At 48.2% G+C, this 132,183-nt stretch overlaps 5 protein-coding genes across 12 annotated transcripts; 2 read left to right on the forward strand and 3 right to left on the reverse strand.

Moving 5' to 3' along the window:
- Nucleotides 1-8,742: 8,742 nt before the first annotated feature.
- On the reverse strand, nt 8,743-20,149 carry LOC143806229 (calpain-1 catalytic subunit-like). The gene is made up of 13 exons (XM_077286389.1): nt 19,963-20,149; nt 19,681-19,750; nt 18,194-18,318; nt 17,258-17,391; nt 16,934-17,105; nt 16,772-16,855; nt 16,446-16,531; nt 16,188-16,262; nt 13,346-13,482; nt 10,688-10,854; nt 10,405-10,419; nt 9,013-9,215; nt 8,743-8,875 (listed from the first exon to the last, which is right to left on the reverse strand). Exons 1-13 carry the CDS (start codon nt 20,083-20,085, stop codon nt 8,869-8,871), a joined length of 1,398 nt encoding a protein of 465 aa, XP_077142504.1. The 5' UTR covers nt 20,086-20,149; the 3' UTR covers nt 8,743-8,868.
- A 2,666-nt stretch (nt 20,150-22,815) lies between these two features.
- RTN2 (reticulon 2) lies at nt 22,816-50,054 on the reverse strand. 6 transcript variants are annotated; one of them, XM_077286409.1, is made up of 10 exons: nt 49,830-50,054; nt 44,530-44,580; nt 43,933-44,238; nt 42,279-42,356; nt 36,952-37,150; nt 36,532-36,670; nt 35,576-35,645; nt 35,351-35,397; nt 34,425-34,483; nt 22,816-23,058 (listed from the first exon to the last, which is right to left on the reverse strand). In XM_077286409.1, the coding sequence occupies exons 1-10, from the start codon at nt 49,876-49,878 to the stop codon at nt 23,016-23,018; spliced, it is 1,041 nt and encodes a 346-aa protein (XP_077142524.1). In that variant the 5' UTR covers nt 49,879-50,054; the 3' UTR covers nt 22,816-23,015. The 6 variants fall into 6 exon arrangements, with proteins under 6 accessions (XP_077142524.1, XP_077142523.1, XP_077142525.1 ...); XM_077286408.1 differs by having other exon boundaries at nt 44,515-44,580; nt 49,830-50,052; XM_077286410.1 differs by lacking the exon at nt 49,830-50,054 and adding an exon at nt 46,943-47,198 and having other exon boundaries at nt 44,515-44,580.
- Nucleotides 50,055-50,556: 502 nt separating this feature from the next.
- On the forward strand, nt 50,557-56,322 carry LOC143806235 (uncharacterized). 2 transcript variants are annotated; one of them, XM_077286406.1, is made up of 8 exons: nt 50,559-51,457; nt 51,637-51,753; nt 51,999-52,066; nt 53,757-53,834; nt 54,266-54,315; nt 54,385-54,526; nt 54,587-54,673; nt 55,953-56,322. In XM_077286406.1, the coding sequence occupies exons 1-8, from the start codon at nt 51,247-51,249 to the stop codon at nt 56,268-56,270; spliced, it is 1,071 nt and encodes a 356-aa protein (XP_077142521.1). In that variant the 5' UTR covers nt 50,559-51,246; the 3' UTR covers nt 56,271-56,322. The 2 variants fall into 2 exon arrangements, with proteins under 2 accessions (XP_077142522.1, XP_077142521.1); XM_077286407.1 differs by lacking the exon at nt 53,757-53,834 and having other exon boundaries at nt 50,557-51,457.
- A 524-nt stretch (nt 56,323-56,846) lies between these two features.
- Nucleotides 56,847-81,472, forward strand: VASP (vasodilator stimulated phosphoprotein). Of its 2 annotated transcripts, none has more exons than XM_077286404.1 (12): nt 56,847-57,135; nt 59,768-59,936; nt 69,143-69,311; nt 69,396-69,453; nt 69,572-69,609; nt 69,822-70,087; nt 70,329-70,465; nt 70,632-70,717; nt 78,066-78,111; nt 78,189-78,267; nt 78,544-78,601; nt 80,337-81,472. In XM_077286404.1, exons 1-12 carry the CDS (start codon nt 57,131-57,133, stop codon nt 80,372-80,374), a joined length of 1,149 nt encoding a protein of 382 aa, XP_077142519.1. In that variant the 5' UTR covers nt 56,847-57,130; the 3' UTR covers nt 80,375-81,472. The 2 variants fall into 2 exon arrangements, with proteins under 2 accessions (XP_077142519.1, XP_077142518.1); XM_077286403.1 differs by having other exon boundaries at nt 56,848-57,135; nt 70,326-70,465.
- On the reverse strand, nt 81,206-93,816 carry OPA3 (outer mitochondrial membrane lipid metabolism regulator OPA3). The gene is made up of 2 exons (XM_077286417.1): nt 93,632-93,816; nt 81,206-81,978 (listed from the first exon to the last, which is right to left on the reverse strand). Exons 1-2 carry the CDS (start codon nt 93,771-93,773, stop codon nt 81,668-81,670), a joined length of 453 nt encoding a protein of 150 aa, XP_077142532.1. The 5' UTR covers nt 93,774-93,816; the 3' UTR covers nt 81,206-81,667.
- Nucleotides 93,817-132,183: the final 38,367 nt, after the last annotated feature.

The raw sequence follows: 132,183 nt of genomic DNA on the forward strand, positions 1-132,183 counted from the left end.
AATTTGTGAAGCACCTGGGGGTTTAAAGTGCTCACTATGCCTCTAGATGAGTTCCTTGGGGGGTCTAGTTTCCAAAATGGGGTCACTTGTGGAGGAGCTCCAATGTTTAGGCACACAGGGGCTTTCCAAACGCGACATGGTGTCCGCTAACGATGGAGATAATTTTTCATTCAAAAAGTCAAATGGCGCTCCTTCCCTTCCGAGCCTTACCATGTGCCCAAACAGTGGTTTACCCCCACATGTGAGGTATTGGTGTACTCAGGAGAAATTGCCCAACAAAATTTAGGATCCATTTTATCCTGTTGCCCATGTGAAAATGAAAAAATTGAGGCAAAAATAATTTTTTTGTGAAAAAAAAGTACTTTTTCATTTTTACGGATCAATTTGTGAAGCACCTGGGGGTTTAAAGTGCTCACTATGCTTCTAGATAAGTTCCTTGGGGGGTCTAGTTTCCAAAATGGGGTCACTTGTGGGGGAGCTCCAATGTTTAGGCACACGGGGGCTCTCCAAACGCGACATGGTGTCCGCTAAAGATTGGAGCCAATTTTTCATTCAAAAAGTCAAATGGCGCTCCTTCCCTTCCGAGCCCTGCCGTGCGCCCAAACAGTGGTTTACCCCCACATATGAGGTATCAGCGTACTCAGGACAAATTGGACAACAACGTCCGTGGTCCAGTTTCTCCTTTTACCCTTGGGAAAATAAAAAAAATTGTTGCTAAAAGATCATTTTTGTGACTAAAAAGTTAAATGTTCATTTTTTACTTCCATGTTGCTTCTGCTGCTGTGAAACACCTGAAGGGTTAATAAACTTCTTGAATGTGGTTTTGAGCACCTTGAGGGGTGCAGTTTTTAGAATGGTGTCACTTTTGGGTTTTTTCAGCCATATAGAACCCTCAAAATGACTTCAAATGTGAGGTGGTCCCTAAAAAAAATGGTTTTGTAAATTTTGTTGTAAAAATGAGAAATCACTGGTCAAATTTTAACTCTTATAACTTCCTAGCAAAAAAAAAAATTGTTTCCAAAATTGTGCTGATGTAAAGTAGACATGTGGGAAACGTTATTTATTAACTATTTTGTGTCACATAACTCTCTGGTTTAACAGAATACAAATTCAAAATGTGAAAATTGCGAAATTTTCGCCAAATTTCTTTTTTTTTCACAATTAAACTCAGAAATTATCGACCTAAATTTACCACTAACATGAAGCCCAATATGTCACGAAAAAACAATCTCAGAATCGCTAGTATCCGTTGAAGCGTTCCTGAGTTATTACCTCATAAAGGGACACTGGTCAGAATTGCAAAAAACGGCAAGGTCATTAAGGCCAAAATAGGCTGGGTCATGAAGGGGTTAAAATTAACAGTTGCTGTCTGGTTACAGCCTATGTACATTTGTTCTGTTAATGCTCCTACATAGGCTGGTGACAATGTGTTTGTGTGTACTTATCGGCTTAGTGATGAGGGTGTCGGGCTGACACCTTTTCAATACTAAGCCTAGAGCTAGGTGTCAGTGACAGCTGCTGACACCAAGCCCTAATACTGCATTACCATGAAAAAGCATTACTGCCCTGACTGGTGTATGGGCCCGGTGGGCAGCGGGGGCCCGCATTTGGCTTCGTCTCATCTGCTCACCGGGCCCCTACCGGCGCTGCGGCAGTTAAACGCTATTGATGTGCGGGCGCGCGCCCGCACGTCAATAGTTAACAGCCGCCAGCCAATCGGAGGCTGGCAGCTGAAGTCCGCATCAGCGCGCACGTCACCGGCGTCTGATGTCATTGTCAGTCGCCGGTGAGTGCGTGCTGCTGGAGAGAGCTTCGCCGAACGAGCGCGGACAGGTGAAGAGAACTTTTTTTTTAAAATTGCGAACTGCAGTCCGGGGGGCCCGGGCCAGTATGCTGGACACTGGGGGCAGAGATGCTGGACACACTGGGGGCAGAGATGCTGGACACACTGGGGGCAATATGCTGGACACACTGGGGGCAGAGATGCTGGACACACTGGGGGCAGGATGCTGGACACTGGGGGCAGGATGCTGGACACTGGGGGCAGAGATGCTGGACACTGGGGGCAGAGATGCTGGACACACTGGGGGCAGGACTGGAGAGAGATGGGGCAGGATTGGAGACATGGGCAGAATGGAGATACGGGGCATGATTGGAGACACGGGGCAGAATGAAAGACATGGTGCAGGATTGGAGACAGATCATGCAGGATCATAGGGCAGGATGGATACGATGGAGACTGATGGGGCAGGATGGGGAGATCATATGGGGCAGAATGGATACTCATGAGGGCAGGATGGGAGAACATATGGCTGGAGCCAGGAATGAGCTACGCGGGGCCAGGATGGGGGATATTATTATTACCATAGTGGCTAATTAAGGGATATTATTACTGCAGTGATGTATTTATTTTATTTTTTGAGGACACTGTTTTAAATGGGAGGGCAGTCCTGTTACTGTGTAGAGTGACACTATGTTGCCTCTTTTTCTTCTTGTGGTGTTATGTAGAAGTTAGGAAACGTTAAGTAATGTGTTCTGCAAGCGGAGCTCGAGATAACTGTTATTTCCTGCAGAGACGAGTCCTGGCTGGAAGAAGTGACGGCGGTCTGTGCTGGATGAAAGATGAAGGACTCCACCTAGAGACGTCACTGGTGAGTCAGTGTTACCTATACACTGACACTATACACTGTATACTATATACAGAGGTCCTGTGTATAATGTCACCGGTGATCACTGTATTACCTCTACACAGACATTGCATACTAAGTACAGATCTCCTGTGAATACTGGCACTTATGGTGATAGTATTGTGTTTTTTTTTTCTTCCTAACTGAAGGGTAAATTGACTAGATCAATGGATGTTTGACAGGTTATAGTTTCACACAGCAACTATTTTTCTGGAATAATCTGGTTCAGGTATATGATGACCCTGTCGCATGACCCCATCACATGACCCCGTCACATGACCGGGGGGCCCACAGTGTCTGAACAGCCCGGGCCCTGGCTACCCTTAATCCACCCCTGATGATATCTATGGGACTAGTGTTACTATTTATTATATTATGGCCGGACCCTACAATACAAGCAGTTGTGACCATTTACCATTCGCATCCCCGCTATTTCCTCATAGATTGTAGCTTGTGAGCAGCCGGACCCTCACTGCTCCTGGCAGTGGCGTAACTTGAAACTCATGGGCCCCGGGGCGAAAGCTCCAAAGGGGTCCCCAAATATTTTAAATCTTTAATAGCAAAAGTCTTTTTCTATAGGTCAAAGGGACTTTTAGGGCCCCCTAGGCTTCAGGGCCCAGGTGCAATTGCAACTCCTGCACCTGTTGTAGTTACACCCCTGGCTCCTAGTATTGGAGTTGTGTGTTACTCTGTAATGTGTTTATCATCTGTACAAGTCCCCTCTAAAATGTAAAGTGCTGCGGAATATGTTGGCGCTATAGAAATACAATTATTATTAGGGCCCCTTTCCACTTGCGAGGAAAACGGACGAGTGCAATCCGATAAAAAATCGGATTGCACTCAGACCAATGTTATTCAATAGGTGTCTTTTCATTTGCGATTTTTTTTCTCAGCCGAAATCGGACTGAGAAAAATCTGGATCGGCTGAGAAAAAAATCGCAGCATGCTGCGTATTGCTGCGATTCTCGGACGAGACTCGCCAATGCAAGTCAATGGGTGCGAGAAAAAAATCGCACAGCACTCGCACCATGCGAGTTCTGTCTGATTTTTACGCACCGGTGTCCTTTGAAAAGCCGGTAATTCAGCGCGGTGTACAGTAAAATCACACTGACAGGTTAGAATAGAGTAGATATATACATAGAATATACATAGAATAGGTATATATACATATATACATGTCAGTGAGACACCTATATATGTATATTTATATTTAATGCAGCGCTAGATAGCATTAAAGACGCTAATTCAATTGCCGGCTTTTGCCCTCTCCTTCCCAAACCCGACAGGATATGAGACATGGTTTACATACAGTAAACCATCTCATATCCCTTCTTTTATAACATATTCCTCTTCACTAATGTAAGAAGTGTCTGTGTGTCAAATTTGGGGGCTCTAGCTATGAAATTAAAGGGTTAAATCGCGGAAAAAATTGGCGTGGGCTCCCGCGCAATTTTCTCCGCCAGAGTGGTAAAGCCAGTGACTGAGGGCAGATATTAATAGCCTAGAGAGGGTCCATGGTTATTGCCCCCCCCGGCTACAAACATCTGCCCCCAGCCACCCCAGAAAAGGCACATCTGGAAGATGCGCCTATTCTGGCACTTGGCCACTCTCTTCCCACTCCCATGTAGTGGTGGGATATGGGGTAATGAAGGGTTAATGCCACCTTGCTATTATATAATCCGAAAATGACCTCCGTTTTGTCATAGGACATCACGTTTTCTGACAATTTATGTAACTACAGTATGTTAAATAAGACAATACCTCAAAATAAATGAAAATAGACTCATAAAATTATTTTTTTATTACAAATGTTTAATGAAAATCATTTTTTAACAGCAATGAGCTCACTAACACACACTAAAATCGATTCTTCTTCCCTGTGAGGCTCTTGGTACATTTACGCTTGTGAGTAGCATCTGGAATGTCTCTCTGAAGCACCCAACAGTAGTCTGCCATCATTGTAATGCTCCATCTTCCCTGGTATCTACCGTATTTTCCGGCGTACAAGACGACTTTTTAACCCCTGAAAATCTTCTTAAAAGTCGGGGGTCGTCTTGTACGCCGGGAATCGCCTTGTACGCCGGGTGTATATGGTGGGTGGGGGGGGGAGTGATCCTGATGACGACGAGGGGGCGTCTCACAGGAAAGTGAGTATCCCCCATTACCTTATCATAGCGCTGCAGCGTGGGGTCTCTGTGCTGGGAGCGGCGGCTGCTGTGCTGTGCTGTGCTGTGCTGTGGCGGCTCCTCTTCTGCAGTGTGGGGCCTCTGGTGCTGTGGGGCGGTGGCAGCGGTGGCGTATCTTCATGCAGTCGGGGCTCCTCCGGCATCTCAAAGCCTAGAAGCCCCGCCGGCAACTCCATCGGTGTAATGCGCTGGCCTCCGGGAAAATGGCCGCTGCTTAGATTCAGATCTCGTGTCCCGAGATTTCGGGACGAGATCTGAATCTGAGCATGCACAGCCCCCAGCGGCCGGGCCACCGCATCGCACCTATTGAGCTGCCTCCGGGAAAATGGCCGCTGCTCAGATTCAGATCTCGTCTCCCGAGATCTCGGGACGAGATCTGAATCTGAGCAGCGGCCATTTTCCCGGAGGCCACCTGACCGCATTGTACCGATGGAGTTGCCGGCGGGGCTTCCAGGCTGAGATGCCGGAGGAGCCCCGACTGCATGAAGATACGCCACCGCCACTGCCCCACAGCACCAGAGGCCCCACACTGCAGAAGAGGAGCCGCCACAGCACAGCAGCCGCCGCTCCCAGCACAGAGACCCCACGCTGCAGCGCTATGATAAGGTAATGGGGGATACTCACTTTCCTGTGAGACGCCCCCTCGTCCTCATCAGGATCACTCCCCCCCCCCCCAAAAGGCACATATTCACCGGCCCTATAAGACGACATACGGTGTATAAGAAGACCCCCAACTTTTAAGAAGATTTTATTTTTTAACTGGTAAAGTTGGGGGGTCGTCTTATACGCCCAGTCGTCTTATACGCCGGAAAATACGGTAATTTCCATCTATTTAATGTCCTGGTGGAATCGTTCACCTTGCTCTTCACTCACAGCTCCCAAATTTTCAGGAAAGTTGTCAAGGTGGGAATGGAGGAAATGCACTTTCAAACTCATCAGGCAACCTAAAGCTTGAAATGCTTTCAGCATTCGTCCGATGATTTTTTTGTTATTGCCTAAAAATGTCTCTACGACCTCTTTAAATGCAAACCACCCTTCTTTTTTGAGGATACGTCATGGTATTGATAAACTCTTGATCAGCTATAAGCCTTCTAATGTCTGGTCCGACCAACACACCTTCCTTCAATTTTGCCTCCGAGAGGCCTGGAAACTTGGTGACCAAGTATTTGAAGCATTCTCCATCTTTTGGAAGTGATTTTACGAATTGCTTCATCAATCCCAATTTTATGTGGATAGGTGGTAGAAAAACTTTATGGGGAGGAACCAAAGTTTCTCGGAGGACATTTTTTTTTCACTAACTGTGAGCACCCTCGGCTACCAATTCTTCTTGGTCCAGTGATTTTGTCTGTCTCGACTGTCCCATAGACACAGAAAACAAGGGTATTTGGTATATCCAGCTTGTTGCCCGAGCAGCATGCACAAGACTTTCAAATCCCCGCACACTTGCCAACCGTGGTCTTCATATTTAAGTTTACGAAGAACCAATTCCAAGTTCTCGTAGGTTTCCTTGAGGTGTACAGAATGACACACAGGGATGGAAGCATAAAAACTGCCGTTGTGGAGTAAAACTGCTTTGATACTTCTTTTTGAAGAATCTATAAAAAGATGCCATTGCGCTGAATCATATTAGATTTTGAATTGACCCATCAAACCTTTGACATCGATGCAATAAACCAACTTATCTTCCTGGGCAAAGTAAGGAACGAACTCGTTTTCACGATGTCTGGACCATGAAAAAGACACTCCTGGCAACAATAAATTCTTGCTTTTGAGCCTTGATCCGAGTAACTCAGCGGCATCTTTGGGAAGATTCAAGTCTCTTACCAAATCATTCATCTCCTCCTGGGAAAACAATTTTGGTCTTGTATCATCTTCAAAGTCAGAACTTGATTCATCATCTGGTTCAGGTATGACTCCACCTTCATCGGAGCTAGTTATCTCTTCCAAGGTAGAAGGGGCCTTGGGTACTGGTATATCTGTGCCATGGGGGATGGGACGAATTGCTGAGTGAATATTGGGGTATGAAATGGAATGCTTCCATTTTGAATTACACCCTTTCACATCGCATGAATAAAAGTAACAATCGTCACTATGGTTCTTTTGCTCTCGCCATACCAAAGGAATACCATAACGGAAAGCTTTTTTCTTACCCTTGAACCAATTTTGGAGGTCCTTAACACACCGTTTGCACACTTTATGAGGCGCCCAAGCTTTATCTTGATCTCCAAGCTTTAGTCCGAAATAAGCGAAGTATACTTTTTTCACAAAGTTTGTAATATTCAGCTGTTGCTTCAACACTGTATATTCACCACAAATGTAACAGAAAATGTCAGCTGAATTAATACACTTCCGCTGAGCCATAATGCTAATTTTGGGAAACACGGTTGAATATGACGAGCTAACACGAACTGAGATGAAAAAGTGTGAACAGCCGAGAACCAAGATAAAACAATTGAATTAAGCCCGAGCATGTCAGAGCCCGCTCATTCAGCTTGCAACATGTTGATGCTGGTTTCATTAGCTCACTGTGAAAGTTCTTTTCTTTGAAAGTTTTATTTTTTTGGCATTGTATATCTTCAATGCATTGATGTGAATTAATAGTAATTTTGACTTTCAAAACCCTAAGATAAAAAAAAATACCAAAAATTGAGAAAAATATACTAAATTTGAAGAGAATTTTGCATTTTATGGCAAATCCTGACGTCCAGGATTTTTTTCAATATTTTTTTTTTTCGTTTTCAGCACACCAAAATACATGGAAATTAAATGAAAATAATCAAACAGCTTTTTAGTTGCAGACCTTATTATATACTAGTGACTGCACCAGCAGAATAGTGAGTGCAGCTCTTGAGTATAATACAGGATGTAACTCAGGATCAGTAATGTAATGTATGTACCCAGTGACTGCACCAGCAGAATAGTGAGTGCAGCTCTGGAGTATAATACAGGATGTAACTCAGGACCAGTAATGTACGTACACAGTGACTGCACCAGCGGAATAGTGAGTGCAGCTCTAGTGTATAATACAGGATGTAATTTAGGATCAGTAATGTAATGTATGTACACGGTGACTGCACCAGCAGAATAGTGGGTTCACCTCTGGAGTATAATACAGGATGTAACTCAGCATCAGTAATGTAATGTATGTACCCAGTGACTGCACCAGCAGAATAGTGAGTGCAGCTCTGGAGTATAATACAGGATGTAACTCAGGATCAGTAATGTAATGTATGTACACAGTGACTGTACCAGCAAAATAGTAAGTGCATCTCTGGGGTATAATACAGGATGTAACTCAGGATCAGTAATGTATGTACCCAGTGACTGCACCAGCAGAATAGTGAGTGCAGCTCTGGGGTATAATACAGGATGTAACTCAGGATCAGTAATGTATGTACACAGTGACTGCACCAGCAGAATAGTGAGTGCAGCTCTGGAGTATAATACAGGATGTAACTCAGGACCAGTAATGTAATGTATGTACACAGTGACTGCACCAGCAGACTAGTGATTGCAGCTCTGGGGTATAATACGGGATGTATCTCAGGATCAGTAATGTAATGTATGTACCCAGTGACTGCACCAGCAGAATGGTGAGTGCAGCTCTGGGGTATAATACAGGATGTAACTCAGGATCAGTAATGTATGTACACAGTGACTGCACCAGCAGAATAGTGAGTGCAGCTCTGGAGTATAATACAGGATGGAACTCAGGATTAGTAATGGCTGGTTTGTATCGTGACCTGGTCGGGGAGTTTCAATACACCAGTCCAGTAGTGGTTTTCCTGGGATTTCTCAGCCATACATGGGGGATGTACGTTGTTGCTGCTCAGCGGCGTCAGACATACATGTCAATAACACAGAATGTTCTGGAAAAGTTTTTATTATTTTCCGCGCTGTCGCTCGGCCTCGGGGGTCTCTCCTGTTGTGCCGCTCCCACCTTGTATTCTGTTTGTTTGTGATTTGAATACAGATTTGTAGAAGAAGCCGTCGCTCTAAGTCCTGGAATGAGAACGTAGAACACTGATCTGATATAAGGAAGAAGAGGACGTTTGCTATAAATGGTTCCCAGCAGCAGCACTCGCTGCCTCCATCACCCTGCAGCTGACCTTTGTGCGTTTGCCGTTGGGGTCTCTCACCTGTTCCCTGGCTCTTTCTCTCGGTGCACCCTGATATAGAATTTCCCCTCCTGGTTGGCGTCATATGTGGACGGTACAATCACGTATTCTCCTGGGGTCAGAGATGCCCTCATTGTCACCCCGCGGCTGTTCTGTGCTGTGCCAGTGTCCGCCACCGGGCGGCTCCTCGTGAAGAATCCGCGATCAAGATGTGGACGGAGCACCTGGGACATGGATCGGGCTGTCAGATTATTCTGGGCAGTTTCACTCCTCACACCCTACATTGCCCCATCACCCCGGCAATAGTCCGCCATCATAGCAGATATACTATGGAGACGAGAGCGATGGACCTGCGGCAGGAGGGTTCAGGTCCTTCAGTGACTCGATCGTCTGGTCCTTTCCTCCGAACCCAATCCTTCTGGATCTACTCTGACAAATTTTGACTGTACATGTGTCACTTTTGTGTTGTGTAAAGCGTGCACCACCTCGTTGCTGTGTATTGTGAATGCCGCCTCTCCTCCGTGCAGTGTGAATGCTGCCTCTCGGCCGTGCAGTGTGAATGCCGCCTCTCCTCCGTGCAGTGTGAATGCCGCCTCCTCGCCGTGCAGTGTGAATGCCGCCTCTCCGCCGTGCAGTGTGAGGACTGCCTCTCCGCCGTGCAGTGTGAGGACTGCCTCTCCGCCGTGCAGTGTGAGGACTGCCTCTCCGCCGTGCAGTGTGAGGACTGCCTCTCCACCGTGCAGTGTGAGGACTGCCTCTCCGCCGTGCAGTGTGAATGCTGCCTCTCCGCTGTGCAGTGTGAATGCCGCCTCCCCACCGTACAGTGTGAATCCCGCCTCTCCGCCGTGCAGTGTGAATGCAGCCTCTCCGCCGTGCAGTGTGAATGCCGCCTCCCCGCCGTGCAATGTGAATCCCGCCTCTCTGCCGTGCAGTGTGAATCCCGCCTCTCCGCCGTGCATTGTGAATGCCGCCTCTCCTCCGTGCAGTGTGAATGCCGCCTCTCTGCCGTGCAGTGTGAATCCCGCCTCTCCGCCGTGCAGTGTGAATGCTGCCTCTCCTCCGTCCAGTGTGAATGCCGCCTCTCTGCCGTGCAGTGTGAATGCTGCCTCTCCTCCATGCAGTGTGAATGCCACCTCTCTGCTGTGCAGTGTGAATGCCACCTCTCCGTCGTGCAGTGTGAATGCCGCCTCTCCGCCGTGCAGTGTGAATGCCGCCTCTCTGCCGTGCAGTGTGAATGCCACCTCTCTGCCGTGCAGTGTGAATGCCGCCCCTCCGCTGTGCAGTGTGTACACCGCTTTGAAGGCTTGATGGGTTGTGGACTAAAGAGACCCAGGTATGATCTATGTCCACGTTTGTATGATGCGCCGGCCTGGTGGTTGTGAGGTGACCGGTGACCCCGCTGCAGATGCTCACCAGCTCTTCAGGAACCTAAGAATGAAAAAAACAAACTATTAGCTGCCAACAAGAAGAAGAGCAGCTGACAATAAGTGCAGCTCCAGGATGTCACAGAGGCTGCAGTCTAGTCCGATGTCAGTGATTCAGGTGCTGGAGGAGGTCTTGAGCCCTAGAACATGGGGCCCCAGGCCACACACATCCTGCTCTTGAACCCCACATTTGGGGGGATATTTTGGATGGCTCATGGATGGCCTGTTATCACAGATTATCCTATACATTGGTATTAGTGGTTGGTACTCGCCCTGTACAGGTGACACGTCAGGTGGAGTTTCGCGGCTCTTCTGTCCGTCTGCAGCAGCTCCGCTAACACCGTCCAGCGCTCCTCGTTCCCCGCCTCACTGACTGACTCCTCCGGGTCTGAGGTGATGCCCAAGCGGATCCGGAATTGTGGGTTGGTGAAGAAAGATTCTAAATAATTGGAATTCGGGTTGTTAGTGGCTGTGGTGGGTGACGCTGGAGGGTCTCTGCACAGCATAGCCCTGATTACTGCCCCAGTCATAGCAGATGTTTACATAAATTAGCAGTACTGTGAACACAAGAAACTGAAATTCATGCAGCCCACACCCCTCCTTGGCCTCAGGATGTCTGTAAATGTCCAGGTACCTCTACAGCCGCAAAAATCCATAAATGAGACAGAAGACGGGGGGATGCAGCTTCAGCTTCTCTCCAAGAGAATTGTGTTGTCAGCAGGGAGGAGGGGGATGCAGCTGCAGCTTCTCTATGAGACTCGCGATGTCAGAGAGGAGGAGAGGTATGTAACTGCAGCTTCTCTCCGAAAGAATTGTGTTGTCATTGGGGAGGAGGGGGATGCAGCTATAGCTTCTCTCTGTGACACCTGTGTTGTCAGCGGGGAGGAGGGGGATGCAGCTATAGCTTCACTCTGTGACACCTGTATTGTCAGCGGGGAGGAGGGGGATGCAGCTTCTTTCTGTGAGACTGGTGTTGTCAGAGGATAGGAGGAGGATGCAGCTGCAGCTTCTTTCTGTGTAACCCGTGTTGTCAGCGGGGAGGAGAGGTATGTAACTGCAGTTCCTTTCTATGAGATTCGTGTTGTCAGGAGGCGGGGGATGCAGCTGCAACTTCTCTACGAGATCCGTGCAGTCAGAGGGGAGGAGGGGGATGCAGCTACAGCTTCTCTCTGAGACTTGTATTATCAGAGGAGAGGAGGGGGATGCAGCTGCAGCTTCTCTCTATTAGACTTGTGTTGTCAGAGTAGAGGAGAGGGATTCAGCTGCAGCTTTTCTCTATGAGATCTGTGCTGTCAGCAGGGAGGAGGGGGATGCAGCTACAGATTCTCTCTGTAAGATCAGTGCTGTCAGTGGGGAGGAGGGGGATGCAGCTACAGATTCTCTCTGTAAGATCAGTGCTGTCAGTGGGGAGGAGGGGGATGCAGCTACAGATTCTCTCTGTAAGATCAGTGCTGTCAGTGGGGAGGAGGGGGATGCAGCTGCAGATTCTCTCTGTAAGATCCGTGCTGTCAGTGGGGAGGAAGGGGATGCAGCTACTGATTCTCTCTGTAAGATCAGTGCTGTCAGTGGGGAGGAGGGGGATGCAGCGGCGGATTCTCTCTGTAAGATCAGTGCTGTCAGTGGGGAGGAGGGGGATGCAGCTGCAAATTCTCTCTGTAAGATCTGTGCTGTCAGTGGGGAGGAGGGGGATGCAGCTGCAGATTCTCTCTGTAAGATCTGTGCTGTCAGTGGGGAGGAGGGGGATGCAGCTACAGATTCTCTCTAAGAACTGTGCTGTCAATGGGGAGGAGGGGGATGCAGATGCAGCTTCTGTCTGTAAGGGTATGTGTCCACGTTCAGGATGGCCGGCGGTATCGCCGGAGCGGCGAAGCCCCGCCCCCTTCTGGGACGCGATGATGCCGGATGTGTTAACTGTACACATCCGGGATCATCGCCCCCCTCCCATAGGGCCCTGTGTTATGCCTTGCGGGGACGCTGCGTCCCCGCAAGGTGTACGGACATGCTGCGATCTGAAAAGACGCGCAGCATGTCCGGAGTCGCAGGCCCGCCGCGTGCAAGTTTCCACGCATAGTGGACACGGGATTTCAAAAAATCCCCTCCACTATGCTGGAACATCTGGACGCTGCGTGTTTGACGCTGCAGCGTCAAACACGCAGCGTTTACTGACCGTGGACACACGGCCTAAGGGTATGTGTCCACGTTCAGGTTTGCTTCAGGCTTTGGTCAGGATTTTATGCAGGTAAAATCCTGACCAAAAATGCACCTGAGGTCACTGGCAGGTCACCTGCGGTGTTCCTGCGTGTTTTGCTCATTGTAGCAACATGCTGCGTTTTTCAGAACGCAGAATGTTGCTACAATGAGCAAAACACGCAGGAACACCGCAGGTGACCTGCCAGTGACCTCAGGTGCATTTTTGGTCAGGATTTTACCTGCATAAAATCCTGACCAAAGCCTGAAGCAAACCTGAACGTGGACACATACCCTTAGACTCATGTTGTCAGCAGAAGGAGGCAGCTTATTGGCTGACAGCACAGGCCTGATACCACACCAGGCAGAGTTTGCTCACTCAGCCGACCACGAGCATTTACCAAAAATTATGCAGTAAAAGAAACGAGATTTAAGCTAAAGGTAACAACTGACATTCCACAATCCACATCTATAGCAGGAGGGGAAACCCTTGCTGTTCATCGTCTTCAGCTGCCGGATGGGTAATGACCGATCTTAGTAACCATAGGAGCAAATTTATCACAACTGTCTAAAAAAAAGATCTGCCTTCATTACTCACAGCATCCAATCACAGGGCAGCTTACATTTTATCAACGCAGTTTAAAAAGTAAAGCTGCGCTGTGATTGGTTGCTGCAAGCAGGTTTTATTTGACCTTTTTGATGACTGAGGACCATTGTGTCGGTGTGCACAGTGTTGTACTCACTCAGTCTCCGTCCTCCTCCTGCATTGATCCCACGCTCCCAGCGGCCCGACACTTCAGTGATCTTGTACTGAGATGAGACCTGGTGTTCACAAATGACGATCCATGAAAACAGGCTGCAGAAATCCTCACAGAGCATCCTGCAAAGAGAGACAGCGGGGTCATCCAGAGCGCAGAGAGACTGCGGGGTCAGGCAGAGTGCAGAGAGACAGCGGGGTCAGCCAGAGCACAGAGAGCGGGGTCAGGCAGAGCATGGAGAACGTCGGCGGGGTCATCCAGAGCGCAGAGAGACAGCGGGGTCAGCCAGAGCACCGATAGATGGCAGGGTCATCCAGAGCGCAGAGAGACAGCGGGGTCAACCAGAGTGCAGAGAGATGGCAGGGTCATCCAGAGTGCAGAGAGACAGTGGGGTCAGGCAGAGCATAGAGAACGTCGGCAGGGTCATCCAGAGCACAGAGACAGAGGGGACAGCCAGAGCGCAGAGACAGCGGGGTCAGGCAGAGTGCAGAGAGACAGCGGGGTCAGCGAGAGCACAGAGAGATGGCAGGGTCATCCAGAGCGCAGAGAGACAGCGGGGTCAGGCAGAGTGCAGAGAGACAGCGGGGTCAGCCAGAGCACAGAGAGATGGCATGGTCATCCAGAGCGCAGAGAGACAGCGGGGTCAGGCAGAGCATGGAGAAGGTCGGCGGGGTCATCTAGAGCGCAGAGAGACAGCGGGGTCAGGCAGTGTACAGAGAGACAGCGGGGTCAGCCAGTGTACAGAGAGACAGCGGGGTCAGCCAGTATTCAGATAGACAGAGGGGTCAGCCTGAGCACTGAGAAGGTCGGCGGGGTCAGCCAGAGCACAGAGAGAAAGGAGGGTAAGGCTACGTTCACATTTGCGGTCCTCGCCGCAGCGTCGGGCGCCGCAGCGGCGCCGCATGCGTCATGCGCCCCTATATTTAACATGGGGGCGCATGGGCATGCGGCGCACTTGCGTTTTGCGCCGCATGCGTCGCTGCGGCGCCCGCGTCGGTGCGCAGAGGACGCAGCAAGTTGCATTTTTGCTGCGTCCAAATTCAATGAAAAAAACGACGCATGCGGCGCAAAACGCAGCGTTGTGCATGCGTTTTGCTGCGTTTTTATTTGCGTTGTGCGTTGCGGCGCCGACGCTGCGGCGCACAACGCAAATGTGAACGTAGCCTAAGCCATAGCACAGGGAGAGACAGCGGGGTCAGCCAGTGTACAGAGAGGTGGCAGGGTCAGCCTGAGCGCAGAGAAAGGTGTCGGGTCAGCCAAAGCACAGAGAGAGGCGACAGGGTCATCCAGAGCACAGAAAGAGGCGGTGGGGTCAACCAGATTACAGGAAGAGACAGCGGGGTCAGCCAGTGTTCAGAGAGGCGGTGGGGTCAGCCAAAGCACAGAACGAGGCAACAGGGTCAGCCTGAGGGCAGAGAAAGGCAGGGTCAGCCTGAGGGCAGAGAGAAGCGGCGGTGCCAGCAAGAGGGCAGAGAGAGGTGACAGGGTCAACCAGAACACAGAAAGAGACAGCGGGGTCAGACAGCACAGAACAAGGCAACAGGGTCAGCCTGAGGGCAGAGAGAGGCGACGGGGTCAGCCTGAGGGCAGAGAGACAACGGGGTCAGCCTGAGGGCAGAGGGAGGCGACGGGGTCAGCCTGAGGGCAGAGAGAGGCGACGGGGTCAGCCTGAGGGCAGAGAGAGGCGACGGAGTCAGCCTGAGGGCAGAGAGAGGCGACGGGGTCAGCCTGAGGGCAGAGGGAGGCGACGGGGTCAGCCTGAGGGCAGAGGGAGGCGACGGGGTCAGCCTGAGGGCAGAGAGAGGCGACAGGGATAGGCTGATAGCAGAGAGCGGTGACAGGGTCAACCTGAGGGCAGAGAGAGGCAGCGGGGTCAGCCCAGAAGAGGCGGCGGGGTCAGCCTAAGGGCAGAGAGAGGCGATGGGTTCAGCCTGAGGGCAGAGAGAGGCGACGAGGTTAGCCTGAGGGCACAGAGAGGCGACAGGGTCAGCCTGAGGGCAGAGAGAGGCGATGGGATCAGCATGAGGGCAGAGAGGCGGCGGGGTCAGCCTGAGAGCAGAGAGAGGCGACGGGGTTAGCCTGAGGGCACAGAGAGGCGACAGGGTCAGCCTGAGGGCAGAGAGAGGCGGCGGGGTCAGCCTGAGAGCAGAGAGAGGCAACGGGGTCAGTCTGAGGGCAGAAAGAGGCAGCAGGGTCAGCCCAGAATGAGAGGCGGCAGGGTCAGTCACAGATCAGAATGGCCACAGGAGAGAAGACATCATGGACAGAGAAGACCATAGGCTCTGGGGTCTGTGCAGACGTTCATGATTTATGGCAGACATAGTGGGTACGTGGACGTTCCTTATTGTGTGGTCTCCATGGAGCCATTAGTGTCTCTGTGACCAAATTCTCTGGTTTTGATATTGGATTCACATAATGGGAATGTTATATGGCCGCAGCTGTGGGAGGGTAGTGGGCTTTGAAAGATGGTGGCTACAGGGTCTTACAGAGGTGCAGGACGGACCCCCTCAAGCGGTGGCCAGCTGCACAAAGGAGGGGCTTTGGAGACCCTTTGCTGGACCTAATTTTTAGCCCAATCCAACCTGGTTGGATCACCTGTAGAGTCGAGATTTCAATGTGACGGACTCCGCTGTTACGTCGTCACCTGTAATTCGATGAATCAATGTCTGTGAGTCACCGTGTATCAGTGAAACTTATCTATCTGGAGTGCAGACAGTTCAGGGCAACCACCATGTAGTCACCTTCTGAGCTCAGGCCTTCGGCATACCCCATATTATGGCATATGGACGTGCCCGGAGCCCCCTTCATACGAGATAAATGTCTTTACCAGAACTCGCCATCTTCTTTCTGGAGGTTCAGCGCTTTCCGCTCTATGTCTGACACTGAACTCCACTCCTGGGATCTGCAAGGGAATCACGAGGCCCAATGACTCGATCAAAGCAAAGTAAGACCTCCCCCCACCATAAGCACCACGGGAATGGAGGCGCTCCAGCCTTCTCCAGGTCCAACCCATGAGGAGGATTGGACACCTGTAACGATCATCTGCCCCGATCCTCCGCTGTAACATGAGCTTGCTCACACTCACTTGTCGCTCCAGGGACCGTTATACTCGGTAAAGCCCCAGGGATTCCTCAGCCTGATGAGTGTGACCTCCCCGGAGCTGAGCTTCACCTGGATGGAGAATTGGTGAAAAGTGGTGAGGATGATGGGAGTCAGATCCTGCGTCATTATCCAGGGTTATTGTATGACATACGTGGGGCCAGAAATATACCCAATCACCTGCTCAGTCTGCAGGAAAACCCCATATTCCAGATGTCAGATGGTGGATCCCCCCTAATCATCGTCTTCTTTCTGGGTGAGGGGTGTGGGCAGCAGGTGACCCCTGGTGTATTGTGTCATGGTTGCACTTACCTCCTTGGCTCCTAGAACTGAGTATGCGTGTCCCAACACCAAGCCGTCCTCATCCACACGTCCAACGTCAGCAGGATCTGAAACCTTCCAGGGGACAGGGACTTAGTGTAGAATCTGAGCTCAGTGCAATACTCGGGATGGACAGTGGAGGACGCTACTCACCTGGATATAGCAGGCCATGAGAGCCTTTCTGCTCTCCGCCTCTGTGACCATCTCCCAGACCTCCTCCGATGGGTATCTGCTCAGACTCACATTCTCTGCTATTCCTCCAGTGAAATCTTCCAGTGTCTCTGCGATGGTTCCACCCTGCAGCGCAGAGTAGCCTCCGCACACCCTGAGAGGACACACATGGAGGGGATGAGAGGTCTGGATGTATCGCAACCCACACAGTTCAGATACATGTGAGGGACGTGATACAGAGAGAACCTGGCACACTACAAGTCTCAGTGGCTTTAGAGTGGAGCTCTGGGTGAGCCATGGACATACTTGGCGTAGGCTTTCTCCAGCAGCGCACTCCATAGTTCCGCTTGAGAGTCGCTCTTCGTGTACACAAGTCGACCTTTTTTGGTTGGGAGTTTGTCGTCAATCACCACATCAAACCATTCACCAAACTGCCACAACTGCAGAGACGAGGGGGAGATCATCAGTATGTCTACCAGATGGACCCACACCCCCTGCTCCGACCACATCCCAGTGTGCGCCCCCTGCTCCGACCACATCCCAGAGTGCACCGCCTGCTCCAACCACATCCCAGTGTGCTCCCCCTGCTCTGACCAAATTCCAGTGTGCACTGCCTGCTCCGACCACATCCCAGTGTGCACTGCCTGCTCCGACCACATCCCAGTGTGCGCCCCCTGCTCCAACCACATCCCAGTGTGGGCCCCCTGCTCCGACCACATCCCAGTGTGCTCTCCCTGCTCCGACCACATCCCAGTGTGTGCCCCCTGCTCCGACCACATCCCAGTGTGCGCCCCCTGCTCCGACCACATCCCAGTGTGCGCCCCCTGCTCCAACCACATCCCGGTGTGCACCGCCTGCTCCGACCACATCCCAGTGTATGCTCCCTGCTCCGACCACATCCCAGTGTGCGCCCCCTGCTCTGACCACATTCCAGTGTGCGCCCCCTGCTCTGACCACATTCCAGTGTGCACTGCCTGCTCCGACCACATCCCAGTGTGCACTGCCTGCTCCGACCACATCCCAGTGTGCGCCCCCTGCTCCAACCACATCCGGTGTGCACTGCTTGCTACAACCACATCTCAGTGTGCACCACATGCTCCAACCTCATCCCAGTGTGAGCCCCCTGCTCTGACCACATCCGAGTTTACACCCCCTACTCTGTCCACATCCCGACACTCCCTTCATCATCTACATCAGGACCTCATTTTTGTTTTTGTCAGTTGATGGGACACCTCTCCCCACCTTAAAATGGAATATTCCACAGTAACCATCACTGGGGCTGAAGCTCTGATCGGTAGGGACCACTCGGGAGAACAGAGAGGGGTGGAGTGTGAGAGATGAGATAGTGGAGAGGAGCCAGCAGTCACCTAGGGGAAAACAGAGACGTAAGACCAGGCAATACATGTGTCCTCCAGCGAGTCCCTGCTCTGAACATCCACTGGACACTCCAATTATCACTAAGATTTCATTTCATGCCCACATCCAGGGTCAGACTGGGAATGGGCCCGCAAGAGGATATTATACTGAGGGGGCCCTGGCAACTGCACAGGGCAAGTAACTGGTCACTAAACAAACAAAAAAAAAATGATAGAGGCCGGCGGCTTAGATAGAGGTAGAGGCTGGCAGTGATAGAGGCCAGTGGTGATAGAGGTAAAGGATGGTGGTGATAGAGGTAGAGGCCAGCGGTGATACAGGTAAAGGCCGGCACTGATAGAGGTAGAGGTCGGCGGTGATAGAGGTAGAGGTCGGCGGTGATAGAGGCCAGCGGTGATAGAGGTAGAGGCAGTGGTAATAGAGGCCAATGGTGAAAGAGCCCAGCGGTTGTAGAGGCCAGCGGTGGTAAAGGTAGAGGCCGGCAGTAATAGAGGCCAGCGGTGATAGAGGTAGACGCCAGCGGTGATAGAGGCTGGTGGTGATGGAGGTAGAGGCTGACAGTGATAGAGGCCAGTGGTGATAGAGGTAGAGGCCGGCGGTGATAGAGGCCAATGGTGATGGAGGTAGAGGCCGGCGGTGATATAGGCCAATGGTGATAGAGGCCAGTGGTGATAGAGGCCTGCAGTAATAAAGGTAGAGGCCAGCAGTGATAGAGGCCAGCGGTGATAGAGGTAGAGGCCTGCGGTGATAGAGGCTGGTGGTGATAGAGGTAGAGGCTGGCGGTGATAGAGACCAGTGGTGATAGAGGTAGAGGCCGGCGATGATAGAGGCCAATGGTGATGGAGGTAGAGGCCAATGGTGATAGAGGCCAGTGGTGATAGAGGTAGAGGCCAGCGGTGATAGAGGCCTGCAGTAATAAAGGTAGAGGCCAGCGGTGATAGAGGTAGAGGCTGGCGGTGATAGAGGCTGGTGGTGATAGAGGTAGAGGCTGGCGGTGATAGAGACCAGTAGTGATAGAGGTAGAGGCTGGTGGTGATAGAGGTAGAGGCCGGCGATGATAGAGGCCAATGGTGATGGAGGTAGAGGCCAATGGTGATAGAGGCCAGTGGTGATAGAGGCTGGCAGTTGTCGGTTTTATTACTCACACTGTCACCTTGTTACTGCTGACATATGAGTCTTGCAGCCAGGGACCATTATGATGTCGGGGTCAGCAGAGGACCACCCCCTTGTCCAATATTGGAGGGCTTGGACACTTCTCCAGCACAGTGACACCTGTGAATGGACGGTCCCCACCTCTCCGCTCTGCCTTATGGCTCGGTATGGTGACGCTGCAGCTCGGGCTGCCCTCCGCTTACCTAGATCCCCCTGGCAGACGTCCGTGCTGCTGAATCCACTCTCTATGAATTTGGGGTTGGAGAAAAGATCCTGCAGAATAAAAAGGAACAGAACAAACTGTGCAGCATCTCGAGGTCCTGCTCCACATCCAGGAGCTCCAGGTTCCCACACCGCCCCGGATTTATCTGCTGATAACAGCTCACTATTGGGGTCACAGCAGTGAGACCCTGGGATCAGATTATTTCTGGGGGGTCCATTTCACAAACAGGGTTTGCAAAAAGAGGAAAATCCTCCAAACTTACCGGGGGTCTCTTCCACTCAACATTGGGATCAGGAACGTTTCGGGGAAAAGCAGGGTCCTCAAATAGTTGTCCCTTCTCCAAGCAGAGAGTGCGAAGAGTCCGGTAATCCTGCGCGGCCCACATGGTGGCAGAGATAGATGGGATTATGGCGGACGCCTTCCAGGAATCTGCTTGTTCTGCCGTTGGACGGGCCGTCAGCTCTTATACCTGCGGATTGCTATCTACGCCCTTTCTCTATGTATTCAGAGATAAAGTGTCACGGATATTCCCTCCTCGCGGTGTAGAAGGATTATGTTGTGGTTATTGGAGCCAGGGCAGAGGTGTGACGGGCAGCGCTGTTCCCACACCTCAGGGGGTGCTGTGATTGGTGGGCGCTGACGCTGCTCATATAGGGGGGTATGTGACACTGGTCACAGCGGGGGGCCGGCGCTGTAGGGCCAAGTGCAAACACAGCTTTTCTAGTGGGAACCGCTGCAGGGAACGCTCCTAGTTTGGGAAATATTGGAGACATTTTTATTTTCTGCCTCTTTGAAGCCTTTTGATTGGACGGTGACTATTTTGGAGAGATTTCAGGCTCCAGAGAATTTTTTTTTCGTTTTTCAAAACCTCTTCAGAAGAAAAAAAAACAACTCATCATATCAACAGCAAAGTGTATAATCCGCATAATTGTGCAGGATTTTGTATTGGGTCCAAAAGAATAATCCTCGAGTGACTGTAACCTGCCTGACTGTGGAAGTGATCGCGATGTTTGCAGACTGGAGTCACTGGGAGTGGAGAACGTTCCCTGAAGGGCAGCGCGTGGCCGTCCGGTCAGGAACGTGCTGCCCCTCATGGATGGAGCAGATGGGACACAATCTCCAAGCTCTGGCAATTCAGGTTTTCATTCGCTGTGTTAATTTTGAACAATTTTGTAAGAAATTTTTAAGAGTTTTAGAAGTTTTTTTTTCTTTTTCCTAAGTGGTTTTATTTTTTTCAGCCTTCTGATTGGACAGCACTTAGTTTGGAGCGGATTTCACCAGTAGCCGCTTCTCATAACCGACCTGCACTTTCTTTTTTCCACCAGCCATTTATCAAAACAAAGTGAAGAAAAAAAAAAAAACTCAAAAGACCGAGAGCATTTGACCAGCAAGAAATGGTCAACAGAAAGGATTGGTTACAAGCATGTTTTTTTTTCAGAGATATTTCAGGCAGTTTTTGGAGTAGAAACGCTAAAAAAAACCCTTTGTGCGCAGATGTCCCAATAGTTCACCTGTCATGGGGTCCTTAGTAGAAGGGGAAAGTTGCTGGTGGTCAGCGAGCGCTCATTCCAGGTGCTATCTGCAGTTGGCTTCACATGTTATAGAAATTGTTTATTGGTTTTATTCAGTGGCGTCACTAGAGTCTGATGGGCCCCGGTGCAAGATTAGACCAGGCCCCCCATCCTGGTATACTACGTATGTACAGGTGCTTCTCACAAAACTCATCATCAAAATGTTATTTCAGTTCTTCTATACAAAAAGTGAATCTCAGATATTATATAGAGTCATTACACACAGAGTGATCGATTTCACATGAAATAAATTAACTTTTTTGATGAGATTCTAATTGTGAGAAGCCCCTGTATATGTCCCTAATCCTGGTCCATGGCCCCTGTTGTGCCGCTGTTCTTTAATGCATGGAAAAAAAATAAACAATTCTACTCACCTTCCCTCCGCACCGTCCTCTTCTGAAACCGTCAGCTGACTTCAGCGTTCAAGCGACGGGAACGTGTGACATCACTGCCACACGCCTTCAGACACGCCAACGTCACCTGATGGCCTCTGATTGGCTGGCAGAGTGTATTGCCACACACGGCCCCGACGGGTCTATGCACCGCAATACACTTCAGGGGAAGTTTGTGCTGGCCCCAGCGGGCCGCCACCTGCACTGGCCCAAGCGGGCAGCCACCTGCACTGGCCCCAGCGGGCCGCCACCTGCACTGGCCCCAGCAGGCCTCCACCTCTGCACTGGCCCGGTTGTCACCTCTGCGACTGTGGTCGTTTCACCTCTGGTTTTATTACTTTCCTCTGAGCTGTAATGCATATGGCTATGATCAGGGTCCTCTTCTCATTTTGTGCCTGCGCTTATTTATTCCGCTATTCCTAAGGATTATTCCCACCTTCATATATGAATATTGTTGGCTAGTACTCAAATACAAGCAACCCTGCAATTTACTGCTTATTAAAATTTTCAGCCATTCTTGAGATATTAACGCTTTTTTGTTCACAGCTCATTGCCTTGGAGACCGACCACCGCTGCTAGACAGCAGAACATGCGCAGCGCTTATAGGAGCTTTTCTATTCAGATAGTTTTGTAGCCGTCCGGGATCCTGGAGAGCACGTTTGCCCTCTAATCCCACGCAGCTTTAGTAGAGTGCTTACAAGCTAGACTGCAGCAGTGGTCATCACCTAGGCAACCAGCTGTAAACAAAAGAAAAACAAGTTAATATCTCAAGAACTGCTGAAAATTTTAATAAGCAGAAAATTGTGAAAGTGCTTGTTTTTACATGTACTATCCAACAATATCTCCCATCTATGAAAATTGGAATAATCCTTTACAATGTGAGTGGTAGATATCCTATGTGTCACTCTTCTCATGACGTGGCTGGACCCTTCTCTCCCCAACACCATCTGTTGGGTGACAGTCGTGAGGTCCCTGCGCACATTCACTATCTGCCGATATCAGAGGTCAGCAGACTGTAGTCTAATGTGTATAGGGCCTTAAGGCGCCTTCATTTCTGACTACACAAAATTACGCCCCCGGATAGAGAAAATGAGACCCTGGTTTCTCAGGTTAGGGAATAGTCGGAGATCATTCACTGTTTATGACACAAAATTCAAATAAAAAAACTCAAAAATATTTAATTATCCCAAAAAACAGAATTATCAAATTATTGTCATGTGACTCTTTCTTTGTGTAACAACGATGGGCGTTTTCTGTGGGTTCCACTGGAAGTCGCTATCGATCAGGAGAACCATTGCGCCTGGTGTTGTGGCTGTAACTGGAGGGGTGGGGGGTGCAGCGGCCTTCAGTCCTCACTCCTTTTTGGTTCCTTGTTTTCTCAGCTGAGCTCGAAATCTGGAGTAAAAGAATAAAGGGTTAAAAATTATTCTAAATTGCTCCCTCTGCTGGTCACTGAGAGTACTACCAGGGCCACCATCTACTACATTATCTGTACTCAGAGAGATATCACTGTGGTGTTACATAGGACTGCAGGTGACATCTACTACATTATCTGTACTCAGAGTTATCACTCTGAAGTGTGTGGAGCTATGAATTAATCCAGAATGATGCACACAGACTGCACCCTGCCATCTGCCACCATCACACTCTCTAATCTAATCTGCATTTATCTATTCTCCCTACAGGTACGTCATCCAGCTTTCCACACTGACTTTCCCTACGTCTGTTCCTTGCATCCACTCTGTATGTTTTTCAACTAACCCCGGCTATACCCCCAATGTTATTTATGACCTCCTTGTTTAATTTGCCTTGATCATTCCGCATCTGGCTCACTCTTAGGGTATGTGCACACGTAAAATGGTCCACTGCGCATTTTTCCGCAGCGGATTTGATAAATCTGCAGGGCAAAAACGCTGCGTTTTTGCTACAGATTTATAGCGGATTTACCGCGGTTTTTCTGCGGATTTCACAACTGCGGTTTTCTATAGGAGCAGCTATAAATCGCTGCGGAATCCGCAGAAAGAAGTGATATGCTGCGGAATGTAAACCGCTGTGTTTCCGCGTGTTTTTTTCCGCAGCATGGGCACTGCGGATTGCGTTTCCCATAGGTTTACATTGTACTGTAAACGCATGGGAAACCACAGCTGCGGAAACGCTGCGGATCCGCAGCAAAATCCGCAGCGTGTGAACATAGCCTAAATCTCCGAGTACTAAAAAATACTCGGAGGACCGAGCGTGCTTGGGAAATCTCGAGTAACGAGTATATTTCCTCATCACTAGTGTTGAGCATTCCGATACCGCAAGTATCGGGTATCGGCCGATACTTGCGGTATCGGAATTTCGATACCGAGTTCCGATATTTTTGTGATATCGGAAATCGGAAGTTCCCAGTGTATGGTTCCCAGCGTCTGGAGGAGAGGAGACTCTCCTTCAGGCCCTGGGATCCATATTCATGTAAAAAATAAAGAATTAAAATAAAAAATATGGATATACTCACCCCTCCGGAGGCCCCTGGACCTTACCGATGTAACCGGCAGCCTCCGTTCCTAAGAATGAGGAGTTTAGGACCTGCGATGATCACATGAGCGGTCACGCGACCAATCACAAGCCACCAAGTCATCGAAGGTCCTAAACTCCTCATTCTTAGGAACGGAGGCTGCCGGTTACATCGGTAAGGTCCAGGGGCCGCCGGACGGGTGAGTATATCCATATTTTTTATTTTAATTCTTTATTTTTTACATGAATATGGATCCCAGGGCCTGAAGGAGAGTTTCCTCTCCTTCAGACCCTGGGAACCATCCAGGATAGCTTCCGATACTTGTGTCCCATTGACTTGTATTGGTATCGGGTATCGGTATCGGCGATATCCGATATTTTTCGGGTATCGGACGATACTATCCGATACCGATACTTTCAAGTATCGGAAGGTATCGCTCAACACTACTCATCACTACTGGTCATCTCTCCCTCCAAACTCCCCTTCTCCTCAGAACTGTACTCTACATACAATCCTCTGTCTCCAAACACAGACAGCCCCCTCATGTCCTCTCCTGCTCCCACCTGCTAACACTTTCTCTGCGCCTTCCTACTACTGGTGATATCTCTCCAAATCCTGGTCCTCCTCACCACATCCCCACAGTTAGTTCTACGTCCCATCCACGCTCTATCACAAATTTCTGTAACCTCTCTAACCTTATACCCATTCACCCAGACCCCGCTTCCCCAGTCCCACTAACAGGAGCTCTATGGATCGCTCACCCTGTCTGCAACAAACTTTCCTACATTCATGATCTTTTCATTATTAACAAACTTTCCTTCCTCGGCATCACTGAAACCTGGCTCACCCCTTCTGACACAGCCTCTCCTGCTGCAGTTTCGTATGGTGATTCCACCTTTCCCACACCCCCCTCCCAAAAAGCAAGCATGGTGGAGGAGTTGATTTTCTCCTTTCAGAAAACTGCTCCTTCGCCCAAATTCCACTGCTACCTTCTGTTACCCTCCCTCTCTTTGAGGTGCATTGCTCATCTACTCCCCTTTAACCCCCAATCGGCTGAAATTTACCGCCCCCAGGGCCAGCCACGACCTTCTTCATTTCCCCACTATCAACATGGGCAACTTCCCCACTGACACTTCCCTCTCAGCAGCCACTAAACTTCTATCTCTCACTTCCTCCTTTGGTCTCACTCAATGGTCTTCTGCAGCCACTCACAAAGATGGCCACACACTGGACCTCATCTTCACCCGCCTCTGCTCCCTATCTAACCTCTCTAACTCACCGCTCCCTCTTTCTGACCACAACCTACTCACATTCTCAAACACCTCAATCTACACTCACTCTCTGAATCCCTTCTCCCTCTTACAGACATAAATTCCTAACACAATGTGGATGCCGCTGTCGCTTTATATAAAACACAATAGCTGCAGCTCTCGAATCGGTCTGACCCCTCACACATACCAAAGCTCGCAAAATCAACAGACAACCCTGGCACACCAGCCTGACCAAATAACTAAGACCAGGGTTGATGAGCAGAGATGGAAAAGATCCCACTCCAATGAGCACTTCATCGCATTTAAAAAGTCCCTCACTACTTTCAAGGCCACACTTGCCACAGCTAAACAAACCTACTTCTCATCTCTCATATCCTCCCTGTCTCACAACCATAAAGAGCTATTCAACACTTTCAATTCTCTCCTCCATTCCCCAGGACCTCCTCCCTCCCCACTCATCTCAGCTGAAGACTTTGCCTCATTTTTTCAGCAGAAGATTGATAACATCAGAGAAAGGTTTGTTTTACAACCCCCAGAGTCCTTCCTCCTAACTGCTCAGCTCATCTCCTCCAAAACCAACTTCTCCAACATTATAGATCGACTCTCCACTCTACTCTCAAGATCGCATCTCACCACCTGTGCACTTGACCCGATTCCATCCCACTTCATCCTAAACCTCGCCACAGTCTTCACTCCAACCCTAACCCATCTCTTCAACCTATCACTAACAACTGGTGTTTCCCCCTTGTGCTTCAAAAATGCCTCAATCACACCTATCCTCAAAAAGCCCTCTCTTGACCCATCCTCTGTATCTAGCTATAGCCCCATATCACTTTTCCCCTATGCCTCAAAACTACTGGAACAACACGTCTATGTTGAACTGTCCTCCCACCTCTCTTCTTGGTCCTTCTGCGACCGCTTACAATCTGGCTTCTGAATGCATCACTCCACTGAAACTGCCCTAACTAAGATCACCCATGACCTACAGTACTAACCGCCACAGCCAAGCTACACTACTCTATCATCCTCCTCCTGGACCTGTCCTCTGCCTTTGACACAGTGGACCATTCCCTGTTATTAGAGACCCTCTCATCTCTTGGCATCACAGACTTGGCCCTATATTGGATCTCGTTATACCTAACAGACCGGACATTCAGCATCTCCCACTCACACACCACCTCCTCACATCGTCCCCTATCTGTCGGAGTCCCACAAGGTTCAGTTCTAGGGCCCCTGCTCTTCTCCATTTACACCTTCGGCCTGGGACAGCTCATAGAATCTCACGGCTTTCAGTATCATCTCTATTCTGACGACACACAGATCTACATCTCTGGACCAGATATCACCACCCTACTAATCAGAATCCATCAATGTCTGTCCGCTATTTCATCCTTCTTCTTCGTTAGATTTCTAAAACTTAATATGGACAAAACAGAATTCATCATCTTTCTCCCATCTCACTTGACCCCCCCAACAGACCTATACATTAAAGTATATGGCTGCCCACTCTCCCCAGTCCCACAAGCTCGCTGTAATCCTTGACTCTGATCTCTCCTTCAAACCACATATCCAAGCCCTTTCCACTTCCTGCTGACTTCAACTCAAAAATATTTCACGGATACGTACATTCCTCAACCAACAATCTCCAAAAACCCTAGTCCATGCCCTCATCATCTCCCGCCATGACTACTGCAACCTCCTGCTCTGTGGCCTCCCCTCTAACACTATCACACCCGTCCAGTCTATTCTAAACTCTGCTGCCCGACTAATCCACCTGTCCCCCGCTATTCCCCGGCCTCTCCCCTCTGTCAATCCCTGCACTGGCTCCCCATTACCCAGAGACTCCAGTACAAAAGCCTAACCATGACATACAAAGCCATCCACAACCTGTCTCCTCCATACATCTGTGACCTCGTCTCTGGTACTTACCAACACGCAACCTCCGATCCTCACGAGATCTCCTTCTCTACTCCCCTCTTATCTCCTCTTCCCACAATCGCATACAAGATTTCTCTCGCACATCCCCCCCTATTCTGGAACTCTCTAAAACAACATATCAGACTCTCGCCTACCATCGAAACCTTCAAAAAGAACCTGAAGACCCACCTCTTCCAACAAGCCTACAACCTGCAGTAACCACTGATAGACTAAACCACTGCTCGACCAGCTCTATCCTCACCTACTGTATCCTCACCCATCCCTTGTAGAATGTGAGCCCTCGCGGGCAGGGCCCTCTCTCCTCCTGTACCAGTCGTGACTTGTATTGTTTAAGATTATTTTACTTGCTTTTTATTATGTACACCCCTCCTCACATGTAAAGCGCCATGGAATAAATGGCACTATAATAATAATAACTGTTATGTGTGGTGTTACATAGGACTGCAGGTGACATCTACTATGTTATCTGTTCTCAAAGTTATCACTGTTATATGCGGTGTTACATGGGACTGCAGGTGACTACTACATTATGTGTAGTCAGAGAGCTATCACTGTTATCTATGGTGTTACATAGGACTGCGAGTAGCACTTTGTTCCTTGCAGTGATACAGTCAGCATTTTCCTCACTCGCTCCATAGATCAGTCATGATAAATCTGCTGCAGTCAGACCCGAGTGCAGTGATGGAAGGGGCTGGCGTCTTTATTCTTACATTCCAGGTACAGTGGCATGTAAACACCCCTTCCAACACCCCTGGTCAAAATTACTGTTATTGTGAATATTTAAGCAAGTTGAAGATGAAGTGATCACTAAAAGGCCTGAAGTTACAGAAAACACATTTACTTTATTTTTTTTTAGGCAAAAAATATATATTTATTTTCATCTTTTACATTTTCAAAATTACAAAAAGGAAAATGGCCCAATGCAAAAGTGTGTGCACCCTGCATGGTTAGTACCTAGTAGCACTCCCTTTTGCAAGTATCACAGCTTGTAAACGCTTTTTGAGGCCAGACAAGACTCAATTCTTATTTGAGGGATTTTCCTCCATTCTTCCTAGGAGAATTCCTCCAGTTCTGTGAGATTCCTGGGTCGTCTTGCTTCCTCTGCTATTTTGAGGTCTAGTCACAGATTTTCAATGATCTTCAGATAAGGGGACTGTGAGGGCCATTGTAAAACCTTCAGCTTGCACCTTTTGAGGTCGTCCATTGTGGATTTTGACGTGGGTTTAGGATCATTATCCATTTGTAGAAGCCATCCTCTTCATGTTTTCATCTTCATTTTTTTTACAGATGGTGTTATGTTTGCATCAAGAATTTGTTGAAATTTCTTTTAATCCATTCTTCCCTCTACCCGTGAAATGTTCCCTGTGCCATTGGCTGCAACACAACCCCAAGGCATGATTGATCCACCCCCAGGCTTAATGGTTGGCGAAATGTTCTTTTCCTGAAATTCTGTGCCCTTTTTTTGTCCATCTTTGATCATTGTGGCCACAGAGTTCTATTTTACCTCATCGGTCCACAAGACTTGTTTGCAAAATGCATCAGGCTTGTATAGATCTTTTTCATACTTCTGACCCTGAATTTTACAGTGAGGATGCAGGAGAGGTTTTCTTTTGATTACTTCCATGAAGGCCATATTTGGCCAGGTGTCTCTGAACAGTAGAACAATGTAATGTACCACAACTCTAGAGTCTGATGAATCTTTCTGAAGGTCTTTTGCAGTCAAGCGGAGGTTCAGATTTCCCGCTGTAGCAATCCTGCAAGCCGCTCTCACTGAAATTTTGCTTGCTCTTCCAGACCTTATCTTGACCTCCGCTTTTCCTGGTAACTGCCATTTCTTAGTTACATTTTGAACTGAGGAAAGGGCAACTTGAAAACGCTTTTCTATCTTCTTACAGTTATATGAAAAAGTTTGGGCACCCCTATTAATCTTAAGCTTAATGTTTTATAAAAATTGTTTTTTTTTTGCAACAGCTATTTCAGTTTCATATATCTAATAACTGTTGGACACAGTAATGTTTCTGCCTTGAAATGAAGTTTATTGTACTAACAGAAAATGTGCAATCTGCATTCAATCAAACTTTGACAGGTGCATAAGTATGGGCACCCTTATCATTTTCTTGTTTTAAATACTCCTACCTACTTTTTACTGACTTACTAAAGCACTTTTTTTTGGTTTTGTAACCTCATTGAGCTTTGAACTTCATAGCCAGGTGTATGCAATCATAAGAAAAGCTACTTAAAGTGGCCACTTGCAAGTTGTTCTCCTGTTTGAATCTCCTCTGAAGAGTGGCATCAGGGGCTCCTCAAAACAACTGTCAAATGATCTGAAAACAAAGATTATTCAACATAGTTGTTCAGGGGAAGGATACAAAAAGCTGTCTAAGAGATTTAACCTGTTAATTTCCACTGTGAGGAACATAGTAAGGAAATGGAAAAACACAGGTACAGTTCTTGTTAAGGCCAGAAGTGGCAGGCCAAGAAAAACGTCAGAAAGGCAGAGAAGAAGAATGGTGAGATCAGTCAAGGACAATCCTCAGACCACCTCCAGAGAGCTGCAGCATCAACTTGCTGCAGATGGTGTCACTGTGCATCGGTCAACTACACAACGCACTTTGCACAAGGAGAAGCTGTATGGGAGAGTGATGCGAAAGAAGCCGTTTCTGCAAACACGCCACAAACAGAGTCGGCTGAGGTATGCAAAAGCCCATTTGGAGAAGCCAATTTATTTTTGGAAGAAGGTCCTGTGGACTGATGAAACCAAGATTGAGTTGTTTGGTCATACAAAAAGGCGTTATGCATGGCGGCAAAAAAACACAGCATTCCAAGAAAAACACTTGCTACCCACAGTAAAATTTGGTGGAGGTTCCATCATGCTTTGGGGCTGTGTGGCCAATGCCGGCACCGGGAATCTTGTTAAAGTTGAGGGACGCATGGATTCCTCTCAGTATCAGCAGATTCTTGACAATAATGTTCATGAATCAGTGACAAAGTTGAAGTTACGCAGGGGATGGATCTTTCAGCAAGACAATGATCCAAAACACCGCTCCAAATCTACTCAGGCATTCATGCAGAGGAACAATTACACTGTTTTGGAATGGCCATCCAGTCCCCAGACCTGAATATCATTGAACATCTGTGGGATCATTTGAAGAGGGCTGTCCATGCTCGGCGACCATCAAACTTAACTGAACTGGAATTGTTTTGTAAAGAGGAATGGTCAAAAATACCTTCATCCAGGATCTCATTAAAAGCTACAGGAAGCGACTAGAGGCTGTTATTTTTGCAAAAGGAGGATCTACTAAATATTAATGTCACTTTTCTGGTGAGGTGCCCATACTTATGCACCTGTCAAATTTTGATTGAATTGCACATTTTCTGTTAGTACAATAAACCTCATTTCAAGGCGGAAACATTACTGCGTCCAACAGTTATTAGATATATGAAACTGAAATAGCTGTTGCAAAAAAAAAACAACAATTTTTATAAAACATTAAGCTTAAGATTAATAGGGGTGCCCAAACTTTTTCATATAACTGTATATCCTTCTCCTGCTTTGTGGGCCTCCACCATTTTCAGAGTGCTAGGCAGCTGCTTAGAAGATCCCATGGCTGCTGCTTTTTAGCACAAGGCTAGAGGAGGCTGGGTTTTTATAAAGCTGGGAAATTTACATCACCTGACCTTTCCTAACGATGATAGTGAACAAGCCATAACCCTAACAGGATAATTAAGGTCTGAAACCTGGGTCAAAATTAACAGAGGACACAAATCTCCAAGGGTGCTCAAACTTCTGCATCATCCCATCTTGCTTTTTGGAACTTTTAAAATTATATATATATATATATATATATATATATATATATATATATATATATATATATATATATATATATATATATATATATATATATATATACACATACACACATACAGTGGGGCAAAAAAGTATTTAGTCAGTCAGCAATAGTGCAAGTTCCACCACTTAAAAAGATGAGAGGCGTCTGTAATTTACATCATAGGTAGACCTCAACTATGGGAGACAAACTGAGAAACAAAAATCCAGAAAATCACATTGTCTGTTTTTTTTAATCATTTTATTTGCATATTATGGTGGAAAATAAGTATTTGCTCAGAAACAAACAATCAAGATTTCTGGCTCTCACAGACCTGTAACTTCTTCTTTAAGAGTCTCCTCTTTCCTCCCCTCATTACCTGTAGTAATGGCACCTGTTTAAACTTGTTATCAGTATAAAAAGACACCTGTGCACACCCTCAAACAGTCTGACTCCAAACTCCACTATGGTGAAGACCAAAGAGCTGTCAAAGGACACCAGAAACAAAATTGTAGCCCTGCACCAGGCTGGGAAGACTGAATCTGCAATAGCCAACCAGCTTGGAGTGAAGAAATCAACAGTGGGAGCAATAATTAGAAAATGGAAGACATTCAAGACCACTGATAATCTCCCTCGATCTGGGGCTCCACGCAAAATCCCACCCCGTGGGGTCAGAATGATCACAAGAACGGTGAGCAAAAATCCCAGAACCACGCGGGGGGACCTAGTGAATGAACTGCAGAGAGCTGGGACCAATGTAACAAGGCCTACCATAAGTAACACACTACGCCACCATGGACTCAGATCCTGCAGTGCCAGACGTGTCCCACTGCTTAAGCCAGTACATGTCCGGGCCCGTCTGAAGTTTGCTAGAGAGCATTTGGATGATCCAGAGGAGTTTTGGGAGAATGTCCTATGGTCTGATGAAACCAAACTGGAACTGTTTGGTAGAAACACAACTTGTCGTGTTTGGAGGAAAAAGAATACTGAGTTGCATCCATCAAACACCATACCTACTGTAAAGCATGGTGGTGGAAACATCATGCTTTGGGGCTGTTTCTCTGCAAAGGGGCCAGGACGACTGATTCGGGTACATGAAAGAATGAATGGGGCCATGTATCGTGAGATTGTGAGTGCAAACCTCCTTCCATCAGCAAAGGCATTGAAGATGAAACGTGGCTGGGTCTTTCAACATGACAATGATCCAAAGCACACCGCCAGGGCAACGAAGGAGTGGCTTCGTAAGAAGCATTTCAAGGTCCTGGAGTGGCCTAGCCAGTCTCCAGATCTCAACCCTATAGAAAACCTTTGGAGGGAGTTGAAAGTCCGTGTTGCCAAGCGAAAAGCCAAAAACATCACTGCTCTAGAGGAGATCTGCATGGAGGAATGGGCCAACATACCAACAACAGTGTGTGGCAACCTTGTGAAGACTTACAGAAAACGTTTGACCTCTGTCATTGCCAACAAAGGATGTATTACAAAGTATTGAGATGAAATTTTGTTTCTGACCAAATACTTATTTTCCACCATAATATGCAAATAAAATGATAAAAAAACAGACAATGTGATTTTCTGGATTTTTGTTTCTCAGTTTGTCTCCCATAGTTGAGGTCTACCTATGATGTAAATTACAGACGCCTCATCTTTTTAAGTGGTGGAACTTGCACTATTGCTGACTGACTAAATACTTTTTTGCCCCACTGTATGTATATATAATATATATATATATATATATATATATATATATATATATATATATATATATATATATATATATATATATATATATATATATATATATATATATATATATATATATATATTAGTATAAAAAAATAAATATAAGTTTTCTAACGCATCGGGTATTCTAGAATATGCATGTCCACGTAGTATATTGCACAGCCCACGTAGTATATTGGCCAGTCAGGTAGTATATTGCCCAGCTACGTAGTATATTGCCCAGCCACGTTAGTCACAGGTTAAAAAAGAAACATATACTCACCTTCCGAGGGCCCATTGTAGTACTGTCGCCTGTGTGCGGTGCACTCGGCAGCTTCTGGTCCCAGGGTTGGTATGAGCGCAGGACCTGTGAAGACGTCGTGGTCACATGACCGTGACGTCATCGCAGGTCCTTCTCGCGCAGGACTTGTGATGACGTTGCGGTCACATGACCGTGACGTCATGGCGGGTCCTTCTCGCATACCATCCTTGCCACCGGAACCTGCCGCTTGGATGGAGCGGTCACCAGAGCGTCGTGAGGAGCGGGAAAGGCGGCGGAAGGTGAGTATATAATGATTTATTTTTTAAATTATTTTTAACATTAGATGTTTTTACTATTGAGGCTGCATAGGCAGCGTCAATAGTAAAAACTTGGTCACACAGGGTTAATAGCGGCGGTAACGGAGTGAGTTACCCGCGGCATAACGCGGTCCGTTACCGCTGGCATTAACCCTGTGTGAGCGGTGACTGCGGGGAGTATGGAGCGGGCGCCGGGCACTGACTGCAGGGGAGTAGGGAGGGACTAATCGGACTGTGCCCGTCGCTGACTGGTCACGGCAGCCATGACAGGCAGCTGGCGAGACCAATCAGCGACTTGGATTCCATGACAGACAGAGGCCGCGACCAATGAATATCCGGGATAGACAGACAGACGGAAGTACCCCTTAGACAATTATATAGTAGATATTACTTTTTTTTCCTATAATACTAAGAAAATGTGTGATCTGTAACTTTAGGCCTTTTAGAGATCATTTTGATCATCTTGAACTTGCTGAACTGGTGACAATAACAGTAATTTTAGACCAGGGGTGCACAAACTTTTACGTGACACGATTTATAAAAGTCAGTGTGAGAACGCCGAGGTCCGCTGTTGCCCTGGGACGCTCCACATACACACGTTACCGTGATCAGGGGCCCCGATTAGTGAACAATACGCCGCTCTGAGCACAGAATAAAGTAAATAATCCGCAAAGCTGGAACACTTACCAAATAAGTCAGAAAATATTAGTTCAGGTCGCATAGGACCAACCTCGTCCCCCTCAGTGTCACTATCAGACCCCAATATGTAGTCACTGCTGAATGCAAATAAATCCTCCGGCCACTCAGCGACCACCATTACTGCACCACGGGCCGCAGCGGACGCACCCTACATGACATTCAGCTGCACTCATCCATCATCATCCGGGACCATCGCCGTCATTATGGCTGCAGATTTCAGGATCTTACTTTGCTCTAAATGCTGCAACTCGACTGGTGACCATGGAGACGTAGCGATCGACCAGAGCCTGCGGGGAGAGCGGAGATCTCAGCGTCTGCCTCCTCACTATACAGCTCTACTATGGGTGTCTATCACAGATCTATAGGTTTCCCATTGGTGTCCTGTTCCCAATAATTGCACATAATCCCTGTGCCCACGACAGCTGATGCGTCCCACTATGTCTATATGTCCCATGTGTCACACTATATCTCTATGTACCCGTGTCTATACGTCCCGCTATATCTGTGTACCCGTGTCTATACGTCCCGCTATATCTGTGTACCCATGTCTATATGTCCCCTATATCTCTATGTACCTGTCTCTATATGTCCCGCTATATCTCTGTACCCGTGTCTATACGTCCCGCTATATCTCTATGTATCTGTGTCTATATGTCCCACTATATCTCTATATACCTGTGTCTATACGTTCCGCTATATCTCTATGTACCCGTGTCTATATGTCCCACTATACCTCTATGTACCCGTGTCTATACGTCCCGCTATATCTCTGTGTACCCGTGTCTATACGTCTATGTACCGGTGTCTATGTCCCACTATATCTCTATGTACCTGTGTCTATACGTCCAACTATATCACTATGTACCCGTGTCTTAATGTCCCACTATATTTCTATATACCCGTGTCTATACGTCCCACTATACCTCTCTGTACCCGTGTCTATACGTCCCGCTATATCTCTGTGTACCCGTGTCTATACGTCCCACTATACAATTATGTACCTGTGTCTATATGTCCCACTATATCTCTATATACCCGTGTCTATACGTCCCACTATACGTCTATGTACCCGTGTCTATACGTCCCAATATATCACTATGTACCTGTGTCTATACGTCCCATGATATCTACAGGTATTTGATGTCTGTACTCACCTGGTTGTGCTTGTACATGACTGGAAATGTGAAGACCCCAATCACCACTGGAACAGAGAAAAGAAAATGAATACGACGACAAAGAACGTGGGGACCTTGCACACAAATATACCTGTACTGTATACAACAGGAGGTGTACACCCTGTACGCAGCCCCCTCTCTTCATACCCCAGTACCTCACTGTGCACAGGAGGGGACACCGCAGGTGAGCGGTCGGGGTCTTACCAAGGAGCAGCAGGGTCAGTCCATTAACCACAGCGCCAACATATGTGAGGAGGTAGAGGAGGAGCAAGAACTACGGGAAGAAATGGGGGAAAGTCAGGGAGCCCTCCACAGGCATGGGTGTGAGGTGTAATGCATACATCGCCCGGGTGACACAAGTATGACAGGGAAACCTATCAGGCCTTATTTACGCGCCCATGTCCATTTTTCCATCCTATTTTCAGATGTCAAAACGTTCTTTTCATGGACCGGTCTCCTCTGTGCGTTGCCACATTAACTCATGGGTGAGTGCGCTGTGCACATGGAGAGCACGAACACCGTCATGAGAACGAGGCCTTAGAAGGAATCCATCACCACTGACCACTGCACGATGTAGGGGCAGAGACCTTGATTCCAGCAATGTATAATTTAATGGGCTGTTTTCTGCGGTTTTCTCTGCTGCAGATCTAGCAGTTCTCTGAATGCCGAGCCCTGTATAACCACGCCCACACCACTGATTGGCAGCTTGCTGTGTGCACTGTGCATAGGCAGAAAACAACCAATCACTAGTGGGGCGGGGTTATGCAGAGCTCATGAATATGGAGGAGCACATGGCAGCTGGTTTGCTGGTCATCTAGTGATAAATTACTGTTGATAAAATGTCTGCAAGCAGCCCGATAAGTGACACATAACTGGAATCAGGATATCTGTCTCTACATCATACTACTCTCAGATTAGATGGCATAAACCTGGTGACGATTCCCCTTAAAGTGGTTGTCCAGGCATATACGATTATCAATATGATAGGTCAACAATATTTGGTCAGTTAGGGTCGGACACCCGGCACCTCCACAGATCATCTGTGACCGGGATGTAAACAGTGAACGGAGCTGAACTATACGGCTCAGGCGATGAGAAGCCATCAATATCAGGTGTCTGGGCGAGTACATGAGAAAAGCGAGAGTCACAGGAGCCTTTACCTTCAGGGACTCCTTTGTGTCCTGCACTAAGAAGAGTCTGCGGAGGGTGGAGAGCGCAGCGGAAGCGAGAACGACAAGACGGGCAGCGACCACCTCCACCTGCTGGGGCGGCAGAATGGGCTCCATGTCCAGGTACTTCCTGAGGAGAGGAAAGCGGATATCAGACTGTAAGGGCCTGTTCTCACGCTGCAGTTTTTCTGTATTTTATTGTCCAGGACAAAACGCAGCATTTTACAGGACCAGTGAAGTAAAGGAGATTTCTCAAGTCTCCTGCGCACGCTGATACATGAGTAGCACACGATATACCCCCCCCACTAAGCTGAGAACCCCGACACTGCTACATACAGTAACACACTGACACCGCAGGGCTCACGCTGAGCTGCCCCCACAGCGGTCCGCTGGTTATATCCCCGCACTCACTGGAAGGGATTCATTCCGTCCCCCTTCTTCAGGAGTTTGCAGTAGAGCCGTATTATGAATGTTGCGCTGAGGACGAGGAGACAGGAGTAGGAGATGATGCTGATCACACTGAACTGGATGAGGCACAGCAGGCACACGGTGAGACCGGTGAGACAGCCGGCAGAGAGAGTGATGTCTCGCCAGTATAAGAGGTCTGCCACTGAAAGAGAGAGGCAAGAAAGAGTCAGCACAGGCACAGAGAGCGAGGTAGAGGTCAGCACAGGTGCAGAGAGTGACGTAGAGATTAGCACAGGCACAGAGTTAGGTAAGCGTCAGCACAGGCACAGAGAGCGAGGCAGAGATCAGCACAGGTGCAGAGAGTGACGTAGAGATTAGCACAGGCACAGAGAGTGAGGTAAGCGTCAGCACAGGCACAGAGAGCGAGGTAGAGGTCAGCACAGGTGCAGAGAGCGAGGTAAGTGTCAGCACAGGCACAGAGAGCGAGGTAGAGGTCAGCACAGGTGCAGAGATTAGCACAGGCACAGAGAGTGAGGCAAGCGTCAGAACAGGCACAGAGAGCAAGGTAAGCATCAGCACGGACGCAGAGTGAGGTAAGCGTCAGCACGGGCGCAGAGAGCGAGGTAAAGATTAGCACAGGCACAGAGAGCGAGGTAAGTGTCAGCACAGGCACAGAGAGCGAGGTAAGCGTCAGCACGGGCGCAGAGTGAGGTAAGCGTCAGCATGGGTGCAGAGTGAGGTAAGCGTGAGCACAGGCGCAGAGAGCGAGGTAAAGATTAGCACAGGCACAGAGTGAGGTAAAGATTAGCACAGGTACAGAGAGTGAGGTAAGCGTCAGCACAGGCACAGAGTGAGGTAAAGATTAGCACATGCACAGGGTACGAAAACAGTGTCATCGGAGGTGCACAAAGAGAGGTAAGCGTCAGCAGAGGCAAAGAGAGTGAGGTAAGCATCAGCGTAGGCACAGAGTGCGAAAACAGTGATATTGGAGGTGCACAGAGAGACATAAGCATTAGCACCGGCACAGAGAGAGAGCAAAAACAAAGTGTCAGAGTGAGGTGTCAGCAGAGGCAAAGAGAGAGAGGTAAGCATCAGCAAAGGCCCAGAGAGCGAGGTAAATATTGGCACAGGGAGAGAGGTAAGCATCAGCATGGGTGCAGACAGCATGTGAGGAAAGCGTCAGCACGGGCACAGAGCATGCAGAGAAAGCATCAGCACAAGTGCAGAGAGTGAGGTAAGCGTCAGCACAGAAACAGAGAACAAGGTCAACATCAGCAACGAGCGGGATAAGCGTCAGCACAGGCGCAAAGAGCAAGGTAAGTGTGAGCACAGGACCAGAGAGTGAGGTAAGCATCAGCACAGGCACAGAGAGAGAGGTAAGCATCAGAACGGGCGCAGAGAGCGAGGCAAATGTCAGCACGGGCGCAGAGAGAGAGGTAAGCGTCAGCACGGGGCAGAGAGAGAGGTAAGCGTCAGCACGGGGGCAGAGAGCGAGGTAAGCGTCAGCACGGGGGCAGAGAGCGAGGTAAGCGTCAGCACGGGGGCAGAGAGCGAGGTAAGCGTCAGCACGGGGGCAGAGAGCGAGGTAAGCGTCAGCACGGGGGCAGAGAGCGAGGTAAGCGTCAGCACGGGGGCAGAGAGCGAGGTAAGCGTCAGCACGGGGGCAGAGAGCGAGGTAAGCGTCAGCACGGGGGCAGAGAGCGAGGTAAGCGTCAGCACGGGGGCAGAGAGCGAGGTAAGCGTCAGCACGGGGGCAGAGAGCGAGGTAAGCGTCAGCACGGGGGCAGAGAGCGAGGTAAGCGTCAGCACAGGGGCAGAGAGCGAGGTAAGTGTCAGCACAGGGGCAGAGAGCGAGGTAAGCGTCAGCACAGGGGCAGAGAGCGAGGTAAGCGTCAGCACTGGGGCAGAGAGCGAGGTAAGCGTCAGAACGAGCGCAGAGAGCGAGGTAAGCGTCAGAACGGGCGCAGAGAGCGAGGTAAGCGTCAGAACGGGCGCAGAGAGCGAGGTAAGCGTCAGAACGGGCGCAGAGAGCGAGGTAAGCGTCAGAACGGGCGCAGAGAGCGAGGTAAGCGTCAGAACGGGCGCAGAGAGCGAGGTAAGCGTCAGAACGGGCGCAGAGAGTGAGGTAAGCGTAAGTGCAGCGCCCCAGGGTCCTGGTCGTTGCAGAAATATCATTCTCCTCTAGGGGGGAGTGATGTTACGTTTGGAGGCAATAAAGGAAATCTCTTTACCAGGTACCACAAACATACAACACATTTCATACTCCAGTCCACCAGGGGGAGCTATGCTCCTATTTATTAGTGCACTCTTCACACTTAGATAAAACTGGTGGCCTGGAGAGGAAGTTAGGCAGTTGCTGGCTGAGCTTCGGCTCAGGTAGTTGGTCTCTGACAGGGGTGGGAGCCTGTTAGAGGCCTAGACAGAAGGTCACGGAGCTGCGCCTGCCCCACGTGCGGCAGTTCCTAAGAAAGGACACGAACAGAGAACTGTATTGTAGAGAGGGTGAGAAAGAAGTCATAGCAAAGGAGTGGATACCAGAAGAAGTTCTGCCCTGCACAGGCTGCCTCCTTCTAAGGCGCAGGATCCCGGTAGCCGGAACACCGAGGGAGCAACAGTCCTTTATGCCTTGCTCCAGAGACCGGCAGGACAGCTAATTGCAAGTTACTGATCCACCCTATACCCAGGAGGCAAGGTGGAACCCACGAGAGGCCGGGGCATGATAAAGTCCCTGTAAAAAGCCTCAAGCCACCGGTCATACGGGTTTCTCCTATCCATCTGGGGGACAGAGAGAGAGATAACATCGATAACATTTACAACATCTGTGAGGACCTTATGAAAGGCTCAGCAATAAGGTACTACAACACCCAGGCGCTAGAGGAAGGCTACTGATTTCCACCTGGATAAGGGGACTCTGGATTTGCCTCCAAACCGGCCGGACTCTGCCTGCCCTGTGATCTGGTGCTCTGGACTGTGGATGCTGAAGCCTTCAGTAAAAGGTAAAGAGACTGCAACCTTGTGTCCTCGTTCTTCACTGCGCCTCACACCATCCACCATCTACACACTGGGAAGCCCTGGGGGCATACTTCACCTGTGGGAAGGTATACTATCTAGCTGCCATAACATCACCCCAGCAGACCCCCTTAAAGCAGCGTCGGTCACCCTGACCGAATACCACAGGTGGCGTCACGAAGATATCACTTTAAAGACCTTTCCCTTTAACTCGGACGTTCCCACGGGCCACGGACCAGGTCAGCCACCGTGACATCCCCCTGCGAACCGAAGGACCCGGTACCAAGTACCCCTAGCCCTAGATGGGGCGATCCATAAGCATGGGCACAGAGTAGCGAGGTAAGCATCAGAACGGGCGCAGAGAGCGAGGTAAGCGTCAGCACGGGCGCAGAAAGCGAAGTAAGCGTCAGCACGGAGGCAGAGAACGAGGTAAGCGTCAGCACGGGCGCAGAGAGCGAGGTAAGCGGCAGCACGGGCGCAGAGAATGTGAGAGAAAAGTATCAGCAGAGAGTAAGGTACGTGTCACAGCACAGGAACAGAGAGCGAGGTCGACATCAGCAAAGAGCGAGGTAAGCGTCAGCACGGGCGCAGAGAGCGAGGTAAGCGTCAGCACGGGCGCAGAGAGCGAGGTAAGCGGCAGCATGGGCACAGAGAGCGAGGTAAGCGGCAGCACGGGCGCAGAAAGCGAAGTAAGCGTCAGCACGGAGGCAGAGAACGAGGTAAGCGTCAGCACGGGCGCAGAGAGCGAGGTAAGCGGCAGCATGGGCGCAGAGAATGTGAGAGAAAAGTATCAGCAGAGAGTAAGGTAAGTGTCACAGCACAGGAACAGAGAGCGAGGTCGACATCAGCAAAGAGCGAGGTAAGCGTCAGCACGGGCGCAGAGAGCGAGGTAAGCGTCAGCACGGGCGCAGAGAGCGAGGTAAGCGTCAGCACGGGCGCAGAGAGCGAGGTAAGCGGCAGCATGGGCACAGAGAGCGAGGTAAGCATTAGCATGGGCACAGAGAGCGAAGTAAGCATCAGCACGGGCGCAGAGAGCGAGGTAAGCGGCAGCACGGGCGCAGAGAATGTGAGAGAAAAGTATCAGCAGAGAGTAAGGTACGTGTCACAGCACAGGAACAGAGAGCGAGGTCGACATCAGCAAAGAGCGAGGTAAGCGTCAGCACGGGCGCAGAGAGCGAGGTAAGCGTCAGCACGGGCGCAGAGAGCGAGGTAAGCGGCAGCATGGGCACAGAGAGCGAGGTAAGCGGCAGCACGGGCGCAGAAAGCGAAGTAAGCGTCAGCACGGAGGCAGAGAACGAGGTAAGCGTCAGCACGGGCGCAGAGAGCGAGGTAAGCGGCAGCATGGGCGCAGAGAATGTGAGAGAAAAGTATCAGCAGAGAGTAAGGTAAGTGTCACAGCACAGGAACAGAGAGCGAGGTCGACATCAGCAAAGAGCGAGGTAAGCGTCAGCACGGGCGCAGAGAGCGAGGTAAGCGTCAGCACGGGCGCAGAGAGCGAGGTAAGCGTCAGCACGGGCGCAGAGAGCGAGGTAAGCGTCAGCACGGGCGCAGAGAGCGAGGTAAGCGTCAGCACGGGCGCAGAGAGCGAGGTAAGCGTCAGCACGGGCGCAGAGAGCGAGGTAAGCGTCAGCACGGGCGCAGAGAGCGAGGTAAGCGGCAGCATGGGCACAGAGAGCGAGGTAAGCATTAGCATGGGCGCAGAGAGCGAGGTAAGCGTCAGCACAGGCATATGGTCATTATTCATCACTGTTCCTCGGGAGGAAGACTGCGCTGTGCGTGGATCTCTTCGCCCTCTATCATGCGACGCTGGGTGATGACATCACAGCGATATTATACCGGATACATAATCCCAGGGATGTGTGTAATAATTAGTAGTTTCACTACTGGACTATCAGTGACGGGGCCCCACACTCCTGTCTTACAGAGCTGCAGGGCAGTCAGGGGCCCAGGCCTGGCTTCACTTCCACCAAGTTGGCAAGTAATAAGATGAATACATGTGGCCCATCTACTCCACAAGCCCCGATCCTCGGCCCCAGGGAGGGCCATCAGCTATAAAGGAGACCATATTACCACCTCTTACAGATTCCAGAATTAAGTGAACCTCAAAAGATCCTCCCTGCGTTTCCCAGATATTGGGCTGCTGGGTGGTGGATGGGAGCTGTGGGACCCCGACCATTTTACAGGAGGGACCTAGATACAGTAACTGACAGGCATGGCTGTGGAGGAGCCTGGTCCTGTAAGGGGGGTCTCACGCTGAGACTGACATACGTGACCCTTTTGTACCCATTTTTCCCCATTCTCGGCCTCCACCCCTCACTCACCCGCTTTCCTCATGGTGTCCTCCTGGTAGCTGCTCCGGGTCTGGGGTGACAGGTGGTGAGAGTCTCTACGACCAGCGTCTGTGAGGGAAGAAGAAGACACTAAATATAGACGGACAGGGACAACCCCCCTGAGACGAGCAACAACCTCTGTCCTGAGAACCCCCCACTGTGGCCAGAAAAAGCCACGGAGAACAGCTGTCCACACCCAAGGCCAGCTGCTGCCCACCCCATGCCCCCCATATGCCAGCACCACACCGACTGTAGTGGGCGCCTCGTGCCCCGGGGGGGTCGGCACTTACATATTATAGAAGGTTTTATCAAAGTAAAGGCAAAAAAGTAGTAAGTGCCCCCCCCCCCCCCCCAGCAGTGGTGAAGAAGCTAAGGACAAAAGGAGAACCCCATAAATCGCCTCCGTTATCCCACCTCCTGGCCCAGCTGGGAGAGGTGAGAACAGCAGCCAGAGATTCCCTTCATTCATAGAAGCTTATACAAAGCTGGCGGCTTATAGAGATCACAGACCGCAGGTGGCGATAAGCTGCAACAATGGAGGGCGAGCCAGGAGAAAGCCATTGTATCTGTCCCCATATACCAGACATACGAGCAATGTGTATAATCACTGATAACGAGGGACCAGCATATAGCTGCACTCACTGTTCTGCTGTTGCTGTGTACACACATTACATTACTGATCCTGAGTTACCTCCTGTATTATACTCCAGAGCTGCACTCACTATTCTGCTGGTGCAGTCACTGTGTACATACATTACATTACTGATCCTGAGTTACATCCTGTATTATACCCCAGAGCAGCACTCACTATTCTGCTGGTGCAGTCACTGTGTACACACATTACATTACTGATCCTGAGTTACATCCTGTATTATACTCCAGAGCTGCACTCACTATTCTGCTGGTGCAGTCACTGTGTACATGCATTACATTACTGATCCTGAGTTACATCCTGTATTATACTCCAGAGCTGCAGTCACTATTCTGCTGGTGCAGTCACTGTGTACATACATTACATTACTGATCCCGAGTTACATCCTGTACTATGCTCCAGAGCTGCACTCACTATTCTGCTGGTGCGATCACTGTGTACATACATTACTGATCTTTAGTTACCTCCTGTATTATACCCCAGAGCTGCACTCACTGTTCTGCCTTTGCAGTCACTATGTACATACATTACATTACTGATCCTGAGTTACATCCTGTATTATACTCCAGAGCTGCACTCACTATTCTGCTGGTGCAGTCACTGTGTACATACATTACATTACTGATCCTGAGTTACATCCTGTATTATACCCCAGAGCTGCACTCACTATTCTGCTGGTGCGATCACTGTGTACATACATTACTGATCTTTAGTTACCTCCTGTATTATACCCCAGAGCTGCACTCACTGTTCTGCCTTTGCAGTCACTATGTACATACATTACATTACTGATCCTGAGTTACATCCTGTATTATACTCCAGAGCTGCACTCACTATTCTGCTGGTGCAGTCACTGTGTACATACATTACATTACTGATCCTGAGTTACCTCCTGTATTATACTCCAGAGCTGCACTCACTATTCTGCTGATGCAGTCACTGTGTACATACATTAGTGATCCTGAGTTACCTCCTGCATTATATATGTCTCACCCATTGTGATCCCTGATACTCTTGGCTGAGGCTTCTCCACTAGTGTCTGTTCCTCATAGTTCCTCGGGGGCAGGGCTTGTGTGATCTGACACGCCTTCTCCAAAAGAACATAGGTCACAGTCTCCTCTTCTGGTTCCACTTTCCTTGGTAACTGTCCTCGGCTCAGACCCCGTCCTCTTCGGGCCCTAACTGTGGGACGAGTTAATGGGGCTGAGCTTCCAATGGTAATGTAAGAGAAGGTTGGCTCCTGAGGTGAAGGTAAGGGCCACAGATCAGCCAGGGTCACCGTGGCATCATCGAGGTCACCTACAACAAAGACAAGACGGTAGAATCAGAGCAGCACTGAACATGTGGCTTCATGACAAGCCCTCATCTATCAGTACAGCTGCCATTGGTGCCCATAGCAACCAATCACAGTGCAGCTTTCATTTTACCTGAAAATGTTTAAAAACGTTAGCTGAGCTGTTGGGTTTGATAAATGTCGTCCAGTACTGTGTTTACAGGGAGGAGGGGCCATTCAGAAGGGGCGGGGCTACAAATCAATAGTGCATGTCACGTGACTAGTTTAGAGGACACACATACACATGGAGTCTTTACCATCTGGAGGGCAGGAGTCCGGGGTGCTGGAGGCAGTGGATGGAGCGTCCTCTGCAGGAGAAGCACAGACATTACAGGCACAATTTGGATAATTTTGGGGTAAGTTTTATTTGAATGCACGAGTCCAACCACCGCCATGCAGGCAGCTACACTGCACCGCCCCCACACAGGCACCTGCACGGCACCGCCCCCACACAGGCACCGCCCCCACACAGGCACCTGCACGGCACCGCCCCCACACAGGCACCTGCACGGCACCGCCCCCACACAGGCACCTGCACGGCACCGCCCCCACACAGGCACCTGCACGGCACCGCCCCCACACAGGCACCGCCCCCACACAGGCACCTACACCGCCCCGCCCCCACACAGGCACTTGAACTAATTTACTGCTTCATTACCATAGACGCTAATTTTACAAACACACAGGCAGCACCGCTAATATATACACACACAGCAATGCTAATACACAGATATATACACACACGGCAGTGCTAATACACAGATATATACACACAGACCCACTAATACACAGATATATACACACACGGCAGTGCTAATACACAGATATATACACACAGACCCACTAATACACAGATATATACACACACGGCAGTGCTAATACACAGATATATACACACAGACCCACTAATACACAGATATATACACACACGGCAGTGCTAATACACAGATATATACACACAGACCCACTAATACACAGATATATACACACACGGCAGTGCTAATACACAGATATATACACACAGACCCACTAATACACAGATATATACACACACGGCAGTGCTAATACACAGATATATACACACAGACCCACTAATACACAGATATATACACACACGGCAGTGCTAATACACAGATATATACACACAGACCCACTAATACACAGATATATACACACACGGCACCACTAATACACAGAAATATACACACAGACCCACTAATACACAGATATATACACACACGGCAGTGCTAATACACAGATATATACACACACGGCACCACTAATACACAGATATATACACACACGGCAGTGCTAATACACAGATATATACACACACGGCACCACTAATACACAGATATATACACACAGACCCACTAATACACAGATATATACACACACGGCAGTGCTAATACACAGATATATACACACAGACCCACTAATACACAGATATATACACACACGGCAGTGCTAATACACAGATATATACACACAGACCCACTAATACACAGATATATACACACACGGCAGTGCTAATACACAGATATATACACACAGACCCACTAATACACAGATATATACACACACGGCAGTGCTAATACACAGATATATACACACAGACCCACTAATACACAGATATATACACACACGGCAGTGCTAATACACAGATATATACACACAGACCCACTAATACACAGATATATACACACACGGCAGTGCTAATACACAGATATATACACACAGACCCACTAATACACAGATATATACACACACGGCAGTGCTAATACACAGATATATACACACAGACCCACTAATACACAGATATATACACACACGGCACCACTAATACACAGAAATATACACACAGACCCACTAATACACAGATATATACACACACGGCAGTGCTAATACACAGATATATACACACACGGCACCACTAATACACAGATATATACACACACGGCAGTGCTAATACACAGATATATACACACACGGCACCACTAATACACAGATATATACACACAGACCCACTAATACACAGATATATACACACACGGCAGTGCTAATACACAGATATATACACACAGACCCACTAATACACAGATATATACACACACGGCAGTGCTAATACACAGATATATACACACAGACCCACTAATACACAGATATATACACACACGGCACCACTAATACACAGAAATATACACACAGACCCACTAATACACAGATATATACACACACGGCAGTGCTAATACACAGATATATACACACACGGCACCACTAATACACAGATATATACACACACGGCAGTGCTAATACACAGATATATACACACACGGCACCACTAATACACAGATATATACACACATGGCACCACTAATACACAGATATATACACACAGACCCACTAATATACAGATATATACACGCGGCAGTGCTAATACACAGATATATATGTACACGCACCGCTAATACAGTCAGAGCATCAGACACTACTGTACTAGTGTGACGGTCGCACATGACATGCGATAATCTGGGTGACCGTCACACGAGGACGCCACGCTCGCTCTCTATAGGATACACCCATATGCAGCCCCTACATAATAGACAATGATGGAGGAGGCGCGCACCTGCACTCGCAGCGACACACAATGATACAGCAGGCGACACTTACTGCAGTGTGTGAACGACAGGACGTGTCCCATATCCGCTGTCTGCCGGTGACACCCATACAGACCCACAAGAGCGCACCCCACAGCGTGTTGTCTCCCTGCCTAGCATCTCATTGTGGAGCAACCTGACACACACAACTCACAAACACAGGGAGGAGCGAGCGCAGCAGACAAAGGCCTGAGAGGGGGCAGGAAATGACTGCACACAGCCATTCATGGACCAACAGTAAGAGAGACAAGGGACAGCTCCACCCCACAGTCCTGTCATCAGACGTCTGCACACCGCTATACTACAGTCATACGACTCCATACCGCTATACTATAATCATACGTCACCGCTATACTACAATCATAGGACTCCACACCGCTATACTACAATCATACGTCACCGCTGTACTACAATCATAGGACTCCACACCGCTATACTATAATCATACGTCACCGCTATACTACAATCATAGGACTCCACACCACTATACTTCAATCATACGTCTCCACACCCCTATACTACAGTCATACGTCTCCACACCGCTATACTACAGTCATACGTCTCCACACCGCTATACTACAGTCATACGTCTTCACACCGCTATACTACAGTCATATGTCACCGCTATACTACAATCATAGGACTCCACACCGCTATACTTCAATCATACGACTCCATACCGCTATACTATAATCATACGTCACCGCTATACTACAATCATACGTCTCCACACCGCTATACTATAATCATACGTCTCCACACCGCTATACTACAGTCATACGTCACCGCTATACTACAATCATAGGACTCCACACCGCTATACTTCAATCATACGACTCCATACTGCTATACTATAATCATACGTCACCGCTATACTACAATCATACGTCTCCACACCGCTATACTATAATCATACAACTCCACACCGCTATACTACAGTCATACGTCTCCACACCGCTATACTACAATCATACGTCTCCACACCGCTATACTATAATCATACGACTCCATACCGCTATACTACGGTCATACGTCTCCACACCGCTATACTACAATCATACGTCTCCACACCTCTATACTACAATCATACGTCTCCGCACCCCTATACTACAATCATACGTCTCCGCACCTCTATAGTACAATCATACGTCTCCACACCGCTATATTACAATCATACGTCTCCACACCGCTATACTTCAATCATACGACTCCATACCGCTATACTATAATCATACGTCACCGCTATACTACAATCATACGTCTCCACACCGCTATACTATAATCATACAACTCCACACCGCTATACTATAATCATACGTCTCCACACCGCTATACTATAATCATACGTCTCCACACCGCTATACTATAATCATACGTCTCCACACCGCTATACTATAATCATACATCTCCACACCGCTATACTACAGTCATACATCTCCACACCGCTATACTACAATCATATGTCACCGCTGTACTACAATCATAGGACTCCACACCGCTATTCTATAATCATAAGTCTCCACACCGCTATACTATAATCATACGTCTCCACACCGCTATACTACAATCATACGTCTCCACACCTCTATACTACAATCATACGTCTCCACACCTCTATTCTACAATCATACGTCTCCACACCTCTATACTACAATCATACGTCTCCACACCGCTATACTACAATCATACGTCTCCACACCGCTATACTATAATCATACAACTCCATACCGCTATACTAGTCATACGTCTCCACACCGCTATACTACAATCATATGTCACCGCTGTACTACAATCATAGGACTCCACACCGCTATTCTATAATCATACGTCTCCACACCGCTATACTATAATCATACGTCTCCACACCGCTATACTATAATCATACGTCTCCACACCGCTATACTATAATCATACGTCTCCACACCGCTATACTACAGTCATACGTCTCCACACCGCTATGCTACAAACATACATCTCCACACCTCTATACTACAATCATACATCTCCACACCGCTATACTACAATCATACGTCTCCACACCGCTATACTACAATCATACGTCTCCACACCGCTATACTACAATCATACGTCTCCACACCGCTATACTACAATCATACGTCTCCACACCGCTATACTACAATCATACGTCTCCACACCGCTATACTACAATCATATGTCACCGCTGTACTACAATCATACGTCACTGCTGTACTACAATCATAGGACTCCACACCGCTATTCTATAATCATACGTCTCCACACCGCTAAACTATAATCATACGTCTCCACACCGCTATACTACAATCATACGTCTCCACACCGCTATACTACAATCATACATCTCCACACCGCTATACTACAATCATACGTCACAGCTATACTACAATCATAGGACTCCACACCGCTATACTACAATCATAGGACTCCACACCGCTATACTACAATCATACGTCTCCACACCGCTATAGTACAATCATACGTCTCCACACCGCTATACTACAATCATACGTCTCCACACCGCTATACTACAATCATACGTCTCCGCACCGCTATACTACAATCATACGTCTCCGCACCTCTATACTACAATCATACGTCTCCGCACCTCTATACTACAATCATACGTCTCCGCACCTCTATACTACAATCATACGTCTCCGCACCTCTATACTACAATCATGCGTCCCCGCACCGCTATACTACAATCCTACGTCTCCGCACCGCTATACTATAATCATACGTCTCCACACCGCTATACTACAATCATACGTCTCCGCACCGCTATACTATAATCCTACGTCTCCGCACCGCTATACTATAATCCTACTTCTCCGCACCGCTATACTACAATCATACGTCTCCGCACCGCTATACTACAATCATACAAATTGACCCCTCACCATTATGGATCTGTACTATGCAGTGTTGGGGGCCTGGGTGTGGCGCCATTTGCTGCTCTGTGCTGTATACGGCACTCTCCTCCTATTGTACTTCAGTAATGTGGCATCCAATGTAGCAGCCATTATTTCTGTTGTTTTCCCACCGTCATGGCCGCCGTGCTACTGGTGTGAATGCAACTTATGGATATGAAGCCATGTTGTGACAAAAAGCGGCCACACCCCACCCACACATGCAATCCATGAAGGCGGCCATATTTATAGTTTTCCATGTGTGGTTTTTATTCACGTGGTGTATTTGCTACAGTGATCACAAAGCAGCTTTCCAAATATTTTACTAAAGAAAAAAAAATTTGAAATCACAAGAAAATTAGTAACAAATCATGAAGACCAGATCCAGCGGGACGAGGATGATTTTGATCAGGATCCGTCAGGCCTGTTTCACACGTCAGTGGCTCCGGTACGTGTGGTGACAGTTTCCTCACGTACCGGAGACACTAACTCACGTAGACACATTAAAATAAAAGTGTCTCTGCAGATGTCTGTGTGTTTTCACGGACCGTGTGTCCGTTTGCAAAACACGGAGACATGTCTGTGTTTGTGGGAGCGCACGGATCACACGGACCCATTAAAGTCAATGGGTGCGGGTCAACACGTACCGCACACGGATGCTGTCCGTGTGCGTTTTTCCTGTCATAGGGTTAAAATTGTAAAAATTGTTGCAAGACACGGACACACGTACAGCACACGTACAACACGCAGACAGTACACGGACCCTAAAAACGTACTCACAGACACCAAACGGATGGCCTACGTGAGCACACGGACATATGGACACGAATAACTCCGGTACCGGAATTATCTGGACGTGTGAGACTGGCCTCAGACTGTGGTGACTATAAGGATCGTGACACCCATGATCACCACGTCTCCATGGAAACCACAAGAATCATCATGGAGGCCTCCCCCGCCTGGTCCAGGTGATCACCACCGCAGCTTCACCTGAGCTAACATTTAACCCTCGCTGCGCCCTGGATCATGGCTTCAGTGTGTTAGGAGGTGGTAGCTGTTAGCAGAGATCAGCGCCTGCGGTGTCTGGGGACTGGAAACCGCACAACTAGCCATTCCCCAACGAAGCGGCCGCCATTATTGTGGGTTTCTAGTTATGCAGGGCTGGCCACTGACTTCAGGTACCTGCTTTTGTAGATAGGGTGCACAATTTTGCAGGGTTTCTTGTGCCATTTTTGGTGGTACTGTGATTGTACAGAGGTTGGTCGGTTGCCCGGACCCCGTTGTGCCCTCGGGTGGGGCGATGATGGTGGATGTAGAATGTGACACTCCTCTTCACACTTTGTGGTGATTTTCTGGTCAGCAAATACCGAAGTATAAGATCTGCAGGAGGAGACGCAGCCGGGGAGACATGGAGTCCCAGCCGCTCCTGAGGCCCGAGCAGGATGCCCGCGCCTGGGTGTGCGTACGGCGGGGGCTGCTGCTGCTTTTCTGGATATTACTTGCTGCGCTGCTCAGTTCTGCCATCGCCATTCTCGCCCGGGCGTACGTGCCTCCACCACCCAGCGCGTGGCACCAACGCCGAGTGATCTGCCGCATCGCTGGACTGGCGCCACGGACCGGTGAGTTATATGTGGGACCCCCACTGCCGTGTGTGACTGAGGGGGGCAGGGATCTCAGGTTGGTGACTCTCTCTTTGGGTGACGTGAAACTACAACTCCCAGCATGTGAAGAACGTGCCTTATGTGGCTGCAGTCTGACCTGTCCCCTCTACCCATCTCTTGCCCCCCATGTCTTACAGATGTGACACACAGAATACGAGAGGCGTCATCTCTGGGGTGTGGGGGTCTCATCCTCGCCCATGAGGAGGTGACTAACGGGAGTGTGAGAGATCAGGTGACCGAGGGGCAAAGATACGGTAAGTGGATGTGGCAGTCTGTCTGCCGTGGCGGTCTGTCTGGCGTTCTGTGTGTGGCGTGGCAATCTGTCTGCCGTGGCGGTCTGTCTGGCGTTCTGTGTGTGGCGTGGTGGTCTGTCTGCCGTGGCGGTCTGTCTGGCGTTCTGTGAATGGCGTGGTGGTCTGTCTGCCGTGGCGGTCTATACGGCTGCGCTGAGTGACAAGGCCCGGAGTCTTGATCACCTCTGTGGTCTTGATGTTCCCAGGTCTCCGCATCATCCTGGAGGTCCACATACTGGAGGAGTATGACGGCCATCAAGTCCAGAGGCTGAAGGTGATGATGTCATACAGTCTATGGGAGATGTTTATACATGAGATTGTGGGGAGAGAATGTAAGACTCTGTTCACACACTTGTTTTTTTTTCTTGTGCATTTTGGAGCAGATTCTGCTTCCGCATATTCATTTTTCTTTTGTGGATTTTCTCCATAAACTTTTAGGAGATGGCTTAAAAACCAAAAAAGGCTATGTGCTCACGTTGCGGATTAGGCTTAGGAATTTCTGGTGCAGATTCTGTCTCTCCTGGCAGAAAACGCACCTGCGGTTTTTTGTGCGGTTCCGCAGCATGTTTTTGCTGCGGTTTTCTTGCGGATTTGCTGCGCTTTTTACTCCTGCGGTTTTCTATAATGGAGTGTGTACTAAAACGCTGCAGATTCACAAAAAGAATTGACATGCTATTTATTTCTTAAAAACCGAAGCGTTTCCGCACCAGTAGCACAGCATTTTTTTTTTCTCATTGATTTACATTGTACTGTAAATCAATTGCGGATCTGCAGCGTTTCTGCACCTCAAAAAACGCTGCGAATCCGCAACATGTGCACATACCCTAAAACCCACCACTTATCTGCACATGACTTTATCAATAATGTTTTATCACTACTAATTAGCGGGGACGTTTCAGCACAAAGCAGTTGATTTACCACCTGACCACAGGGTGGAAATAAGAGCAGCTGAAAAAAATGTAATTTAAAAACCTCATGAACCTAATTTCTGTAATTGGTGCAGAAAATCTGCAGCGTCAAAACTCCTTGTGGAAACTTGGCCAAAAGCTCTGCAGTGTGCGGCCCCACTGTCCAGGGAGCTCAGTGTCAGGCAGCTGCTTCTAAAGGCGGCCACTCTTATTAGGGGCTCAGGTGCAGATATCTGCAGCTGTTCTCTGCTCCATTCAGACAGGAAACCTGGACACCCCTATAAAACGCACACGTGGCACCGGGATGTATCGTCAGCACTTTCTAACTGAGCGTCGCGTCATCTGGAGACGGCGCAAAGAATAACCAAACTGATGGGCGGCCGGAGACGGTCAGAGATAATCGGGGAATTACTTGGGTTTAGCGGTAAGAAGAGGCATCTGAGGAGAGGATAAATCTGAGCCACTATAGCAATGACCCGTCCTGTATTTATTGTGATACTCTGTCTTCTCAGGAGAAGAGAGCGCCCCCTCCTGTTGGAAGGATGAAGGTTCTGTTTCCAGAAATGGACAGTCTTCTTTACTGTAAGAGCAGATAAGCTGTGGGGAGAGGAGAGGACCCGAGAGGAGAGGATGGGTCACAGACTCACGGATAAACTGTGGCTGTATGGCCCTTCATTGCTCCAGTAGGGGGCGCTCTTCTATTTTACGCATTCACATGAATGAACCATCTTGGCCTTTCTGCTGTTGCGGTACAGAACCCCGCTCATTCCTTCAGTAGGATCTCATGTGTTAGTAATGATCAGTCTTTCCTACAGATGGGAAACCTCTGGAAAGAATGAGGTGAGTATCGGAGAAAATGTGAACGTGTGGCACAGGGATGAAGGTTCTCTGCCCGGACTGCGGGCTTTTCTGCTGTAGAGTGAGAACTGTAGATATTACTACTGCCCCCAGGAGCTACTATAAAATGTCCGTCATCAGCCACACACGTCACCGGCCGCCTACACACCCCAGCGCTGGGGACCCTCATTCTTAGTAACTTGAACCCATCTTGTGCAGGACTCTGCCCGGAGCTGGATGGAAGATGGAGCATCTGGGTTCCAGCTTTTAGGTGACAAGAAAGCCAGTGTAATGATGGTGAGAGGGGAAATGAGGGACTGTGAGCACTAGTACCTCGGGGGCAGGGCTGACAACTGTGATGTCATCACCAGGGGGCGGGGCTGACAACCTCGCACAGTATACAGCCTGGTAGTCGGCAGTAATAGATGATGGGCCAGTGCTGGAGTATAAGGGGTGTGGTCTCATGCCTGATGACATAATTAGATCAGTGATGTCATCACCAGGGGGCGGGGCTATGTTACAACCTCACACATAATATACAGGCAGGTTGTCAGCAATGATACAAGGGGGCGGGGCTGTAGTATAAGGAGTGTGGTCTCGGTTCTGATGACGTCATTAGATCAGTGATGTCATCACCAGGGGGCGGGGCTGTTACTCCTTCTGATCTGATGTCACATGTGGAGACTTGTACTATAGTCGGTGACTACGATACGTCTTGATTTTGGCAGATCTCTCAGATCCTCCTGAATGAAGTAGAAATCACCAGCGGGGAGGAAAGGTGACAACCGAGTAATTGCAGTGACGTGTCCACACAAAAGAAAATGCTCTAACAAAACTCTATAATTAGGCTGATCCTGCTTCCTAATTGGCTGTGTAACGACGAGGACGCACCCAAAAATAAGTCCCAACTTCTGCGCACCTGTCCTCTACCCGACTGGAACCTGCAACCGTTCACTATGGGGTCAGACATGAAGGATATGGCCTGGGAGGTGAGTGGGGACCGGGGGAGGGGAAGGGCACGTCATAAAGTAACCGCTTATTTTCTGCAGGTGACGCCCGATGACATTGAGTCTCTGGAGTTGAGACAATTCCTGGCTGTAACCCTCCCCGGAACCGTCATCCTGTCCCTGAACCAGGTGTGTCACCCGGGGTCACCACATCAGAAGTACTGAGACATTATCACATGGCTGAAAAAGATATCCTAGTGGGAACAACACTGTACATAGGGGCAAACAAACCACTCAGTGAGAGGAACTTGCCTAATAAATAAGTAATATTCACTATAAAAAAAATCTAAGAACCTACTCAAAAGTGAATATATAGAATCCAAGTATCAGATACTTTAAAATAATGTTATTAAATATAATTATTAAAAACACGGAGAAGCTGATAGCAAACATCACAGTAAATATCATAGTACAAAAAGTGGATACATCATAAGGGGCACAGATCCCATAGTATATACAAATATAACTAGCTAAATGAATAACCTCCAAAAAATATCCATATATAGAAGTGATCCGTGACTCCCAAGGACTCCAGCTACAACCTACGTTTCGCCACTGTGGCTTTTTCAAGGACTGTGAAAAAGCCACAGTGGCGAAACGTAGGTTGGAGTTGGAGTCCCGGGGAGTCACGGATCACTTCTATACTGGTACACATTATATATATATATATGTATGTGTACCAGTATAGAAGTGATCCGTGACTCCCCGGGACTCCAACTCCAACCTACGTTTCGCCACTGTGGCTTTTTCACAGTCCTTGAAAAAGCCACAGTGGCGAAACGTAGGTTGTAGCTGGAGTCCTTGGGAGTCACGGATCACTTCTATATATGGATATTTTTTGGAGGTTATTCATTTAGCTAGTTATATTTGTATATACTATGGGATCTGTGCCCCTTATGATGTATCCACTTTTTGTACTATGATATTTACTGTGATGTTTGCTATCAGCTTCTCCGTGTTTTTAATAATTATATTTAATAACATTATTTTAAAGTATCTGATCCTTGGATTCTATATATTCACTTTTGAGTAGGTTCTTTTACTGTACATAGGGGGCAGTATTATAGTAGTTACATTCTTGTACATAGGGGGCAGTATTATAGTAGTTACATTCTTGTACATAGGGGGCAGTATTATAGTAGTTACATTCTTGTACATAGGGGGCAGTATTATAGTAGTTATATTCTTGTACATAGGAGCAGTATTATAGTAGTTATTGTTATACATAGGAGCATTATAGTAGTTATATTCTTGTACATAGGAGCAGTATTATAGTAGTTATATTCTTGTACATAGGGGGCAGTATTATAATATACACGTATTAGGTGTTATTACATAGTGATGTCTTTCTGATAATCTGCGTGTTCCCGTCACCCGGTTGACGTCTTTTTCTGCGTTGTCTCCACAGTCCCTCCCGCCGCCCTCCTGGCTCCGTTCTCTTCTCCACCTGCGATACCAGAACCCCGCGCTCCACTCTGGTTGGCTGCAGCGTTTATCTAATGGCTCCTCTTACAGCGCTTTATCCTCCTGGGCCTGTTCCACGCTTTTAGTCCTTATTGGTCCTTCTGATCGATCACACAATGTGTCTCTGCATTTTCCTTATTTCTCAAACTCTGTTCGATTATTGTTGACTACCAAACCGGAGCGTAACCGAGGTCAGCTGCTCCAGGACCGCGTGCTGCTGGCGCCAGGTGAAGCGCAGCTCATCCGCCTCATACCAGAATGACGCTTTTTTTTTCTTCCTTTTAACTTTATTAAAGAATTTTTGTGATATGTGATGAGCAGGTTGTGGGTCTGTATTTGAGTGACACCAATTTGTTTCAGAAGATGGCGCCTCTCCTGCCACCTGCAGGGTCTGTCCCACTCTGGAGTGTCAGCTGTCATCTGTATGTGCAGTTCACCCAACCACCCGCCAGGGGTCACTGTAAAGTGTCGCAGGCCTGTGTCTCCCCAGGCCTTTATTTGGAGTGTATCCCCTTTAGAACTGCACAAACCTATGTGTCCCTCGTATTTTGAGATCCGGCTGCTGTGCAGAATCTTTGGGCAGATTAATGAAATGAAATCTGCGCTGTGATTGGTCGGTGCCTGCCTGAGAAGTTGTTATAACTATTCTCTATGTGGATTATGGACTTTCTGTAGAGTAGATGGTGGTGTGTCATGCAGTCACCTGGCAGGTGTGAGCTCCCTCCCTCCATACTGCACGAAGCCCTGGGGGCTGCAGCTCCTGCTGTGGGGGAAGGCGCAGGTGGCGTTGCTGCTTTAAGTGGTGGGGCTGTGGCTTGTGGCCGCTTTAAGAGAAGGCAGATCCCGAAAGAGAGGAAGTGATAGCTGGTAACAGAGAGAAAGAAAGAGACGGGAACAGAGGGATCTGGAGAGACCGATGCCTCTATAGATCTGCTAGGGAGCGGCTGGATGAGCGGAGCCGGGAGCGGCTGAGGACATAGACCCCGGGGCCCCGGGAGGAGGCAGCAGCTGCGGCAGGGGCCACTTCCTGCTATGCCCAGATAGCTGAGGGGCAGCGGAGAGATAGGGTGGGGGCCGCACAGGTGAGAGGGCACATTCCTACCAGGAGGAGGCGCCAGCAGCATGAGGTGAGAGGGGTCCTGTCCTGTCTGCTCCATGTGTCGGGGTATATACTGTCATATGCGGGTGTATACAGTCCCGGGGGGGGATTATATATGTATACTGTACCGGGGGTACTATATATGGGTGTATACAGTACCCGGGGGGGGGATTATATATGTATACTGTACCGGGGGTACTATATATGGGTGTATACAGTCCCGGGGGGGGGGGGGGGGATTATATATGTATACTGTACCGGGGGTACTATATATGGGTGTATACAGTCCCGGGGGGGGGGGGGATTATATATGTATACAGTCCCGGGGGGGGGGGGGGATAATATATATGTATACTGTACCTGGGGTACTATATATGGGTGTATACAGTCCCGGGGGGGGGGGGGAATTATATATGTATACTGTACCGGGGGTACTATATATGGGTGTATACAGTCCCGGGGGGGATAAAATATATATGTATACTGTACCGGGGGTATTATATATGGGTGTATACAGTCCCGGGGGGGGGGGATTATATATGTATACTGCACCGGGGGTATTATATATGGGTGTATACAGTCCCGGGGGGGGGGGGGGATTATATATGTATACAGTCCCGGGGGGGGGGGGATTATATATATATATATATATATATATGTATTAGTACCGGGGGTATTATATATGGGTGTATACAGTCCTGGGGGGGGGGGGATGATATATGTATATATGTATACTGTACTGGGGGTATTATATATGGGTGTATACAGTACCCGGGGTGTATATATTACACTGTAACGGGGGTAATATATATATATCCTGTACTGTACCCGGGGGGGGGGGTGTATCATATACGGATGCATACTATACCCGGGTAATATATATGTATACTGTACCCAGGGGGAGATAGAGAGAGAGAGAGCGTGTGTGTGTGTGTGTATATGTGTGTGTGTGTGTATATATATATATATATATATATATATATATATATATATATATATATATATATATATATATATATATATATATATATATATATATATTATACCCTCCGTTCCCTAGGTACAGTGTGTGTGTGTATACATCTATCCCTGGGTGCAGTATACTCCCACATATAATACCCTGGGTACAGTATACATATATAGGTGTATACTGTACGGGGGTCTATCATATATATGGATGTATTTTGTACCAGGGTTATGTACTGGGGTATTATATACAGGTGTGTACTGTACCTGGGGCTATTGTATATTGGCACTCTCTGTATCCAGGGGTATTATATATGGGTATATATTGTACCTGGGGGTGATTATATATATATATATATATATATATACGCACGTGTGTGTGTGTGTGTGTGTGTGTGTATATATATATATATATATATATATATATATATATATATATATATATATATATATATATATATATATACATATATATATATATATACATATATATATATATATATATAAACACTTGGATGCCTATGACCTCACACCACTGTCTGTACCACCTACATCCCTCTATAACATTTGGAAGATGGTGACATCACGCTCCTCTCTATAACACCTGGAGGACGGTGACATCACGCTCCTCTCTATAACACCTGGAGGACGGTGACATCACGCTCCTCCCTATCACACCTGGTGGACGGTGACATCACGCTCCTCCCTATAACAACGTGAGGATGGTGACATTACACTTCTCTCTATAACACCTGGTGGACGGTGACATCACCCTCCTCCCTATAACACCTGAGTGACCCTCAGACTGGGCTGTATTGTGTAATTTTTTTCGGTGTTGTGCAGTGCGCTCATTCCTTTTACTTCCTTTTTCCCTCCCTCTTCTCAGTCATTGTGGTAGCTCCCGACAGCTTCTCATAGCCTTATATAGACAAAACCACAACATGCAGCGGGGGGGTTGGAGGCGGATGGACGAGGGAAAGCCACATTTTTATTTTTGTTTTATGTGTCTGACAGTTTAGATGAAATGTGACACGTTCTGTGCGGCTTTATGTACTGTGCCGTCCGCTGTAGCACTGGGTGCAGCGCTTACTGCCGTCACATTATAATCACACGTTATTTATAGCCTCCGGTCCATTATCACTTGAGCCAGACCGGTTATAAAGTTATCTGGAGAAGATGGCGGGTCTGTATGTAACACTCTATAGTAGTAGGGTGTGATGTCATCGCTCGTGTGCTGCCTGTGCCCAATACACACTGTTTGGACTGTATGCTGCATAAACGGCTCTGACCACTGACGACGTGAGGCCTGGGTCAGGAGTGGACTTCCTGGGGTCAGGAGTGGACTTCCTGGGGGTCAGGAGTGGACTTCCTGGGGGTCAGGAGTGGACTTCCTGGGGGTCAGGAGTGGACTTCCTGGGGGTCAGGAGTGGACTTTCTGGGGGTCAGGAGTGGACTTTCTGGGGGTCAGGAGTGGACTTTCTGGTGTCCAGCCAGGGGTGTACATACATACATGTATATAGAGCCCCCCTATTACACCTGATAACGGCTCTGATGTGACTGGGCTTCCACAGGGTGGGACACCACAACGGTGATGGAGAGTGTTGTGTCCCTCCAGCATATTAGGAGATGCTAGGAGTTGTAGTGGGGGTGATAGTCATGAATTTCTTTGCTCATCGTCTTCCTCTTCTCTGCAGTGAGACACCGGTGATCACGGCCAGAGCCACCGTCATGGTCTATGATGATTCCAGTAAGAAATGGATCAATGCTGGGACTGGGCCTGCCGGACACAGCCGAGTCCAGCTCTTCTACAGCGCAGGGGGCCAGTCGTACCGCGTGGTGGGGAGGAAGCAGCCTGATCAGCAGGTACACATGGGTTCACTACATCATGTATTGTAGTGTGTGTGTGTCACATTTTTGTGTAATGTGTATATGTACCATATATGTAAGTAGTATATGTGTCTATGCACCATGTGTGTATCATGTATCAAATATACTCTGCTCAAAAAAATGAAGGGAACACTAAAATCCCACATCCTAGATATCACTGAATGAAATATTCCAGTTGCAAATCTGTATTCATTACATAGTGGAATGTGTTCAGAACAATAAAACCTTAAAATTATCAGAGTAAATCACAACTAATATCCCACGGAGGTCTGGAGTTGGAATGATGCTCAAAATCAAAGTGGAAAATTTAAATTACAGGCTGATCCAACTTCAGTGGAAATGCCTCATGACAAGGAAATGATGCTCAGTATCCACGTGCCTGTATGACCTCCCTACAATGCCTGGGCATGTTACTGAGGAGGCGGCGGATGGTCTCCTGAGGGATCTCCTCCCAGACCTGGACTAAAGCATCCGCCAACTCCTGGACAGTCTGTGGTGCAACGTGACGTTGGTGGATGGTGCGAGACATGATGTCCCAGATGTGCTCAATCGGATTCAGATCTGGGGAATGGGCGGGCCAGTCCATAGCTTCAATGCCATCATCTTGCAGGAACTGCTGACACACTCCAGCCACATGAGGTTTGGCATTGTCCTGCATTAGGAGGAACCCAGAGCCAACCGCACCAGCATATGGTCTCACAAGGGGTCTGAGGATCTCATCTTGGTACCTAATGGCAGTCAGGCTACCTCTGGCAAGCACATGGAGGGCTGTGGGCCCTCTAAAGAAATGTCACCCCACACCATTACTGACCCACTGCCAAACCGGTCATGCTGAAGGATGTTGCAGGCCGCAGATCGCTCTCCACGGCGTCTCCAGACTCTGTCACGTCTGTCACATGTGCTCAGTGTGAACCTGCTTTCATCTGTGAAGAGCACAAGGTGCCAGTGGCGAATTTGCCAATCCTGGTGTTCTGTGGCAAATACCAAGCGTCCTGCACGGTGTTGGGCTGTGAGCAGAACCCCCATCTGTGGACGTCAGGCAGTCAGACCATCCTAGTGGAGTCGGTTTCTAACCATTTGTGCAGACACATGCACATTTCTGGCCTGCTGGAGGTCATTTTGCAGGGCTCTGGCAGTGCTCCTCCTGTTCCTCCTTTCACAAAGGCTGAGCTAGCGGACCTGCTGCTGGGTTGTTGCCCTCCTACGGCCCCCTCCACGTCTCCTGGTGTACTGGCCTGTCTCCTGGTAGCGCCTCTGGACACTATGCTGACAGACACAGCAAACCTTCTTGCCACAGCTCGCATTAATGTGCCATCCTGGATGAGCTGCACTACCTGAGCCACTTGTGTGGGTTGTACAGTCCGTCTCATGCTACCACGAGTGTGAAAGCACAACCAACGTTCAAGTGACCAAAACATCAGCCAGAAAGCATTGGTACTGAGATGTGGTCTGTGGTCCCCACCTGCAAAACCACTCCTTTATTGTGTCTTGATAACTGCCAATAATTTCTATCTATTGTCTATTCCATTTGCACAACAGCAGGTGAAGTTGATTGTCAATCAGTGTTGCTTCCTAAGTGGACAGTTTGATTTCACAGAAGTTTAATTTATTTGGAGTTATATTCTGTTGTTTATTGAGCAGTGTATATGTGTATTATGTATCATGTATGTATGTCACATCCATGTGTAATGTGCATATGCACCATATATGTAAGTAGTATGTGTGTGTATGCACCAGGGGTGTATTATATTATAATATATATATAATATATTTTGTATATATGTATCATGTATGAATGTCACATTTATGTGTAGTGTGTGTGTATATGTAGCATATATGTTAGTAGTATGTGTGTGTGTGTGTGTGTGTGTGTGTGTGTGTATGCACTAGGTGTGTATCAGCTAAGGCTGCAATATATCAAATAGGGGTACTGCCATCTGAGATTTCCAGGGTATCATAATTGCTGTATTCCGTAAGTGCATGATAGACCAGGAAGTGGATCCTGCACCTATTAGATTAGAAGAGGTCCCCTTTACCTCCAGTTAGCACTCAGGAGAGGTTAAGGCCATATGTGAATGGTCTCTAAACAGAACATGGAGGTTCTGTCACCACATGTGCCGGACCCCAACTCGCCTTTCACCCTGCTTCTTCATGGGTGAGGAATCCGGGTGAAACGTGTGTTGGGGCTCGGCACATGCGGTGTCAGAACCTCCATCATGTAAGGCGGCTATTTTGGCTATAACTTTATGCATCTTTATATTTTATAGTGTAGTTTGTTTAGGTTATATGCATTTAGCACTTTACTATTTGTGTTTACTCCTTTACTTACCTGCAGTGATTGATTATAAGCTGCTGGATCTAATCTGCGGGCGCTTTTGGCGCTGTTAGGAATTGGTTGGAACTTATTTGTAGTTGCTTTTCAGTGTGTGGTGTTCCTCCTCACATCTATGATAATAATAAGTAGTACGAGTATTGAAGCTTCCTTCCATGGTGCTGTGACGCTGCTGTCCTTCCATCCGTGAGGAATTTTTGCTCCTCCTGATATGTTGTGTGTATGTCATGTATGCATGCGCAGTGTAGGTATCTGATATGTTGTGTATGGTATATACGCATGCGCAGTGTAGGTATCTGATATGTTCTGTATGGTATGTACTTATGCTCAGTGTAGGTATCTGATATGTTGTGTATAGTATGTATGCATGCGCAGTGTATGTATCTGATATGTTGTGTATGTATGCATGCGCAGTGTAGGTATCTGATATTTTGTGTATGGTATGTATGCATGCGCAGTGTAGGTATCTGATATGTTGTGTATAGTATGTATGCATGCGCAGTGTATGTATCTGATATGTTGTGTATGGTATGTATGCATGCGCAGTGTATGTATCTGATATGTTGTGTATAGTATGTATGCATGCGCAGTGTATGTATCTGATATGTTGTGTATGGTATATAGGCATGCGCAGTGTATGTATCTGATATGTTGTGTATAGTATGTATGCATGCACAGTGTAGGTATCTGATATGTTGTGTATGGTATATACGCATGCGCAGTGTATGTATCTGATATGTTGTGTATGGTATGTACTTATGCTCAGTGTAGGTATCTGATATGTTGTGTATGGTATGTATGCATGTGCAGTGTATGTATCTGATATGTTGTGTATGGTATATACGCATGCGCAGTGTAGGTATCTGATATGTTGTGTATAGTATGTATGCATGCGCAGTGTATGTATCTGATATGTTGTGTATGGTATGTATGCATGCGCAGTGTAGGTATCTGATATGTTGTGTATGGTATGTACGCATGCGCAGTGTATGTATCTGATATGTTGTGTATGGTATGTATGCATGCGCAGTGTATGTATCTGATATGTTGTGTATGGTATATACGCATGCGCAGTGTAGGTGTCTGATATGTTGTGTATGGTATGTATGCATGCGCAGTGTATGTATCTGATGTGTTGTGTATGGTATGTATGCATGCGCAGTGTATGTATCTGATATGTTGTGTATGGTATGTACTAATGCTCAGTGTAGGTATCTGATATGTTGTGTATGGTATGTATGCATGCGCAGTGTATGTATCTGATATGTTGTGTATGGTATGTATGCATGCGCAGTGTATGTATCTGATATGTTGTGTATGGTATGTACCTATGCGCAGTGTAGGTATCTGATATGTTGTGTGTGTGTGTGTGTGTGTGTATGTACGCATGCTCAGTGTAGGTTAGGTATCTGATATGTTGTGTATGGTATGTATGCATGCGCAGTGTAGGTATCTTATCTGTGTGTGTCTACCATGTATGTGTGTGCTGTGTATACAGTGTGGGGTGATAATGCAGTAAGGCTACGTTCACATTTGCGTTGTGCGCCGCAGCGTCGGCGCCGCAGCGCACAACGCAAACAAAAACGCGGCAAAACGCACGCTAAAACGCTGCGTTTTGCGCCGCATGCGTCCTTTTTGGCCGAAAGTTGGACGCAAAAAAAATGCAACTTGAAGCGTTTCTTGCGTCCAACGCTTGCGGCCATGCGGCGCAAAACGCAGCACAACGCATGTCCATGCGCCCCCATGTTAAATATAGGGGCGCATGACGCATGCGGCGCCGCTGCGGCGCCCGACGCTGCGGCGCTGACCGCAAATGTGAACGTAGCCTAATACAGTTGTGATGCAGATGAGCGAGGGATAGTGTATAACAGACATGACCCCTGCATCTAGAGATGATGAGTCCTGTCCCCACCTTGTATATGGCGAGAAGCTGCAGTGACCCCTGGCAGTCACTGGCTGTGGAGCGCTGACTGTGGAGCGCTGGCTGTAGAGCGCTGGCCGTGGAGCGCAGACTGTAGAGGCGCTGGCTGTGGAGCGCTGGCTGTGGAGCGCTGAATGTTGAGCACCCCCCGGCTGTGGTTCTGACGAGGACCGGGAGGATGAGTTATTCCAGGAATGTGTCCAGCGCCGGAGGGGATGCGAATACAGGAGCCATCACAGCCTCCTGTAGATGTTTAATTATGGAGCGTTCCCCACTCACCTGGAGGTGTCCGTCCCCGAGTCGTCCTTGTGTGTATTAGCTCAGATGTTTCATGGACGCCATTACTGGGCCCCACAATGCCGTCATCCCAGATCAGATGGAAATCTGCAGCGTTTAACTTCTCCCCTGCAGATCCAGCTTTGTGTCAGTCATTATTTTAGTTTTGTCATTTTGTTCATGAACCAGGAGGCCCAGGATGAGCAGAGCTATACTGATAATGAACATGGAATTATGGGAGCCCAAGGTCACTGTGAGGCATAAGAAGAATGAACCAAAGCTCCCCCATGAGTCACATCCAAAGCTGCAGTCACAGATCAGTTGATTGTGCTTTGAAGCAAATTGTATGAAACTGACACTGTAGCCTTGTCAAAGGGAAACACACTGCAGCTCTGGATGTAACTGGAGTATAATAACTAATGTAGTAGATAACGGTGAATGCAGCTCTGGATGTAACTAGAGTAAATAACTAATGTAGTAGATAACAGTGACTGCAGCTCTGGGTGTAACTGGAGTAAATAATAGATAAGTGACTGCAGCTCTGGGTGTAACTGGAGTAAATAAGTAATGTGGTAGATAACGATGAGTGCAGCTCTGGATGTAACTGGAGTATAATAAGTAATGCAGTAGATAATGATGAGTGCAGCTCCGGGTGTGATTGTAGCACGAGACATGATTTAAGCCAGGACATACAAATTCCGCAGATTTATACTGTGAGATGTTGATCATTTCTATCAAATCCACAGCTCAGCCTGACTCCAAATTTGGAAACCAAAATAAACCCCTGGATCAGTAGCCGATCCTAGTGATCCAGTGCAGAAAACTAGACTTTTATCTGTCAGAAAAGAAGTTAGGGAATTTGATATACTCAGTAAGACGGCTCCACAGTGTGACCGCCCTGCTCCACAGTGTGACCGCCCTGCTCCACAGTGTGACCGCCCTGCTCCACAGTGTGACCGCCCTGCTCCACAGTGTGACCGCCCTGCTCCACAGTGTGACCGCCCTGCTCCACAGTGTGACCGCCCTGCTCCACAGTGTGACCGCCCTGCTCCACAGTGTGACCGCCCTGCTCCACAGTGTGACCGCCCTGCTCCACAGTGTGACCGCCCTGCTCCACAGTGTGACCGCCCTGCTCCACAGTGTGACCGCCCTGCTCCACAGTGTGACCGCCCTGCTCCACAGTGTGACCGCCCTGCTCCACAGTGTGACCGCCCTGCTCCACAGTGTGACCGCCCTGCTCCACAGTGTGACCGCCCTGCTCCACAGTGTGACCGCCCTGCTCCACAGTGTGACCGCCCTGCTCCACAGTGTGACCGCCCTGCTCCACAGTGTGACCGCCCTGCTCTACAGTACAGAGCTCTATAGTGTGATCGCTCTTACAGTACAGAGCTCTATAGTGTGACCGCTCTTACAGTACAGAGCTCTATAGTGTGACCGCTCTTGCAGTACAGAGCTCTATAGTGTGACCGCTCTTACAGTACAGAGCTCTATAGTGTGACCGCTCTTACAGTACAGAGCTCTATAGTGTGACCGCTCTTACAGTACAGAGCTCTATAGTGTGATCGCTCTTACAGTACAGAGCTCCATAGTGTGATCGCTCTTACAGTACAGAGCTCCATAGTGTGATCGCTCTTACAGTACAGAGCTCTATAGTGTGACCGCTCTTACAGTACAGAGCTCTATAGTGTGACCGCTCTTACAGTACAGAGCTCTATAGTGTGACCGCACTTACAGTACAGAGCTCTATAGTGTGACCGCTCTTACAGTACAGAGCTCTATAGTGTGGCCGCTCTTACAGTACAGAGCTCTATAGTGTGACCGCTCTTACAGTACAGAGCTCTATAGTGTGACCGCTCCTATAGTACAGAGCTCTATAGTGTGACCGCTCTTACAGTACAGAGCTCTATAGTGTGGCCGCTCTTACAGTACAGAGCTCTATAGTGTGACCGCTCTTACAGTACAGAGCTCCATAGTGTGACCGCTCTTACAGTACAGAGCTCCATAGTGTGACCGCTCTTACAGTACAGAGCTCTATAGTGTGACCGCACTTACAGTACAGAGCTCTATAGTGTGACCGCTCTTACAGTACAGAGCTCTATAGTGTGACCGCTCTTACAGTACAGAGCTCCATAGTGTGACCGCTCTTACAGTACAGAGCTCTATAGTGTGACCGCTCTTACAGTACAGAGCTCTATAGTGTGACCGCTCTTACAGTACAGAGCTCTATAGTGTGACCGCTCTTACAGTACAGAGCTCTATAGTGTGACCGCACTTACAGTACAGAGCTCTATAGTGTGACCGCTCTTACAGTACAGAGCTCTATAGTGTGACCGCTCTTACAGTACAGAGCTCTATAGTGTGACCGCTCTTACAGTACAGAGCTCTATAGTGTGACCGCTCTTACAGTACAGAGCTCTATAGTGTGACCGCTCTTACAGTACAGAGCTCTATAGTGTGGCCGCTCTTACAGTACAGAGCTCTATAGTGTGACCGCTCTTACAGTACAGAGCTCCATAGTGTGACCGCTCTTACAGTACAGAGCTCCATAGTGTGACCGCTCTTACAGTACAGAGCTCTATAGTGTGACCGCACTTACAGTACAGAGCTCTATAGTGTGACCGCTCTTACAGTACAGAGCTCTATAGTGTGGCCGCTCTTACAGTACAGAGCTCTATAGTGTGACCGCTCCTATAGTACAGAGCTCTATAGTGTGACCGCTCTTACAGTACAGAGCTCTATAGTGTGACCGCTCTTACAGTACAGAGCTCTATAGTGTGACCGCACTTACAGTACAGAGCTCTATAGTGTGGCCGCTCTTACAGTACAGAGCTCTATAGTGTGACCGCTCTTACAGTACAGAGCTCCATAGTGTGACCGCTCTTACAGTACAGAGCTCCATAGTGTGACCGCTCTTACAGTACAGAGCTCTATAGTGTGACCGCACTTACAGTACAGAGCTCTATAGTGTGGCCGCTCTTACAGTACAGAGCTCTATAGTGTGACCGCTCTTACAGTACAGAGCTCTATAGTGTGACCGCTCTTACAGTATAGAGCTCTATAGTGTGACTGCTCTTACAGTACAGAGCTCCATAGTGTGACCGCTCTTACAGTACAGAGCTCTATAGTGTGACCGCTCTTACAGTACAGAGCTCTATAGTGTGGCCGCTCTTACAGTACAGAGCTCTATAGTGTGATCGCTCTTATTTTCACTTAGATTGCTTCCTTTCAAAGTGTTTATCTGGGACTTTATAAAAAAACATATACCTAAGCACTAAGAAGTAGAGGTAATTCTTACTTTCCTGCCTGTTGTGCATGGCGCTGTTCTTCCCCATCACGTACCACTCCTGCCGGGTTTCAGCTGTCTCTGCTGGTGTGACGGAGCGGGACCTCCGGCTTCATTCTGATTGACAGCCATCTACCTCAGGCTGTGGGGATCCAGCTGTCAATCAGAATGACGGCGTAAGTCCCTTCGACATAGCAGCGTGGAAGAGAAGCCTCCGCTCTGCAGATGTGACGCCGGCAGAGACAGCTGAATTCCCGGCAGGAGCGTCTGTGACCGCTCTGTACTGGGGAAGAACAGCGCCGGGAACAGCAGGCAGGTAAGTTGTAGTTATCTGCCTTTTAGTGCTTAAGTACATTTTTTTGTTTTTTGATGAAGTCCCGGATACCCCCTTTAAGTTTGGGGTAATAATGGCGGTCACGCTGCCCTGTGATATGCTGTATGTCTTTAGCTGTTCGATGTGATGGTGTCAGGTGGTTTCTCATCCCTCCTGTGCGTCATGTCGCCTGCTCAGGGGGTTGCAGTGTGGACACAGGAAGGACATGTTGTAACGTATAGTGGTGGCTTCCTTCCCTCGTGTAATAATTGTGCAGCAGACCCGCACCGCCGTCCCTCAGCTCTGTATATAACGTCGGGGGGACTCGTTGCCCGCTGTGGTCGTCTTGCATGCTGGTTTTGGTGATTTCTCCATATCGTGGTGGTGTCACCCTGCTGTCGCCGGTTACATAGTGTGAAGCTCTATTGTAAAATATTTAACAGATATAGAAATAACTTCTAATGGCTCCACCCGCAGAAAAATCTGGCTCCTCCCCTTACGGGGTCACCCCTGGCGGGCCCCACACAGGAGCTGCAGAGATATCAAAACTAAAAGAAAAGTGCCTGCACTGCCCTTAGCAACCAATCACAGTGCAGTTTTCATTCCTCCTGAGAGGTTTAAGAAATGAAAGCTGAGCTGTGTTTGGTTGCCACAGGCAACAAGGACAGTCTTGAGAAATAAGACCCGTATCCTTCTCATGTAATTAGTTGATATTAGTCTCCATGGTTATTGGTGGGCTGAGGGTTTGCGTGGCCCTCACCCTCTTTCTTATATCTTTAGACCATTTTGTAAATCTGCCCACATTAGAAAGGAGAAAATGTCTTTGCAGCCAATTACAGCTCAGCTTTCACATCTTTGTCTGCTTTTGGAAAATTTAAGCTGCGCTGTGATTGGTTGCTATCGGCAATAAATACCATTTTCTTCTAGTGGATTTCATAGACATGGCGTCTCGTCCCCGTCGGCCACAGCGCCCTCTGCAGGCTCTCTCCGTACATGGCGGTTGCTGTGTGATCAGACAGTTCGCTGGTTATCTCTTCTATCTTCTCGTCTTCTGCAGGTTGTAATTAACTGCCCCCTGATCCGAGGACTGAAGTACAACCAGGCTACGCCCAACTTCCACCAGTGGAGGGACGCGCGGCAGGTGTGGGGGCTGAACTTCAGCAGCAAGGAGGAGGCCGGTCAGTTCGCTGCGGGGATAATACAGGCTCTTGATTGTCTGGAAACTGGTAAGATCCGGTGTGCACCCTGCAGTCATGTGACCTGAGCGCGCCAACCTGGGGCCCAACCTGTCACTGGTGTCTTTTCTGCAGGTGCGCCATGGCCCAGTCAGAATGGACCCAAAGCAGAAGAGCCGGAGCTGCCAAGGAGGTGAGTGTCAGCAGCAACATGGCGGCCATGATGAGGCTAGGCAGCGTGACATGGAGGGCGGCCCTGTGGACCTAAGAGATTGGTGCCTGTTCTTACCAGTCATGTCCTCTGTCCACAGGCCGCAGCCAGAACTGGAGCAGAAAGTCCAGAGTCCAGGTACGGGGGCATAAGAGGGTCAAAAACAGCTCACGGGCCTAATGTTAAGTCATTGGAGTAAATCCGAGACCTCCCAAGGCCCTGTAATATTATCTCAGTATTCCGGGCGGCTGATGATGGTTTTCCTCTTCCTGCTGTCATTTATACACAATAGGAGGCTTCTGTTTAGGGTGGGGTACAATGGCTGGCAATAACCATCACTTTTCTTTTAGTTGCTTCAGTCACCCCAGTATCAGCTGGACCACCTCCACCACCAGGACCACCACCTCCTTTTGGGGGTCCACCGCCTCCTCCTGGGGGCCCACCAGCTCCTCCTGGGGGCCCACCAGCCCCTCCTGGGGGTCCACCAGCCCCTCCTGGGAGTGGTCCTCCTCCTCCACCACCCTTGCCTTCAGGAGGAGTGGTTGGAGGGGCTGAATCAAGCGGTGGAGGCCTGGCAGCTGCCTTAGCTGCGGCCAAGCTGAAAAAAGTGTCAAAGGTAAGAAAAAAAAGAAGGGGAATGTGGGGGGGAGTAAGGTGCGAGGTTACAGGGGAGATTTAAGGTGGGTCATGTATACAGTAGCCGTTGACGGATGCAGGTGTGGCTGTGGGAGGTTGGAGGAGGCAGTTAAGGGGCGACTGCAGATGTGGTTGTAGTAGACAGATCTGGATGACTTGAGTGGGTGAGGATGAGGGGATATTGGTGATTTATTGACCTTTTGTTTTACTTGGTTCAGCAGGAGGAGTCTGGCGGCTCCTCTCCTAGCAGTAGCGGCCCGCCCAAGCCAGACGTTAGCCGCACCAGTGGAGGAGCATCGACCGGGGGTGGAGGTGGAGGAGGACTCATGCAGGAAATGAATAAAATGCTGGCCCGCAGGTAGCGATTTTGTCCCTTCTTCCCCAGCCTTTTGGGGGTGTCTCAGCAGTGACCTCACTGGACTTGGGGCTCTTCGGACATACTTGATGATTTGTGATCGCGTCTTATTTCCATATACAGTGTATTAGACCACACAAGTGATTCATTTCTTGGCTTCTCTCTATAGGAAGATGATGACCCAGCAGGCGGAGCGCCCGGCCCCCACAGCCACCCAAGATGATAATGACATCACCAGTGGACGGAGTCAGGCAGGTGAGTCACATCAGCATTCAGTCTGTAATGTCTGCTGGAGGGGGCTCGGTGATTCATGGGCCGATACAAGATCTTATAACATCGTGATAACGTTCCTTGCCTAATTCAGAATCTTCGGGGACAGAACATAATCCCCTAAGATGGAGGCCGGCCCCACCCCTGCAGTACCTGCAGTGTCAGGTTTTCCCGGGGTGCTTCCTTATTGTCTCCTTCTTTCATGCGTTTTATGGTTATTCCTCATCAGGGCAGTGCTACAATCATATGATGTGGCTGTAGAACAGAGGACTCAGACCCTGTTTAGTTTTACATGTTGCCCCCTACATTTCTTTTAGATGCAGCCTCCGTACATTTATTATGTTCAACTATGTAGAGAATTTTTTCAGTAAAGGTGCAAAAGAAAATAGGGCCGCGGCCGAGTAGCAAAAAATGGTGCCTGAGGGTATTTGCATTGTACATTATGCCTGACAGGAATGTACATGTTAACGCCTTAGTTTTTACGCTCCTGCAGTAAGTTCATGTCATGCCGGGTGTGCAGGACCCTCACTGTGTTCTGTTACAGAAAAGAGGAGAATAAGGAAAGGACTTTATTTTCACTTCAATTGCAGTCTGTCTCTCCCTGTTATTATTTTACACTAGATGGTGGCCCGATTCTAACGCATCGGGTATTCGAGAATATGTATGTATGTACGTTGCGCTTAGCACAGCCAAGTAGTATATAGCATAGCCACGTAGTATATAGCACAGCCATGTAGTATATAACAAAGCTACGTAGTATATAACACAGACAGCCACGTAGTATATAACGCAGCCACGTAGTATATAGCACAGCCACGTAGTATATAGCACAGCCACATGGTATATAGCAACCACGTAGTATATAGCACAGCCCACGTAGTATATAGCAGCCACGTAATATATAGTAGCCACGTAGTATATAGCACAGCCCACGTAATATATAGCACAGCCCACGCAGTATATAACACAGCCCACGCAGTATATAACACAGCCCACGCAGTATACAGTCATGGCCAAAAGTATTCACACCCCTGCAATTCTGTCAGATAATACTCAGTTTCTTCCTGAAAATGATTGCAAATACAAATTCTTTGTTATTATTATCTTCATTTAATTTGTCTTAAATGAAAAAACCACAAAAAGAATTGTTCTAAAGCCAAATTGGATATAATTCCACACAAAACATAAAAAAGGGGGTGGACAAAAGTATTGGCACTGTTCGAAAAATCATGTGATGCTTCTCTAATTTGTGTAATTAACAGCACCTGTAACTTACCTGTGACACCTAACAGGTGTTGGCAATAACTAAATCACACTTGCAGCCAGTTGACATGGATTAAAGTTGACTCAACCTCTGTCCTGTGTCCTTGTGTGCACCACATTGAGCATGGAGAAAAGAAAGAAGACCAATGAACTGTCTGAGGACTTGAGAAACCAAATTGTGAGGAAGCATGAGCAATCTCAAGGCTGCAAGTCCATCTCCAAAGACCTGAATGTTCCTGTGTCTACCGTGCGCAGTGTCATCAAGAAGTTTAAAGCCCATGGCACTGTGGCTAACCTCCCTAGATGTGGACGGAAATGAAAAATTGACAAGAGATTTCAACGCAAGATTGTGCGGATGTTGGATAAAGAACCTCGGCTAACATCCAAACAAGTTCAAGTTGCCCTGCAGTCCGAGGGTACAACAGTGTCAACCTGTACTATCCGTTGGCATCTGAATGAAAAGGGACTGTATGGTAGGAAACCCAGGAAGACCCCACTTCTTACCCCGAGACATAAAAAAGGCAGGCTGGAGTTTGCCAAAACTTACCTGAAAAAGCCTAAAACGTTTTGGAAGAATGTTCTCTGGTCAGATGAGACAAAATTAGAGCTTTTTGGGCAAAGGCATCAACATAGAGTTTACAGGAGAAAAAAGACGCATTCAAAGAAAAGAACACGGTCCCTACAGTCAAACATGGCGGAGGTTCCCTGATGTTTTGGGGTTGCTTTGCTGCCTCTGGCGCTGGACTGCTTGACCGTGTGCATGGTATTATGAAGTCTGAAGACTACCAACAAATTTTGCAGCATAATGTAGGGCCCAGTGTGAGAAAGCTGGGTTTCCCTCAGAGGTCATGGGTCTTCCAGCAGGATAATAACCCAAAACACACTTCAAAAAGCACTAGAAAATGGTTTGAGAGAAAGCACTTTAGATTTCTAAGGTGGCCAGCAATGAGTCCAGACCTGAATCCCATAGAACACCTATGGAGAGATCTAAAAATGGCAGTTTGGAGAAGGCACCCTTCAAATATCAGGGACCTGGAGCAGTTTGCCAAAGAAGAATGGTCTAAAATTCCAGCAGAGCATTGTAAGAAACTCATTGATGGTTACCGGAAGCGGTTGGTCACAGTTATTTTGGCTAAAGGTTGTGCAACCAAGTATTAGGCTGAGGGTGCCAATACTTTTGTCTGGCCCATTTTTGGAGTTTTGTGTGAAATGATCAATTTTTGCTTCATTCTCTTTTGTGTTTTTTCATTTAAGACAAATTAAATGAAGATAATAATACCAAAGAATTTGTGTTTGCTATCATTTTCAGGAAGAAACTGAGCACAATTTTTTATTTTATTATTTTTAACATTATATCTTTTTACTATTGATGCTGCATAGGCAGCATCAATAGTAAAAAGTTGGTCCGGGATGGGGCGACACACTGGCACTGACTGGAGGAGAGTAGGGAGGGGCCAATTCGCGTCCGGACAAAGCCTGTCGCTGATTAGCCGCGACCAATCAGAGACGCGGGATTTCCGTTACAGACAAACAGATGGAAGTACCCCTTAGACAATTATATAGATAGATTAATTCATTTTAATCACTGAGCCCCTGTTATACTTCTCTGCAGTCGACACCAAGCCAAGGCCGTTATTCACTGTAGGCATCTCCGTGCCCCCGTAATGCTTCGCTGTAGGCAACACCAAACTCCCACCATCCTTCACTGTAGGCATCACAGAGCCACCACCATTTTTCACTATAATCATTGAGCCCCCACCGTGCTTCCCTGTAGGCATCACTAAGCCCCCAACATGCTTCATTGTAGGTATCACTAAGCCCCCACCATCGGTCACACACATTGTGGGAAGACTTAAGTGCAACACGAGGGGAAGGAAGCCTAAACGCTTGGGAAAGGGGGAGTGGAGACCCCTAGTCAGATCCAATAGCACCCTGCCTCCCCTACCGTCCCTATATTGGTTCCACACCAATTGTCGAGCAGGAACCTAAGCCCTGTATATCCCTAGAGCTAGGCCCTGAATAGGGAAAAAGGGGGGGATGAGCACTGGCCGTCCCCACTGTACACTAAAGAGAAGAAGGGAGGCAAACAAGGGGGAAGCAACTTATCTTAGGCAAACTCAGAGAGGTAACCCCAAACGTCCTCCAACAGTACCAGAGAGGAAGTTAGCCAACTGCTATCGCTCCAAGCCTTTACAGTGGAAAATGTGAATATCACCGGTGACTCCCTGAAGCAGACTGGGAGTTTATAAACACCCAGATTCAGGTGTGTCAATAAGAGTAGGAGGGAGGTTGCTACTTGGTCCAAAGGTCAGAAGGATTAAGAAGGCGTCTGCAATGCCAAACACAGACCTTCTGCAGCCAGATGCAGAGCTACTGTCTGTAGCATCTGACACACCCGTGACACCATCCTTTAATGTAGGCATTACTGAGCCCCCGCTGTGTATCATTGTAGGCATCACTGAGCCTCCACTATGCTTCATTTTAAGCAGGTTGTTTGTGTTTATTTTCTGGGTCTGCTTCATCATTCCCCCTCCAAACATAACGTTGATCAATGGGTTTGAAAAGTTCAAATTTTTTTTCTTTGCTTCATATTCCTGAACTTCTGTATTTTATTTGTATGGTGTTGAGCAAATTGGAGGGGATCTTTCTTGTGCTTTTGGGTTAGTAGGGGTACTCCTTTGAGTTCAGACATGGAGACCTTCACCATTTAGTATGCGCCTTAGAAGATACGGCTGAGTCTCGCAGGTGAAAACCCAGCTCTGGCACCGGCACTTCAGAGCGGAGCTTGCGGCCGCACAGCAATACATGGAGCTGCACACTCCGCTCCGGAGTGCCGGCGCCAGAGCTTGTTTTTAACCTGCGAGACTCAGCCGTATCTCGCTGTAGTGTGATCCCGGCCTTACTGTGCAAACTGAACTCTCAGTGCTGGCTGCCACCAGATCTCGCTGCAGGTCATTTGTAGTCATTCGATGTTTTTTGACCAGCTGCCTTCTAAGGAATCTGGTGGCAGCCGGTGACGCCCTCCTTTTTTTGCCGTATCCAGGTAGTGTAGCCGGTGCTCCTCTGTGACCCCCATCTGTATTGTTTGGAACGTGTAATACCTTGGTATCTTCTTGTATCCTTTCCCGTGTTTGTACAAGATTTTGATCTCTTCTCTTAACCTTTTGGGCCACTGACTTAGAATCAGAAGTCCAGCGCCTCCATCCGTATCACCTTTGCATCACGCACCTCTGATGTAAATCTCGTACTGCGATTTAGGTGATTGGTTTCCACAGCTTTGTTTTAAACTATTTGAGCAATTAAGATGCTACAGAGAAAGCAGTCATGGTTAGGACCAAAAAGTTGAAATGCGTTGGAGGAGCCCTGGAAGACCCTGCTTTGTATTGCAGTTTTTTAATAATCTGGAGAGGATTATATCCTGTGGGTGCGAGGGCAGGACTCCTCGATTCTTATATACTACTTACTCAAGTGACCGTCCATCCAACCTTGGGCAGGAATATCTGACGAGTGTGGTGACTCCCGAGTAACATTTCTGACATGCGATGGTCGCAATCGCAACCTCCAGCCAGGTCGGGTATTGGATGTGTTTATTCTCACGCCTGATATCGCTGATGAGGTCCTGAGTTTATTACATGCGGTGCTGGAGACAATCGTGCTCTTCTGAGAGTGTGCTGAAAAACCTGAAACTGCAGCAGTCAGTAAAAGTGACATTTTTTGCTCAATTTGGAGAAACCACTTGTTATATCAGTTGTATTCAGCGATTTATTGCAAATAAACCAAATTTACACGAGGGGAGGGGGAATTTTGTTTGCAGCTGTATTATTGCATTACCAGTCTTAAATGTGGGTGCAATCATTGGGGCTCAGTGTTCAGGATCTGATTGTCACCAGGATCTGGGCTGCAATTAGTGGGGAAAAGCTGACCAGAAATGTACGGCAACACAGCACACTGGATGTCAGGAGCAGGAGAAGGGGCTGCAGGTGATGAGAATGCAGGAGAAGGGGCTGCAGGTGAGGAGAGAATGCAGGAGAAGGGGCTGCAGGTGAGGGGAGAATGCAGGAGAAGGTGCTGCAGGTGATGAGAATGCAGGAGAGGGGGCTGTGAGGAGAGATAATGCAGGAGAGGGGGCTGCAGGTGAGGGGAGAATGCAGAAGGGGCTGCAGGTGATGAGAATGCAGGAGAGGGGGCTGTGAGGAGAGAGAATGCAGGAGAGGGGGCTGCAGGTGAGGGGAGAATGCAGGAGAAGGGGCTGCAGGTGAGGGGAGAATGCAGGAGAAGGGGCTGCAGGTGATGAAAATGCAGGAGAGGGGGCTGTGAGGAGAGAGAATGCAGGAGAGGGGGCTGCAGGTGAGGGGAGAATGCAGGAGAAGGGGCTGCAGGTGAGGGGAGAATGCAGGAGAAGGGGCTGCAGGTGACAAGAGAATGCAGGAGAGGGGGCTGCAGGTGATGAGAGAGAATGTAGGAGAAGGGGCTATGGGTGATAAGAGAATGTAGGAGAGGGGGCTGCAGGTGATGAGAGAGAATGTAGGAGAAGGGGCTGTGGGTGATAAGAGAATGTAGGAGAGGGGGCTGCAGGTGATGAGAATGCAGGAGAAGGGGCTGCAGGTGATGAGAATGCAGGAGAGGGGGTTGTGAGGAGAATGCAGGAGAGGGGGCTGCAGGTGATAAGAGAATGCAGGAGAAGGGGCTGTGAGAAGAGAATGCAGGAGAGGGGGCTGTGAGGAGAGAGAATGCAGGAGAGGGGGCTGTGGGCGATGAGAATGTAGGAGATGGGGCTGTGAGGAGAGAGAGTGCAGGAGAAGGGGCTGCGGGTGAAGAGAGAGAATGTAGGAGATGGGGCTGTGAGGAGAGAGAATGCAGGAGAGGGAGCTGCGGGTGAAGAGAGAGAATGTAGAAGGGGCTGTGAGGAGAAAAAATGTAGGAGAGGGGGCTGTGAGGAGAGAGCATGCAGAAGGGGCTGCGGGTGATGAGAGAATGCAGGAGAAGGGGCTGTGAGGAGAGAGAATGTAGGAGAAGGGGCTGTGAGGAGAGAGAATGCAGAAGGGGCTGTGAGGAGAGAGAATGCAGAAGGGGCTGTGAGGAGAGAGAATGTAGGAGAGGGGGCTGTGAGGAGAGAGAATGCAGAAGGGGCTGCGGGTGATGAGAGAATGCAGAAGAAGGGGCTTCAGGTGAAGAGAGAGTGTAGGAGAAGGGGCTGTGAGAGAATGCAGAAGGGGCTGCGGGTGAGCTGGAAGAGGGGAATGAGGTATGGGGGTTGCAAACACCTGGGATAAGGTGGAAGATGCAGAGGAGAAGAGAGCAGATGTGATCGAAGGGGCTGCAGGAGACAGTAGGGGATTCATGATACTGTGGATAGGTGGGGATATAGGTGATTTTTGCTAGCACCGTGTGCCCGGGCCCCCGTCCTTGGGGTGGAAATCGCTCATGCAGTTTTCAGTTCAGTTTTTTTGTCAGAATTAGGAGTTGATGCAAAAAAAAAAAAAAAGAAGAAGAATCTTTGTTACCCACTTCCCCTCTTTTTATGATTCCCTCCATTTATTAAGCACCCTCCTTTCATTGTTGAACAGGTCCGGATTAGCACGCACGCTGCAATACAAAGGGTTAAATCCGTCATTGCATCCGCAGCATAAATTCACACACTGCAGATTTTACCTGCTGTGATTTTCTTTAGCAGTCGGTGAACGAGATCTTGAGAAATGAGATTTCCAGTGGTTTTTCCCTGGGATCACACCATGAACTCTCGGACCCCCGAGTCGTCATTGTCCACCGCTGCTGCTGGGGTGAGATGCAGCAAAGTCACTTTTCAATAAGTCTGCTGACCCCCTGGGTCTGTGGTGCAAGAACTTCAAAAGTGTCAAGCAGTCTTACGAGACAACTGACAATTGCTTGAGGAATTGGGGCCCGAGCCGTTATATCATCACCAGGGGCGGGTCTGACAACCTCTCATACATAGTATACAGGTTGGTTGTCAGTAATAGAGGAGGAGCTGGTGCTTTGTCAGTGTCGGGGAGGGGGTTGGGATATTAGTGGTTCTGTTGACCCCTCACATCTGTCATATTGTGTCTTGCAGAGCCGGCCCGTCGCCCGTGGGACAAGGGAAGCACCACGCTGCCGAGGTCAGTGTTAGCGTGTCAGGGGTCGGTGGGTTTTTGCCTTTTCTTTCCATTCTCTAACATTTCTATGTTCTTTGTAGGATGAAGTCCACAGTCAGCAGCCCCGCAGACGTGGCCCCGAGCGCCGAAGAACCGGACTCCATGGAGAGGATTAAGCAGGTAACATGATGGATGCGGCTTCTGACCGGTGCAGCTGGGTGGGGTTGTGGTTATGTTTAGAGGGGGTGATTACACCCGATGTGACCAACCTGTGGGGGTCCATACCCCCTTCCCACCATTGATTCTGGCTGATTTGTGTGGGTGGTCATGTGGACAGAGTAACGTCCTTCTCCGTCACGCAACATTGCAGTCATCCCATTGGCATCTCCTGCTGAGAGGAGTCACAGGTAAGGATTGACATGATGATTTCACAGCAGCGACTGTCTGTTCCCACAGGAATTATTAGAAGAAATGAGGAAGGAGCTGCAGAAAGTCAAGGAGGAGATCATAGAAGGTGAGATGTGATGTCACACCGCCCTCCACTGTACGCATGTCTGGCCCTTTAAATATCAGATCACTGTATGGCAGGCAGCATGGCACCCTCTTGTGGTCATGATGCACATTGTGTCTCGGCGCTCAGTAATTATTTCCGCTGTCAGGTTTTATGTTCCTCCGGGGTTTTATTTTTGTCCAAAAGCAGAAACTCATCTCAGAAGTGTAAAACCCCAGACAGAAGTATTACTGCAGATATTTACGTGATCACCTGCCTCGCTCACAATCCTGCCGCGGACCTCCCTACCTCGCTCACAATCCTGCCGCGGACCTCCCTACTTCGCTCACAATCCTGCCGCGGACCTCCCTGCCTCGCTCACAATCCTGCCGCGGACCTCCCTGCCTCGCTCACAGTCCTGCCGCGGACCTCCCTGCCTCGCTCACAGTTCTGCCGCGGACCTCCCTGCCTCGCTCACAGTTCTGCCGCGGACCTCCCTGCCTCGCTCACAGTTCTGCCGCGGACCTCCCTGCCTCGCTCACAGTTCTGCCGCGGACCTCCCTGCCTCGCTCACAGTTCTGCCGCGGACCTCCCTGCCTCGCTCACAGTTCTGCCGCGGACCTCCCTGCCTCGCTCACAGTTCTGCCGCGGACCTCCCTGCCTCGCTCACAGTTCTGCCGCGGACCTCCCTGCCTCGCTCACAGTTCTGCCGCGGACCTCCCTGCCTCGCTCACAGTTCTGCCGCGGACCTCCCTGCCTCGCTCACAGTTCTGCCGCGGACCTCCCTGCCTCGCTCACAGTTCTGCCGCGGACCTCCCTGCCTCGCTCACAGTTCTGCCGCGGACCTCCCTGCCTCGCTCACAGTTCTGCCGCGGACCTCCCTGCCTCGCTCACAGTTCTGCCGCGGACCTCCCTGCCTCGCTCACAATCCTGCCCGCGGACCTCCCTGCCTCGCTCACAGTTCTGCCGCGGACCTCCCAAGAGCCTATAATTCTTTGTGTACTGTGTAGGGCAGTGTTTCCCAAGTCCAGTCCTCAAGAGCCAACAACAGGTCATGTTTCCAGGATATGCTTAGTATTGCTCAGGTGATAATTGCATCACCTGGACAGGCAAGCATTCAATGACCTGCGCAATACTAAGGAAAGCCTCAAAACATGACCTGTTGGTGGCTCTTGAGGACCAGAGTTGGGGAACACTGGTGTAGGAACTGAAAAACACTATCAGCCAACCAGAAAGCAGCAGAATGGGGATTGCAGCTCTGGCTGGAGCTGGAGTGTAAAATGGAAATCTATCTACATAATGGCTTGTGTATACAGAGCCGCGCACAGTCTGGGGCCTTGTATTTCCCCGACAATAGGATATGTCTAAAAGGGAAAATTTGCATCAAGTTGTGCAGATACTTTGGGTTTCTCTCACCTCGTGCTCCTCACTGCATGTCCACGGAGGAGCGAGGGGAACTAGTGCAGCGCTGCACCCCACTGTCTCCGTGAGCCCCCGACACTGAGCCGAGCCCCACCGAGCATGCTCCACCCCAGCCCCCCGCAGCGGGGCATAGCAGGAAGTTGAAGTGGGGGGCCAAAGACTTTCATAGTGACCGGCGAGGGTCCCATAGGTCAGACATTACTGGTCAGTCCCTTAAATAAAGCAGCGCTGCATCAGATGTACAGTGCGGGCCATTCTACAGGAGCTGTACGGCTGATAGCACAGGAATCCCTCCAGGGTATTAACGTTTTTTATTTCTTATTGTAATTTTTTCCAGCCTTCATGCAAGAAATGCGCAGGAGCAGCACCTCGTGATTTCAGCGATCGCCCACTGTGAAGTCTCAGGCTCTACCCACTGTGCTGCACGGCAGACTCTGCAATCATTCCCCTGCTGGGGGCAACAGGCAACCTACCCCACACAGCCCTGTACTGCTGCTGGGCCCGCCGGCTCCTGGATATCCCTCACTTCTGTGCCCTCCTGAGCTACGGCTCCTGCTCTGCAGCCCCCTTCTCTGTTGTGCCGTCTCTGCTGTCCTCTTCCTTGAGCTGTGACCCCCCCCCCCATCCTAATTTGCACCCTCTGCCTTAGCTGCAGCCCCCATCATGCACCCTTTGCCTTAGCTGCAGCCCCCATTATGCACCCTATGCCTTAGCTGCGGCCCCTTCCCTTTAGCCTTTTCCCTCCCTGCGGCCCCTTCCCTTTAGCCTTTTCCCTCTCTGCGGCCCCTTCTGTTTTCCTGAGCTGCTCTGTGTCCTGCGCCCTAAGTCTTAGCTGCAGCCCCCTCCCTGCTCCCTTTTCCCCGAGTTGCGGCCCCTTCCCTGCTTCCTTTTCCCGAGCTGCGGCCCCTTCTCTGCTCACTTTTCCTGAGCTGCGGCCCCCTCCCTGCTTCTTCCCCGAGTTGCGGCCCCTTCCCTGCTCCCTTTTCCCGAGCTGCAGCCCCCTCAGTTTTCCTGAGCTGCTCTGTGTCCTGCGCCCTATGTCTTAGCTGCGGCCCCCTGCCTGCTCTGCGGCCCACCCTTCCGCTCTGCACCCTATTCTAACATTCCTTGCACCCTCCAGTAATCCTCCTATTCCCACACTCTCCCAAGTGTCTCTAAACGGGTTGGCAGAGGCTCCGAGCTTCAACCAATAGGAATTTTATGGGATAATTCACGGGTTCTTTTTTATTATTATTTTTTTGAATCATTTCAATTTTTGTATAAATTTTCTAGCAGAATTTGCGTCTGTATAATGGTGGCGGGTGATGGATTCCTCTCATCAGATGGTTTAGGATATTGGTGTCAGACACTGGAGAGCGGCGCTCGGGGAGGTCGGGCTTTGGCCTATTTTGCGCTGATTATCTATCTATATATATATATGAGGGACTTTGTTTTTGTAAGCAGTTTTCTAGAAATAAAATCTTTTGCCTCTTGTGTCCGTGTCCAGACAGCACTCATCACAGCACAGAAATGTCCTTTATTCTGGTTATATACACCCTCCAGGGCTCGGGGCGGCCAGTCTCTGCGGAGCGTCCTGCTCCTGAGACGGCAAATGTCCCTCCGTTCATTCCACGGCTGGAGACGCAGCCGGCACCGGTCTAGCATCAGCTTCACCACAGCGCAGCGGCCTCACTTTGCCACCTGCTGCCTCTCTGCGGCTCGAGCGCGCGCATCCAGCTCGTCTGTGAGGAGACCCAGCCGAGCAATCTCTGTCTCCATGGAGCTCAGTCTGGCCTCCATCTCCTCCTCTTTCCGGCGGGAGTTGGTGGCCTGCCGCGAGTATTCTGCCACCATGCAAGCGCCTCCGATTAAAAAGATGGTGGCTTCCCCTAGAAGCTCCGCCCCCAAGTCTGCCGCCGCCTCCTCATTCATTGGCTTAATGGCGGCTCCGCGGAAACCCATGATCCTCATCTTCGCTCGCATCTCCACCCAATGGTACACTGCAAATAAACCAGAGGATTGTGACACACAAGCTGCAATGCACGGTGCGCCCAGCAGGGGGCAGAATATACAATAACAAAATCAGAGGTCGATGCATGGCATGCAGAGCGGCGCTCTGTGTGCACACAGACACGCAGCGCCCTCTGTCTACGCCCCGACACTGCATCCTCTGTGTGTAGCACTTGCAGCAATTCGTCTATGACTATTAAGGTGGAGGGGGGTCAGCAATGACTGGTTGGGTTCAAGAGTCGAAAATAATATAGTTGAGCGACTTTAGTTTTTCGTATGAACGTCCGCAGCAGATGGGAAGCCTCATATCATCGTATTCTCTATGGTGAGGAAAAGGCTTGAGAAGCTGTCATAGCTGGCTGTGGTATAGGAGGGAGCATATGGGGGTCGATCATGAGCAGTAGCAGGTGTCACTTGTGAGGGCACTATTATGGGGTAGAGTATAGGGAGTAAGGGGGCAGAGAAGCAGGAGTTATTATGGGGGCAGCATATCTGGTGATACTTTTATGAAGGCACTATCATGGGGGAAGTAGCAGGGAGGGCATTATTATGGGGCAGCGTAGCAGGGGGTCATTATTATGGGGCAGTCTAGCAGGGAGTCATTATGGGGCAGTGTGGCGAAATATGTGTATATGTAACATAGTAACATAGTTATTAAGGTTGAAGGAAGACTTTAAGTCCATCTAGTTCAACCCATAGCCTAACCTAACATGCCCTAACATGTTGATCCAGGGGAAGGCAAAAAAAACCCATGTGGCAAAGAGTAAGTTACACATTGGGGAAAAAAAATCCTTCCCGACTCCACATACGGCAATCAGACTAGTTCCCTGGATCAACACCCTATCAAGGAATCTAATATATATACCCTGTAACATTATACTTTTCCAGAAAGGTATCCAGTCCCCTCTTAAATTTAAGTAATGACTCACTCATTACAACATCATACGGCAGAGAGTTCCATAGTCTCACTGCTCTTACAGTAAAGAATCCGCGTCTGTTATTATGCTTAAACCTTCTTTCCTGCAGACGTAGAGGATGCCCCCTTGTCCCTGTCTCAGGTCTATGATTAAAAAGATCAGCAGAAAGGTCTTTGTACTGTCCCCTCATATATTTATACATTAAAATAAGATCACCCCTTAGCCTTCATTTTTCCAAACTAAATAGCCCAAAGTGTAATAACCTATCTTGGTATTGCAGACCCCCCAGTCCTCTAATAACCTTGGTCGCTCTTCTCTGCACCCGCTCTAGTTCAGCTATGTCTTTCTTATACACCGGAGACCAGAACTGTGCACAGTATTCTAAGTGTGGTCGAACTAGTGACTTGTATAGAGGTAAAATTATGTTCTCCTCATGAGCATCTATTCCTCTTTTAATGCATCCCATTATTTTATTTGCCTTTGTAGCAGCTGCCTGACACGGGCCACTGAATATGAGTTTGTCATCCACCCATACACCCAAGTCCTTTTCATTGACGGTTTTGCCCAGAGTTTTAGAATTAAGCACATAGTTATACATCTTATTACTTCTACCCAATGTCTAGGGTTATATGTGTGCCTAGTGATAATGTAACATCTGTCCTGAAGGCAAGTCACACCTAGGTGTTAACAGGTACTTCCTTGGGACTAGTAGACATTGTGTCTCCATATCTCGCCAGGAGGTCTAGCTAGGGCCAAGAAGAAAGGGAACATTTGGCACCTCTCAGGACTTGGAGGGGAGATGCTAATCGCGGCCGGAGGGCATCTATTCCTGAGAACCTTTTCACAAGTATCGCAAGAGAAAATAATGTATTCCTTGGGGGCGCGGCCGTGGCCCAATCAAACAGGCAGCAGTGATGATATTGACCTGAGGGGCCGGTCTAGAAACCTGACCTCCAGACCAAAGTTATAAATTTAGGCTGCAGACAGAGAATTGTGTTCACATGATGGGGGCAGCCTGAGAAGCTGATGTGATCCAATCTACATTCATCCTACCCTCAGGGAGCAGAAGGCAACTACCAGTTAGATAACTTCTGTAAGTTTCTCCTGTTTATTTTGATACTGTTTTGCATGTCTTTTTATTATCATATTTTTATACCTTTTTCTTATTGTAAGCATTGAACCTTTTGTTATTTAAAGTATAAAACTTTAACAAGTTGAACCTTGAATGTTCTAAAAGAATCCATAGCCTAAGGTGTGTGAGCCTTATGAGCGATAGACATTTTTATTATTATTTCTGGGACTCATCGCCCGTGTATTCGGTGAGTGGTGGCAGCGTGCATGAGCGGGTGTGTGGCCTGGGTCGGTGTGTGATTTATGTTCCCATTACAGCATAGGACAGAGGTTGACTGCTGGACAGAGAGGGAAGATAGATTAACCCTTGCAGGCACAACCCCAAGTCACGTGTGAGAGCGGGCACGTGACGAATAAGTGACACCACGGAGTAGGGATCCGTGACAATTGGTGGCAGAGCGGTGGGATAGAATTATTTCTATTAGAGCATTAGTGCATGGTTTAAGCAATTATTCCCTGTACTAAAGAATTGGTATCCTTGCGAGGAGTGCACCAGTTCTTCAAGGTTCAACTCAGTGCTTACTTAGACATACTTGCAAACAGTTTCCCCTCCCCGTTTTTCTTTTCTATCTTTTATTTTGCAAAGGCTGTTCATCGATATGGCAGCCCAGTACAAGAAGCAGAACATAGAAGCTCTGACCGACCTCTGTGAGCAGAGAGGAATAGAGACGGCCGACAGATCCAAGGAGCTGCTGATACGCGCCATGGTCGAGCAGGACATAGAGCAAAGTGCTGGAACATCTGGGCAAGGAGAGAGTACACCTCAGAAAGACCCAGCAATGCCAGCTCTTGCACCGGAGATGCCTGATGGAAATGTCAGCAATGCCAGTGCTGAGGAGCCTATGGACTTACAACGGCTGGGAACAAGTGATCCCAATCTGCGCATGCAGCCGATTCTACAGTACTGACAGGCTGCTGCTGCAGAACGCCGGGAGGAGAGAGCTTTCCAGCTTCAGATGGCTCAAATAGAGAGGGGTATCAGTCCTCAGATAACCCCCTCCCAGGACATAAATCCAAGGAGACCGTGTCTTGAAAACTTCCCTGTGATGGAGAAGGATACAGACTTAGATACTTTCCTTCGGGGGGTTTGAAAAAACCTGCAGGCAGTACCATCTACCCTGTGAGCAGTGGGCACAGTATCTAACCCCAGGGTTGAGAGGCAAAGCCCTGGAAGTTTTTGCTGGCCTCCCACCAGAGCTAGATGCGAATTATGAGGCCATAAAAGAGGCCCTGATCAGGAAATACAACCTGACACCTGAAGTGTATCGTAGAAAGTTACGGAACCTACAACGTGGATCAACGGACAGCTATGCGGATGTTGTGAGCACCTTGAGGACCACATTCCACCAATGGATTAGGGGACTTTCTGTTAACAGTTTTGAGGACTTAACGGATCTTATGGTCAAAGATCAATTTCTTCACATGTGCCCCACGGATGTACGACAATTTGTGTGTGACCGGGAACCACAAACTGCGGATCAGGCTGCAAGGATTGCGGACTGCTATGTGGCTAACAGGATGCCTGAGGTGCGGAAGCCATCAGGATTCAGCTGGAGGGGAGGTAAGCCAAACGGGGACCCTTCTCCCTCTGCCGGCCGATCACCAGTGCTGTCCAAGCCCACCTTCTATGGGGCCCCGGGGAATAGACATTCTCTAGGGGATGCACGCCGCTGCTTCTACTGCAACAAAGTGGGACATGTTAGCGCTGTCTGCCCTGATAGGGAGAAACGCCCAACTACAACCACAAAGCCGTCTGTGCCCCCACCGTCTGTCCTTGTTGTAGCCGGTTCTGATGCAAGGGCGAATGAGAACTGTCAATCTGTCACTGTTGGCAATAAAGTCACCATTGGTCTCAGAGACACTGGGGCAGAGGTGACCCTGGTGCGTCCAGCCATGATAACCCCTGCCGATATCATACCAGGAAAGACTATGTCTATAACCGGGATTGGAGGGGTCAGCCCTGCCGTGCCCATGGCCCGTGTGTACCTGGACTGGGGAGCAGGGAAAGGACTGAGAGAAGTGGGAGTATCAGAGGCTATTCCCACCAATGTGTTGCTAGGCACGGACCTGGGGAGGATGGTGTCCCACCATGTTCCTCCCTTGCAAGTAAATGATGCAGAGAAGGTGGAAGCAAGTGACCCACCTGAGATCTCGTGCGAGGAGGGAAAATGTCCCAATGCACAGAACTGTAATTATGTGGCAGCTATGACCCGGGGTCAGGCTGCGGCTCAGACTCAGGCCCAGAGATTAGAGGATGAGTCTCAGACAGAACTGCCAGGACAAGAGGCACATACTGTGGTCCCGGAGCCTCCATACATGGCAGACCCACCAAGGTCCCCGATGACAGACAATGAAAACTCAGCTTCAGACCAGGGCCTAGCAGTCACACTAGGCCAGGGCCTGCAGGCTGACCGTCAGAGCTTCCAGGAGGCCCTGCAGACAGATGTCAGTCTGGGGGAGCTCAGATGTCTTGCAGACCGACCCCCTGCTGCTTCTGACAGAGTATACTGGGACCAGGGCAGACTGTATACAGAGACTATCCCCACGGATACTACAGAATCTTGGGACTATGAACTGTGGCTGATCATCCCTTATCCATTTAGGGAACAATTATTGAGGATTGCCCATAAAATGCCTTGGGCCGGACACCTCGGAATTCAAAAGACTAAACTCCCCGTCTCACATAGCGAGATCGCTAGCGAGATCACTGCTGAGTCACAAGTTTCGTGACGCAACAGCGACCTCAGTAGCGATCTCGCTTAGTGTGACACGTACCAGCGATCAGGCCCCTGCTGCGAGATCGCTGGTCGTGTCAGAATGGCCTGGACCTTTTTTTGGTCGTTGAGGTCCCGCTGACATCGCTGAATCGGTGTGTGTGACACCGATCCAGCGATGTCTTCACTGGTAACCAGGGTAAACATCGGGTTACTAAGCGCAGGGCCGCGCTTAGTAACCCGATGTTTACCCTGGTTACCAGCGTAAATGTAAAAAAAACCAAACACTACATACTCACCATCTGTTGCCTGTCAGGTCCCTTGGCGTCTGCTTCCTGCTCTGACTGAGCCGCCGTAAAGTGAGAGCACAGCAGTGACGTCACCGCTGCGCTCTGCTCTCACTGTACGGCACTCAGAGCAGGAAGCAGACGGCAAGAGACCTGACGGGCAACAGATGGTGAGTATGTAGTGTTTGTTTTTTTTTACATTTACGCTGGTAACCAGGGTAAACATCGGGTTACTAAGCGCGGCCCTGCGCTTAGTAACCCGATGTTTACCCTGGTTACCCGGGTGCTGAAGGGGGACTTCGGCATCGTTGAAGACAGTTTCAACGATGCCGAAGTCGTTCCCCTGATCGTTGGTCGCTGGAGAGAGCTGTCTGTGTGACAGCTCCCCAGCGACCACACAGCGACCACACAGCGACGCTGCAGCGATCAGCATCGTTGTCTGTATCGCTGCAGCGTCGCTGTGTGAGACGGGGCCTTAAAGCTCGCCTGACACATAACTTCTATTGGCCCAAGATGGGGACAGATATTGCCAATTACTGCCGATCATGTGTAGTTTGCAGAGAGTTAGAGAGTTGGGAAATCCGGGAATATACAGAAAGCTCCATTGATACCACTGCCCGTGATCAATGAACCTTTCCAGCGAGTGGCTGTGGATATCATAGGGCCACTTGCAATCCCTAGCAGCTCTGGCAAAAAGTACATCCTCACAGTGGTGGACTATGCTACACGATACCCGGAAACTGTGGCACTGTCCTCCATCCGAGCAGACAAAGTGGCGGATGCTTTACTGACTGTGTTCTCTCGTGTGGGTTTCCCCAGGGAAATGTTGACCGATCAGGGAACCCAGTTCATGTCCAATCTGATGGAAAGCCTCTGTGAAAGGATACATGTACAGCATTTTGTGGCCAGCGCCCATCATCCCCAAACCAACGGACTCTGCGAGCGTTTTAATGGAACATTAAAGCAAATGCTCAAAATGCTGGTGGAGACTGAAGGGAGAGACTGGGAGCGGTACCTCCCCCATCTGTTGTTTGCCAACAGAGAGGTACCCCAGGCGTCTACTGGATTCTCCCCCTTTGAACTGGTTTATGGGAGGAGGGTCAGGGGGCCACTTGATTTGATTAAGGACTGTTGGGAGGACGACCCCAGAACTACTGGAGTCTCAGTGGTCGAATATGTACTGCGGCTCAGAGAGAGAATGCAAAAACTGAGCAACCTGGCCCATGAGAACGTGACCCAGGCCCAAATCAACCAGAAGGTCTGGTACGACCGTAATGCCAGACTGAGGGCCTACGAGGAAGGGCAGAAGGTTTGGGTGTTGGTCCCTATGTTACAGAATAAATTGCAGGCCGCATGGGAGGGACCATATACTGTACATAAGCGGCTGAATGATGTTAATTATGTGGTGACACTAGATGAGCATGCAAAGCGTCAGAAACTGTTTCATGTAAATATGTTGAAGGCACATCATGCCAGGGAGGCCTGTGTCTTACCTGTCTGTAGCCTGCCTGAAGAGGGGGAGGCTGATCTGTTACTGGATGTGGGGGCCGGGACTCAGTACATGGAGTCCTTGGAGTCAGCAGAGTTTAACCCTGAGCTATCCCACAGTCAGAGGTCTGAGCTGATGGGGGAGCTCAGCGAGTTAACCGGTCTTCACAGGGGAGCCTGGGAGGACACACTTAGCAGTTCACCATGTGGACACTGGTACTAATCCCCCAGTACGGCAGTCTGTATACCGGGTGTCAGCAGAGGTGAAGGCACACATGAGGGAACAGGTAGAGGAGATGCTGAAACTCAAGGTGATACAAAAATCCCAGAGTGCCTGGGCCTCGCCTGTGGTTCTTGTCCCAAAAAAGGACCGTAGTACCCGATTCTGTGTAGAGTACAGGAAATTAAATGTACTGGCTACATGTGAGGTTTACCCCATGCCGAGGATAGATGAGCTGTTAGAGCAGCTAGCTAAAGCATCGTACCTTACCATCATGGACCTGAGTAGGGGATACTGGGAGATACCACTGACCAGAGAAGCTCAGGAGAGGTCTGCCTTTATAACGCCATTCGGGCTGTTTGAGTATCTGGTGATGCCCTTTGGTATGAAGAATGCCCCTGCGACCTTCCAGAGGTTGGTCAATCACTTATTGGAAGGATGTGATGGTTTTGCCGTCGCTTATCTTGATGATATAGCCATCTTTAGTGATTCTTGGAAGGAACACCTCGTACATCTTTCTCAGGTGTTGCAAAATCTTAAAACTGCAGGTCTTACTGTTAAGCCCAGGAAGTGTCAGGTAGCCATGCGGGAAGTCTGCTAAAACTTGAGCCAGGGAAGGTAGAAGCCATTACAGCCTGGGCCACCCCACGAACCAAAGAAGCAGGTACTGTCCTTCCTGGGTACGGCTGGCTACTATAGGAGGTTTGTACCAAACTACAGTGTTCTGGCCAAACTGTTAACTGATCTGACCAGGAAGAGACTTAAAAATTGTCTCCTGGAGTCCTCAGTGGGAGGAATCATTTTATGCCCTTAAGTCGGCATTCATTAGTTCACCCGTCCTGCAAGCCCCAGATTTCACTCGCCGGTTTGCAGTGCAGACAGATGCAGCACTTATGGGCTAGGCGCAGTTCTCAGCCAGGTGAGCCAACAAGGAGAGGAACACCCAATTCTGTACCTAAGCAGGAAACTCCTGCCCAGAGAAGTGGCTTATGCCACCATTGAAAAGGAATGTTTGGCAATTGTGTGGGCTCTGCAGAAGCTGCAACCATACCTCTATGGGCGCAACTTCACCTTGATCACAGATCATAACCCATTGAGTTGGCTCAACAGAGTAGTTGGGGACAATGGGAAATTGCTTAGATGGGAGTTTAATACTTGAGCAATATGATTTCACAATTCAGCACAAGAAGGGAGCTGATCATGGCAATCCTGATGGCCTGTCTCGCCAAGATGGGGCAGAACCAGATACATGCTCAGGAGCTGACCCGTAAGTCAACCCCCATGCACGTTCATAAGGAGGGAGGTGTGGTGAAATATGTGTATATATAGCTATATGTGTGTAGTGGCATATGTCTAGGGTTATATGTGTGCCTAGTGATAATGTAACATCTGTCCTGAAGGCAAGTCACACCTAGGTGTTAACAGGTACTTCCTTGGGACTAGTAGACATTGTGTCTCCATATCTCGCCAGGAGGTCTAGCTAGGGCCAAGAAGAAAGGGAACATTTGGCACCTCTCAGGACTTGGAGGGGAGATGCTAATCGCGGCCGGAGGGCATCTATTCCTGAGAACCTTTTCACAAGTATCGCAAGAAAAAATAATGTATTCCTTGGGGGCGCGGCCGTGGCCCAATCAAACAGGCAGCAGTGATGATATTGACCTGAGGGGCCGGTCTAGAAACCTGACCTCCAGACCAAAGTTATAAATTTAGGCTGCAGACAGAGAATTGTGTTCACATGATGGGGGCAGCCTGAGAAGCTGATGTGATCCAATCTACATTCATCCTACCCTCAGGGAGCAGAAGGCAACTACCAGTTAGATAACTTCTGTAAGTTTCTCGTTTATTTTGATACTGTTTTGCATAAGTTGTATGTCTTTTTATTATCATATTTTTATACCTTTTTCTTATTGTAAACATTGAACCTTTTGTTATTAAAGTATAAAACTTTAAGAAGTTGAACCTTGTATGTTCTAAAAGAATCCATAGCCTAAGGTGTGTGAGCCTTATGAGCGATAGACATTTTTATTAATATTATTTCTGGGACTCATCGCCCGTGTATTCGGTGAGTGGTGGCAGCGTGCATGAGCGGGTGTGTGGCCTGGGTCGGTGTGTGATTTATGCTCCTATTACAGCATAGGACAGAGGTTGAATGCTGGACTGAGAGAGGGGAGATAGATTAACCCTTACAGGCACAACCCCAAGTCACGTGTGAGAGCGGGCAAGTGACGAATAAGTGACACCACGGAGTAGGGATCCGTGACAGGCAGTGTAGCAGGAGGGTCATTATTATGGGGCAGTGTAGCAGAGGGGTCATTAATATGGGGATAGTGTAGCGGGAGTTATTATGGGGACTGTAGCATGGGGGTCATTATTATGGGCAGTGTAGCGGGGGGTCATTATTATGGGGCAGTGTAGCAGAGGGGTCATTAATATAGGGGCAGTGTAGCAGAGGGGTCATTAATATGGGGGCAGTGTAGCAGGAGCGTCATTATTATGGGGGGCAGTGTAGCAGGGGGCCATTATTATGGGGGCAGTGTAGCAGGAGGGTCATTAATATGGGGGTAGTGTAGCGGGGGGTTATTATGGGGACTGTAGGACTGTAGGAGGGGGGTCATTATTATGGGGGAAGTGTAGCAGGGGGTCATTATTATTGGGGCAGTGAAGCAGGGATCATTACTATGGGGGCAGTGTAGCGGGGGTCATTATTATGGGAGCAGTGTAGCGGGGGGTCATTATGGGAGCAGTGTAGCAGGGAGGGTCATTATGGGGGCAGTGTAGCGGGGGTCATTATTATGGGAGCAGTGTAGCAGGGGGTCATTATTGTGGGGCAGTCATTATTATGGGGGCAGTGTAGCAGGGGAGTCATTGTGGGGCAGTCCTAGCAGAGGGGTCATCATTATGGGGCAGTCTAGCAGTGGGTCATTATTATGGGGCAGTGTAGCAGTGGGTCATTATTATGGGGCAGTGTAGCAGGGGGTCATTATTATGGGGACAGTGTAGCCGGGGGGTCATTATTATGGGGACAGTGTAGCGGGGGGTCATTATTATGGGGGCAGTGTAGCGGGGGGTCATTATTATGGGGGCTGTGGAGCAGGGGGTCATTATTAGGCCGGCGTCACACTGGCGTATTGCATCCGATGTGAGATCATCGGATGCGATATGCTAATGACACTCGGCTCCTGCTCGCAGCAGAGCAGGAGCCGAGTGTCATGCGTCTGTGCGCCGATTCTCTCGCACAGGGAGGATCGGAGCACAGCTGCGGAGGAGGCGGAGAAATGAATTTCTCCATCTCTTCCATTGCTGGGGTCCGCTTATAACGCACGTCACTCGGATGATGTCCGAGTGGTGGGCGCTGTCTCACTCGCTCCCATAGGCTTATATGGGTGCGAGTGAGCCCAGAGTCTTCCTCGGTCCGAGACAATCGCAGCATGCTGCGATTGTCTCGGACCAAAGAAAACGGCCGACAAAGTCGGCTGGTGGGAGCTGCCCCATAGCTGAACATTGGTCCGAGTGCAATGCGATTTTTTATCGCATTGCACTCGGCCGTTTAAAACGCCAGGGTGACGCCGGCCTTATGGGGGCAGTGGAGCAGGAGGGTCATTATTATGGGGCAGTGGAGCAGGGGGTCATTATTATGGGGGCAGTGGAGCAGGGGGTCATTATTATGGGGGCAGTGGAGCAGGGGGTCATTATTATGGGGGCAGTGGAGCAGGAGGGTCATTATTATGGGGGCAGTGGAGGAGGGTCATTATTATGGGGCAGTGTAGCAGGGGGTCATTATTATGTCTGCAGTGTAGCAGGGGTCATTATTATGGGGGCAGTGGAGCAGGAGGTCATTATTATGGGGGAAGTGGAGCAGGGGTCATTATTATGGGGCAATGTAGCAGGGGGTCATTATTATGGGGGCGCTCTCCTGTGTAGCTCTTGGTGACCCCCATATTCCTCCATGTGATCATTATTATGGGGGCAGTAGCAGTGGGTCATTATTATGGGGCAGTATGTCATTATGGGAGCAGTGTAGCAGAGGGGTCATTATTATGGGGGCAGTGTAGCAGAGTGGTCATTATTATGGGGCAGTGTAGCAGAGTGGTCATTATTATGGGGCAGTGTAGCGGGGGGGGGTCATTATTATGGGGGCAGTGGAGCAGGAGGGTCATTATTATGGGGGCAGTGGAGCAGGAGGGTCATTATTATGGGGCAGTGGAGCAGGGTGTCATTATTATGGGGGCAGTGTACCAGGAGGTCATTATTATGGGGGCAGTGGGTCATTATTATGGGGCAGTGTAGCAGGGGGTCATTATTATGGGGGCAGTGGAGCAGGAGGTCATTATTATGGGGCAGTGTAGCAGAGTGGTCATTATTATGGGGCAGTGTAGCGGGGGGGGTCATTATTATGGGGGCAGTGTAGCGGGGGAGTCATTATGGGGGCAGTGTAGCAGAGTGGTCATTATTATGGGGCAGTGTAGCGGGGGGGGGGTCATTATTATGGGTCAGTGGGGCAGGGTGTCATTATTATGGGGGCAGTGTAGCAGGAGGTCATTATTATGTCTGCAGTGTAGCAGGGGTCATTATTATGGGGGCAGTAGAGCAGGAGGTCATTATTATGGGGGCAGTGGAGCAGGGGGTCATTATCATGGGGCAGTGTAGCAGGGGGTCATTATTACGGGGGCAGTGCAGCAGGGGGTCATTATTACGGGGGCGCTCTCCTGTGTAGCTCTTGGTGACCCCCATATTCCTCCATGTGATCAGGGTGACCTCTCTGTCACACACGTGATCGCCGCTTTAAGCAGCTGCCCTGTGATTGGCTGGCGCAGGTCGTTGCCGAGGTGTGATTGGTCACCTCCCTCCACGTCCCGGTAACGCAGCTGTCGCCCCGGTATAGTCACCTTGAGCGGGCGGCAGGCAGATGTAGGTGCGGAAGAATTCGCTGCGTCTGGCTCCTGCTTTGATCCGGTTGGCGAGCGGTTTACTAATCTGCCGGATCCCCAGATAGAGGAGCTTCGCGATAGGAAATGCTCCAACCACCATCTTTAGTGACGTCACATGCCGAAGTCCCTCCTCCAGTTCTTCTACCTATACATCGCCTCTGTGTTAAGCCCCGCCTCTTCACAAGTTATCAAATCAGTGAGACGAGCGGGAAACCCAACTAGGTGGACACTGGACACGTGACTCCAGTCTGAGGCGCGGTTGTCCCTGAGGCGGCGGGTACCGGGCTCGGGTCTGTCATTGACTGTGTTGAGTTCTGTGATCTCAGGTTCAAAAGTATGTAATAACTATAAAAAAAAATATTATCGCAAATTTTCTTCCACCAGACCCCACAGCGATAACCGAGGCGTCGATCGGTTCCATCATTGAATTCAGAACATTATAGAAATCCGAAAAGGCGGAACAGTTTTTAAAGTAGTTAAAAAAAAAACAATACAAAGTGAGTAGCAGTCAGGTGCAAAATGGCGTCTGATCTGACGACGGGGGTCACAGAGTGCGGAACACTTTGATGTGTAGTTTTGTGGGAAACTGTCCATTAAACCTCAATGTTATTGTATGAAATCCCTGGTTTCTGGATGCGTAGGAGTCCGGTGGGCGGGACAACTAGTGACTGACAGTCTTCCTTGTATATAGAGAAGATAGTACACCGCACACTCTGTATATATATATATATTGCAAAATGGTGAAGAATTTATTGACAAAATTGACTGTGACATGAAAAGCGACCAGAGGTAATTATGACGTTTCAGCTCATCCAGAGCCTTAATCATATAATCGCTTATATGTGCACAGAGGAGAGGATAATAGTCCTAGGAGATGGAGTTTAACACTTAAGTGCCAGGTGGTAATGCGTGAGATCACGCTGAGGCTGCCCTTTTGTGGGGTAATCAAGGTAGATAAGCAGCGCTCCCGCGCCCTGCTGCCGGTGTGATATGATATGATATGATATGATACCGGCAGCAGGGTGCGGGAGCGCCGCTTATCTACCTTGATTACCCCACAAAAGCCACTACACCAGCACCTCGCTCCCATATTATCCTGAGTGCGCGCCAATTTTCTTTACTTAGTCTTCCTTGTATGACTGATCTGAGGTAACTGTCAGTCACTAGTAAGCCCGCCCACTGGACTCTAACCCACACACCAGGGATTTCAATGCATAAAATACTAGGGCACGGAGTTATCACTTCCTTGGGATGTAAGTGACATTCGGAAGAAGTCAGAGAGCAGCAGCGGTTCTCCCCTCTCCGGATGTCAGATAGCAGCATTTCTCCCCTCCAGATATCAAGAGAGCATTAGAAGTGGTTAAACTTCTCACCCACTCCATATGAAGGGAAGTAGCAGCAGTTCCCATCCCCTCCAGATGTCAGAGAGTAAAAGCAGCACTTCTCACCCCCTCTGGATGTCAGAGAGCAGTAGCAGCGGTTCTCACCCCCTCTGGGTGTCAGAGAGCAGTAGCAGCGGTTCTCACTCACTCCAGATGTCAGAGAGCTGCAACAGTGGTTTCACCCCCTCTGGATGTCAGAGAGCAGTAGCAGCAGTTCTCCCTCTGGATGTCAGAGAGCAGTAGCAGCGGTTCTCCCTCTGGATGTCAGAGAGCAGTAGCAGCGGTTCTCCCTCTGGATGTCAGAGAGCAGTAGCAGCCGTTCTCCCTCTGGATGTCAGAGAGCTGTAGCAGCGGTTCTCCCTCTGGATGTCAGAGAGCAGTAGCAGCGGTTCTCCCTCTGGATGTCAGAGAGCAGTAGCAGCGGTTCTCCCTCTGGATGTCAGAGAGCAGTAGCAGCGGTTCTCCCTCTGGATGTCGGTTGTGTCTGAAGGAAATGAAAGTAAAGCAGACGCAGATTGGCTGCGGGGCTCATGTGATATAAAGTCACTCCAGATCCATCTGTGCTGGAGTTGCGCCGTAAGGAGTACGGGCTGTTACCAGTTTCCATGGGGGATTATGGTGATTGAGAAGGGATTGTCCGAGTAGTGGACGACCCTGAAAGAATAAGTCGGCAATACTAGCGCCACTAAAAAAGAGCAAATTACTCCCAAAAACTTTAGAAACAAGGATAGTTAAACGGGACCAAGGCTTTGTGGGGCTTATCCAACAAACCCAATAAGTAAAAGAAGAAATAGCGGGCACCACACAATTTAATAGCTCCGGGATCAACCACGTGCATATAACAACGTACAAAAAAATGGGTAGAGAAAAAAGATATGCACACTAGTGGGATCAACTAACAATATTATCTTTTATTAAACACTTGATTACAAAGGGCAACAGCAAAAACACATAATATAAAAACATTTAAAAGAAAAGACCAACCTAGGTCCCCCCTGGATAACTTTAGATGAAAAGACATCAGACCAGTATAGACATATGTAAGGTAAATACAAATAGATATAATAAGGCTAAGCAGCACATAAATAACAAATAATTAATTAACATCCTATGCTGCCAGCTGACCTCAGCCTTAAACTACCAGTCTGTATGAATAGTAATGGACCACCAAAGTTATCAGGAACAGACCAAATATCTGGGATCTGCCACAATCCTAATGCACTCAACAATTTATAATAATAACCCAGGTTACCCTAATCCTACCCCAGACGGGGAAGTTTATCAGCGTAGCCAAAAAGATATCTGAAATGTGCAAATAGCACATAGACAACCTTCCCCTGATGACATCAAATGATGTCAGAAGACGGGCAGCTCTAACTGCGCATGCCCAAGGGATAACATAACAGCGCAGGCTCCGGGACAGATTCAAACAACGCTGAGGAGGCGGCGCCAAGGGGGTATGAATGACAGCTGTACTACATCTGATTAGGAAGGAAAGTCCCGCCTCCCTGGTAATTTCACGGTATGAGAGGGCACATTTTATAAGTGTTTATTTCAGCGTGTGCAAGGAGCATAACTAAAAGAGCCACCTTGTCCAAATGCAGCATTAGTGCTGCACAAGGTGGCTCTTTTAGTTACAAACGCCTGGGGGGGTGACAGGTTCCCTTTAAAACTTACCAAATATTTTCCCGTTTCTCAGTACTTTATATGGTAAATAATGTAAATCAAAACTACAACACATGCTTCACTGTTTTATCGGACAGCACTCAGCCAAATGTTACACTTTGGGGCAGTGCAAGTGTGCAGTTATTTTCTGCTGATTCGACCTGAGAAAATAATTGCAGCATGCTGCGTGTGGCTCCGATATTCGGAGCACGTGCACCCATACAAATCTATGGATGAGAGTGAAACATCAGACTGTCCAACATATGCCAACTCACAGAATAGAAGTTGGAGCAATTACCGTATATACTCGAGTATAAGCCGACCCGAGTATAAGCCGACCCCCCTAATTTTTCCACAAAAAACTGGGAAAACTTATTGACTCGAGTATAAGCCTAGGGTGGAAAATGCAGCAGGTACCGGTGAATTTCAAAATTAAAAATAGATACTCCATACCATTCATTATGGCCCCATAGATGCTCCACATAAAGCTGTGCCACATATAATGCTCTGCACCGTTCATTATGGCCCCATAGATGCTCCACATAAAGCTGTGCCACATATAATGCTCTGCACCGTTCATTATGGCCCCATAGATGCTCCACATAAAGCTGTGCCACATATAATGCTCTGCACCGTTCATTATGGCCCCATAGATGCTCCACATAAAGCTGTGCCATATATACAATGCTCTGCACCATTGCCCCATAGATACTCCACATAAAGCTGTGCCATATATATAATGCTCTGCACCGTTGCCCCATAGCTGTGCCATATATATAATGCTCTGCACCGTTGCCCCATAGCTGTGCCATATAGTGCTCTGCACCGTTGCCCCATAGCTGTGCCATATATATAATGCTCTGCACCGTTGCCCCATAGCTGTGCCATATAGTGCTCTGCACCATTGCCCCATAGCTGTGCCATATAGTGCTCTGCACCATTGCCCCATATATATAATGCTCTGCACCATTGTCCCATAGCTGTGCCATATAGTGCTCTGCACCGTTGCCCCATAGCTGTGCCATATAGTGCTCTGCACCGTTGCCCCGTAGCTGTGCCATATAGTGCTCTGCACCGTTGCCCCGTAGCTGTGCCATATAGTGCTCTGCACCGTTGCCCCATAGCTGTGCCATATAGTGCTCTGCACCGTTGCCCCATAGCTGTGCCATATAGTGCTCTGCACCGTTGCCCCGTAGCTGTGCCATATAGTGCTCTGCACCGTTGCCCCGTAGCTGTGCCATATAGTGCTCTGCACCGTTGCCCCTTAGCTGTGCCATATAGTGCTCTGCACCGTTGCCCCATAGCTGTGCCATATAGTGCTTTGCACCGTTGCCCCATAGCTGTGCCATATAGTGCTCTGCACCATATGCCCCATAGCTGTGCCATATAGTGCTCTGCACCGTCCATTATTGCCCCATAGCTGTGCCATATAGTGCTCTGCACCGTTGCCCCATAGCTGTGCCATATAGTGCTCTGTACCGTTGCCCCATAGCTGTGCCATATAGTGCTCTGCACCGTTGCCCCATAGATAGCTGTGCCATATAGTGCTCTGCACCGTTGCCCCATAGCTGTGCCATATAGTGCTCTGCACCGTTGCCCCATAGCTGTGCCATATAGTGCTCTGCACCATTGCCCCATAGCTGTGCCATATAGTGCTCTGCACCGTCCATTATTGCCCCATAGCTGTGCCATATAGTGCTCTGCACCGTTGCCCCATAGCTGTGCCATATAGTGCTCTGTACCGTTGCCCCAAAGCTGTGCCATATAGTGCTCTGCACCGTTGCCCCATAGATAGCTGTGCCATATAGTGCTCTGCACCGTTGCCCCATAGCTGTGCCATATAGTGCTCTGCACCGTTGCCCCATAGATAGCTGTGCCATATAGTGCTCTGCACCGTTGCCCCATAGCTGTGCCATATAGTGCTCTGCACCGTTGCCCAATAGCTGTGCCATATAGTGCTCTGCACCGTTGCCCCATAGCTGTGCCATATAGTGCTCTGCACCATTGCCCCATAGCTGTGCCATATAGTGCTCTGCACCATTGCCCCATAGCTGTGCCATATATATATAATGCTCTGCACCATTGCCCCATAGCTGTGCCATATAGTGCTCTGCACCATTGCCCCATAGCTGTGCCATATAGTGCTCTGCACCATTGCCCCATAGCTCTGCCATATAGTGCTCTGCACCATTGTCCCATAGCTGTGCCATATATAATGCTCTGCACCGTTGCCCCATAGCTGTGCCATATAGTGCTCTGCACCATTATTGCCCCATAGCTGTGCCATATACAATGCTCTGCACCGTTGCCCCATAGCTGTGCCATATATGTCATGATTTCCCCAATGGCAGGGAAATCAAAATAACGAACGGACTAGCTCTCGGGTGATGGGAACTAAAGTGACCGTGACCTGAACCTGACACAACACTGGAAGTAGCCGGGGAGTGTTTCCTACGATGCCCTAGACACCACGCGCCAGCCGGAGATCTAACTACCCCTATCAGAGGAATATACAGGCCTGCCTTACCTCCAGAGATGAACCCCAAAAGGAGATAGCAGCCCCCCACAAATATTGACGGTGAGTCAAGAGGAAAAGACATACGTAGGATGAACAGCAGATTTAGCACAGTGAGGTCCGCTTTCTAGATAGCAGAAGTACAGGAAAGAGTCACTTCACGGTCAACTTCAAAACACTACTCAAAAACACCATCCTGAAATTACTTTAAAACTCCAGTGACAACTCATGCCACTGGAGTGGCAATTTCAGTCCACGAGAGCTTCCAGCTACAGAGAGTCACATTGCAGATAGCTGGACAAAAATAGCATAAACAAGAAACAAAATTCAACTTAGCTGAACAGGAGCTTGAGGCAGGAGAATGCAACAGAATGCTACTGATACATTGTTGGCCAGCATAGGACCAGCAGCCAAGCAGCCTTAAATAGGAAACTCCCCTAATGGGTGGCAACAGGTGATCAAGGATAGAAGAAGGCAAATAAGTGGCACTACCATAAAACACCACCGGGGGAGCCCACAAACAGAATTCACAACAGTACCCCCCCCTTAAGGAGGGGGCACCGAACCCTCACCAGAACCACCAGGGCGATCTGGATGAGCACTATGAAATGCACGAACCAAATCAGGAGCATGAACATCAGATGCTGTCACCCAAGAATTATCCTCCTGACCATAGCCTTTCCACTTAACCAGATACTGAAGTTTCCGTCTGGAAACACGGGAGTCCAAGATCTTTTCCACCACATACTCCAATTCACCCTCAACCAGCACAGGAGCAGGAGGATCAGCAGAAGGAACAACCGGCACCTCATACCTCCGCAATAATGACCGATGAAAAACATTATGAATAGTAAAAGATGCTGGGAGGTCCAAACGAAAGGACACAGGATTGAGAACCTCCAGAATCCTATAAGGGCCGATAAACCGAGGCTTAAACTTAGGAGACGAGACCTTCATAGGAACAAATCGAGAAGACAACCAAACCAGGTCCCCAACACAAAGACGAGGACCGACACGCCGATGACGATTAGTGAACTGTTGAGTCTTCTCCTGGGACAACTTCAGATTGTCCACAACCTGTCCCCAAATCTGATGTATTCTATCAACCACAGCATCTACTCCAGGACAATCCGAAGACTCCAATTGACCGGACGAAAAGCGAGGGTGAAACCCTGAATTACAAAAAAATGGAGAAACCAAAGTGGCAGAACTAGCCCGATTGTTAAGGGCAAACTCTGCCAATGGCAAAAAATCAAGCCAATCGTCCTGATCAGCGGACACAAAACACCTCAAGTAAGTCTCCAAGGTCTGATTAGTACGCTCAGTCTGGCCATTAGTCTGAGGATGGAATGCAGACGAAAAAGACAAGTCGATGCCCATCCTGGCACAGAACGCCCGCCAAAATCTAGACACAAACTGAGTGCCCCTGTCAGACACTATATTCTCAGGAATACCATGCAAACGCACCACATTCTGAAAAAATAGAGGGACCAGCTCAGAGGAGGAGGGCAATTTGGGCAAAGGTACCAAATGAACCATCTTGGAAAAACGGTCACACACCACCCAGATGACGGACATCCTACGAGAAACAGGAAGGTCAGAAATAAAGTCCATAGAGATGTGCGTCCAAGGCCTCTTAGGAATAGGCAAGGGCAACAACAACCCGCTGACCCGGGAACAGCAGGGCTTAGCCCGAGCACAAACATCACAAGACTGCACAAAAATACGCACATCTCGAGACAAGGAAGGCCACCAGAAGGACCTAGACACCAGATCCCTGGTGCCAAAAATTCCAGGATGACCCGCCAACGCGGAAGAGTGAACCTCCGAAATAACTCTACTGGTCCAGTCATCAGGGACAAACAGTCTACCAGGCGGACAGCGATCAGGCCTATCCACCTGAAACTCCTGCAAAGAGCGCCGCAGGTCTGGGGAGACAGCTGACAATATCACCCCATCCTTCAGGATGCCAGTAGGTTCGGAATCACCAGGCGAGTCAGGCTCAAAACTCCTAGAGAGGGCATCCGCCCTCACATTCTTAGACCCAGGCAGATATGAAACCACAAAGTTAAATCGAGAGAAAAACAACGACCAGCGCGCCTGTCTAGGATTCAGACGCCTGGCTGACTCAAGATAAATTAGATTCTTGTGGTCAGTCAAGACCACCACCTGGTGTCTAGCACCCTCAAGCCAATGACGCCACTCCTCAAATGCCCACTTCATGGCCAAGAGCTCCCGATTTCCAACATCATAATTTCGCTCAGCGGGCGAAAACTTTCGAGAGAAAAACGCACATGGTCTCATCACTGAGCAGTCAGGACTTTTCTGCGACAAAACTGCACCTGCTCCGATCTCGGAAGCATCTACTTCAACCTGGAACGGGAGCGACACATCAGGCTGGCGCAACACAGGAGCAGAAGAAAAGCGGCGCTTAAGCTCCCGAAAGGCCTCCACAGCCGCAGAGGACCAATTAGCAACATCAGCACCCTTCTTGGTCAAATCAGTCAAAGGTTTAGCAATGGCAGAAAAACCCGCTATGAATCGGCGATAGAAATTAGCAAATCCCAAGAATTTCTGAAGACTCTTTAGAGAAGTAGGTTGTATCCAATCACAAATAGCCTGAACCTTAACAGGGTCCATCTCCATAGATGAAGGGGAAAAAATATATCCCAGAAAGGAAATTCTCTGAACCCCAAAAATACACTTTGAGCCCTTCACAAAAAGAGAATTAGCTCGTAAAACCTGAAAAACTCTCCTGACCTGTTGAACATGAGATTCCCAGTCCTCCGAAAAAATCAAAATATCGTCCAAATACACAATCATAAATTTATCCAGATATTCACGGAAAATATCGTGCATAAAGGACTGAAAAACGGAAGGGGCATTCGCGAGACCGAAAGGCATTACCAAATACTCAAAATGGCCTTCAGGCGTATTAAATGCGGTCTTCCACTCATCCCCCTGCTTAATCCGCACCAAATTATACGCACCACGTAGATCGATCTTAGTGAACCATTTCGCCCCCTTTATGCGAGCAAACAGATCAGTCAGTAAAGGTAACGGATACTGGTATTTAACTGTAATCTTATTCAGAAGTCGATAGTCGATACAAGGTCTCAATGAACCATCCTTTTTGCCCACAAAGAAAAACCCTGCCCCCAGTGGAGACAAAGAGGGGCGAATATGACCCTTTTCCAAAGATTCTCTGATATACTCCCGCATAGCAGTATGTTCAGGTACAGACAAATTAAACAAGCGACCCTTAGGAAATTTACTACCGGGAATCAACTCAATAGCGCAGTCACACTCTCTGTGAGGAGGGAGAGAATCAATTTTAGGCTCCTGAAAGACATCATAAAAATCTGACAGAAATGCTGGGATCTCAGAGGGAGTAGATGAAGAAATGGGAACCAAAGGAGCATCCCCATGAATCCCCCGACATCCCCAGCTCAGCACAGACATTGATCTCCAGTCCAAGACTGGATTATGAATTTGTAACCATGGTAATCCAAGTACTAACACGTCATGTAGATTATATAACACAAGGAAACAAATAATCTCCTGATGGTCTGGGGTAAGATGCATAGTCACTTGTGTCCAATATTGTGGTTTATTGCTAGCCAAAGGTGTAGAATCAATACCCTTTAAGGGAATAGAAACCTCCAGAGGCTCTAAATCAAACCCACAACGCTTGGCAAAGGACCAATCCATGAGACTCAGAGCGGCGCCAGAATCCACATAAGCATCCACAGTAACAGATGATAAAGTACAAATCAATGTCACGGACAAAAGAAATTTAGACTGCAAGGTACCCATAGAAAAAGATTTATCAACCTTTTTATCAACCTTCTTTATGCGTTTAGAGCATGCTGATATAACATGAGCTGGATCTCCACAATAGAAGCACAACCCATTTTTGCGCCTGTAATTCTGTCGTTCGCCTCTAGACAAAACACTATCACATTGCATATGCTCTGGTGCCTTTTCAGAGGTCACCGCCAAATGGTGCACAGGTTTTTGCTCAGAAGATACCGCCATATGGTGCACAGGTTTTTGCTCAGAAGACACCGCCATATGGTGCACAGGCTTTTGCTCAGAAGATACCGCCATATGGTGCACAGATTTTTGCTCAGAAGATACCGCCATATGGTGCACAGCTTTGCGCTCCCGTAAACGCCGATCAATCTGGATAGCCAATTTCATGGCATCATTCAGACCTGTAGGCACAGGGAACCCCACCATGACATCCTTCACGGCATCAGAGAGACCTTCTCTGAAATTAGCTGCTAGTGCGCACTCATTCCATTTAGTAAGCACCGACCATTTACGAAATTTTTGGCAGTATATCTCAGCTTCATCTTGCCCTTGGGAAAGAGCTATCAAGGCTTTCTCAGCCAAAATCTCTAAATTAGGTTCTTCATAAAGCAACCCCAGAGCCAGAAAAAACGCATCTACATTTAATAACGCAGGATCCCCTGGCGACAATGCAAATGCCCAACTTTGTGGGTCACCCCGTAATAGAGAAATAACAATTTTAACCTGTTGTGCAGGATCACCAGCAGAGTGAGATCTCAGAGACAAAAACAATTTACAATTCTCTCTGAAATTCAAAAAACGGGATCTGTCTCCGGTAAAAAATTCAGGCATAGGGATCTTAGGTTCAGACATTGGAGCACGTATAACAAAATCTTGTAAGTTCTGGACCTTTGTAGCCAGGTTATTCAAACCTGCAACCAAACTCTGTGGATCCATGATTCAAACAGGTGTAACCAAAGCCATTCAGAGATTAAGAGGAGAGGAAAAAAAAAAGGCTGAAGACTGCAGTTTAAGCAAGGAGTACAAATGAGCACATTCCAAACACAGAAGGGAAAAAAAAAACCTTTTCACATCCTTTCCTGCTTTAGTGCATAGTTTTAACACACGGGGCCGGCCAAACTGTCATGATTTCCCCAATGGCAGGGAAATCAAAATAACGAACGGACTAGCTCTCGGGTGATGGGAACTAAAGTGACCGTGACCTGAACCTGACACAACACTGGAAGTAGCCGGGGAGTGTTTCCTACGATGCCCTAGACACCACGCGCCAGCCGGAGATCTAACTACCCCTATCAGAGGAATATACAGGCCTGCCTTACCTCCAGAGATGAACCCCAAAAGGAGATAGCAGCCCCCCACAAATATTGACGGTGAGTCAAGAGGAAAAGACATACGTAGGATGAACAGCAGATTTAGCACAGTGAGGTCCGCTTTCTAGATAGCAGAAGTACAGGAAAGAGTCACTTCACGGTCAACTTCAAAACACTACTCAAAAACACCATCCTGAAATTACTTTAAAACTCCAGTGACAACTCATGCCACTGGAGTGGCAATTTCAGTCCACGAGAGCTTCCAGCTACAGAGAGTCACATTGCAGATAGCTGGACAAAAATAGCATAAACAAGAAACAAAATTCAACTTAGCTGAACAGGAGCTTGAGGCAGGAGAATGCAACAGAATGCTACTGATACATTGTTGGCCGGCATAGGACCAGCAGCCAAGCAGCCTTAAATAGGAAACTCCCCTAATGGGTGGCAACAGGTGATCAAGGATAGAAGAAGGCAAATAAGTGGCACTACCATAAAACACCACCGGGGGAGCCCACAAACAGAATTCACAACACATATAGTGCTCTGCACCGTTGCCCCATAGCTGTGCCATATAGTGCTCTGCACCGTTACCCCATAGCTGTGCCATATAGTGCTCTGCACCATTGCCCCATAGCTGTGCCATATAGTGCTCTGCACCGTCCATTATTGCCCCATAGCTGTGCCATATAGTGCTCTGCACCATTGCCCCATAGCTGTGCCATATAGTGCTCTGCACCATTGCCCCATAGCTGTGCCATATAGTGCTCTGCACCATTGCCCCATAGCTGTGCCATATAGTGCTCTGCACCGTTGCCCCATAGCTGTGCCATATAATGCTCTGCACCGTTGCCCCATAGCTGTGCCATATAGTGCTCTGCACCGTCCATTATTGCCCCATAGCTGCTGCTGCTGCAATAAAAAAAAAAACAAAACATACTCACCTGTCTTGCTTGCAGCTCCTCGGCGCCATCTTCCCGGCGTCTCTCCGCTCTGACTGATCAGGCAGAGGGCGGCGCGCACACTATATGCGTCATCGCGCCCTCTGCCTGAACAGTCAGAGCGGAGAGACGCCGGGAAGATGGCGCGACGCCCGGCGTGTGGAACGAGGACAGGTGAATATGTCATACTTACCTGCTCCCGGCGTCCCGCTCCTTCCCCCGGACAGCTGTTCTTCGGTGCCGCAGCCTCTTCCTCTGTCAGCGGTCACCGGCACCGTCATTAGAGAAATTAATTATGCGGCTCCGCCCCTATGGGAGGTGGAGCCGCCTATTCATTTCTCTAATGAGCGGTCCCACGTGACCGCTCAGGGGAAGAGGCTGCGGCACCGAAGACCATGTGACAGGCAGGGGGAGCGCCAGGAACGCCGGGACTAGGTGAGTATATTACAGTGCTCACCCGCCGACCCCACCACCGATCATGACTCGAGTATAAGCCGAGAGGGGCACTTTCAGCCCAAAAATTTGGGCTGAAAATCTCGGCTTATACTCGAGTATATACGGTAAGTTCTCAGCAGCGGTGATCACACTCGGATGACTCTCCGCTCAAACTCTGAAAGAGGTTCAGCCGAGTGTCATTAGCATAATCAAGCCGATTCTCTCCCAAGACAACATTGATTACAGAATTGCTACCTTCCAATAGGTGGCACTAGAGTTCTAGCTCTCTTCCTCTCTGAAGAGACAATTTGCATAATTAGCATATCACCCAGAGGAGCATTGCTGCTTTAAGTCTCCTCATCTCGGCATGCTTAGCATGTCGATCTCCACAAGGAGAAACGATACTTCTTGGAAATCTCCCAAGACAGAATCAATGCCAGTGTGCTCGAGCCCTTATACATGGCCACTAAACCGCCTATAAATACCTTAAAGGGAACCTGTCACCCCCCCCAGGGAATTTTAAGTAAAAGAGCTACCTTCAGCACTAAGGCTGCATAATGTGAAGGTAGCTCTTATGTTTAGCATCCCTAGGAATGCTGAAATAATCACTTTTATAAATTTGGCGCCATACATCTATTGAGTCAGGGAGGTATGTTTTCTCCCCGACTCAAGAGCCTCGCAGCTGTCCATCATCCCACCGGGCGCCGCCTCTTCTCTGTCGTGACGTCACCGGCGCCTTTGTGTAGCCGAGGCAGCAGATCCCACCTCGCAGTGTGTTATGTATTCACACTGCAGGGCTGGGAATCTGGCGCCTGCGCAGTGGAGCGGATCATTGTGCTCCATTGAAGATACTGCTGATGTCTCGTGAGATTTGTGAAGTCTCGCGAGACAGGATCGATGAGAAAATATATATATATGTGTGTGTGTGTGTTCTGCATTATGATTCAGCACAAACATGCTCCCTCCCTCCTCCCCTCTTCATAGACTGTGAAGAAATATGTGAAGCATTTAGTGAGCTGTACCCTGAGACAAGTTCAGCATAAAGCTATCTAACATATTTTACAAACTTTATACTTATCATCTGTCCTATTGATTTATGCAAAGATTGTTTTATTTATATCCTAAATTATACAGGCAGGATTCCCTATTCTTGCAATAATTACAATATACCTTATTTTTTTACAGGACAAAATTATTTTGAGAGCGAATTTAAATAATTACAAAATGTCTAAGGCTACGTTCACATTTGCGTTGTGCGCCGCAGCGTCGGCGCCGCAACGCACAACGCAAACAAAAACGCAGCAAAACGCATGCACAACGCTGCGTTTTGCGCTGCATGCGTCCTTTTTTTTATTGATTTTGGACGCAGCAAAAATGCAACTTGCTGCATCCTCTGCGCCCGGACTCGTGCGCCGCAGGGACGCATGCGCAAAACGCAAGTGCGACGCATGTCCATGCGCCCCCATGTTAAATATAGGGACGCATGCGGCGACGCTGCGGCGCCCGACGCTGCGGCGCAGACCGCAAATGTGAACGTAGACTTAGAAGCATCTTATGAAGCCAGCTGTATTTGAGCATCTCACAGTGACTCAAGATAATAAACATTTTGTCTGTCAGTGTATAAGTGACCCAGATGAAATCAAATGCTGTGATGCCAAAATCAAGCAGTAAGTGATAAAATTGCTCCTTCAAGAGCTTACAATCTAAGAAGACATTTACAATGCTACCACCCAGAGGTTTACAAAGCTGTGATTGAAAAAGATCACAGCAGCACCAAGAAACTAGAGACCAGCACTTTCCACCAGGCAAAGGAGGAGGATAGAGCATCTCAAACATCAGTTATAAGATATTTTGTAAGTGACAGTTACTGTAACAATGACAGCAGATGTGTTTTAAAAGACATCATCGAGCTTGTTGTGAAGGACAGTGTACCATTATCATTATTTGCATGACCAGCTTTTAGAGCTCTTAATGGAGAAATGGCCCACAAACTTCGTGTTTCTCTTGAAAGAGAAAGTATTAGAAAATTAGTGATTGAAGAAGCCCTTAACCAAAAGGTAGATCTTAAAAAGACTCTCAAGAGACGCATTGTTTCCTTAACCCCTTCATGACCCAGCCTATTTTGGCCTTAATGACCTTGCCGTTTTTTGCAATTCTGACCAGTGTCCCTTTATGAGGTAATAACTCAGGAACGCTTCAACGGATCCTAGCGATTCTGAGATTGTTTTTTCGTGACATATTGGGCTTCATGTTAGTGGTAAATTTAGGTCGATAATTTTTGAGTTTATTTGTGAAAAAAACGGAAATGTGGGAAAAATTTGAAAATTTCGCAATTTTCACATTTTGAATTTTTATTCTGTTAAACCAGAGAGTTATGTGACACAAAATAGTTAATAAATAACGTTTCCCACATGTCTACTTTACATCAGCACAATTTTGGAAACAATTTTTTTTTTTGCTAGGAAGTTATAAGGGTTAAAATTTGACCAGTGATTTCTCATTTTTACAACAAAATTTACAAAACCATTTTTTTTAGGGACCACCTCACATTTGAAGTCATTTTGAGGGTTCTATATGGCTGAAAATACCCAAAAGTGACACCATTCTAAAAACTGCACCCCTCAAGGTGCTCAAAACCACATTCAATAAGTTTATTAACCCTTCAGGTGTTTCACAGCAGCAGAAGCAACATGGAAGTAAAAAATGAACATTTAACTTTTTAGTCACAAAAATGATCTTTTAGCAACAATTTTTTTATTTTCCCAAGGGTAAAAGGAGAAACTGGACCAGGGACGTTGTTGTCCAATTTGTCCTGAGTACGCTGATACCTCATATGTGGGGGTAAACCACTGTTTGGGCGCACGGCAGGGCTCGGAAGGGAAGGAGCGCCATTTGACTTTTTTAATGAAAAATTGGCTCCAATCTTTAGCGGACACCATGTCGCGTTTGGAGAGCCCCCGTGTGCCTAAACATTGGAGCTCCCCCACAAGTGACCACATTTTGGAAACTAGACCCCCCAAGGAACTTATCTAGAAGCATAGTGAGCACTTTAAACCCCCAGGTGCTTCACAAATTGATCCGTAAAAATGAAAAAGTACTTTTTTTTCACAAAAAAATTATTTTAGCCTCAATTTTTTCATTTTCACATGGGCAACAGGATAAAATGGATCCTAAATTTTGTTGGGCAATTTCTCCTGAGTACACCAATACCTCACATGTGGGGGTAAACCACTGTTTGGGCACATGGTAAGGCTCGGAAGGGAAGGAGCGCCATTTGACTTTTTGAATGGAAAATTATCTCCATCGTTAGCGGACACCATGTCGCGTTTGGAAAGCTCCTGTGTGCCTAAACATTGGAGCTCCTCCACAAGTGACCCCATTTTGGAAACTAGACCCCCCAAGGAACTCATCCAGAGGCATAGTGAGCACTTTAAACCCCCAGGTGCTTCACAAATTGATCCGCAAAAATGAAAAAGTACTTTTTTTTCACACAAAATTTCTTTTAGCCTCAATTCTTTCATTTTCACATGGGCAACAGGATAAAATGGATCATAAAATTTGTTGGGCAATTTCTCCTGAGTATGCCGATACCTCATATGTGGGGGTAAACCACTGTTTGGGTGCACGGCAAGGCTCGGAAGGGGAGGCGTGCCATTTGACTTTTTGAATGGAAAATTAGCTCCAATCGTTAGCGGACACCATGTCGCGTTTGGAGAGCCCCTGTGTGCCTAAACATTGGAGCTCCCCTACAAGTGACCCCATTTTGGAAACTAGACCCCCCAAGAAACTTATCTAGATGCATAGTGAGCACTTATAACCCCCAGGTGCTTCACAGAAGTTTATAACGCAGAGCCGTGAAAATAAAAAAATAATTTTTCTTTCCTCAAAAATGATTTTTAGCCCAGAATTTTTTATTTTCCCAAGGGTAATAGGAGAAATTGGACCCCAAATGTTTTTGTCCAGTTTGTTCTGAGTACGATGATACCCCATATGTGGGGGTAAACCACTGTTTGGGCGCACGGCAGGGCTCGGAAGGGAAGGCACGCCATTTGGCTTTTTGAATGGAAAATTAGCTCCAATCATTAGCGGACACCATGTCGCGTTTGGAGAGCCCCTGTGTGCCTAAACATTGGAGCTCCCGCACAAGTGACCCCATTTTGGAAACTAGACCTCCCAAGGAACTAATCTAGATGTGTGGTGAGCACTTTGAACCCCCAAGTGCTTCACAGAAGTTTATAACGCAGAGCCATGAAAATAAAAAATAATTTTTCTTTTCTCAAAAATGATTTTTTAGCCCACAATTTTTTATTTTCCCAAGGGTAACAGGAGAAATTGGACCCCAAAAGTTGTTGTCCAGTTTCTCCTGAGTACGCTGATACCCCATATGTGGGGGTAAACCACTGTTTTGGCACACGTCAGGGTTCGGAAGGGAAGTAGTGACGTTTTGAAATGCAGACTTTGATGGAATGCTCTGCGGGCGTCAGGTTGCGTTTGCAGAGCCCCTGATGTGCCTAAACAGTAGGAACTCCCCACAATTGACTCCATTTTGGAAACTAGACCCCCAAGGGAACTTATCTAGATGTGTAGTGAGCACTTTGAACCCCCAAGTGCTTCACAGAAGTTTATAACGCAGAGCCGTGAAAATAAAAAATGTGTTTCCTTTCCTCAAAAATATTTTTTTAGCCCAGAATTTTTTTATTTTTGCAAGAGTAACAGGAGAAATTGGACCCCAAAAGTTGTTGTACAGTTTCTCCTGAGTACGCTGATACCCCATATGTGGGGGTAAACCACTGTTTTGGCACACGTCGGGGTTCGGAAGGGAAGTAGTGACGTTTTGAAATGCAGACTTTGATGGAATGCTCTGCGGGCGTCAGGTTGCGTTTGCAGAGCCCCTGATATGCCTAAACAGTAGAAACCCCCCACAAGTGACCCCATTTTGGAAACTAGACCCCCCAAGGAACTTATCTAGATGTGTGGTGAGCACGTTCAACCCCCAAGTGCTTCACAGAAGTTTACAACGCAGAGCCGTGAAAATAAAAAATCATTTTTCTTTCCTCAAAAAAGATGTTTTAGCAAGCAATTTTTTATTTTCACAAGGGTAACAGGAGAATTTGGACCCCAATATTTGTTGCCCAGTTTGTTGTGAGTACGCTGATACCCCATATGTGGGGGTAAACCACTGTTTGGGCACACGTCAGGGCTCGGAAGGGAAGTAGTGACATTTGAAATGCAGACTTTGATGGAATGGTCTGCGGGCGTCACATTGCATTTGCAGAGCCCCTGCTGTACCTAAACAGTAGAAACACCCCACAAGTGACCCCATTTTGGAAACTAGACCCCCGAAGGAACTTATCTAGATGTGTGGTGAGCACTTTCAACCCCCAAGTGCTTCACAGAAGTTTATAACGCAGAGCCGTGAAAATAAAAAATAATTGTTCTTTCCTCAAAAATTATGTTTTAGCAAGTAATTTTTTATTTTTGCAAGGGTAACAGGAGAAATTAGACCCCAGCAGTTGTTGCCCAGTTTGTCCTGAGTACGCTGGTACCCCAAATGTGGGGGTAAACCACTGTTTGGGCGCACGTCGGGGCTTGGAAGGGCGGGAGCACCATTTGACTTTTTGAACGCAAGATTGGCTGGAATCAATGGTGGCGCCATGTTGCGTTTGGAGACCCCTGATGTGCCTAAACAGTGGAAACCCCTCAATTCTAACTTCAACACTAACCCCAACACACCCCTAATCCTAATCCCAACTGTAGCCATAACCCTAATCACAACCTTAACCCCAACACACCCCTAACCACAAACCTAACCGCAACACACCCGTAACCCTAATTCCAACCCTAATCCTAACCCTAATCCCAACCGTAACCCTAATCCCAACCCTAACCACAACTGTAACCCCAACACACCCCTAACCCTATCCGTAACCCTAACCACAAGCCTAATCTTAACCCTATTTCAAACCCTAGCCCTAATTCCAACCCTAACTCTAATTCCAACCCTAACCCTAAGGCTATGTGCCCACGTTGCGGATTCGTGTGAGATTTTTCCTCATGATTTTTGAAAAATCTGCAGGTAAAAGGCACTGCGTTTTACCTGCGGATTTACAGCAGATTTCCAGTGTTTTTTTTGTGCAGATTTCACCTGCGGATTCCTATTGAGGAACAGGTGTAAAACGCTGCGGAATCCGCACAAAGAATTGACATGCTGCGGAAAATACAACGCAGCGTTTCTGCACGGAATTTTCCGCACCATGGGCACAGCGGATTTGGTTTTCCTTAGGTGTACATGGTACTGTAAACCTGATGGAAAACTGCTTCGAATTCGCAGCGGCCAATCCGCTGTGGATCCGCGGCCAATCCGCTGCCAATCCGCTGCGGATCCGCTGCCAATCCGCTGCGGATCCGCTGCGGATCCGCTGCCGATCCGCTGCGGATCCGCTGCGGATCCGCGGCCGATCCGCTGCGGATCCGCGGCCGATCCGCTCTGTGTGCACATGCCATAACCCTACCCCTAACCCTAACCCTACCCGTAACCCTAACCCTACCCCTAACCCTACCCCTAGTTCTAACCCTAGTTCTAACCCTAACCCTAGTGGAAATAGAAAAAAAAATATTTTCTTTATTTTATTATTGTCCCTACCTATGGGGGTGATAAAGGGGGGGGTTTATTTATTATTTTTTTATTTTGATCGCTGTGATAGAACCTACCACAGCGATCAAAATGTACCTCTAATGAATCTGCCGGCCGGCGGGCGCACTGAGCATGCGCCCGCCATTTTGGAAGATGGCGGCGCCCATGATGGAGGCGGACGGGGACCGGGAGCCTCGGTAAGTATAAGGGGGGGGAGATCGGGGCACGGGGGGGGCGTCGGAGCACGGGGGGGTGACATAGGAGCAGGGGGGAGCGGGCAGGAGGACGGGGGAGCGGACAGCAGGACGGGGGAGCCGGCAGGCGGACGGAGGGGACCGGACCCTATAACGGAGCACTGGGGGGGCGATCGGTGGGGTGGGGGGGGTCACATTAGTGTTTCCAGCCATGGCCGATGATATTGCAGCATCGGCCATGGCTGGATTGTAATATTTCACCAGTTTTTTAGGTGAAATATTACAAATCGCTCTGATTGGCAGTTTCACTTTCAACAGCCAATCAGAGCGATCGTAGCCACGGGGGGGTGAAGCCACCCCCCCTGGGCTGAAGTACCACTCCCCCTCTCCCTGCAGATCGGGTAAAATAGGAGTTAACCCCTTCACCCGATCTGCAGGGACGCGATCATTCCATGATGCCACATAGGCGTCATGGGTCGGATTGGCACGGGTTTTCATGACGCCTATGTGGCGTCATGGGTCGGGAAGGGGTTAAATGGATACCTGCACACATCATAGAGTGAACTATTTTGCTATCAACGTTCGATATGTTTGTGACGACAAAAAATTGTTACTAAGATGCTGGCAGTAAATGATACTAAAGCTCTTGACAGCAGCCAGTTTCTCCACACCTTAGTGGAAAAAATTCTGCAACATGATCTCAAAAAAGAACAGTTTGTTGCTATTGTAACTGATAATGCTGCAAACGTGATAAGTACAATTGAACTGATGAATGAAAATAATGAAGGTGAACAGCAGCTAGAAGAACATTTCACATTCAGTATGTTGGAGATGGAAGGCAACAGTCCTGTTCCCATAACGGAGGAGCAAAGAGATATTACTACAGAAGAACAGCAAAATGATTCTTTACAATTAGGTGATCTTGTTGAAGCTGCTTCACACCGCTTTCCTATTCATCACATGTGCTGTGTTGTGCACACGCTGCAGCTGGCAATAAGAGATAGTCTGCAATAGGGACATGCTGGCACTCTGATTAGCAAAATGAGGAAATTGTCTATTGCTGCCAGAACCCCTAAAATTGATTCCATCTTGAAGAGACGTGCTGGAAAAGGGGCAATTGTGGATCAAGCCACTTGGTGGGGCAGCACCTATTTATTGACTGAGCGATTGCTTGAACTGAAACCCTTCCTTGTAGATATGGCCAACCCTCAGGTAAGGGTACCGTCACACAGTGCCATTTTCATCGCTACGACGGCACGATTCGTGACGTTGCAGCGTCGTATAAGTATCGCTCCAGCGTCGTATACTGCGGTCACACGTTGCAATACACGGCGCTGGAGCGATAATTTCATGACGTATTTGCGATGTAGAAGCCATTGGTTACTGTGCGCACATCGTATACAACCTGTGTCACACAATGCAATCATGCCGTCACAGCGGGACACTAGACGACGAAAGAAAGTTTCAAACGATCTGCTACGACGTACGATTCTCAGCGGGGATCCGGATCGCAGTAGCGTGTCATACACAGCGATATCGTAAATGCATCGCTGGAACGTCCCGAATCGTGCCGTTGTAGCGATCAAAATTGCACTGTGTGACGGTACCCTTACACTACATGAAGGTCAGTGGACACAGGTGGCAGAATTGAAGGAATTGCTTTATCACCCATTTACAGTGACTAAAAAGTTACAAGCTGAGATTTAACTCCTGGCATTTTTATAAAGGAGTGGAAGAACTTGTTGTTTTGCCTGTTCCAAAGAGGAGGTTTAATCGCAGATGGCATTGCTGCTTCAATGAAACGGAGCGAGACACTGCTATTAGAAAATAAAACTCTTCTGGCAGCTGTTTATGTGGACCCGAGTCATCGTATATTGCTGGATGATAAACAGCTTACTAAAGGAAAAGAAGCTCTGATTGAGGTAGCAGTTAGGATGAGTGGGCTACAGGACGTCCAAGAGCATGAGGACTCGGGTCCTGCCATTGCTGCTGCCATTTCTTCATCCTCATCAGATGAGGAGTTTGATTTCACCAAGTATTTGGACGACATGGAGCAGGCAAAGCGTTGCCGCAGGGAAAAGGATTCCACTCCCATAGAAAATAGATTGACCATATTTCAGCAACATTTTTCACTTGCTCTCAAAGTAGAAGAGTTCAGTCGTTCATCAAAACTGACTGTGCACAAGGCAATTCCTTTATACCCTGAAATTTTTAGAGAAGTTGCCCATGTGGTTATTGCTTTGCCACCAACCCAAGTTAATGTAGAGAGGTCGTTCTCTAGCCTTAAAACAAAATTAGGTCAGAAGTAAGGTCATCTATAAAGGAGGCTCTGATGGAGGCGATACTATTTCTCAGAACAAATTCATAGACTGCACAAATGTTATTCAGTAAGTTTTTGTTGAAAACTTTTTTTTTTTTACACTTACTGCAGAGTGTATAATAAATTGTAAATATGAAAAAGTTTTTTGTTCTAAAGTTGTATTCCAATAAATATACTGTACAGTATGCTCTATCTAAATGGCTTGATTATTGTATCATAATAATGATTAAAAGCCTGATGTTACCATTTTACCACAGTAAATTTGTCACTTAAACATGAGCCATGTATGAGGGAGTTGGAGTCGTGGAGTCAGTGTCATGGAAATTGAGGAGTTGGAGTCGGAGATTTAGTCTATCGACTCCACAGCCCTGGCTGAAGGTGGCTCTTTTACTTAAAAACGCCCTGGTGGTGACAGGTTCCCTTTCAGGGCTCGTACAGACGACCGTATTTTCGGTCTGAGTGTGATGCCACAAAACTTCTATCCGCACTCTGACCAATTTTGTTCTACAGGGTCGTGCACATGTCCAAATTTTCCTCAGACCGAGTCTGTCCGGGCGAAAAACTCTCAGCATACACAATTTACATCATATACATGGATCACACTCCGCCTTGCAAGTCAATGAGTCTGTGGAAAAAAATGTAACTGCTCTGATGACATCTGAGTGTGGTGCGACTTTCATGGACTGACAGAATGGAGAAGTAGAATTTTTTCCTGTCTCCCATGACAGCACACCTGAGAGAGGGATCCGCCCAGTCAGGACAGGAAACCTACTGAAATAAAAGGGCGGTACCTCTCCCTCGCTTCAGTTGGGTTTCCTGTCCTGATGGGAACCCTTGTGCTGAAGTCACGGCAGGATTTTGATCGAGGATTCCACTCACCCACCTCTGTCCCGGCACTGGAAGAGCAGGCAGGGCGCCTGTATGCTGGCCTTCAGGATGCTGGAAGCGCCGTTCACAGATCCTTCGGGCTCTTGTGCACGTGCGGGTGTTGGGCCAGCACAGTCTGAGGTCCTGGGGCCCTTCTGTGTCTCCCATGCCGCTCTCTCCCCCTCTGTGGTTGGTGACTTCCGGGCGCGCGGCTGTCGTTGTGCTCAAGGCACCCTGGGAATGGGCATGCCTGCGTGACGTCAGAGCTGCGCGCCGGATCCAAGATGGCGGCGCCCATGGCTCGGAACACCGGCGTCGATTCACGCTTCCCGGCGGGATCAAGGAGGAGGGAGAGGCACATAACAGGTACCAGAAGAGGCGGTGAGCACTGCGTATCACCCTTTTTTAAGGGTGAAGTTGCATAGAGCATTGCTCACTTCAATACAGCTCTCCAGAGATGGAGGATTGTATGGAGCAGCAGCCATTACAGCAGCAGCAGCTAGAGCCCTTATCAGGTGATGCACCTGCCCACCAACGCGTTAAGAGAAGTAGTCGCTCGAGTGGAAGGAGTGGCAATCGTCCTCGGACGTCACAGGACTCTTCAGCGTCTAGGAGGGACGTGGTCCGTGCTCCTATTCAGCCTCAGATTCCGGTACCCTTCATGGTCAGCGGGTGGTGAGTGATCTTCGTGAATGTCACCCTGGTGGTAATGGGCTACATTTTCTCTTTACTTGGCAGGCGCCGAGGAAGGCTAGCACCAAGTCTAAGAACAAGGAATGTGCCCTCTGTAGAGTTCCGTTGGCAGTCCAGTGGCAGAAAAGTCTTTGTGTAGATTGCATCCAAAAGACTATCCAGGAAGAGACCCCTGACTTTGCCTCTAGTCTTAAGGTACCTTCACACTAAGCGACGCTGCAGCGATATCGACAACGATGCCGATCGCTGCAGCGTCGCTGTGTGGTCGCTGGAGAGCTGTCACACAGACAGCTCTCCAGCGACCAACGATGCCGAAGTCCCCGGGTAACCAGGGTAAACATCGGGTTGCTAAGCGCAGGGCCTCGCTTAGTAACCCGATGTTTACCCTGGTTACCAGTGTAAATGTAAAAAAACCAACACTACATACTTACATTCGCGTCCCCCGGCGTCCGCTTCCCTGCACTGTGTAAGCGCCGGCAGTAGCAGGGCACAGCGGTGACGTCACCGCTGTGCTTTGCTTTCCGGCCGGCACTGACACATTCAGTGCAGGAAGCTCTGAGCAGCAGCGCGGACGCCGGGGGACGTGACAGACATCAGAGGGTGAGTATGTACTGTTTTTTTTTTTTTTAACTTTTACAGTGGTAACCAGGGTAAATATCGGGTTACTAAGCGCGGCCCTGCGCTTAGTAACCCGATATTTACCCTGGTTACCATTGTAAAACATCGCTGGCATCGTTGCTTTTGCTGTCAAACACAACGATACACGCCGATCTGACGACCAAATAAAGTTCTGAACTTTCAGCAACGACCAGCGATATCACAGCAGGATCCAGATCGCTGCTGCGTGTCAAACACAACGATATCGCTATCCAGGACACAGCAACGTCACGGATCGCTGTCGTTATCGCTGCAAAGTCGTTTAGTGTGAAGGTACCTTAAGAGCCATAATTAGAGCCGAAGTTGAAGGCTCAGTAAAAACAGCACTTAAGAAAAAGGGTAGTAAGAACCCAGAACCTATTTCAGATTCCGAAGTCTCTCTTTCTGACGAGGAATATCAGGAGGAACCGTTATCTCCCTTCCCCTCTTCTTCTATATCCTCTGGCTCCTCTTCAGATAGCGATGTGGGGGGCCGTCCGTGCTTTCTAACTGAGAACACGGATAAGTTAATAAAAGCCGTCAGAGCTTCAATGGGCCTAAAAGATGAAAAAACTGCCAAATCCCTGGAGGACATTATGTTTGGGGGTTTAGAGGAAAAAAGAAAGCGTACTTTCCCGGTTAACTCCAAAGTAAAAGCCCTTATAGAAAGGGAGTGGAAGAAGCCGGAGAAATCGGGTAATCTGCCCTCGGCTTCTAAAAGACGTTACCCCTTTGAGGAGAAAGATTCGGAGACATGGGATAAGGTTCCAAAAATTGATGGTGCGGTAGCCAGGTCGTCTAAAAAGTTATCTCCTCCCTTAGAAGACTCGGGTGTATTAAGGGACCCTCTAGACAAAAAAGCGGACGGGTTCCTAAGACATACCTGGGAAGCAACCGCAGGGGGTTTAAAACCGGCGATTGCGGGAACTTGTGTCGCACGCTCCCTTATAGTCTGGTTACAACAGATAGAGGAGCAATTAAAATCTAAAGTACCGAGGGAAGACATCCTAACCAATATAACTATGACTAAAGGAGCGGCAGCCTTTATAGCAGATTCCTCGGCAGACTCCATGAGGCTAGCAGCTAGAGCAGCGAGTTTATCTAATGCGGCTAGACGTGCTCTTTGGTTGAAGGGGTGCCCGGGTGACTTGCCTTCAAAGAATAGACTTTGTTCCATACCGTGTGACGGCCATTTCCTCTTTGGTCAGAAATTAGAAGATATTTTGGAAAAAGCAGGGGATAGAAAAAAGGGTTTTCCTCGCTTTCCGGTGGACATTAGAAGGCCTTATTTTCGGAGAGGGAAATTTAGTAGAGGCCACCCCCCGGGAGATAGAAGGAATTGGGATTCCAGAGACAAAAAAAGATCTGGATACATGTTTAAGGGTCCCTCAACATCAGCAAGAAAGCCCTCCCAATGACGCCAGGCCAGAGGTAGGGGGAAGACTCTCATTCTTTTTCCCAGCTTGGGTAAAGATCTCCCCCAGTCATTGGACTCTGAAGGTTGTCAAAGACGGCCTAAAAATAGACTTTGTTCATCCACCGCGACAGACTTTTGTTTTGACATCCCAAAGAAAATCCCCGGAAGAACAGCTAGCTTTAGAAGCAGAGATACTAGAACTGGTGTCAAAGCGAGTTCTGGTAGAAGTCTCGGGGGTGGAGGAAGGAAAAGGTTTTTATTCCCATCTTTTTTTGATACGAAAACCAGACGGGTCATTAAGAACTATTGTCAATTTAAGAAATCTCAATCAGTCGGTGGTAAACTGCTCCTTCAAAATGGAGTCCGTAAATACAGCGATAAAGCTCTTGTTCCCAAATTGCTTCATGGCGACTATAGATTTAAAGGACGCCTACTACCATGTCCCAATCCATCGGGACTACCAAAAGTTTCTAAGAGTAGCAGTTTATATCCAAGGAAAACTCAGGCACTATCAATACGCTGCCCTCCCATTCGGCCTGTCTATAGCGCCAAGAATATTCACCAAGCTTATGTCAGAGGTCATGTCCTTCCTCCGTTCTCAGAACGTGGTTATAGTTCCGTATCTAGATGACTTTCTTGTAATAGGAAATTCGGCAGTCCACTGCCTGGCACAAATAAAGAGGTCACAGCCACGCTAGAGGTGTTGGGTTGGAAAATAAATCTTGCCAAATCAAGGTTGACGCCGGAGTTAGTTCAGTCCTTTCTGGGCCTGGTTCTGGACTCCAGGCGTCAACTTTGTCTCCTACCAGAAAACAAATTGGTCAAAATTCAATATCTGGTGGAGTCAGCAATTCAGCACCCTGTAATGACACTGAGAAAGGCTATGTCCATGTTGGGTTCTCTGACATCTTGTATACCCACAGTAAGATGGACGCAGTTTCATCTAAGACAGTTGCAGTGGGAGGTCCTGTCAGCACAAAAGTGGTTAAAAGGGCGTTTAGAGGGGAAGCTACAACTGTCATTGGAGGTAACAGATTCCCTAAAATGGTGGACAGTAAGAGATCATTTGGCGTCGGGGGTCCAGTGGGTAACTCCTATAGAGCAGGTCATCACCACAGACGCAAGCGATTCAGGATGGGGGGCTCATGTAGGGACTCTCTCAGTTCAGGGATCCTGGTCCCAACTAGAATCACAGCAGGCGTCCAATTTAAGAGAATTGTGGGCTGTAGAGAGAGCCATAAAACATTTCCTCCCTATCCTTCGGGGTCACCATACCAGAGTCATGTCAGACAATTATGCAGTAGTAGCGTACATCAACCACCAGGGGGGGACGAGATCCCCTTCCCTTATGGAGTCAGCGTCTGTCCTCCTACAGCTAGCAGAGCACCATCTACTATCCCTCTCTGCCCTTCACGTAAAAGGGGTCGAAAATATAAAAGCGGACTACCTAAGTCGCAGGACACTAAAACAGGGAGAGTGGTCATTGAATCCCCGCGTGTTTCAACAGATAGTGCAGGCCTGGGGCATACCTGTAATAGATTTATTTGCCACTCTACACAACAGGAAAGTGGAGAGTTTCTGTTCGTTAGACCCGAGAGAGAAACCTTTTGCGGTGGATGCTCTTCAAAACCAATGGAAATTCAGTCTTGCTTATGTTTTTCCACCGATAGCGATGATTCCAGCAGTGGTAAGGGAGATCAGAATGGAGCAGGCGAGAGTCATTTTGATTGCTCCATTTTGGCCGAAAAGACCTTGGTTTTCCCTCCTGAGAGAGATGTCAATAACTGATCCATGGATTCTACCAGAGATTCCGGACCTGCTCACTCAGGGTTCAATATGCCACTCTCAGGTGAAGGGCTTCCATCTTGCAGCCTGGAATTTGAGAGGGCATTACTGAGTCGGCAGGGGTTTTCACCAGGGCTAGTCTCCACCTTGTTGAAAAGTAGAAAACCAGTCACATCTAGAATTTATGGTAGAACATGGAAAAAGTTTCTAGATTTTTCAGGGCAACCTTTGGGGGACGAAGTTCCTGTAGGTACTGTTTTAGAGTTTCTGCAAACGGGTTTACAACTAGGGTTGGCAACCAATACGCTCAAAGTACAAGTGTCGGCGTTATATAGCCTTATATAATTGTAATCTGGCCTCCAATAGGTGGGTGTCCCACTTTATAAAATCTTGTAGTAGGTCTAGACCGGTGGTAGTTCAGAGGGTTCCCCCGTGGGATCTGAATCTGGTGTTAGAAGCTCTGACTAGGAGTCCATTTGAGCCTTTACAGGAATCAGCAGTAAAAATCCTCACTCTTAAAACAGTGCTTCTGGTAGCGTTGACATCAGCCCGTAGGGTGAGTGACTTGCAAGCCCTGTCCATTTCCCCTCCTTACACGCAAATATTTGAGGACAGGGTAGTTCTGAGACCAGACCCGGCGTATCTGCCGAAAGTGGTACTTAAGTTCCATAGGAGTCAGGAAATTGTATTACCCTCTTTTTGTGATAATCCTAAGAACCCAGGGGAAGAAAAATTCCATACACTGGATGTAAGAAGAGCTATTTTACAGTACATATCTTTGACCAGTCAGTGGAGGAAGGATCAGTACCTATTTGTAGCTTTCCAGGGTCGCAAGAAGGGATATGGGGTATCCAAAGGTACTATTGCTAGGTGGATTAGGGAGGCTATTTCCTTGTCCTATGCTTCACGTGGTGCCCCGATCCCTGAAGGCATCAAGGCTCACTCCGCCAGAGCTGTGGCTACTTCCTGGGCAGAAAAAGCGGAGGTATCGATTGATCAAATTTGTAAGGCCGCTACCTGGTCCTCACCGTCTACCTTCTTTAAACACTACCGACTAGATCTATCCTCGACTGACCTTACCTTTGGTAGAAGGGTGCTACAAGCGGTGGTCCCTCCCTAAGGTGTTTCTTTCTCCAAAAATCTCTCAGGTGTGCTGTCATGGAAGACGGGAAAACACCAAGGTTACTTACCGGTAGCCGTTTTTTCCGGAGCCCATGACAGCACCTGTATATTCCCTCCCTTCTTTTTCACCTTTTGGTGCGCACTTTTAGCTGGGTGTTTTTTGTTATTATTATAATGTGGTGGTAGATTGCCATGTGTACTAACCAAGGGGGCCTCTCATTCTCTGAAAACCAACTGAAGCGAGGGAGAGGTACCGCCCTTTTATTTCAGTAGGTTTCCGGTCCTGACTGGGCGGATCCCTCTCTCAGGTGTGCTGTCATGGGCTCCGGAAAAAACGGCTACCGGTAAGTAACCTTGGTGTTTTTTTCCCATCTTCTCCACATTCGAAAAAATCGGATCTCACTATGATCACACTCTGATCAGTATAACTGGCTGGATTGTCTCAGATGAGAGAAAACGCGACTGTGTGACCCCAACCTGGGGATTCTTCTAGGGGTGTCACATTATTCTCCTGGACACCTCTAATCATTCAAACTAAAATTATGTCCTAAAAAGCCACAAGACCTCCAGTCAAACTGCAGATTATGGCTACATGAGGCTGATTTTCAACACGGGAAAAATAAAGCTCTCAATGTTAGGGTCCATTTCCTCACTTTTCTGTGCTATGTATGAATATGATGCATATGTGAAGAAAATCAAATTTTTTTTAGACTTTGAATTAAATCCTTCAGTAAAATGTGAGCACAAAATACTCAGTATACCCCTAAATTACAAGTTTGTGAAAAAAGTAAAATTCAATTTTTTTCACCTATTTTCTATGTGCAATAGCATGAAAATGTTCAATATATGCACCTAAGGAAGTATAATTTTAGAAATGGGGTCAGTTTGGGTGGTGTCTTTATGATCAGGCACCTCTGATGCTTAGCCGGTGACTTACAGGCAATAATACACAGGAGTGTATTATTGTAGCAGTGGAACAAAAAAAAAATCAAGGAAAAAAAGTAAATGTAAATCATTTTTTTTGTACCAAAAAAACACTTATAGTGCAAAAATAGTAAAACTATAATAAAAATATAAACTGTGTTGGTATTGCTTCTATCATTTCAACCTGTTTAGTACAGCAAAATCATAGTTATGTTGCATGGAAAATTACTGTAAGAAAAAAAGGCCAGTATAACTACTTTTTTCCCTGATAATCCCATCTAAGAAAAACAAAATAGTAAAAAGTAATGAATCAGTTTATGATCTTCAAAGTCTGGTTTCACACGTTGGAAACTGTGTTTTTTTTTTTCTTCTTTTTTTCCCATGGATCTCAGAAACTTGCTGCAGTAAGTGTGCTTTGGTTTGCTGAGCCAAACTACTTTTCATCATAGAATGTTAGTTGGAATAGACCTCCAGGGTCCTCGTGTCCATCGCCTTGCTCAATGTAGGATTCACTAAACCTTCTCATTCAGATGTCTGTCCAGCCTCTGTTTGAAGACTTCCATTGAAGAAGAACTCACCACCTCTTGTGGCAGCCTGTTCCACTCATTGATCACTCACACTATCAAAAAGTATTTTTTGTAATATCTAATCTGAATCTTCTCCCTTTCAGTTTTATTCCATTGCTTCTCGTGTTTCCATGTGCAAATGAGAATAATGATGATCCCTCTACACTGTGACAGTCCTTCAGATATTTGTAGACAGCTATTAAGTCTCCTCTTACCCTTCTTTTTTTTGCACGCTAAACATTCCCTGATCCTTAGTGGTTCCTCGTAGGACATAGTTTGCGGTCCACTCACCATCCCGGTAGCTCATCTTTTCTTAAAATGTGATACACAGAAGTGGACATAGTATTCCAGATGAGGCCTGACCAAGGAGGAGTAGAGGGGGATAATTACTTCACGTGATCAAGACTCTATGCTTCTCTTAATACATCTTAGAACTGTGTTTGCCCATTTTGCTGCTGCATCACACTGTTGACTCATGTGCAGTCTGTGATCTATTAGTATACCCAAGTCTTTTTCACACGTGCTGTTGCTTAGTTCTATTCCTCCCAGTCTGCAGGTGTAATTTTTATTTTTCTTGCCCAGATGTAGAATCTTACATTTCTTCCTGTTAAATACCATTCTATTAGTTGCTGTCCATTGTTCAAGCTTATCTAGATCCTTCTGAATCCTTTCTCTGTCTTCTCTAGTGTTCGCTATCCCACCTAGTTTTGCATCGTCTGCAATTTTGATTAGTTTACCTTTAGTTCTCTTATCTAGATCATTTATAAAAATGTTGAACAACACTGGGGCCAGGACAGAGTCTTGTGGTACCCCACTTGAAACACTTCAAATTGAAAGTAAAACAATTTATTACCACTCTTTGAGTATGATCACTGATCTAGTTATGATTCCACCTAACCGTAGCCTTTTCAATCCCATACTGAGTCTTTTTTTTTCAATAAGGCTAGTATGAGATACTATATCAAATGCTTTGCTGAAGTTGAGATATTCTATATCTACCGCATTTCAAGAATCACCCAGTCAGTGATTCCATCATAGGAGGAAATTAGATTAGTCTGGCATGACTTGTTTGCTATAAACCCATACTGGCTCTGGTTAATTACTGTATTCTTATGATTGAAAAATATAACTCACCTTGCAAAAATATAGCCCAATCTCAAAATGCAGTAATGAAAAATTGCTGTGTTCTCAAGGGATTAAAGCCCGTTTGTGAATCAGCTGACAAGCTAATGATATCGACTCCCCTGTACATAGGATCACACATCTCAGCCTCCTTGTGTTTTCTGAGAGACTCTGCCAAACCAAGGAATCAGTTGTTGAAATCAAGCGTCTGGATCCTGCACTCATCCAACATCACCTACTGGGGAAGAATTTGGAAATTCTGCCAATTTTTATGTAATTTGTATTGAAACGTTAAGTCAGACTCATTTATGGCCTGATCACTTATCTGATTGTTCACTTGTGCTTAAATCTTTGATATTTTTATCTGTTGAGGCGTGCAGCACTCTGTTTGTGTGAGATAAGTTTATACTGTGTTCCTGAAGTTAGACGAAAAATTTCATGTCACATAACAATGCTTTAGGTTCTTATTAACCTCTTCAGTGCAGGGTAGGGTCCATGATATGTTTGCGGTCAGTTATTTCTGCAATTACCTGGTGTTCTGTATAGCCTCGGCTCTGATTATTTCCATTTAACCCAGCCTGTTGTCTTCAGCCTAGGTGGTCAAGCGAGTTAGGCTGGGTTTACGCTAGCTGGCTTTGTGGCATTAAACTACCACCAATCACCTACATGTTTGACAATCGGCGGTCATTTAACAGCCTGTTTAGAAAAGTTGACCTCACTTCCAAGTGCACAGAATAATAGCTAATTTGGATCATTTCATGCACATAGGAAATCATTGCTGGCAGCACATCCTGTTTACACAGGATGATGTGCGGCCGCGAACTATGATTTTTAAGCAAATATAATATCACCCAATGAACAAGCATTTTGTCTGTTCGCCGGATGATTGTCAGCCTGTTTACAACCCGCAGTTATCAGAAAATGCCCAGTTATCAGAAAAAGAGCCTGGGAACACTCTTTTGTGATAATCTCATCTAAATGCACCCTTAAATTTGGGAATGATACACTATGTTGGAGAGATGGAGACTAACCTGTAAGCTGCTGGGGACAGAGTGATGTTTAGCGCAGGCAGGGCAGAAATAAATGCATATTATAAGCGGAAACATATGTAGTTGGCTTATGGGACTTTGCAGACTTAGTGACTACTGTATGTTTGGATGTCTGTGACTTTTACCCTTTCTCTAGAGATTGGGGCCCCATGTTGGCTTACTGGATCTCAACAGAGCTGGTGGATCAGGAATCTGTGTTCTGTAGTAGGGGAATGCTACGTAAAAGATTATATTAAAAATTCCTGGATTATGAGTTGAGTACTCTGACATTTACATAGCTAAAGATGAAAGCGAATATTTATTTACAGCATGCGAAGCCTGATCCCCTGTTGCAGTCCTGGCACAAAGTTTAGGTCCTGGCCTGTATATAGTGTTGGATTCACTACTTTGCAGGTTTCAAATGAAGGTTGCTCTCTTTCAACATCTCCCAGACGTGCGGCCTGATAGAGACTGAAGCTTCTCCTATAGAGTGCAAGTTCTCATACTCAGCAGGGTTTCTATTTCATTGTTATTTTGACTACTGCAATTCACTGGTAAAAAGTCTTCACCTCTCCAATCTGTCCTGAATGCAGCACTGGTTGTCCCTCTATTATAGCAAACAATATCAACTTATCACTCTCAAAGATCTCCACAGTGCTGCACTGCCCCACCACATCTCCTCCCTCATCTCTATTGCCATACAATACTCTCCACAGTGCTGCACTGCCCTACATCTCCTCCCTCATCTCTACCACCCTACAATACTCTCCACAGTGCTGCACTGCCCTACATCTCCTCCCTCATCTCTACCACCTACAATACTCTCCATAGTACTACACTGCACTACATCTCCTCCCTCATCTTTACCACCCTACAATACTCTCCACAGTGCTGCACTGCTCTACATCTCCCTTATCTCTACTGCCATACAATACTCTCTACAGTGCTACACTGCACTACATCTCCTCCATCATCTCTACTGCCATACAATACTCTCCACAGTGCTGCACTGCCATACATCTCCTTCCTCACCTCTATCACCCTACAAAACTCTCCACAGTGCTGCACTGCGCTACATCTCCCTCATCTCTACCACCCTACAATACTCTCCACAGTGCTGCACTGCGCTACAGCTCCTCCCTCATCTCTACCACCCTATAATACTCTCCACAGTGCTGCACTGCCCTACACCTCCTCCCTCACCTCTATCACCCTACAAAACTCTCCACAGTGCTGCACCGCGCTACATCTGCTCCCTCATCTCTACCACCCTACAATACTCTCCACAGTGCTGCACTGCGCTACATCTCCTCCCTCATCTCTACCACCCTACAATACTCTCCACAGTGCTGCACTGCCCTACATCTCCTCCCTCACCTCTATCACCCTACAAAACTCTCCACAGTGCTGCACCGCCCTACATCTCCTCCCTCATCTATAATGTCCTAACAATACTCTCCACAGTGCTGCACTGCCCTACATCTCCTCCCTCACCTCTTTCACCCTACAATACTCTCCACAGTGCTGCACTGCCCTACATCTCCTCCCTCACCTCTGTCACCCTACAATACTCTCCACAGTGCTCCACCGCCCTACATCTCCTCCCTCATCTCTACCACCCTACAATACTCTCCACAGTGCTGCACTGCCCTACATCTCCTCCCTCACCTGTCACCCTACAATACTCTCCACAGTGCTCCACCGCCCTACATCTCCCTCATCTCTATCACCCTACAAAACTCTCCATAGTGCTGCACTGCCCTACATCTCCTCCCTTATCTCTATCACCCTACAATACTCTCCACAGTGCTGCACTGCCCCACATCCCCCTCATCTCTACCACCCTACATTACTCTCCACAGTGCTGCACTGTGCTACATCTCCTCTCTCATCTCTACCACCCTACAAAACTCTCCACAGTGCTGCACTGTGCTACATCTCCTCGCTCATCTCTATCACCCTACAGTACTCTGCACAGGGCTGCACCGCCCTACATCTCCCTCATCTCTACCACCCTATAATACTCTCCACAGTGCTGCACTGTGCTATATCTCCTCCCTCATCTCTATCACCCTACAATACTCTGCACAGGGCTGCAATGCGCTACATCTCCTCGATCATCTCTATCACCCTACAATACTCCACAGTGCTGCACTGTGCTACATCTCCCTCATCTCTACCACCCTACAATACTCTCCACAGGGCTGCACTGCCTTTCATCACCGCCTCTTCCCTCAGCTCTACTCATCCATTCCAAAGTGCTGCACTATCCTACATCTGCTTCCTTACCTGTCTACCGCTTTACCCACGCTCTCCACAATACTGCACCAACTTTCGTCTCTTACCTGTCTACCACCCTATCAGTCCTCAACACAGCCTCACTACATCTCTTCCTCATTTCTACCTCCCTATCTGTCCTGCCAACGATTTAAGACTTAACATCCTCCATAATCTGAACCTACCACTTCCGTCTCCAAGACTTTTTTTGTGCTGTACCAGATCCCTGGAATGCTTTGCAGCATACAATTCTCTTTGTCCATACAGACAATGTTTTTGACTGGCCTCAAAAATCTAACTGACCTGTTCTCCTCTCCTACATTTTCCTCAGAATCTTTTCTATCATCAGATCACACCCTGCACTCTGTCGCACTTTGTATCTGTACATATGCTGGCTAGGGATCAGTGTGCGTAGTTTTATATTAATACCTTTATTATAAAGATGGCTGGACCATCCGGCACTGGCACTTTTTATATTGTGTGTCAGCCCTGTTTCCTCATAGATATTAAGCTTTTGTTAGCGCCCTCACTTCTATTTTGGGTTCATGTTCCCCTCACTGTAAAATGCTGCAAAAAATGTTGGCGCTATATAAATAGAATTATTTTTATATACGGCTGACCTACCGTCATCAGTCACATTGCCCACATCTCCATATTCTGTGTGAACATCCGGCCCCCCAGGGACCCCATCAATAGCGAGAAGTTATGTATGAAAGGTTACAACTACATTTTGCTGCACAGACTTCAGCTGCTGGTGTGTTAAGGTGACTTTTCAGTAATATAAACCTTTTATGTTCAAAAACAACTTCTGCCCTAAAGACTTTGCCTTTCACGGACCGCTGAACTCGCGACGTCTGTTATAATAAATGCCCATGATAAGAATAAATGTTTCTGTGCACACCTCTGGTGTCTGAAATATGCCACTAATGGTTATAGGTGGGCCACCCCTCACTACAGCTGAGAAGAGGGTCACACTTGTTTCCTCCAACCCATATTATACCCTACATAATACATTTCTGCTTAAAGGTATATTTCCATTTTTCTCCTGTCTATTCATACGTTTGTCAAAATGAGGGTTTATTTGCCCACACTTGTTTCCATCAAATACAGTATAAGAACTTCTTAATTCCAAGTAAGTTATTAATTCAACAGACAATAGGTCAACGCATTTCAGGGGTGTACAGGCCCCTTCATCAAGACAATTTTTCAATTTAAAATATAACATTTGCAACCAAACAAATGTGATTTTCAGATTATATGATTGTGGAGCGCCCCGTCAGGGCAAGGGGTTACTCGGTACCGGGTCCTGCGGTTCACAGGGGGATGTCACGGTGGCTGACCCGGTCCGTGGCCCTGGGACGTCCGTATAAAAGGGAAAGGTCTTTAAAGGGAACCTGTCACCTGAATTTGGCGGGACCGGTTTTGGGTCATATGGGTGGGGTTTTCGGGTGTTTGATTCACCCTTTCCTTACCCGCTGGCTGCATGATGGCCGCAATATTGGATTGAAGTTCATTCTCTGTCCTCCGGAGTACACGCCAGCCTGCGCAAGGCTATCTAATTATACTCACCTACTGCTGGCGCAGTCCCTGCGCGTCCCTGCTTCTTCCAGCGCTGCATATTCTTCCTGTACTGAGCGGTCACATGGTCCTGCTCATTACAGCAATGAATATGCGGCTCCACCTCCCATAGTGGTGGAGCCGCATATTCATTTCGGTAATGAGCGGTAACTGTGACCGCTCAATACAGGAAGAAGATGCAGCGCTGGAAGAAGCAGGGACTGCACAGCGCCAGCAGTAGGTGAGTATGCATCGCTGCGCGATATTTACCGCTCCTCGTTCCGGTGCGGCTCCGTCATCAGCGTCCTCTGGCTGTGACGCTCAGGTCAGAGGGCACGGTGACGTAGTCAGTGCGCGCCCTCTGCTGAACGTCAGTGCTGAAGACGGAGCCGCACGAGGAGCAGGTAAATATTGAAAGTGTCGGGGGTCCTGAGCAAAGAGAGGTGGTATGTGATTTTTTTTTTTTCTATCGCAGCAAAAGCATAAGGGGCAGTGACTGTACGGAGCATCTGTATGGGGCCATAACGATTGTGCAGCACTATAAGGGGCAAGTGACTGTACGGAGCATCTGTATGGGGCCATAACGATTGTGCAGCATTATAAGGGGCAAGTGACTGTATAGAGCATCTTATGGGGCCATAACGCTTGTGCAGCACTATATGGGGCAAGTGACTGTACGGAGCATCTTATGGGGCCATAACGTTTGTGCAGCACTATATAGGGCAAATATCTCTATGGAGCATCTTATGGGGCCCTTATTACCCTTTATGCAGGATTATATGGGGCATATTTTAATATGGAGCATCTAATGGGGCCCATCAAACTTTATAGAGCATTATGTGGGGCTCCTGATTCAATATGGATATTCAAAAACACTTAACCTACTGATGTCTCAATTAATTTTACTTTTATTGGATCTATTTTTACTTTTGAAATTTACCGGTAGCTGCTGCATTTTCCACCCTAGGCTTATACTCGAGTCATTAAGTTTTCCCAGTTTTTTGTGGCAAAATTAGGGGGTCGGCATATACTCGGGTCGGCTTATACTCGAGTATATATGGTATATCCCCAGGGCTTCCCAGTATGTAGATGGTAGAATGGTGAGAGGTGCAGCGAAGAACGAGGACACAGGTTTGCAGTCTCTTTACCTTGTTTACTGTTGGTTTCAGCAGCCACAGTCCAGGGCACCAGATCACAGGGTAGGTAGAGTCCGGCCGGTTTGGAGGCAATTCCAGAGTCCCCTTGTCCAGGTGGAAATCATTAGCCTTCCCTTGCGCTGTAGTGGTGTAGTCCCTTATTGCATAAGCTTCAAATAAGGTCCTCACAGATATTGTGTCTCTCTCTGTCCCCCGTATTTGGATAGGACAAAACCCGTATGACTGGTGGCTTGAGGCTGTTTATAGGGACTCTAGCACGCCCCGGCCTCTGAGGGGTGTCACCGTGCCTCCTGGGTGTAGGTGCGGACAGGTAACGTGCAATTAGCTGTCCTGCCGGTCTCTGAAGTAAGGCATAGAGGTCCTTACTACCTCGGTGTTGCGGCTACCGGTGTTCTGCGCCTCAGAAGGAGGCAGCCTACTACTGGCTGGTCCCCTTCTGGTATCCTCTCCTGTTCCTTGCTTTCCTGCACGCTTGCTGCAATACAATTCTTTCAAAATGTCTCTTTCTGGGAGCTGCAGCTCTTAGGGCATGCACAGCTCCGTGGACCCTCTCCTCCTTCCTCTGACAGTAATTCGCTCCTGCCAGGAACGGCTTCCCTGAAAGACTGACTAACTTTCCCTACAGACTAACAGTTATATATATATATGGGGAGTCACCTAGTAAATAGGATCAAAAGCTTCCCCTGATGGCCTGGAGTGTGAGTGTGTTGCATGTTTGTGATACCTGGATGCAGTTATCCTTCCTTACCTCCAAATGTAGCATCACTCTCCCCGGGAGGAAAGCAATACCACTGTGACGACCAGGACCCTGGGGCGCCACAATTGTCTTTATCATTTGGCAGGAATTGCAGAAACTGCCAAATGGGCCATACTCTATTGTTTCCGGAGCTCTCATAGAAGTGAATGGGATTTAGTGGAGCATGGCCCTGCCAAGGGATATAGACAAACAAATGCACAAAGTGGATGAATGCTGGCCAGAACAGTGGAATTTGGAGGAAAGAGACACCCAAGTAAAAGGTGAAAGTGAAAGTGGCTAATGTCAGGAAAGATAGATTGGGTTTGTTGAATTTCAACATGCTTAATCGTTTGGTGTTTTTTGGGGGGGGGGGGGGGGGGGTGGCTGCCAGAGATTTCAGGTAGTGGCTTTTTAGGAACACATGGACATCCAGCTGCGCTGAGCTTGAAAATAACATGATTGGGGCTAGGAATAATAGTTTTTGATTTACTGCAGTCCTAAAAAGGCTTCCAACTTCTTTCTGCATTTATTTGCAGTAGAGAGCTCCATAGTGTGACCAATCTTATAGTACAGAGCTCTATAGTGTGACCGCTCTTACAGTACAGAGCTCTATAGTGTGACCGCTCTTACAGTACAGAGCTCTATAGTGTGACCGCTCTTACAGTACAGAGCTCTATAGTGTGACCGCTCTTACAGTATAGAGCTCTATAGTGTGACCGCTCTTACAGTACAGAGCTCTATAGTGTGACCGCTCTTACAGTACAGAGCTCTATAGTGTGACCGCTCTTACAGTATAGAGCTCTATAGTGTGACCGCTCTTACAGTACAGAGCTCTATAGTGTGACCGCTCTTACAGTATAGAGCTCTATAGTGTGACCGCTCTTACAGTACAGAGCTCTATAGTGTGACCGCTCTTAGGGTACAGAGCTCTATAGTGTGACCGCTCTTACAGTACAGAGCTCTATAGTGTGACCGCTTTTACAGTATAGAGCTCTATAGTGTGACAGCTCTTACAGTATAGAGCTCTATAATGTGACCGCTCTTAGGGTACAGACCTCTATAGTGTGACAGCTCTTACAGTATAGAGCTCTATAGTGTGACCGCTCTTAGGGTACCGTCTCACAGTGGCACTTTGATTGCTACGACGGCACGATCCGTGACGTTCCAGCGATATCCATACGATATCGCTGTGTCTGACAGGCAGCAGCGATCAGGGACCCCGCTGATAATCGTACGTCGTAGCAGATCGTTTGGAACTTTATTTCGTCGCTGGATCTCCCGCTGTCATCGCTGGATCGGTGTGTGTGACACCGATCCAGCGATGTGTTCGCTTGTAACCAGGGTAAACATCGGGTTACTAAGCGCAGGGCCGCGCTTAGTAACCCGATGTTTACCCTGGTTACCATCGTAAATG

Source organism: Ranitomeya variabilis, chromosome 2 (genome assembly GCF_051348905.1).
Source record: "Ranitomeya variabilis isolate aRanVar5 chromosome 2, aRanVar5.hap1, whole genome shotgun sequence".
In the NCBI taxonomy this organism is placed as follows: domain Eukaryota; kingdom Metazoa; phylum Chordata; class Amphibia; order Anura; family Dendrobatidae; genus Ranitomeya; species Ranitomeya variabilis.

What these genes read in the sequence shown, in the direction of transcription:
- LOC143806235 (XM_077286406.1), top strand. Translation starts at nt 51,247, where the DNA reads ATGGAGTCCCAGCCGCTCCTGAGGCCCGAGCAGGATGCCCGCGCCTGG. An exon ending in TGGACTGGCGCCACGGACCG is followed by an intron (nt 51,458 to 51,636) that starts GTGAGTTATATG and finishes CATGTCTTACAG; the next exon opens with ATGTGACACACAGAATACGA. An exon ending in ATCACCAGCGGGGAGGAAAG is followed by an intron (nt 54,316 to 54,384) that starts GTGACAACCGAG and finishes CTCTATAATTAG; the next exon opens with GCTGATCCTGCTTCCTAATT.
- VASP (XM_077286403.1), top strand. An exon ending in TCTTGATTGTCTGGAAACTG is followed by an intron (nt 69,312 to 69,395) that starts GTAAGATCCGGT and finishes TCTTTTCTGCAG; the next exon opens with GTGCGCCATGGCCCAGTCAG. An exon ending in AGCTGAAAAAAGTGTCAAAG is followed by an intron (nt 70,088 to 70,325) that starts GTAAGAAAAAAA and finishes TACTTGGTTCAG; the next exon opens with CAGGAGGAGTCTGGCGGCTC.
- LOC143806229 (XM_077286389.1), bottom strand. Translation starts at nt 20,085, where the DNA reads ATGTGGGCCGCGCAGGATTACCGGACTCTTCGCACTCTCTGCTTGGAG. An exon ending in TTGAGTGGAAGAGACCCCCG is followed by an intron (nt 19,751 to 19,962) that starts GTAAGTTTGGAG and finishes TTTATTCTGCAG; the next exon opens with GATCTTTTCTCCAACCCCAA. An exon ending in CGTCTGCCAGGGGGATCTAG is followed by an intron (nt 18,319 to 19,680) that starts GTAAGCGGAGGG and finishes GTTTTCCCCTAG; the next exon opens with GTGACTGCTGGCTCCTCTCC.
- OPA3 (XM_077286417.1), bottom strand. Translation starts at nt 93,773, where the DNA reads ATGGTGGTTGGAGCATTTCCTATCGCGAAGCTCCTCTATCTGGGGATC. An exon ending in CTGCCTGCCGCCCGCTCAAG is followed by an intron (nt 81,979 to 93,631) that starts GTGACTATACCG and finishes GTTTATTTGCAG; the next exon opens with TGTACCATTGGGTGGAGATG.
- RTN2 (XM_077286408.1), bottom strand. Translation starts at nt 49,878, where the DNA reads ATGGCGCCACACCCAGGCCCCCAACACTGCATAGTACAGATCCATAAT. An exon ending in AGATGGTAAAGACTCCATGT is followed by an intron (nt 44,239 to 44,514) that starts GTATGTGTGTCC and finishes TCTTTGTTGTAG; the next exon opens with GTGACCTCGATGATGCCACG. An exon ending in AGTATCAGGGATCACAATGG is followed by an intron (nt 42,357 to 43,932) that starts GTGAGACATATA and finishes CTTCCCTCACAG; the next exon opens with ACGCTGGTCGTAGAGACTCT.